Source organism: Typopeltis vanoorti, chromosome 15 (assembly GCF_054136105.1).
Source record: "Typopeltis vanoorti isolate ZY-2024b chromosome 15, IOZ_Tvanoo_1.0, whole genome shotgun sequence".
Lineage (NCBI taxonomy): Eukaryota > Metazoa > Arthropoda > Arachnida > Uropygi > Thelyphonidae > Typopeltis > Typopeltis vanoorti.
The window spans coordinates 95,742,962-95,887,140 of NC_143563.1; the positions used below are offsets into that span (position 1 = coordinate 95,742,962).

The following is a 144,179-nucleotide window of genomic DNA, read 5'->3' on the forward strand; positions in this document are numbered from 1 at the left end:
GCAATCTAGGTATCATGATTTTCAAGCTTATCTAGAAATTTTATGGCTATTATTCCTTTAACCCTAGTATGAAAATAAATATTTATAAAGAAAATTTAATTAAAAAAAAACTTGTTTAAACCATTATTATGGATTTTAGATTACTTTCTATTAAGTACAATTTTTATCCTAACTTTTTTTTTTTTTCAAATCTGCTTTAGTTATACATTCCAGTGCATTTAAGTACAGAGATGCTCTAATTCAAGTAAAAACTTCTCTAAATTAAGCAATTGTATTGCTTTTTATTTATTTATTTGTAACATAAAAATGCATCTTAAAAATAATGAACTAATCCAAAGTGGGAGAGAGAGAAAAAACATATCTAATGATAATTTTTTTGAGCTGAAAACTTATCTTTTAAACCACTGCTCTTTAAAATATATATACATTTAGAAAAATGCCAGAAGATTATCAAAGGAGTCTTCTTAAAAATAAAAAGGTTCGCTATACACTAAAGAGAAGTTATCATACTGATTAATGGCTATAATGCATTAATAAAAATGCAGTATAAACTAGTTTAAATAAAGGAACACTAAAAATATACACAAACAATATTACCCACACAAAATTTGTTGGATACTCTGTTTTAGTACAATACAATCTGCATGCACACATGAATACAATACAAAACAAAACATAAATGCCATAAAACATCCCAGCTACAAACATTTATAAGTTGTTTGGATCTTGAAAACTAATTTATATTACTGCACACAGATATAATAAAGGACAGTTACAGTTTCATTAAAATTAGATTAGCAAACAAAACATACTGATTTAGTGCTCAAGAGATCCCAAAGTTCTGTCAAGGAGGACCACTCAATGGACGGCACATCAGGCAGCAAGTTTCATAATAAAATTCAATATAATGAAGTATATTTAGACATGTTAGACAATGACTGCACAGTGTAATGACCACATGCAATGAGTTTGCTAGTCATCACACAATAGGTCACAAGGCAGGAATGGCTCAACTTGTTTTTGCAACATTCCAGATTTCAAAGAAACTACACCTTAAAATACCATCAACACATACAGATAGCAGTAAAGGATAAAAACTTTTTTTTTCTGTCTAGAATGCAAAACACTACTGAGCCACTTCTGACCATAGGCTGAACTTTGGGAACCCTAGATATAATCTAACACAAAAAGACACTTAATATTAAAATTTTAAAAAGTTCATTAAAAAGAAAATTTCTTACAATTTTATTAACCCCAGGTTTAACTTCAGCATCAACATCAAGCCAAATGAATGATTAACTTTAAAAATATTTAAAAATGCAAACAGCAGAAGAAAAATTTAATTCTATAGTGCTGTATTAGCAACTTGAGGCTTGGCTTTTTCATCTTCAGCACTAGGTAATACTTCAGTTAGAATGACAACCTCATATGGAGAGCAATCTTCTAAATGAAGCACGCAACATAACCACCCATAAAACCCTTTTTCCCAATCTAGCAATTCTCTCTTCCAACAATCAAAATGCCAAGATACTTGGATAACAGCAGCATAAATTCCCAAGCCAAGGGTAGAAATTATTATAAGAAATGGATAGAATATAATTAATAATGGGCTAACAAATATTTTATGTGCAATAGTTTTCTTTTCACTAAATAAAATTAGGATGTTGTACCAAGTCATAGTACCCATGTAAAAAGAATAAGCACCAGATAAGATAAAAACAAATGGGACTAGTAAACAGCTAAGCAAAACCACGTGGGGTCCTTTTCGTACACCAAAAAAACAACTATCATCTTCAGCTTTTTGCTGAGATATAATGCTGTGTTCTAACTCATCCAATTCTTCACGAGACATCTGAACCCTCATATCCATTGTCTGCCCTTTTTTCTTCCCTCTTTTAATGGTTCCTGTCATGGTGACATAGCTACCTCCAATAGATCCATCAGAAGAAATGGAATGGGAATTCAGTGCTGATCTTTCATTTGAAAGATCTGTTTCGGTGAAGCCACTGTCAGTGATATGTAAACAATCCGAAAAATCGCTACTGTGTTCTTCACATTCTTCATTTTTAGTTTCAGAAACTTTGTTTACTTGATCCTGATAAGTAACTGAACGCCTTCCAGGTGAAATATGCTTCCGAGGTGGATGTGCATTTGGATGAATTTTAACATTTACTCTATCAGTATTGAGCTCAGTTTGCAAAGCATGATGATGAAGTTTTCTGTTGGCTCTATGATCTACTTTATTAGAACTCTGAGGAGAATGACTAGCAATAGTATTAGTATTTGTAATACCTACAGTGTGCATACTGTGCAGGTTGTCAGTATTAGACTTAGCTGACTTAGAGTTTCTTTTACGCGGTGGTACAAAAATAGGTCTTTCTGTTATTTCCATCATGGCTGAAAAATCGATCTGTAAGGCAAAAGAAAAGAATACAGATATCAGTAAAATTACAAAACATGCATTCAAACTTTTAAAATTATAATGCAGGTTTATCCAACAAAAATATTATAATTTTCAAAGAAAAGTGCTTAAAGGACTTCAACATGGTGGTATAGCTATTAATGAAAGGATAAAAGTATACACTTTCCAAGCAAAGACTATTCATTAGGAAACTAAGTCAGGTCACCGTAATCTTTAAAAAAATTAATACAAAGGAAAACATGCAAGCTTCTCCAAAATCACATATTTCTGAGTAGTGCAATACCAAAGCAACTTTTGTTATGTTCCTACACATTTGATAAGCTCATCACATAGGTGCCACTTCAGTGTACCTCTTTCTTAGTACAAATATTTTGCCATTGTAGTTGAAAGATGTGATTTTTATCCATTTTTTAATGAAATAAAATATATTTCATTTACAGTTTCAAAAATAGAACTATGAAATGTTGAAATACAGTATAATGAGATATCCTACAATCAAATCATTTAATGATGCTCTGAATTGAAAGATTCAAAAACTTAAATTTCATTTTTTTGTGGTGAAAGAATTTATTAAAATGGAAAAAAAAAAACTTAAGTTCTGCTAATGTAAATAAATATTAACATGGCAGATATTCTAAATGTAAACCTTGTTCTTTGATGTGAAGTGATTTTTTTTCAATTAGAATTATGTAAATATTTTATATACATGCTATGTTAATATAACTGCTGGTTTTTAAAAAATAAAAAAACAAAGAAGCTTTTACATTCAATTTAACCCTGCAGAGGTCACAGCTGATCTGACAGATACAAATTGTTTAATATAAATATTCTTACACACATCCAGTGTATAGCTTGGAGGTCATGACTAGTTGAACATACATATATTACAAGTGCTATTCCACACTGTTTATGTGGTCAGTTTTGGTTTAACATGTGTTATGTAAAGGTGTGTGATATTTGATAATAAATTGTATCTGAGAGATACAATTTACTATCAAAAATATTGTGATCTCTGATGTCAGTATAGTATTGGTTTAGTTGTTTTTTTATTTATTTATCATTGAAAATGGCTGGAAAAATATATCAATCGGATAATCCATCAAATGTTGAAGAGATCCAGCGATTTTGTTACTTGAGTCCGATGATGAGAATGATAGAGTCGAATGCGAAAGTGATATTTGATAGTAAATTGTATCTAAGAGATACCACAAACTCCAATGTCAGTACAGTATTGGTTTAGCTGGGTTTTTTTCTTTGTTTCTTTGTTCAGTGATTTCTATATTGTAACTGAAAATAAATAAACCATCATGTATTATATTTACAGTGTTTTTTTTAAGTTTCATCGCATTTTAGCGCATGATAGTAATGAATGTATCTATCAGATACACGCGACCTGTGCTGCAATTTTTTCGACCACAACCTCTGCAGGGTTAAGAACCAAATTTCTGAATAACTTTTCACATCCTCAACTTTATATTTTGCTGTTATGTTATTCAACTGTTTATATTTTGCTGTTATGTTATTCAACTGTTTATATTCTTGTTGATTTACTGCAGTCTAGCGTACTGCTTGAAATGACCAATTCATTACAGCTGAATGAATCATTACTTAAAGAACTAAAATCTATTTTAGTTTTCTCACTTTTATTTTAATTGCAAAAGAATCCTTTTATTACTGATTTCTAATTCATAATTATTATTATTATTTGACACCTCCAAGGTGTCCAAGGATTCATCAAGGGAGAACACTGTTCTACAACTCCGTCTCCACCATTCAATCACCAACTAACTGCAATTACACCAATGCCATCTACTGCAGACCACCACTGGTATTTCCACAGACAATCACAACCATTCATGCCCATGGAGGGATTCGAACCTGCAGCCTTTTGGCTGGAGAGCGGATACGCTATCCACTCAGCCAACCAGGCTGGCAAGAAATAGCATCAGTTGTAAACTTATGAATGATTTTGAATTTTAAATATATATATATATATAGAGTAAAACCCCGTTTTTACATTCCCGCAATTTACATCATTTTCCGTTGGTATCGTCTTAAGGCCTATTCTTACAATATATTGTTTTCCTGCCATTAACAACTTGATGTGGACGTTATTTCCCGTGATTTGCATTTTTTTTCTCAGGCATCAATACTTATTTTTGAATCAATTTCTGCAGAAATCTGCGCATTTCTGTTCCCAGATGACATTGCTTTTGGCTGTAGTTTCGTCTCTGCCATCACGGTGACTTGCACGCTTGCAGCAGTGATACCGTGATTAATCACAATACACCGTATAAATCGCAGTACGAATTGATATTGCAGAATTTCTGCTACGTAATTTAGCGTGTGATAGTTGCTTTCAAGTTGCAGTGGTGGATGATCCATGTTAGTAACATGGAGAAAAAAGACTGAAAATGTATTTTGGTAGAAGAAAAGATGGCAATTCTGTGACGTGTAGATTGGCATGCCGGAACATGTGTGCATTTAGCAAAAGATCTTGGACTCTTCGTGTCCACTTTGAACATGATAGTAAAAAACAGGTCAAGCATTGAACTCAATGGAAAGCAATCTGGTGCTATGTCAAAAAAATGAAAATACATCCAGACATCGACATATGATGAATTGGATAAACTTGTGGTCAAGTGGTTTGTTTCTATGAGAGCATCAGATATTCCAGTCGATGGTACTATACTCGGAGCGAAAGCCTTTGAATTTGCTGTGAGGTTGGGGATTAATGATTTTACTGCGTCAAATGGATGGATTGATCGTTTCAAGACTCATCACAATATTGTGTATAATCAAGTGTGTGGAGAAAGTAATAGTGTTGCAGGGGAAACTGTAAACCAGTGGAAACATGAACTAAAGACTATTATTGAGGACTACAAACCGAAAAATATTTTCAATGTTGATGAAACTGGGCTCTTTTATAACATTCTGCTGAGTAAAACATTGTGTTTTAAAGGAGAGAAGTGTCACAGTGGAAAACTCAGTAAGTAGAGGGTAACTGTTTTGCTCATGGTCAATGCTAATGGATCAGAAAAATTACCTCCACTGGAAATTGGTAAATTTAAAAAACCAAGGTATTTTAAGAATGTGAAAAATCTGCCTACTAAGTATGATGCCAACAGCACAGCATGGATGACCAGCAGCATCTTCACATCCACCATGCATGCTCTGGATACTAAAATGGAGACAAATCACCGCAAAATACTACTACTGCTAGACAAATGTCCTGCACACCCTAAAGATCTGCAGCTCAGAAACAGTAGATTAGTGTTCTTTCCCCTTAATTGTACAAGTAAGCTTCAGCTATTAGATCTGGGCATCACCCATGCATTTAAATGAAAATATAGAAAAATGCTTGTTGAAAAAGATGTGTTATGCATGATAATTGTATGGACCCAAACCAAATGATCATATCAATCCTTGATGCCATGCATATCCAACTGTTTCCGGAAGGCAGGAGTTACGTTTGTGGAAGAGGATGAACAACTATGGGAGGAAGAAGAAGATATGTCAGAGCCAAACAACTGGTATGTGATGGATGAGTCTTCCTCATTTCAAGACTATGTTGATATTGATGCTGGTGTGATCACATCACTGGTACCAAGTGTAGAAGACATCCTTTCCAACCACCTTGGTGAAGAAGAGGAAGAAGTGGTTGAAGAGGACTGTGATCAAGAACTTATTGTCCCTACTAGTAAAGAAGCAATGGAAGCTATCTCTGTTTTGAGGCGGTATATTGTAAGTGCATCAGGAGACGATGGGGCATTTAATGCCTTATACACTGTGGAGAGGCAGGTGGAACTTATAAGAGTGCAGAAAGAGCAAAAACAATCAACAATTAAAGATTTTTTTTAAATAGATAAATGTAAGTAATTGTAAATTCATTTATTTTCAGTTATTAAATTTTGTAATCTAGTATGTAGACTCGCATACTAGCAGTAAGTCATCTTTTAGCCTTTTTTGAATGTTTTTTTTTTGCATTTCCTGCTATTTACTCTTTTTTCCATCAATCCTCTGGAAAGTGTGAAAAAGGGATTTTACTGTATATTCTTCTAATTGAAATCATGTTAAATTATCCAAAAGGATTTCTTCAGGTAAACAAGTTTTACAAAAGAACATCCATTATGATTTTCATGTGCTCTAATTTCAATAATTGTAGTATATATTATCAAACCTAGTAAGATGATTTTATTTTAAATAATGATTTAATCCACAAAATATAAACCTATAACACATTAATACCATGGGTGGGCTAATCCCAAGATAATCTGCGAATCTGCTCTAGAGATCAAAAAATGGTACTTGTTTTCAAATATTTCCAAATTAGCAAGGTAGTAATGTTGTACCAGGCAATGAAAGTCATCTAATCATCTAAAGACTTGCACAAACATCCAATAGTGGGATTTGAACCACTGTGTAGTCTGAAAAGATGAGATATCATCCATTTGGTCAATAGTTTGAGCATATAATGGAAGGAAGAATAGCAACAACTAGAAAGAATATAGCCTGGCCTGACACAATGTCTTTCAAGAGCAGCACCTGCCTACATTCTGCTTCTTTTTAAATATCAACCTTTTCTCTCTCTCACACACACAACTTCATGCATGAAGTTGTAAAACATTACCAGGGTGCAAAAATGCACAAGCAATGTTTTGTTCTTTTCTGAAGAATTATTTTATAGAAAAGAAGAATTACTTCCAATTAACTTAGCCCTCAATGGACTGATGAAAAGGTTAGTTTCACTAATAGTAACCACATCAATGCTGTGTTAAGGATAAGGAAAGGAAAAGTGATTATGGAAAAGTAGGAAGTTGTCTTGTAGAACCAGCTGGAGGTTGAGAAAACAGCCTGCAGAAAGCAACTTCAAAAAATAGAGCCAGATGAAAGAGGAGGATGAGAAGTTGGATCTGGAAGTGTTGATGCTGGACAATAAATCAATGTTGACAAGCAGCCTCTGTTCTTGCAAACAAAGGAATGTGAAGGAATAATGGCTGCCCCTTCAACAGAGCACTGCTTATGAAAATATCTATAGAAGAGACATAAGGAAGCAACAGAATGCCTATGAGACAGCAACTAGAGAATGTTCTACTGCCCAATTTTCCCTCCTAATTGGGAGGAAAATTGGGCAAACTGCCCTCCCTATTGTTCCCAAACTCAGAACAGTACAGAGTTTGTGGGAACAATATTCTAAAGTTGGGTAGTTTGGAATTTATATAGTGCATGTGTGCATGCAGGAGCACAGGCAAAAAGTAGCTGATATGTGGCAGTTAAAGATCTTGAATAGAAAAAGGATACCAAGCTTCTTAAAAGCTGAATAAACTAGGAAATGTAATGTGTTTGTGCCAGAAAAGGCTAGAGGTGTAAATCAGTCCAAGAGGATAATCAGTCCAAGTCTAATACCTAGAGATATGGGTATTAGCAAAGTAACAAGGAATGAAAATAAATCTTTCTTGTGAGAAATAAGATGGAAACAGCATTTTGGAAGCATGAAGTTCAAGGTTGTCTTGCTAAATATATACTAAAGAATGGTAAGAAGTTTATGGTAGTGGCTAAAAGAACTAAGTTTTGTCAAATGAAGAGGAGGTATAGTTTGTACTGCTATCAGCAAAGCCATGGACAAGATTTTCAATTAGAGAAAAAATATCATTTGTGTATGGGAGAGCAAGAGTGCAAGAACAGTACAGCGATCTGGGACACTGGCATTGGTGGGAATGATCGAGGAAACATTGCCTGTTTCCTCTCCTGTCATGAGGAAACAGGCAATGCAATGCATAGGGTAGAATGCAGCCAATGCTATTCACTCATAATACAGTTTAATGGAATAAAACTATGACATAAAGAGAAATAAACAGCAGGTATTCTGGTTTATCAATTATATTATATGTAACAGTTATGAAGTTAACAAAAACATCTAATATGTATAATTAATTGTTAATAGTTGAGAGTTTATTTTTCACTTGGTTAGACTATAATAAGTTTGGTTTAATCATTTATCCAAGTGTGAGCAAACAAAGTTTGCGCCTGAAAGTATCATCAGGACTGGGGTAAGAGTGCAACAACAGGCAACTCATTGCAAAGGTGGAGAAAGCTCTCACTACTCCCATCTCAGTATCTCCCATAATGCAAAAGGAGATGTGCTTTGCATTATGGGAGATACTGAGATGGGAGTAGTGAGAGCTTTCTCCACCTTTGCAACGAGTTGCCTGGTGTTGCATTACTTTACCCCAGTCCTAAAGATACTTTCAGGTGCAAACTTTGTTTGCTCACACTTGGATAAAGGATTAAACCAAACTTATTATAATTGTTAATAGGCTTTTGTTATGTAAAACTTTTATGTATCAGTATCCCTGGTGACTTACAAAACTTGTTGGGATTTAATTGCTTATTTTTTATTAAACTATTTATTTGCATCATAATGTGGTCTCAATACTGAAAACTTCCCACAGAACTACTAAACCAAAGAAATTTATATTTGCATCTAGATTTCTCAAATCTTATCTTGGGAGGTTTAATACAACCAGATTTATTAAGATCAGGCTTGTTTTTTTAAAATCTGCTACTAATTTAAAAAATATAAAAAAATTCTTCAAGCTGAACTTTCCCATATTCTTAATCCCAAACTTTGAAGTAGTCTGATATTTCTGAGAAATCTGTCCATAAAGAATTTCAGAAGATAAAATATAAACATTAACAAATTTAATAATCTTCATGGTAGTTCTTCTCAGCTACGAAGTCAGCCACTACAAGTTGTCATTAACCTGTCATCAAAAAGACTCAAGGAAACATCCATTAGTGTGCCTAGCCTTAGTCACAACTTTGCAGTTCGCTCAGCAAGTTCCTAGTTTAGAAATTATGTGGCATATAGAGCATGGCATGCACAACATACCTCTTAATGTTGCTGACAACATCAGCCTCAATGTAGATAGCATCTTATCACAAATGTTGCCATGAAAAAAAAAAAAAAAGAAACCTCTCCAATCACCAGCCTCTCCATGCACTATGTGAACTAAGCAAAGACAACAACATAATCATTACTAGAGCTGAAAAGGAGATATTACTGTTGTCCTTAATTCCAGTGATTATAATCAGAAAATGAATGTACTGCTCGGAGACTACACTGCTTATAACCTGCTAGATTATGATCCTACCAAGTCTCAGAAAAAAAAAAACATTAAAAAGCTTCTAAAAAATGTCACATTTTAGCCTCCTGAAGTTGTTAAAAAAAACGCAAACCTTTGAGGTCTCCCCCCCCCCCATTTTAATTTCCCCAGTGTACAGATTGTCAAGATTTCATAACTCAATTACCCTCTCTGTCCCATAGTAGATGCTACTGACTCTCTCTCCTTTAAATTAGCCAAATAGTTAGCTAAATCTTTAATTCCATTACTGGTCACACATCTTCTTATATAAAAAATTATATACACACATTTCAAATCCTTACTCCAGAATTTAGTTTTAAACAATAACGATATCATGAATGAGCTTGGATGTCATCTTATTCACAAATATTCTCCTTTCTGATGTTAAATTTACTTAAAAATGCTTTCTCCCCCAGCATTACTGATCTCTTTGATTTTTCTATCCATACTGGTTACTTCTCTTGGAAGGGCATTATATATAAACAGATACAGGGTACTTCCATGAGCTCCCCTGCCAGCCAATTTCTATGTGGAGCATTTCGAAAAAAACATACTCTCAGTATGTAAATAATGGCACTTAAACAAACCCCTGCAGCACACCATTAGTGACTTTCTCTTCTGGGATACTGTGCTCCCATACACAAATTACATATCTAACAGAAATCACCTATCCAACTTACTAATCTAATCTAGTATCTCCTCCAATCCAATTTAGTTAAACTTGTGTGGCAATTCAAGTTAGATTTTGCCACATAAGTGGCAAAATCTAACTATACCACTGTACAAAGCTCAACAAATTATACAAAAACCTACTCACCATATAAAAATGTACAAAGCCAATACCCCCCCCCCTTTTTAATTATACGTACCAATAATAAAAGTTCCATGAAGTGATCAGTGGTGCTGCCTCTGTGTTTTCTAAAAAACATTTTTTTTATAGTTTGTTTGTTTTTTAATTAAATAAAGAATATTCTATTTTGTCTGGTCTGCAACTACTTGCTGACTGGCAAAATATACTCTCCACATGTGAGTGGGCATACATATTTGTCGAACTGCCTGAAATGTATGTGCATCTCCCCTGTCCAATGCATTTATCACCTTGTAGTAGTAGTATATAAGTATAAAGAAAGGATGAGTAAATTGATAAAGTATAATCTTCGATTAACAAACTCATTCTGACCATTACATTATTAACTGGCTTCTGTATCCTAGTACCGTAACCACAATTCCATATACACAAGACTAGCCTTATAATTTGTAGGACATGTGCTGTTGCAAAACTCTTGTTAAACTGGTATGCCAAGGCTGCCACTAACTCCTGGAACATTCCCTTAAGACGTGGCGATACTTCAAGTCCTACTGCGTTATTGACATCGAGTTTACTTAATCCTCATATACCACTTGCTCACTCACCAGAAGTCCATCCTCTCACATTTCCTCTGCATTCAAGCTTTTCATGACGTACCACTAATGAGGATGAATAACTTGATCAAAATTGCTCACTGAATACTTTAACTATGTCCTCTACAGCAGTTACTAATCTACCATTCTCATCCATTAACATCATCTTATCATAATCATTGGACGATGGACCATCGTCCATTGACTCAACAAACAACAGAAACATTGAGATTATTACAATCGCATTTAAAAATATCTCAATCACCTCAGTTTATAAACTGTCATAAGAAGTTTTCTCCTTCCCCAACATCCTCCTCAATAATAATGCATACATGACTAATATCATATTAGGTGACTTTAACAGCCATAGTATTAACTGAGTTATACAAAGTCCAATGAAGATGGAGAACTTGTTGAAAAATTGGCTAAAAACTTTTCTCTAAACCTGATAAATATAAAGAAAGATACATAATCCAAACCTCTCTGCATCTTTCAACAGTGGTAGATGGAAGTGTGGAAACTCTGACCTCATATTTGTTAGCTCAAAAATATCCAACACTTGTGTTAAAAACCTTCTTTCTTGCCCCCTTCTTCAATTAACTTGCACAAAAGAGGATCTTATATCCTGCACAGAAAGAGCAATTGATTGTGCAAGATTCTGGAGGAACATCTGACCATATTTACTGTATATAACTTATGTATAGTTTTCTTTTTTTTTCATATTTTACTTATTATACCCTGTATAATTTACCTACTAAATTTAAGCTGCTCTCTGTAATGTATCCTAATTTGTTGTACCAATTACTTACTCTGTACCACTTGTGTTTGAATACGAAATAAATAACTAGAATCATTCTTTCTTTCTTCTGCTTGCTGCATGCCAAAAGAACTTCCTCAGATTTTCTTGGCTACTTTGCTAACTTCTACTCATGTTGCACTTCTGTTGACTTAGCCAAGCGAACACCTTACCAGCTTGTCTTTATAATCTTATGCAACTAATTACCATTATACACATTGTGCTGCTTCCACGGTGCCCTCTTCATGCTATCAGATTTCATGCATAATCTTCTCATTCATCCATTGGACAGTTATCTTATTCAGGCTCTTCAGAATACATTCACATAGTCATCATCATGTGTATCAAGGATTTAGGCCTAGCATGGCCTGTTCCGGCCTTAGAAGTCATCGTTTAAGAGGACGTCCTGGTTTTCTTTTTCCTAATGGCTTGTACTTTAAGGCTTGTTTTGGTAATCTTCCTGTTTTCATTCTTTGAATGTGTTCCATCCATTTATGTTTATATTTTTTTAATTTTTTCTATTACTGGTTCTTGGTTTAATTCTTTCATAATTTCTTCATTTCTTTTGTGATCAAATAGGGTATACTTTGCAGTTTTTCTCATAAACTTCATTTCTGCTGTTGTTAATCTTTGTTTGTCTCTTTGTTTTATTGTCCAGATTTTGCTTCTATACATTAAGACTGGTAGGGCTAATGTATTGTATACTTTTAGTCTGGTTTGTTTTTGAACTAGGTTTGATTTAAATATAGAATTAATTACACCTGTTATTTTTAAATATTTTGCAATTTTTACGTTCATATCTTTTTCATTTTCATATGTGATCGTACATCCTAGGTAGTTAAATGAATTCACCTGTTCTAAGATCTTGTTATCTATTACTATTTTAGTTCTTGCTGGATCTTGTCCTTTAAAGGCCATAGTTTTTGATTTTTCTGTTGATATTATCATACCATAATCTTTGGATATCTCATTTAGATCTAAAATAGCTTTCTGTAAGTTATCTTCAGAACTTGTAATTATTATTTGGTCGTCGGCAAAGAGGAGAGTGTTTAAGTTTACTGTAGGAGAAAGTTTAATTCCTTGATGTAAATTTTTATTCCATTTTATTATTATTTCATTTAAGTAGATATTAAAAAGAGTTGCTGAGAGGGGACATCCCTGTCTGACCCCTTGGTTTATCTCTCTCGTATACGATAGCTCGTGATTTAATCTTGTATTTGATTATTTTCATATATACTTGTGATAGCTTTTAGGATATTATTTGGTATTTGTCTTTCTTTTAATATGTTAAATAATATGTTTCTTTTAACTTTGTCAAATGCTTTTTCAAAGTCAATTTTGTACTTCTAAAATAAAGTTTTTGGAATATTTCATTAGTTTGCTATTTAAGATTCTGCTATATATTTTGTAACAGGAATTTAGTATACTGACACCTCTATAGTTTTTAGGGTCATCTCTATTACCTTTTTTAAAGATAGGAATCACAACTGCTTTTTTCCATTCTATTGGAGGGATACCAGTTGAGTAAATTTTATTTAAAAATATTAAGAGTCTTTCTTTGAATCTTGTTCCTGCATATTTATTAACATATTAACACGTATATATTAACAACATTCACATAGTGATGTTGTTAAAGAGCTTTTGGTCAATACTCAATCAGCATTTATCTCCTTTCTGCTTAACTCCTCATGTCATGCTATAAGCTCCAAGCTGTTTCTAAGTCTTCCATCATCATCATCATCATCACCAGCCTTGTAGGCTCCACACATATATCCCTTCTATATGGCTAGCCAACCACCAAGGTGCCTCATCATTGCTCTTGCCAACAGGAGGGAAATGTGACACCCCATTCACAATCACATCCTTTGATGAAATGATCAGAACTAAGACTTTGATTCTTGTCTGCATACTGCCTAAGACTGTTGTCCAATTCATTCCAATTTATCTATCAATCAATATACAATAATGAAAATCACTCTTTCTTCACCAACTGCCATATTCCAAGTTCTATAGCAATATCAAACTAAACATCCTTTCCTATCAAACTTCCACCCCATACTATGTTGCCTCAAAACCGCTGCCATTATTTCCCCTTGCATCTCTACCTTGTGTGGAGATGATTTCTCTGCTATCATCAACAGTACCTGCCCCCAACTTCTTGTCCTTTCTTATCCTCATGAAAAACACTGCACCCTTCTATTTATATTTTTGTTAGGATATCATCCTTATTCAACCATGTTTCACTTATTCTAACAATTTTGGGACAAATAAACTCAATCCAAAAAGAAATGAAAACAATTTCCTGCCTCTCGTATTTGTAAATAAACACAGCAACTGGTATTCATAAATAAATCAGAAATTCACTTTCAGGCCTATGAGGGTGTGCTGAAAAGTTGTGATAATCACCATGAAGGAATTGACGTCTTCTTATATATCCTGAAAGAGAAAGAACAAATTACTACAATTTAACGAATCATGGGGGTTAAAGGCAGTGGTGAGCTATAAGGGGCTCACGCGAGCCCTTTGTTAAATTTTTCTCAAATTTGCGAGCCCCTTGTTCTTCTTGTTTAATAATCTTGTAGAACTAGAAAATACCACCGTGGAATGATACATGCTACTGTAATTGCTACTTTAAATTCATATGGATTTTCGGATAACTATTTAAAAAATCATCTCATTGCATTTTTTTCTGATGGAGCTAGTGTAATGTTAGGAAACAAATCAGGTGTTGCAATCAAACTTCTACAAAAATTTCTCAACGTTGCGATTTGTCATTGCGCTCATCGTTTACACTTAGCATTAGACGATTCAATAAAAAACATTAAAAAAATAAATCATTTTGAAATATTTATGGAAAAATTATATGCTTTTTATCATCAATCACAAAAAAATCAACGAGAATTAAATACGATTGCAAACGACCTTAGTATCGAAATTTTAAAGATCGACCATGTGTTTGGACCACGATGGGCAGCTTGCAGTTTACGAACGGCTCTTGCTTTGTGGAGAAATTATCCAGCTTTATGCAAGCATTTTGCATCGAACGATAAATCTAAGGGCTTTTTAAACCGACTTCTCAATTGGAATTTTTTAAAGATCTAGCATTAATGATTGATATCCTATAGGAATTATCATATCTGTCAGAAGCTCTACAAAGTTGCAATATAAGTATTATAAGGGTTAAGTTAGGTTAAGTTAATGCTTTTTTTTTTTTTTTCCCCTGCTCGACGATGTGAGTCCTTTGTTAAAATTTCCATAGCTCACCACTGGTTAAAGGGTTTTAAGATATATGTTCTTTCATGTGGTTATATCAGTTGCTTTAATATCATTTTTGTTCTAGATGTTTATCTGAACTTTTTAGCCCTCTCTTCTTGTATATGGTTTTATCCATGCCACCTGTTGACTATGATTTCTCCATAAGTACCCATGCCCAATCACCTTTATCATCATTTACCCAATATATTTCCTCAAACTCAACTTCTCTCCTTACATTACAGGCTATCTCATTCCTATGCTGACCATTCCACACACATGCATTCACTACTGCTTCCAACATCCACTCTACTTATGTCATGTTGTTCTGTTCATCTTGCATTCCTGTTCTTTCACCCTTCTCTCAAGCTATTTCTCTCTCTCTCAATCCATTCATAAACACTTCAGTCTCACCTATTCCATTCCTCTAGAATGGAAAAGGTGAGAATGAAGTGCTCATATCACCTTTTACTTGTTCTGATCTCTTGTTCACATCATTCATTATACTTCTATCAACAGTCTCTCTAGTTGACTCCCACCAAATCCATTTAAATGCAATCCATCACTTCTGTATAATTCCATCCTTCCCTCGAATACATCTCACATGTTAGCAACCTTCACTCATTTCTCCTCACACAGCTCTGCCAACATACCATTCATAATTCATTGTCATAAAGTACCTTTGCAACACATGGACAACCTTTCCTACTGCCGTGGTTATTTTAGCATTCTCCTCAACCTCCTGATATCTATCCATACATTCTCCCTTCTGTCCAACCAAATCACATTTGTTTCCCAAATCACCCCTAGCACCTTTGCTAGTCCACTTACTACCGATCATCCTGTTCCTCCCTCCTGGAAAACACTCTCGTGGGCCCTGTTAAAAAAAATCTCCATACATTGCCACTCTTAAGTCACTTGCCACCTCTTTTTCTCTAATTTACTGGATTCTATCTGTTCACACTTTTTCATTCCTATTCACCAAATATTTCATCTCATGGTACATATTCAGATTTCTCATTCTGATCAGTTCATTCTTCAAATCCTATCTATCTATCCCAATGGCTTTAACAGGCCCTTAAGGCCCATAACCTTCCAAGCATGCTTGGATTTCTTAACTGAAATACGAGGATAGAATGGTCACTCCTATGCCTCAAGGTATTCTTGGCTGTATCCCTGTGTGTTCACAGGGCCGATTTGACTGCTTGCGGGATGAAAAACACCAGATAAACTGGCGGAAAAAACCCTACTGCCCGCACCCAAGACCGGCTAACTTGGCTATGGCTGAGGAAGATCCTTCAGCTCCTCACGTCTCCGATGGGAATCGAACCTAGGACACTCCTTCCCCAGGCATATGGTTGCGAAGCGCTAAGCCACTAGGCTAACCGCGCAGACATTTTTCAAATCCTGCACTCTTGTTCCCACAGTCTTGCTCAATTTCGTTCCATCATTCATATGTTCTTTTTCTGTAATGACCACTTGCTTTTGTTCCATCATCCATGTTCTCTCTTTCTCTCTGTCTTCTCCCCCCCCAAAAAAAAATCATTTGCTTTTGTACCCTCATTTGCACTGTTTTTCTACATATGCCATTCTGCTTTTGTTCCTTCAGTCTCCTTACCAATTTTATGAACAACTCTCAGGAACTCAAAAAACAAAATAAATAAATTAAAAATTACTATACCTCGCAATCTAACAAAATACTGCACTTTCTACAGCACCACATCCTCTCTCTCTCCTTGTTCATTCTTTATATAAATCCCCACTCACCACCACAATAAATCATTTTTGAGAAATCATCATCATCATCAAATTCAAGGGGTGTACAGGATATGATAGTACTAGATGAAAAAATTATATCATTACTAACTTCCTATCTACAATTTTCCTCCAAATCAGTCTGTTACTTGTCAAGACTCCAACATTATCAGATCTTATATTTCTATCGTCTAAGGCACTTTGTACTGTATCAATCCACCTATATCTTGGTCTTCCTCTGGGTCGTTTTGCTGCCAACCTGGCAGAGAACATTTGTTTTGCCAATCTTTCCTTGCCCATTCTGTTTAGGTGACCATACCACCTGAGATTAGCTCTGCTAATGCATTCCTGGATGCTAACAATGTCAAGTTCTTTCCTAATATCCTCGTTTTTAATATGATATTGCCATTGATGCCATCTGTTCACGCCTATAATCTTTCTCAGGACTCTCATATCTGCGGCCTCTAGTCTTTGGTCAAGTGTTTTACTTCTGACCCAGCTCTCAGATCCATAAGTTAAAACTGGTTTGAACACCGCCTTGTATACAGCTAATTTAGTGTTCCGACTAATTTCTCTCTTATTCCATATGAATTTATTCAATTGACTTCCCACCATACCAGCTTTGCTGATTCTGTTGTCTATTTCTATATTTAATTTACCATCTTCAGTAAAAATTGTGCCTAAATAGCTGAAATGTTTTACTTGTTCCACAGGTTCTCCATTCACAACAGTTGACATTTTTAATGATTCTGCCTATTTTCATTGTCTTTGTCTTTTTATTGCTGACCTTCATACCATATCTATTACAACAGCTATTCAATTTAGTCAGAGAATCTTGCAGACTTGTAGCAGATTTATTTAGAAGTATAACATCATCCGCATAAAGCAAAGAGCTGACATTAACATCTCCAATTTTGATATCATGTTTAATACCACTTTCCTTCATAATGTGATCCATATAGAAATCCTCACCATTAATCATATTTGATCTTCTCACACGATGTGATCTCATTTGTACCACCAGTTTGTTATTATTCAACACAAGCTACAAATTTCAGGAAAAAGCACTAACAACCCCCAAAACTCCATAAATCACTATGCAGCTGGGCTAAGCTACCAAATATAAATGCAATTTTATCAAAATGTAAATAATATCACCAATTATTACACAAAACAACATTATTTTTCTAAGCTATTTCCCACCTTGCAGCCTCCCTGTGCAGAGAAGTTTATTAAGTAAGTATTTTTCAAACACAAGAAAATTGATTATTCTAAAAATTTCATTATTGCAGAGTTTTTTATACTGGAGAATTTGACCTGTATATAGTGATAACAGAAACAATAAAAAGCTAAAAAGAACAAAAGATAATGATTATATTATCTTTTACATTGGAGTAAACCATATCAGAACTTTGAGTGGCTAATTTAATTGATAACAGATGGAAAAATTAATACATAAATACTTTTATGAATGAGAGAATTATAATAGTTAAATTTACACAAGAGATAAACACCACACTACTTAAATATTATAGGAATCCATGCCCCTGAAGAATGTAGATAAGAAGATTCTGAAAAAATGTTATGAGGAGCTCAAAATAAAATAAATGCCATAAATTGCCATAGATGATGCCACACCGCATTGTACACGAGCAGTAGAGATACTTCTGGAGACCAAAGATATTAATGGAGTGAATCAAGTGGCATTAAGCATGTTCCCTGGATCTCAACCCCATAGAACATGTTTGGGACACAAAGGGAGATGCATTGCTGCTTGAAATTCCCATCCAGAAAATAAACAAGGTCTTATCATTGATCTGAAGGAGGAGTGGGCCAGTTTGCCACAAGAACTCCTGAATCACTTGGTGCTAAACATGGTACAACGTTATGAGAGCTCAGTGCAGTTTGGGGTGGACATATTCCATACTGAAATATCTCTCTGCATAGTTTTCTGTAAGAAGTGTAGATTATTTTCTTAACTACATCTTTAGGAAATTTGTAGCTTTTGCCAAAAATGTATTGCAATTTAATTTGTATGAAATTTATAACATATTTTTTGTGTAATATAATTTATTAGTATGCTGACAAATTTATATCTGCATTTGGCTGTAGTCATGAAAATTTTTTCATATACAGGTAAAAATGTGGTTCTTAGCTTTTGGACACCAGTCTGGTGTCCAAATAGTACTGGTCATAATTTATAAGTTATATAAGCAGACCACTGTGAAGCAAAGCATCCTAAGGTGGGGCCTATATATATAAATAAGGCTAGGAGAAGAAGATCTATAACTGAATATATCATTACTACTAATATACTAGACCAGCATTTGTTTATTTATTTACATGTTTATAGAGGAAATCTTTTCAAGTCATTATGTAGTAATCTCTATAATAGAAATACTAACAAAATGGAGAAAAATTAAATAAGAAAAAGCAAAATATATAAAGTATATGAAGTTTATCTATCACAATAAGAATGTATGAGAATATTATATCAATTGTAATTAACAGCATACCTAAAAGAAGACAAAGATATGGAAAAAGAACATAAAAATTAATAAAATAATTTGAACTTCCTGGAGGAAAAACTTAGAGGTATGACAAATGTTATAGAGAAATGGTAAAGAAAAGAAAAGTAAAAGAGAAAAGGTACTGCTTGTAAAATAATAATAATAAAAAAAAATGAATGGTTACAAAAAACACTGAACTTGCCAACCCTCACAGTACTAATTTACTAGAGGTAATTTCTCATGGGCAGGAGCAATTTTCTATAGAACAATTTATATTAGAAGAACTATATAAAATTACTCCTGCCCATCTATATTTAAGAAAGAAGATACAAATGACTATGGAAATTATAATGAAGAAATAAGCTTATTATTATTACACGATGCCTCCATGAAGTCCAAGGAGGACACTCAACCCATTATCTATACTAGATAGTGCACCATCTGCCCAATGCATAACATTTTTGTCAGTTAATTACATGTGTTCTCTGTCCACTTTACCTTATATGAGATGAAAAAAATCTTTGATTCTGGGATGGGAAAAAACCTTGCTACCTGCATATGAAGTCAGCTAATTCTAAAGTCAACTAACAGCTAAAGTAACCTGAGATAGATCAAGGATCACCAGGACCTTCTCTCGTTCTCAGGTGTCTACAGTATCCTCTGCAGTGTAACTTCATATTTCAGACAGGTAGGACATAGTCGGGAAAAAAAAAAAAAACATCGAGAAAAGACAACCAAAAAGTGGCCTATCTTAACATGCTTTAAAAAAAAAAAGACCAATCAGATAGAAGAAAATCAAGCTACTTCATACTAGCTGCACAAGTTCTACAGAACCTGGTTAACTATAACAGAACCAGTGGCATGAACTTATATAGATTTTAGCACATCACCCCTACTACCGATTGACATTAATAACAGGAACTGCCACTAACAGTGACACTGTTGCCATCCTGCACATGGCCATCCTTGTTACTGAAGTCATTTTATTGTGTGTCTTCACTGAGTTTGTACTGTTACAAACATGGGTAGGCGCAATTGCCTCTGATAACGCTAGCTTCAGCTAGTTGAAATGTCTGCTTGTAATTAATTTTAGTTTGTAAATTATTTGTTTTTTTTTTTTTTTGCTCACACTTGGATAAAGGATTAAACTAAATTTATTATAGTCTAGCCAAGTGAAAAATAAACTTTCAACATCTTTCTCTAAATCCAGAGTAATTTAATATAAAAAAAAAGATGGCACACCTTTTGGCAACTCCTATAGGTAAAGATGACCTCACTATTGCTTCTGCCTGGTATCTCCACCTCTGGGCCTGGCTCCCATTGAAGAGACCTCAATAAAGGTCGAAACTAGTCTGGGTAGTAGCCAATCCCTTAATGCATAACATTATACATATCTGCAAGGAGATGTGTTTTGCATTATGGGAGATACTGGGATAGGAGTGTTGTTAGCTTGGTCCACCTTTGCTACGAGTTGCCCGGTGTTGTACTACCTTACCCCAGTAAGGTTGTACAACACCATATTCAGTCCTGAAGATATTTTCAGGAGCAAACTTTGTTTGCTCACACTTGGATAAAGGATTAAACTAAATTTATTATATTTATTTGTATTCTAGTGTCTACATAGTTTTCTGTTTCAGAAACTTCAGCATGCATCTGAATGCAGAAATATATAGATTTCTCTCATCATGATGAGGATCAAACGTCTTTTCCAAAGAGCACATTGTCCATCATTCTTCCAACTATGCTACAGAAACACTAAAATAATGCTATCTTCTTATGATACTAGCTAACTCACTTTCAGTTGAAAACGCCTTTACTGAGATTCATCTACTACTAGCCATCAAGTATTTTGGCAACAGACAAAAATGTCATACACTGATAAAAACTGTTTCAAAAGAAAATTTAAAGAAGTCTCACAAATGTTTAGGATCTCTAACTATGTAATAAAAATCAAGGCTTAATTTTACATCAAGTTTGGTCTGCTTTCATCAAAAATTTAACTGCCACAGACTTAGGATATAGCACGCTTGAAACCACAGAATGTTATAGTAACAACTAGCAATGTTCCAACATGCATACAGTAATGAATGTATTTTTTGTATTCTGGTTAATCAATTATTTAACAATTGTGAAGTTATAAAAAACATCTAATATGTATAATTAATCATTAATAGGCTTTTATTGTGTAAAACTTATGTACCATTACCCCTGATGATGTAAGTCTTATGACGCATGAAACTTGTCAGGTTTTGTTTATTTTCAATAAACTCTTTATATTACAATGTGGTCTCAATACTGAAAATTACCTACAATACAAAAGTCAAGTTACAGGTAATAAATTAAGAGATAGAAATTAAAGTGTATGAAGGATAGTCTGTCTCCAACTGTATTCAATATTATTGAATATTATAAAAGTATGGAAAACATCAATAAAACAAAGTATCCAGTTTTAGAAACTTTGTTAATACAATGCTATATATGTAGATGATTAGATTACAGTCAGTCCTCGACTTACAACCATTCATACTTATGACAGCTATCCTATTAACATGTCCACAAAACATCTCCTCACTCCTGCAACTCATGGACTAGGGTGGTACTGCTGTTTTCATGGAATATTATTTAAAAAATACTTTTGCTCCAAGTATTGCTACTACTGTGGGTGATAAAATCCTCAGACTTTTGGAAGGAATGTAATACCTTGCAAGTACAGCATGAAAAGAAGTGACAGCAGAGTGAATGAATGATGTTTCAAAGAAGCTGCTGAAAATATATATTCATACATTCATAGGATCCAACAAAGTATTACAAGAGACTGGTAACAAGATAGTCTGCAAGCTAAAGAATAAGAGTTGAAAGTTGACAATGAAGACATGAAGCCTTTTTTGGAAGTTGTAAAGGAAGCAATCTCAAATGAAGACCTTAAATAATTTAAATGAAAATAATTAAATTTAAATAATATAAATGAAAAACTAGAAGCACAGAAAGTTGAAAAGAACAAGAAGACAGAAAAAAACAAAAGAACAAGAAGAGGAAGTCAAATCCTCAAAAGTTTACAGTGAACAAATTGGCAGTGAACATTTGCCTCAATAAGGCAGCTCAGATGTTTGAGGACATGGATCCCAACATACATCATTTACATCCTTTTTCAAGCTGCTTGCTACAGAGAAATTTAGAGAGAAAAGAAAAAGGTAAGATTAAGTTGGAATTCAACTCCTACTGTCACCCTCATCCCTTGAAGATGTGCCTAGACCTTCCACATGTTATGCAACTGGTGAACCATCTTCAAAACATTTTGTTGTAATTCCGGAAATTAAAGAATTGTTGTCGATTACCTAGTCTCTCTCCTGCCTCCTCATGCAGATTGCAGTTCATTTGAGGCAATCTGGTGTGAGATTGAGGCCAATAGGATAAAATATACAGTTGGTTGCTGCTATGGGCCATGACATAAAAATCTGCAAGGGAGGGATGTTAATTGCACATGGGCAATAGTCAAGGGGTATTTGAAGAAAGCAATATCAGATTGTACACCCAGGGTCAGGAGGATAAATCAGGTGAGAATTAGATGAATGAGTAGTAACATTAAGGAGCTACAAAAAAAAAAAAAAAAAGTTGTAGAAGGTATATAAGGAGAAAGGTGATCAGCAAACTCATAAATGGTATAAGACTCGGTCAAGAAAAGTGACCGGCATCCTAAGGAAGGCAAAATCAGATTATAAGAAGAAATTAGCTAACCAAGGCAAAGGAAATCCCAAAGAGTTCTTTCATTATGTGGGAAGTCAGAGGAAGAATGACGATGGAAGGATAACTTTAATGAGGGCCAATGGCATGAGGTGACAGAAGTAGACAAAATAGCTGAGTTACTGAGTGATTATTTTGCAGGGATATATCATTCAAGTGAGAATACTGCTGCGACAGGGACTGATGTGGGAATAGAGGTTAATGAATCAGAAGTACTCAAGATATTTTTAGGCATCAGTGAGACGAGGCTATAAGAGGCAGATATACTTAAGTGATGTTGAGTCTAAAGGGTACAGTATTTTCAGGAAGGATAGAAAGGACAGAAGAGTAGGGGTGTGCTGCTAAGAAAGTGGATGATTTGAGTCCAGTTAGGGCAGAAAGTTATGACTGCAATACCAGTAACAATTTTTCATGTAGCAGTGAGTCTGAAGGCATATGGTGTGAGGTGGAGTCTAACAAGATCAAATACATAATAAGGTGCTGTTACAAACCTAGTGGATTAGCTACCAATGATGATGAAATGCATTACAAAATAAAAATGGGTATGAAATGAGTAATCATGATTGACTAAGTATCCAAATATCGACCGGGTAGTGGTGAAATGTCATGAGAAGAATAAAATTTACTGAGCTGTTGCGAGACAACTTCCTTAAGCAGCATGTGATAGAAGGAATTCAAGATTAAAGAGTGTGAGATCTAATTATACTGTCAGAAGGGATTTTAAAGACGTGACTGTTCTGAGCCTGGTTGGTGATAACAATCATGCTGTAGTGACTTGGGAAGTGGCTAAGTGTATGAATGTTCCATTCAGAAAAGATTACATGCTGAATTACAAAGCAGGAAATTATTATGACTAACTGAGGAGAATACTAGGTTCTGTCCAATAGCATCATTTTAGATAGGAAAATTATCGGCAGTGAATGGGAAGCATTTATAAAATTATTTAAATGATGCAACATCGGAATGTTCAGTAGAGTTTGAAGAATAAATAGAGTTGGAATGAAATTGATGTGCAGTCTTATTAAGCAAGGGATTCTTAAGAAAAGATGATGGAGAAATACTGTGTGCATAAGGAAGATATCAATTATGACATCATCCATATGCAGAGAAGAGCAGGCCAGAATAATTATAACGTATGGAGAGCTAATTTTGAGTAAAAAACTAGCTCTGCAAGCTAAACCCAAGAAAAGTTCTATCATTATGCTGTAAGTAAAAGAAAGAATGAATATGAAAAAATAACTCTACTGGATGAAGATGATAGGTAACAGATTACAGAAGAGATTGTCCACCTAATGAGTGCTCATTTTGCTAAAAGTTACCAGCTCTTCATATTGTTAGATCTGAAATCGGGGCCTTCAGAATTTTCTGACGTCACCATTCCAGACTAACAATTTTACATGAAATTAAAATTACATACTTATCCTTTAGCAGGAAAAATGTGGTTTTTATTTGTAACCACCTTCTGTATAATGATTTTGTGAATTTTGAAACTTATACTTGAGTGTTTTAGAATAAATATAGGTCAAAAAAGAGGGAAGAATAAGAGAGAATTATTAACGAAATAATGTAAAGAAAGAATGCGAATTATTTCAACGATATAGGGTAAAGATCACCCTAAATGCAGTAAGGTCAGGAAAATATCTGAGGGCACTATATCCTAGAAAGTATGCTGACTCATACGTTCCCCTGAACCAAAAGGTCCCGTATGTAAATCGGTAGTCACCCAAACAGAGACCAATGAGTAAAGAGGTGGAAAATTTCAAATGCGAAAAGGTGGCGCTTGTGAAGATGGTATATAACCCATAACACGGAAGGAAATCCCCCCCCCCCCCGTTTTGTTCGTTCCGGTATTTCTCCCTGTGTGCTACAAGCATTCGCCATGGTTCAGCTTTTATTTTTAAGAGCTGACCTTCGGGAAGTTCCAACAATGGCACCATTGTAGAGTCGGCAAGACAAAATCGTTGGCCGTAGTAGAAGTCCATACTACGAAAAATCTAGGCAGGAACTAGCGAGCACGTGTAAACCACAAGGCATTCGTATCGAGAAATCCAGATTCGAAAACCAAGGACAAAGGACGGTAAGATCCGAGGACAAAAGAATTAGATAAGTACTCTCACTTATTCTGCCCCTTTTGAGATTGACTTACATTTAAAGTGTGGAATTTAAGATAGTATTACAGGAAAGAGTGAAAGGCTTAGATCTGAATATAAATGATTACGTTTTTCCTGAGATGAACTTTTGGAACTTTTAACCTGATAGAGATTTTGTATTGATTGTTCTAAGAGAATTCGAAAAGTGTGTTCAAGTGCCTTAATGAGAAAAATGAATTGTAAACTTTAATGTAACGTATACTAAGTATGAGGCATTGAGTTTTGCTGATAAATTGAATTTAATGTATAAAGTAAATTGCAAACCTTAAGTGAAATATGTTCTGAGTCATTGAGATATTGGAATTTTGTTCATATTCTGAGATCAGTGTCAATATTGGATTGTAATCGCAAGTGTATTATGTGATATTGTGTACTGAAGCATTAAGACATAGAATTGCTGATATTTAAGGTAGAACATTGAAATTGATTAATGTCTGAAAGAGTGAATGAGAGATAATGTTTTAACCTTAGAATTTAATAATTAATTTAATTTGTATAGTACTTTCAGTTGGATTTAAATAAATGTTTGATTCTTTAAATGTACGTGTATCTGATCATGTTGACTGACTCTGACCCTTCATAAAATTCGAACCTGAGTAAGTGTGAGTGGGCGGGAATACCCCAAGTAAAAGTAAGGGCACGACTGCAAACAAGAATAAGATTATGCCAGAGATTCCAAGTTTCTAGAAGTTGAATATATTGCTAGTAACACCTGTGATTCTATAGTTATCCTAAAGCTAGAGTTTATCCCTAACTTTAATGTTCAAACTGGCGCAGCAAAAAATAAATTTGTTTGAGTATCAAGGATAATATATAGGATTCAGGGAACGGATAATCTTCTGGTGGCCCTAAAGATTAAGTTAAATAAGAAAATCATAACCAAAACGCAACATAAGGCTTAGTCTGTTATTACTAAAGTGGAACACATAACTACAATGCAAGTCTACTCTACATAGAGACATATACGCGATAGAATTGACATTTGCAACGCTAGTAATAATAAAATGATAATAAATAAGAAAGAAGCCTTTTATAACAATGGCGCAGCAGATAGGATCTGAATGTGTAAGGTTTTAATCAAGCAAAGTGATAGAATCGCAAAACAGTAAGTTACTGTACAATAGAGTAAATAGAAGTAGAAATAAAAATAATAAGATATAAGAATAAAAAAAATAAAAAAGAGACCCCTTTGTAACAATATGCAACAGTGAGTTCACTGCTACCTCTTCAATGGATGAAGAAACTCAGAAACAAATGAAAAAACAAACCGAAAGCAGCACAAATGCTAAAAGAGTGTTCAGCTGAACTGGGTATATAATTTTAGCCTCAAAACAGAAAAAAATTCCACAAGAGTGGAAAGAATGTATGATAATCCCACTGCACAAGGGTGGTGCAAAGACCAATCAGTATTTCTGGGGGGGTGGGTTAAGATTTTGTAATAGTTAATAAGAGCTCACATACAGAAATGGGTTGACAGAGAATCTATATTTTGCAGTTAACAGCATGGGAAAAGGGGAATGGATACACCATGATATTTTTGGATATTGCTAAGGCTTTTGACAGGATACAGCACAGAAGACTGTTACAGCAATTTGGAGAACATGGGAATGGATTATTGTTATTCCAATGATCTAATCCCTTATTCTTAGTCCACTGTTATTCAGTCTTTACATTAAAGACACATTGGGAAGGATTTGACAGGCTCTGTGCTTGGAACTCTAATGTTCAATTTGTACAAAAATGATATAGGAAATAATTTGAAGAGAAACATTCAGCTGTTTACTGATGATGTATATCCACATCTGAATTACTGTGCTCAAGTCTGGTCACCTGGGTTTCTTGGGGAAAACTATGAGGAAGTAGTGGAGAGGATCCAGCAGTGAGTGACCAAGATGAGTGATCTGTGGAAGCTCCCTATGAGGATGGACTGAGAGTTTGTAGGTTGCAAAAATTGATTGATAAGAGAAAATGAGGAGATATGATAGAAACATTTAAGTTACTTAAAGAGTGTTATAGGATTGATGCAGAGGAAGCATTTCACTACTCAGAGGGAACAGAACAAGAGGCCATCCCTGGAAATTGAGTAGCAGTGTGGTTAGCAAGAATACGAGTGCTTTGTCTATCATTGAAATTTTAATGATAGACAAAAGTACAACAGGTATTGTGTGGATAGTTTGATGCTGTGATGAGTCTTCAGACTCCATGGGAGTGTTTGTGCAATGATAATAATAATAATAATAAATTAAAAATTTTATAAAATTAATATTAATATTGCCTCTGTAGCTTAGTCAGTATAGACGAGGCCTCTTGGTTGGAAAGACCTGGGTTTGATTCCTGTCCATGACATGAGGAATGTTAACTAGTTTCATATGGTGGTGGAGGGTTTTTCTCCAAGTAACTCGGGTTTTTCATCCCTCAAAACAGGCAAACCAGTCCCATGAACAGACACGGCTACAGTCATAAATACGTATGGCAAGGAAAGCAACAGGAAACCACCTTGCATCATATCTCCCTAGTAATCAGGTGCAATCCTCTCAAAGAGAGAGAGAGAAGGTCACAGAATATGGATAAAATTAATAAATTATTCGCAATGCAACGGTTAACTTAAAAGAATGAAATAAAAATAAATTTCGTGTGATGATACAGTGTTTCCCCTTTTTACGGGAGTTCACGGTACCATCTAGTCCCCCCAAATTTTATCATGGCTCTGGTACTGCCATAGGCTGACAAATCAGACCTAAGGCTGGGTCAGTATTCCTGACTGCAATCTGGGTGTGTCTTCGGACCAGTTTGCCTGCTCACAGGATGAAAAACACCAGATAAACTGGCCGAAAAAACCCTGCTGTCCATGCCCAAGACCGGCTAACTTGGCTATGGCTGAGGAAGATCCTTGAGCTCCTCACGTCATTGACGGGAATCGAACCTAGGACACTGCTTCTGCAGGCATATGGTTGCAAAGTGCAAAGCCACTAGGCTAACTGCGAAGGGAATGAAATAAGGCAATGAGAATGTGAAAGTGTAGCTGGTAGTAAAATGAATGGAAGCACAATGTATAGAAATATGTTTATCACTAGGATTTATATGTGTGGGCAGTAAAAATGAACAAAAACCAAAACATGTGGTATATAATATGTTATCTAATGGTTCCACAAAGCTGGCAAAACTTCATCAGAATGGAGATAAAATGTAAGGAATGTGCCCCCCCCCCAAAAAAAAAATTTTTTTAAATAGAAAGTGGAAGTTGTATAAATATAACAATGCTTTTAAAAGTAGTAACAATGAAAAGGTGTTCAGCATCATGTCAAGTGTGAAGATTTATGGCAAAAAAGCCCTTACACTATTAAGTGAAGATCTTATTTATCCAATAATAATAGCAAGAACATAACTTTATTACCAAGTATTGTTCTTACCATTATTACTGCTGCAAAATAATTCACTTTAGTTTCTTTATCAAAAACTATTCATGGCATAATGCTAAGGAATGTAAAAGAACACTGATTGTCAAAAGTGACAAATTCAGTTTTATGCTGTCCAATTAGATGAAAGTACATACTGAAATGCAAATTTAATCTTGCATAACGTAATCTTCCAAGTATCATGTAAGTGTTCAATGGAAATGTTAATGAAGATTTCATTTTACCAGCTATGAATGGGTAAGATATGTAGGAATTGACACTAATGCTCAAGCAAAGTATGGCAGACCTGATGACTTGGTTGCATCTATGCAAGTCCAGTGGACCCACAGAAATATTCACAGGGAACAGTGATATATGGTGGTGATAGGGGTATGCTGCTGCTGTAAGTCAACATTATTAAAAATCAAATTAAAAAAAAAACGATTTATTAAGAGATTAAATAAATTTAGAAGAGGCAGACAGTTTCTTTACTTGACCTTGTATTCTCAGTTTTAAAATGATGAATAAAATTATATATTCAATGCTATTTTCCAATGTCGAGAAAGATAAAATAAATGATGTCAGTTTTAAAACAGTACACAGTAATCCAACAGCAAACTATCAGGAATAACTAACTCCACTCCACTTCTTAGCTACTGGTAATCTACTGAGTACAACGAAAATTAGCTGTCTGTTGAGGGGCTACAGGCCTTTACTTCCTTCCAGTACAAATTTCAGTCAGTATGCATGCACCCCTCTATGTGCTGCTTGGTCTCCACTTGCCATTACTAGTTAAAAATGCATGTTGATCCCTTGTTACTAATACCACATAGGGAAATGCATTTCTTTCATTTCATAACATGACTAGTCAATGTGTGCTTCAACACAAATGTCCATCTTTTCTGATTTACAGTCACACTATGAATGTCTTGATATTTTTTAATTACTATATATGTTCATATAATAATGCTTACCAGTTTCGCTAGCAACTGTCTAGCTTTCTCAAGGCTTGAAAACACAAAAAAATGATAAATGCACAAAGTATAAAGAATACAAAACGATTAGTAACTATAAGTTAGCTAAGTAGATACGTTCGCGTGACAATGTCAGCATGTATTGCGAATCTTTAGTCCGTGTCTTGAACATGCGTTGCATGAGCACGCATCATATGATTGTTGCCGTACTGTAGTTCCTTCAAACTGAGTGAATTGATTAAATTTTTTCAAGTCTCATTCAATATGGCACCTTGATTTCTGTTTAGGTTGCTGCCTGTTCGTAGGACTACTGTTGCTTCCTTGAATAATCGGTGTCTAAAATCATCGTATACGTAGGGGCATAGAACTATTTTCCCAATCTATAGAACGTCTTGATATTTGTAAAACATTTCATGACTATTTATTTAAAATTAATAACTGCTCAAAATTTATTTCTTCATGATTTTGTCAGACATATGCCATCTTTTGCAAACACACTGAATCAACTGAAAAAGCTTCACCTTACATTACGGAATTGCATACCAAGGCTCATTGCATTTGTTACTAGGTACTTCATCTGATGTTTTTGTTGTTGTTTTTAATACCATTTTAAAATTTGTTTATATTATAAGGTCTTGAAATTCATCTTAAAATACTAAATAGTACAGTCATGGCCATGAATTAAAAAAAAAAAAAAAATGGAACTTGTATGATTTTTGTGAAGATTCAAAATTTGCAAACAGCAAGTATCTTCAGGTGGTACAGGAAAAAATGCATGTACATCTATGGTTAAGTGATTAATCACATAAAACACAAGCATGGTGATAAACGTTTAAAACAAAATGGTGAAATTGAAATATCAAACCAGAATGCAAGAACAAGCAAGCAATCAGAATCTACAGTAAATCTGCCAAAACAGCATATGCTATAGAAAAATCTAGAAAAATGGGATGAATATGACAAACAAGCAAAATCTTTGCATTATGACATAACTGAAATGATAGCATTGGATAACATGCTACATGCTACACTCAATTGTTCAAAATGAAGGATTTATGAGGCTCATTAATGGGAACTTGCTCCACAGTGCAATTTGCCTACAAGAAAATATTTTACAGGAAAAATAATTCCAGATATTTATGACTGATTAGTTGTAACTATTAAAAACAAGATAGCAAATGCTGAATACGTTTCCCTTACATTGGATATATGGACCTGCCAGCATGGAAACGAAAGTTCCATTAGCTTCACTGGCATACAAAATTTCAACACAACCACATAGTTTTTAACTGTAAGCATTTTCCAGGAAGTCATATAAGTGATAAAATTAAAGAAATTTTTTTCTACTATGCTACAAATGTGGAATATATACACATTTCCTACATTCATGTAAGCATCCCATGTTTCATTTATGGCTTGCTGTTAGCAATAATGAAATTAATTGGAGCCTTTTGAGCATATTAGCAAAAGCATGAATTCAAATGTTGCTTTAATTTTGGAAGTGCTCTCAACTATTACAACCTTGAAAATATGCATATCTACATTTTTTGAGGTAGGAATAATAAAACATTTTCTCTGTAAATAAATTAAGAAAGAATTTCACACTTTATTTCAAAATAAATATTATATTACTGCACATAATGTGCCAAGATTTAAGCAAGTATTTTTAAAGTCAGACAAATTTGATGTTAAAAGTGTTCTAAATAACGACAAATCTGAATCTGATTTAGAAATATCAAAAATAATGACATCAATAACATTCCTTTATCAAAACAACATGAAATTGTCAGAAACTTGATGAAAAGAAAAACAGGAGTAAATTGGGGGAAGGGAGGATGTTTTGACAATATCACCTCTTCTATTATTGTATCACCACTAGGTTGAAATCAAAATCAACTGCAGAAAAATCTTAACAATAAGATGATTAACGTATTTCAATAAACAAATTGTTATAAATAAATGATGATCTATTACAGTGGTGGCGAACCTTTTTATGTCCGCGTGCCAAAAGTTTGCAAATTTGCTGACGTGTCAGCGTGTGCCAAAAATTTACAAATTAAGTTGATGTGCCGGGCAGTTGTTAGTAGGGGAAAAATTAACAGAAAATTAATTAATTTATAATATTATATAAGAGCCTGTGTAGCTCAGTGGATGTGGCGTTTGCACACCACCGCGCTAGGCCGCACGAAGGAAGTCTTGGTTTCGAGTCTAGTCGGCGACTAGAGGAAATTTTTCTAAGCCTTTTTTCGACCGGTTCCCGAGTTAGTCGATCTCTGGCACGGGCAAGCAGGTTTTTCCTCCCGGAAACTCGGGTTTTTCGTCCTGTAAACTCAAGAAAATCGACCGTAGAACCCACATTATTTCAGACATTAAATATATTGTGTTAGGGTTAGAGACCACGAGATGGCGGCACATTTGAGCCGTCTCTCTTCACTGCGTACCGCTTAATTAGTGATAGCCTTGGGCCATCTGTCTCTGATTGGGTACCAGTGGAGATTGAACTGCCCACTCAGTCTCCAAAAGTTAGATAGGGCTAAATGGCCTCGCCTACTCCCGTATATACGGGAATAAAAAGGCGTTAGCTGATTTTTTTTTTTTTTTTTTATAATATTATATAATATTTTATAATTATTTATAATTTTATAAATAATATAAATAATATTTTATTTTATTTATGATATTTATTTATATATAAATTTATAATATTATTCAGTGTATAATTGATTATTGTATTATTAAATTAATTTTAATGATTAAGATAAAAAAAACAAACGGCTATTTTTTTTCTGGCAAAGTTAATTAATTTTTGATTTTAATGATGTTGGTTTGAAAAAAAAAAAGAAAAAAAAAACAGTAGTGAGAAAAATATTTCTGCATTTTAACTCACCATGCAAGTCAGCTGAGCAGGAGAAGCAGAAGAAGGATGTCAACTTGTCGGCGAAATTCTTACCGCATTTACTCGAATATAACTTGCTCTCGCGTATAACTCGCACCCCTGATTTTACTTTACGAAAAAAAGACATTAAAAGTTTTGCATATTACCTCGCACACGAAAAATGTTTAAACATGTTCATGTCACAGCGATTGTAACTCGCTCCCATCAGGAACAACATGCCCTCCCCAACAGCCATTATACTGCAGATACAAGGAAAAACAAGTAGTTTTATTGTATCCCTGAATAAGGTATACTATATTCAGTGGCTTTTGCAGTCTGTGTAATATATTTTTCAATCAATAGTGTGATTCATTAGTTAGCACCATTTTTATTCCAGCTGTCTCTATTTGCATTATTATTGTCCCCTCCCACAGAAACTATGCTGTATAGACTCAAGTAAAACCATATGATGCACTGGAACACAATATCTAACTAAAAACTATTGTCCAGTTTTCCAATTACATGAAATAAGTGTTTGTTTTATTGCATTTGAAGTTCTCGATGTCATTATGACAGTCACAAAGGCAACTTCAAATAAAATTCTACCACGAATTGAAACATGCCATATAATTACGGGTGACCATACGTCGTATATTTAAGAGCACAGTCTTTTATTTCACTACTCTGTCCTTTAGATTTATTTTTTTTCTAAAATAAAATAAATTTTGTCTTTTATTTTGTGAATTGAAACAGTAAATTGAATACTGATGCCAACATATTTAAAGATGCAGTTCATAAAGTTTACCAAACCTGCATTGATTATTTAAATACAGTGATACCTCGACTTAGGAACTGAATTCATTCCTGACCGCGGTTCATATCTCAAAACCGAATTTTCCATTATATCTTATGGGAAATCAATTAATCCGTTCTCAGATACAAAAATTAAAAATAAATAAACTATTCTCAACTAAATGAAGAAAATGCAAAGAAATGGAGAAGGAGCATTTTTACACTATAAATATGCATTTTGTATACCATTACATATTAATTTTTAATTATGAAATCTTTGATTTTATATGATGAGTATGAAAAAACATCTTCCCATGCCTGACTAATAAGATGCAAACAATGAAGAACATTGAAATGATTCCTCCAGAATTCCCTGAGGGTTAATTCTGTGTCAGTGATAACTTCGAAACATCTTTGGAAAAGAGCTTTGGTATAAAGCTTTTTGAAGTTGGAAATAACATATTGATCCATTGGTTGTAGGAGTGGTGTGGTATTAGGAGGCAAGAACTTAATTTTGATGAAATTAAACTCTTCATCCAAATCTTCTTCCAATTGTGGTGGCTGTGCTGGAGCATTGTCCATTATAAGGAGAATTTTCTCAGCGGAACCTTTTCTTGTAGATACCGTTTCACTGTGGGAGCAAAGACCTCTGTCATCCCTTCACAGAAGAATTGCCTGGTTACCCAGGTTCTGCTGTTACCTCTCCACATAATGCTGAGTTTGTGTCTGTTAACTTTCTGCTTTTTAAAGACTCTAGGATTTTCAGAGTGGTAAACCAACAGAGGTTTTTATCTTCAGGTCACCACTGGCATTGGCACAAAAAAGCAAAGTTAGTCTGTCTTTCATTGGCTTTTGTTCTGGCAATGCCATTTCCTCCTTAGTGATGAACATTCTCTTAGACATGTTCTTCCAGAAAAGCCCAGTTTCATCGCAGTTGAAAACTTGTTCTGGTCTGTAACCTTCTGACTCCATCAGTTTCTGAAATTCCTTCACGAACCTTTCAGCGGCTTCTTTGTCAACACTAGCACCTTCTACGTGTCTAACAACACTATGGATACTAGTTTTAATCTTGAATTTCTCAAACCATCCTTTGCTAGCTTTAAACGCTTCACCGACATCTTTGCTACTGCTAGTGGATGGCAAGTTCTGCGAAAGATCTCTGTAAATAGTTTGAGCTTGTAGAGAGATCATGTTTTGAGATACACTATCTCCTTTCAGCTGCATGTCATTAATCCAGACGAGTAGTAAAGTTTCCATTTCTTCCATAACTTTATTTCTTCGAGATGACACGATAGATACTCCTTTGGCCACATCCAGTTCCTTATAAAAATCTGCTTTCTTCACAATTGTAGCAATGGTGGATTTGGACAAGTCATATTGCTTCCACAGAACACTTTGTCTGACTTCTTTCTCATATTTTCCAACAATCTCTTTCTTAATTTCTATTGTGATTTTCTTCTTCTCTTCTTTCTTAGTTTTATTTGGCCCTATGTTGAAAATAATACGCTGATCAGTGAATGATGCTTATCTGGTAGATTATTCAGAAAATAAATGTGAAGCTACAATAAAACACGTCACTTATAAAAACAAATACATACAGTACACATCATAAACACAAACCTAAAAAAAAAATCTTCACAGAGTATATTGTTTGTTTACACAAATACTGAAATAGATACACAAAAAAAAAAAAAATGTGTGCAGCATTCGTCGTATTTCAGATAAATACGACATAGTAACAACAATCATTACACTAGAGACAGTTCAGCGGGTGCTCAGCTAAACGTGCATAAAAAGTTAAAAAAAAAAAAAGTAATGTAAAACAGGCTTTAGTTCATTTGAAAAGAAAAGCATCACAGTTCGTATCTCGAGGTCAAAATGGGATATGAAAAAGTTCGTATGTTGAGCGGTTCATAAGTCAAGCTACCACTGTAACTGGAACAGCTGTTTCGTGGAAATGGAAGTATTTGAATGGGTCCTACTACGATAAATCCCTCTGCGGGCGAAGATCGAGGAAAGTGTTTTGTTCATTTCCAGTCAATGGAATTTAAATATAAATGACGCCGAACTATTTGATGAAGTTTCATGTATTAAAAGTTATGTGACCAGTGAAAAGATCGAAGAATGGCAACAAAATGACGAGTCCTGCTGACGTAGATGGGTTGAAATTTTTAAATATTTCACAGATAAACATGTATCTTTTAAAAACATTTTAAAAATCGTTGAATTTTGCTTATCTTATGTCTCCCTGGATCTAATGCCCCCACTGAACGAGTATTTTCATTAGTGAACAATATGTGGACCAGTGAAAGAAACTTAATTAAAAATCGAAACATTGAAAGCATGAATTTATATGAAATGCAACTTTGACATGAATTGTATACAGTTTTATGAATTTTTAAAATACAAACCTGATTTATTAAAAAAAAAAGTTCATTCTTATGAAAAGTATCAAAATTAATTTTTTTAATTAATAATATGATTGTTTAAAATGCTATGTATATGCTTATATTTCACAATAAACGGTATAAAGCTTTTTTAGTTTTAGGGAAACAAATAAATGCAACGTTTTTTTTTTTTTTTTTTATTTATTATGAAACAATTTCTGATTTGTCCTTTATTTTCTCCAAAAAAAATATGGTAACTATATATAATGCGTGTGTCAGTTCGCCTGCCAGCTCAAAAGCAAACAAGCAGGAATAAAATTCAACCAAGGGTTGAGACTTTGCGTGAGTTGATTCCGCCAGTAACGAGAAGTTCCGTTGGAACAATAAACGACACCCCGTCATGAATGTGTTAAAACTAAGAAATATATAGCGAATATTGTTATGACAGTTTCAGATGTTATGGAATTCAGTTGAAGAGAATCAGCATTTCAACTCAACACTTGTCGGTTGTCTTTGGGTTGCGTGATCTTTTGTTAATACCACACCAATCATATGCACGTCTTCAAGGCTGCTCTCTTGTGTAAAACAAAATTTAACGTGTACGTATTGTAATAATTAAAAAAAAAGTTGAATTTATAAGAGTATAAAAGGATATCACCTGTAAATCGTTGACGTGCCAGCAAAATTCTCAGACGTGCCATCTCTGGCACGCGTGCCATAGGTTCGCCATCTATGATCTATTAGCATGGTGGTAAGAATGGAAAATCATGTTGCCATTTTGAGTGAAACAGCAAGAAAATTCCTTGTTGTTTCACAAGCTACTAAAGTACAGCATAAGAGTCTTCTTCAGAAGCTAGAAATATTTATGAAAGAGAACTGAAGCAGACTTCATTTTAATAAATTATAGAGACAATTACTATGTAATAGTAATAACTTCATTTTAATAAATTATAGAGACAATTACTATGTAATAGTAATAACTTCAGTTTAATATAAACCAAAATAATCGCCAGACAATTTGACCTTCATATCAAGGTCATCATCTGGAGTATACAAGATGTATACTCCAGATGACTCCAGAAAATATATACAAAGAAACAAACTATGTTACAATGCACATAGTATGCTAAAGTCACTATGGTCAATCATTAACACTACTGAACTGACCTCTGGTGGGGGAAAAAACTTGCTACATCAAAGCCCAAGTCCTCTAATCTGTTGGATAGAAATTACTAACCAATAAGTTAACAAAAATTAGGTTTAGAAATTATTGCTAGGAGTCCTAGTGAGGGTCAGCTGGAGAACCTGATAAAAAATTATTATTATTTGGTAACCTCCATGGAATCAACAGACTCATCATGGGAGCCCCACTGAACCAGCAACATGTCTATCGTAATGAGCTTTGAAGTTATTTACACTACCTACACTCACAACGCACTCAGGCAATGCATTCCACTCACTAACAACTCTCCACATAAAAAATCTATTTCTCACCCCCTTCTTCACCACATCGCTATACAACTTCCGAGGATGGCCTCTCATTCTTCCCATCTTAATATCCACGTTTTTTTAATAATTTCTTCTGTATTAATCTGATAAAATCCCTTAACTTGAAGGTCCCTATCATATCTTCTCTTTTCCTCCTATCCACCAACCTCTGTAATCCACACTCTCTCAAATGCTTTTCATAACCAACACTCAAGAGTCCTGATATCACTTTGGTTATTTGTCTTTGGACCCTCTCTAGTGTTTTCACATCACAATGAAAACTAGGTGACCAAATCCAAACAAATCAGTTCATATGTGGTCTGAACAATGCCTTATATAAATGCACCATCACCTCTTTATCCCTACATGTCAATGTACTTTTTATCATAACAGCAATATGATGGGCAGTCTTTTCAACATGTGCAATGTGCCCTTAGAACTTCAGTCCACTGTCCCCCATCACTCCAAGATCCTAAATCTCATCCACTTCTTTCTGAAGTATAGCTCCACCAATACAGTATGTAGTTTTATATCTCTGTATCCCAAAGTGTAACACCTTGCATTTATTAACATTAAAAAATGCAACCCCACTCATTCGTCCAAGCTAAAAGTCAATTCAAATCTTCCTGTAGAGCAGCGCTTCCCAAATGGTGGGTCACGACCTGGCACTGGGTCATGAAAACTAAATCCTGGGTCGCCAAAAAAAACTCTTGAAAACCTAGGTGTTTCGTTTTTGGGTTTTCTTTTTTTCACAAAACTCTAAAATACAAGTAAATAGCATTTAATCTGGACTAATGAATAAATAATTTAATTAATAGAGACGAAAAACGTGCTCTGTCCGCATCGCCATTTCACAGTCTCTTTGTTCGCAGTCAAGTAGTTCAACTAATGGCGAGGCTGCACGGTGACAACCACCAGCTGAATCGTTTGGCGGTCTAGCATTTATTTTACTCGCCAGCCACATACTCGCTCTGCTTGTTCAGTTTGAGTTAAGCATCGAGAGAGAGCGTATTTTTTTTGTATTTATTGATTACGTGTACCTTGCCCGGTGTGTTCGGCTGAACAACCGAAATTATTATAATTATTTCTAAATCGTTTATTTCATTCTTTCTTCATCTCGCTTGCCATTACACAATACCACTGATGATTTTTGGCTGTCTTGCCATCAGAAGTGTCCAGTAAAATTTCTAATGCCTTTTGTCACAACCTATAAGTATGAAACAGGCTTTTCAACACTGGTTTTTCTAAAAAAATAAATATAGAAACCAATTGGAAGTCGAACCAGATTTAAGAATAAAATTATAATCTTTTCCTCCAAACCTGAAGTTTCTAGTTAACAAACAACAGCATCACACTTCTCATTAATAAATTACTACATCAAAAATTGTTTGATGCAGTAATTTCCAACATCTTTTTTTTTTAGTTGAATTTCTTTATATTTTTGTAAGAGTAAATGCTTCTTTATTATAATAATAATAAATGAAAACTCATTGAACTTTCAAATCTGTTTTATTTCACCTATTGGCCATAAAAATTTTAGTGAGTCACAAAGATGAAGTATTAAAATAACCGGGCCACGGAAGAAAAAGTTTGGGAAACCTTGCTGTAGAGAATTAACATTAGCACTACTCCTGATAATTCCACCAAACTTTGCATCATCGGTAAATATTTGAAGATCTCCAGTCAATCCACAGGAAATATCATTAACAAACAAGATAAACAATAGAGGCTCAAGATCAGAATCCTGAGGCACACCACTGGTCACCTTCCTTTTCTGAGACACAGCTCCATCTTACACAACTTGCTGGTATCATTCAGAGAATCAATCTCAAATCCATCTAACCAATATACTATCTATTCCTATCCCCTGCAGCTTGTACACCATCATCATGTGATAATTTATTGAATGCTTTTGCAAAGTCCAAGATATCACTGTATATGAATTGCCCTTATCCAACACATTCGTTACCTAATCATAAAACATAAGCAGATTGCTAAACAAGACCTGCTCTTCACAAACCCATACTGACCATCACAGAAAATCTTATGTTCATCAATCCAATCCAGTATTCTATTTTTAACCAATATTTCCAACACTTTGATCACAACTGCAGACACACAGACCAGTCTATAACTGGAACTTCGGTTCTCAAACCATGCTTATGGAGAGGTTTTATTTTGCCATCTTTCCATGCCTTAGGAACTTTATCCACTGCAAGACTCTCTTTAAATAACAAGGACAAAGCTAACTCTTTTGCACATGTCCTCCATTCCCACAGCCTTATTAACATCTAACCCAAGCAATACTTGATACATCTCTGATTCTTTCACCTTTAATTCTCCTAATTTTTGCTTCCTTTCTACATGTTGCATAGCATCATTCACCACTATGGTATACACTGATAAAGCGTTCATTAAATAATCCCACTATATCATTTGCTATGGTTACTCTGCTACAAAACTATCCATTCAGCACCAACCTGCCATAATTATTTTTTCTTATGCTTGCCACATTAGCAGAAAAAAATCCCTCAGATCAGCTTTGACCTGATATGGCCAATCTCCACTCATATTCTTCTTTTTCTTTTCTAACTATGCTTGTCACTTTTCTGGGCTGCAATTTATATTCTTCATGCATCTGTTCACTGCAAATTGTCTTCTACTTCCTCCATAACAACTTTTTTGTAACATTGCTTGCTTGATTTCATCAGTCATCCATCTCACTCCTATTCTATTTATTTGCTTAACTCTTGGTATGCAGTGATACATTGCTTGTGTTAGCTACTGCATTATCATTTCCCATGCACTGTCAACATCTTTTTTTACACAATTCATCAACCTAACATATTGATGCTAGTTGACTACACAGCTGCTGATAATCACCCACCTTGTGGTTCCATATACCAAATTTACTTGAATATCACTTGCACTTTTTTCTTCAAAATTAAAGTTAAAAAATCATGGTGCGGGGATTTTCAGAAACTGAAGTTTTTCAGTATTCATTATAATTTATAATTGCTTACATTATTTATGAAATGAATGCGTTTAAATTTTAATTATCAGTTATTTACATAATTGGCCGCTTACCCTTATCGTAAGATATATTTGAATCTTTAGTGACAATGCTACTGTAATTAAATTAAAACAAATGGTCATCTACAGAAATAGAGAAATCTTCACCTCCATCCAGGGAATTAGAGATAGCATTTTTTAAAAAAAAACTTTTGGCAATTATTTCTGGCAAAATCATTCACTCCATATAAAACCTAAACCTCACCTCGTTCACTGTTCCACCCCTACACAATCCAAGATCGAGTAGATGGTTGCTTTCATCTCTATGCATGTATTAACAAAAGATCATAACTCAATGATAAAGGCAAGCTGACGATTGTTGAGTTGAAATGCTTATTCTCTTCGACCAAATTCAAAAATATCTGAAACTGCCATACCAACATTCATTATCTATTTCTTAAAGTTTTAAACTTTTTTCGTGTGCGAGGCATCCTTAAACAATTTTTGAGTCATCCACGACTTATTGCTCCGATAATGAACTGGGAGTATGCTTCCTAATGTTTTTAAAGATTCGTGGATTCTCACTGTGCCATATCACAAATGGTTTCAGTTTATATCCAGTCATGTTACTCGTAACAAAATCATAATACAGGCATTAAGAACTTTGAAACTAGGTATAGATTTCAGCTTTTTGTGGATGAATGTCCTCGTGCATTTTTTTTCGAAACAAGGATGTCTCATCCATATTAAATATTCGCTCTGGCAAATAATTTTCCTTCGTAATAACTTTATCCAATTTTTCCACAAACTCCTCGGCAGCCTTCTCAGCACTTGCAGATTCCCATACAATTTCACATCATGCAACGAAAACACCTCTTAAATCTCATGATTCAACAGGAAGAAGCGTTGAATTCATAGTCATAATTGGGTTCTGCTTTCTCCTTCAGCATGTTGAAGAGACTTAGTGCCTTAGCGGTTATGGTCACAGTACTAAGGGATATGCACTTTTGGTTCAGATCCTCTATCCATGATGCAAATAGCTTGTCCATATCACTGATAGGACCTTGTTGTTGCTTTGTCACTATCGTCAATTTAATGGAAGCAGATCCTTTCACAGCCTTTACGCTTTTATCCTTATTTTTTAAAATGGTCGTCACTGTGGAATGAGACCTTCCAAAGTTGTGTGCGATCACACTGACGGGCTTACCAACTTCATTTTGCTTTATAACTTGCAACTTCGTTTCAAGATCAATTGCTTGCTTCTTTTTCTGTGATTCTTCACTAGGTTTTTTGATTGTGCATGTAGGGGCCATGTTGAACAAAACATTGTGAAATATTTAACGATAAATACACAAATATCCCATTTCTCAAACAAAATCAACAGAGGAAGTGTTGAAGACATGTGCCGACTGCTGAGGGAGGTTGCCGCTGAAAGCGCTGTTGCCACTGTGCATGCTTTACCTTACGCTCGTTTGTGTCTTGTTCGAAAGTATAGCCAAATATGTAATTTATTCCCTTATGGGATCACAGATGTATCTTCGAAAGGATGTAAGTCAAGGGATGACTGTATTTTAAAGTAAACAAATCTAGAGCATATTGCTCTAGAGCTTCCAAAGTTAGCTATAATAGCAGGGGGAATATTGGTGAGCTGCTTTCTATTTGTGGGTAAAAATTATTTTGCTACACAAAGTAACGACAACATAATACATGGGCAAAGAGAGCCCATGTATTATGTTGTGATGAGGGATGGATTATAGATACTTTCAACTATCAGCTGAAGTAGAACTTTGTGTACTTTAGGAGCACCATAAATTCTGGGAGAGTGTGTATAATATGGTAATAGCTTTTTAACAATGTCTGATGGCCAAGAAGTGACAGACTTAAGCAATTTAAGAGTTTCGATTCATTTAATGAAGATAAGTTGATCTGTTTAGGACATTGCAGCATTACCTTTGTTATAATGATATCCTTATTAGCCTTTAATTACTTGAGAGTTGCTAGTACAAAAGGAGAACTTGGTCATTAACAGCCTCAAAAACTGAGCTATAACAATTTGCTCTAACGAGCAAGATCTTAAGCAAGAATTACAAATTATTGCCAATATGTTTATAAACAATGACTGTAGCAAAAATACCATCAATAAAATTCTTCATAAAACTATACCTAAAAATGCATATACATAGCTTACAGTAAAATCATAGCTATTTCATACATTAAAGGGTTACCAGATAAAATATACAGAATGCCACACCATTACAACCTTTATGTTACTTTTAAACCTGCCAATAAAATAAAAAAAAAAGCATATTCAGCTCCTCCAAGAATTGCATCCCCACCCCAGCCCCTCCTGGGTATACCAAATCCACTGCACCTTTAACTTACCTACCTATATTAGTGAAACTGGACACAGAATTCCAATCCATAAAAAAATAACATATAAATGAACAATTTTGGTAAACCAGGCCTCTTGGATCATGCTCTTAACACCCTACACCAAACTGACTAGAAAGGTACCTGTTCCTTACATCATATAAAAACCTGATATGAATGCAAATTTAAGGAGGCTAATGAAATTTTTATCACTCCTCCTAATCTAAATAATAATGGTGGCCTAAAAATCCCAAGAATAAGGATGGCACACATTTAGCCAACATAACACCTTTTTCAAGTTCTCCAGCATACCCTCACTTTAGGAGTCCAGGAAATAATTTGAGCTCTTATTTCATATATTGGCTACCATCAATATTGTTTTTGTACTAATTTAACTGCGAGTAATTTCTGGCCTAACTTTTAACTTATCTGTTAGTAATTTCTAGCTAACAGATAATAGGACTCTATGAGTTTTGATAAGTTTTTTTTTTATAATAATTTTTTTTACCAGAGGTCAGCGCAGTAGTGCTAACAGTTGATCAAATTAGCATTACTTTAGAATACTATGTGTATTGTAACATAGCTTGTTTCTTTGTATATACGTGTAACTCAAATTATTACTATTACACAGTAGCTGCCTCCATAATTCATTAAAATGAATGCTGATCACCAAGTAACTATGAAAGAAAGGATACAGAAGTGGACTTCTTCCAAAAGACTGCTTTTGCTATATACCAGTCTGTCATGACATCGTTGTGATTATTAAATTCATAATTATTCTCTATATTTAGCAATTTAAAACAAAGTTTCATTAATATTTTTACTTTTTTTTTTTACTTAAGAAAATACGTAATTTTTTGTTTTCTCATTTTTATGTTGTAGTTTTTATTTTAATAAATGTTCATTGTAAAATTAAATTTAATCATTAAATTTCATCATCATCATCAAATTCCTGCCATGTACCCTCAAGGGGTGTATAGGATATGATAGTACTACATGAAAAAAATTACATCATTATTAATTTCCTATCTACAATTTTCCTCCAAATCAGTCTGTTACTTGTCAACACTCCAACATTATTAGATCTTATATTTCTATCGTCTAAAGCACTTTGTACCGTATCAATCCACCTATATCCCGGTCTTCCTCTGGGTCGTTTTGCTACCAACCTGGCAGAGAACACTTGTTTTGCTAATCTTTCCTCGCCCATTCTGTTTAAGTGACCATACCACCTGAGATTAGCTCTGCTAACACATTCCTGAATGCTGACAATGTCAAGTTCTTTTCTAATATCCTCGTTTTTAATATGATACTGCCATTGATGCCATCTGTTCATGCCTATAATCTTTCTCAGGACTCTCATATCTGTGGTCTCTAGTCTTTGGTCAAGTGTTTTACTTCTGACCCAGCTCTCAGATCCATAAGTTAAAACTGGTTTGAACACTGTCTTGTATACAGCTAATTTAGTGTTCTGACTAATTTCTCTCTTATTCCATATGAATTTATTCAATTGACTTCCCACCATACCAGCTTTGCTGATTCTGTTGTCTATTTCTATATTTAATTTACCATATTCAGTAAAAATCGTGCCTAAATAGCTGAAATGTTTTACTTGTTCCAAAGGTTCTCCATTCACAACACAGTTGACATTTTCAATGATTCTGCCTATTTTCATTGTCTTTGTCTTTTTATTGCTGACCTTCATACCATATCTATTACAACAGCTATTCAATTTAGTCAGAGAATCTTGCAGACTTGTAGCAGATTTATTTAGAAGTATAACATCATCTGCATAATGCAAAGAGCTGACATTAACATCTCCAATTTTGATATCATGCTTAATACCACTTTCCTTCATAATGTGATCCATATAGATAATGAATAACAGAGGGGATAATGTACATCCTTGTCTCACACCAGATTTAACATTCAACCATCTTCCTGTACTTCCTTCAATTCTAACTGCTGACTTACAACTCAAATAAAGACTAAGTATTGCTTGATATAATGCCCCATTGACACCATATAACTGCAGCGTATTGAATAGCTTCTCTCTTGGCACCTTGTCATATGCCTTTTCCAAATCGACAAAACTTAAATACAGATCTTTGTTATATTCCCATGCTTTCTCGACTTTTGTCATAAAGTGAAGATTTGATCCTGACAGCCTCTATTTGGCCTGAATCCAGCTTGTTCTTCACCAAGCTTTTCTTCCACAATTCTTCTCAACTGTTTCTCAAGTATACTTGCATAGATATTGCCAGGAACACTCAGTAGGGAAATACCTCTGTAATTCTCACATGAAGTTTTATTTCCCTTTTTATATATGGGTACTATGAGAGCTCTACTCCAATCATCGGGAATTCGTCCCTCTGTCCAGGCTTTCTGAACTATGCAGTGCAGCCACTGTAAGACTCTTATACCACCATACTTCAGCATTTCTGGTCGAATATCATCTACCTCTGCTGCCTTTCCACATTTCAAGCCTTTGATGGCTTTTTCTACTTCAAGTATGGATTGTGTATTCCTGACTGCATGCCTGGTCAGTGTTTTTTACCACTGTGCTGTCATCACTGCTTGTTTCATTTAGCAGTTTTTCAAAGTAACTCCATACTTCAAGGATATCTTTTTCTCCTGTTTTCATGTCACCTTTATCATCTCTAATTCCTTTTATAGCACTCTTTCCTCCATTCTTAAGCTTCTTCAACAACCTCCAGAATATTTTGCCACCTTCTTGATATTTATTTTCTATATTCTTGCCAAAGTCCTCCCATGACTTCTGTTTAGCTAGTTTTACACAGTGTTTAGCATTCTTGCATTTGTCTCTATATTCTCTAAGAGCACAAGCTGACTTATTTGACAGGAACTTTTGGTATGCTTTCTTCTTTTCCTTCACTGCCTCTTTAACTTCCTGTGTCCACCAGGGAGTTCTGATTTTTTTATCCTTACAGACAACCTCACCACATGCCTCTCTGGCAGAATCAATCAATGTTTTCTTCAGAGTTTGCCACTGAATCTCCAAGGTTTGATTCCTGTTCTCAAACTCTTTCATTTTTTCTTCAATAATCTTTGTGTATTTTAGTCTACAGCTCACATCTGAGAGCTGCTCAACTTTTATTCGCTTTAAAACTTTCTTACATGTTATTCTTTTCAATATGAAATTCAATTTTATCCTGCTCAAGACTAAATAGTGATCACTTGCAATTTCAAATCCTCTGTACACTCTAGTCAATGAGACTTTTCTCATTCCTAGCCTCTTCTCTCCATGTGAATTTGTGCACATTTTTATGTTGGAACATGGTGTTAGTAATAACCAGTCCATGTCCTGAGCAGAAATCCAACAGATATTTGCCATTATTATTATCTTTGCTCTTTTCTCCAAATTTTCCCAAAATATTTTTGTATGTCTGACAATCATTTCCTACTCTGCTATTTAGATCCCCAACAAGGACCAACTTTTCATTTTTCATTGTGTCAGTTGCTTTTTCTAAAGCCTCAAAAAATTCCTCCACTTCTACCTTAGTAGAACCTTCTGTGGGACCATAGGCACAAATAAGTCTCATTGTCCAGTTCCCCATTCTCATATTTGACCACATTACTCTACTTGAGACTGACTGCCATTCAAGAAGATTAGCCTCGTATTTTGTGTTGAATACTATGGCTACTCCTTCTTTTCCTTGATTGTCATTACCTGAATATAACATTTTGTATTTATTGCTCAGAAAGATCTCACCAGTTTTGGTCTTTTTTGTTTCAGTCACCCCTATTATGTCGATCTGGTACTTATCTAATTCCTCAGCTAGCTCCATTTCTTTGCCATTCAGGCTTCTTACGTTGATAGTACCGATCTTTAACTCTGGTGATGTTGAGTTGGGGTTTATTTTCAGATTTGTTCCAGTAGCTGACTTTTCACTGTTCGTCCTGGTTCCCTGGCGAAAACAACGGGGGCCTTGTTTAACCGGGCGACGCCCCAGCCGGCATGAAATTTTGTCATGTTGTACCATCATTCTATATTTTGGTTTAACCAATAAGAATACAATTTGGTCGGCTAAATCCCAAATTGCCAGCCCATCCTCGTCCGTTCAGTATCCAAGTAGATACCCAACAGGGTGCACCACGAGAAAGTGAGGATTGGACATTAGGTCAGAAGCCCTGGTCGGTTCTCCGCATTCCTTTAAAGGCTATGTGGAGGTCTCCTCTCAGTTATACAGCTTTGACCCTTAAGCACCCCATCATTAAATTTAAAGAATGTAAAATTTTAATTTTGTATTTTCATATAGTTACATTGTTAGATGAGTTTTTTTGTTCAAAACCTTTTATAAAAACTTAATTCAAAATGTTTAAAATTTAATTCAGTATGATTTAGATAAAATGGAAACCGAATACTTGATATGTTTATTCAGCCAAATCATCCAAACCAAACACATATCCCTAATGAAAATCAAGTTACCATTTCCTAATATTTTCTTAAGCAAGAGTTTCTGCATCCCTCTCCCAAATTTATAAACCATCTACAGAAATCAAATAAACGTGAAACCAGATACAACTGTCTTTCACTGAACCAAATATACCTGATCTTTTGTCATCAAAAGATCAGGTGTATGTTTGATTTATATGGATAAATGTTTCATTTATTTAATTTTTTTTTTTTTTTTTGAAAATGTTTCTTTCAATGGTGTTCTACAAATGCTAACCAAAAAATTCACATAACACAATTTATCAAATGACAATTTACCGAAAGGCAATTTATCAAAAAAAAACCCCAATTAATTGAAAAAACAATTCATTGATCAGCAATTCGTCAAAAACCAATAATTCATCAAAAAAATCACAATTCATCAAAACTACAAATCACTGAATGAACAGTTTGCCGAAAAATGAATTATAAGGCGTGTACAGTGAGGTCTATTTTTCAAAAATAACTGCAGTTTTTATTGGATTAACTTATTCTGTTGAAAAGTAAATCCAAAAAAGTATTTTCACTACATAGCAAATAAAAGAAAGAATGATTATGGAAGGATAACTCTACTCATTGCTCATGGTAGGAAAATGGAAGAAGAAATAGTTGAGTTACTAAGCGATCACTTTGCAATAGTATATCATCTAAGTGGAGATTTTGCAGTTAATGATGTGACAGAGGCTGATGTGAGAATTGGGGTAGATAAACTGGAGAAAATCAATATATTACAAAATATCAATGTGAATACAGCAGCATGACTAGAAGTGTCAGCTTGTATACTATGAACTGGCAGTGCCTCTGACAAAGTTGTTTAATCTAAGTCTCAACTCTAGCAAGGTTCCAAGGGAGTAGAAAGAAGATAAAAGTTCTTTTACATAAAGATGGCTCCAAGACAGGAGTAGCAAATTACAAAACAATTAGTATCTCTGGAGTGATGGTACTGGAAAGGCTATTATAAAATTCAGGAATGGGCAGATAGGAATATGATACTTTATAGAGGGAAGCATAGCTTTATAAAAGATAGGTCCTGCTTTTGTAATTTATTCACATTTTATAATAAGATGACAGCAGAACTGGATCAAGGAAATGGCTACACCATAATGTTGTTGGACTTTATAAAGGCATTTGACAGAATACTGCATGGAAAACTATTACAAAAGTTGGAGGCTGGTGGCATGAATAGGGAACAGCTTACAGACAAACACCACAGAACAGTCTATGGTGGAGGAGTGGAATCTAGGAGAAAGAGCGATTAGTGGAATGCCTAGGTTTCTGCTCTTTAATTTGTATATTAATGATATAGGGAAAATTTTAGGGGGGGGGGGGAATATTCAGTTGTTGACGCAAAATTCAGCTAATGCAAAACTGGGGCAATAGTTGGATATCCTGCAAGATGATATAAATAAATTGACAAAATATCATAATTATCAATGTACTTTGGGATGAAAAGATTACATACTTTGTATCATTATGATGGTACTGGATTACAGGAAACTGTCAAGGCTAGGGATCTGGGACTGATGGTGGATAGAGGTTTGAAGTTCAGAGGACATACTGCAAAAGCTGGCAAAAATAGCTCAAAGGATTACTTGTATGTTGGTGAATACAAGTAAAAATAGAGAGGTCATTATCCCTCTTTATAAGCTATTATTCAATAGCTTATAAAGTGCACAGTAGCCACATCTTGACTACTGTGCACAGATTTGGTAACTTGGGTTTCTTGGAGATCAGGTGGTGGAGAGGATTCAAAGATGAGTGAACAAGCTGGTGACAGCTTGGTCACTCATCTGTAGAATGCTCCCTATCAGGATAGATCGAAGGTGTGTAGGCTGCAGAGTTTAGTTGACAGGCAGATGAAAGGGGACATAATAAATACTTGTAAGTTACTAAAGGTTTTCTGTATGATTGACACAAAAGAAACATTTTAATACATGAAGAGAAGGGAGAGAATAAGGGAGTCACTCCTGGAAGTTGTTACAAATTTGTATGAAATTGACAATAGAAAGACAAATACTATGAAAATAGGCAGGAACATTGAAATATCAGCTGTACATACACCCTGATTATGAAACTTGTGGAACAAGTAAAACTAGTTTAAGCTTCAGGTAATTTTTAGTGAAGTGGAAAATAAATATGGAAAAGACAATAGAAATAGCAATGCTGGTATGGTGGGGAGTCAACTGAAAAAATTTATATGGAATAAAGTAGAAAATAATCGGAACACTAAGTCAGAAAATGGTGTTCAAACCAATTTTAACTTATGGATTTCAGAGCTGGGTTAGAAATAAAACAGTTGGTCAAACAATGGAGACTACAGATCTGAAAGTTCTGAAGAAAAAAAAAAAAAAAAAAATTAGAGGAGTGAATAGATGGCATTAATGATTCGGCAATGTCTGGTGAAAAGAAATCTCTACTAAGATCTAAAACATCATCAACTGGAACATTGGTAAAGAGACAGAGACTATGTTGAGGCTAGCAATGGTGCAAGATGTGTTTACATTAGACAATTTCTGAATGAAATAGCCTAAATTCTTGTTATAGGAGTCCGAGGTTCTGATGCAATTTCTTAAAAGACTAGCAAGATGTTTAGACAAAAAACAAATCAGTGAGCTGATACCATTAATGATCAGTCTCAACAAGATTTCAGTTTTATGTATTTATGAAAAACCAACAGTCGAAGAAAGGATGCAATGATTTAAATTTTTGTAGTAAATCTGGTGACCAGTTTGGCATTTTTCTAAAAAAAAAATCATTAATTTTTTTCATGAGTGGCCCAAGTAAGATCATGATCCAAATCCAAGTAGACGGAGAAGTCAGACAGTGAACATCAATTATTGTAATGACAAAGTGTCCTGTTTACTCTCTCACTGCTTCACATCAAATGTTTTCTTGCTCCAACTATTTTGAAACCAGCCAGCTGGAGGGCATTATGGTGAATTATTTTCACTGCTTGGAAGCATGATTGCCCAACCTCACAATTTCTTCACTCTCTCATTTTGTTCTGATACATAAGCTGCAAACTAGCAATTATAAATTCACATCAGTGTATAATGAATATACTGAGAATAATTGACCAACACAACAGACTATATACAGATATAATTAAATGCCTATGAGAATACTAATTGGGTTTATATGAAGCCACACTACATAGCCATGTCAAGCCGTGACAAATTTTGTATGAAAATCAATACTAAAAAAAGACAGGAAGACAAAACATCAACTGCATTCTCAGTAGTGAATCTGCAGAATAGGTTACATTTTAGAAATTTAAGCTAGCATTATGCTTAAATTTTAATTATTTAGGCATAATTTTTAATGAAAATGACAATGGATACCAGATCAAGCAAGGCTCATATGATAGGAAACTAGTTGAATAATTTTATGTGAAAAAAAAACATGGAGATCACAAGATATCAGAGTTCTGAAGAAAATCACAGAAGTTAACAGATGGTATCAATAGCAAAAGAATACTAAAAATAAAGTTATCAGATAAGAAATTGACATTAATAACAAAGATTTGTATGATCAGTCTAACAGCAAGTCGACATGTGTTATGCTCCTCTGAAAATCTAGTTATTTTCAGTGAAATCTACTATTTAATGTGTAACAACCACAACTGCTGAAATCACTAAGTGCAAATCTTTACCACTAATGACTTATCTGATTTATTAGTATCCATCATTAAGAGAAATAGCTGCTTTAGTATTGCACACAGAAGGGTAGGTTGGCTGAGTAACTGTCATATTGTCACAACTACGTGAACCCCCTGCTATCCACTCAATAGAAGTCTAGTCCAAAGGTCACTGTGACAGTTAAGGTCACCCACACACCATGTCCTGAAACAAGTGTGATGAGCCATTTTCTGAAAAAGGGGATGGGCCACATTGCAAGGTTGTTAACAGAGGCTACACTACCAGCATTCCAGAATTTCAAACACTACCTGGAAGGCAAAAGGATTAACTGAACATATCGAATGGCACTGTCTGCAATGTCAAGAAAAAATGAAATGTAAAAAACAATCACCAGGCAAATGCAGTGAAACACAGAAAAGTAAGTCCCTTCCTGACCTCACTATTACTCATAATTTAGAATGGTGAAAGAAATATTAATTCCAACATGGAGCAAATCCACCGAAAATTCCAGGCATACGAACACTATTACAATACAACAATGACAGTAAAGAAGTGCTTGGAACAGTGAATTATATAAAATCTAATCTATTGGCAATAATGGAAGATCAGCAAACTCTTTAACATGAGAACAAGAACTGAGAAAGGAAGTGAAAATCCTCAAATCTGAAATGGAAAATGTCTTGCAGAAAGAAAGGAAAAAAAGAACTGCAAATTGATGGGATACCCAAAGCAGGGTCAGAAGATCTAAACTCTAATACAATCGATTGGCATAGCAATCAGTGAACCAGTAACAACCACAGCTATCGCCTCTGTAAATCAAGGACCACAACAAAATAAAGATAGACCACCACTACTACCAGTGATTGCATTCTTCACCAGTAAAAGCCTGAAGGATTGCATTCTAGCTGCAAGCAAGAAGGCAAAGCCAACAACATCAGTAATCAATAATAGGCATTCAAATCCAATCTAGATGACAGAACACAGGACCCCATATTTACAAAATTTCTATTTTACCAAGCAAGGAAAACAAAAACATAAGAAAACTAAACTTATATGAACTAAGAATTCACAGGCCTTTATGAGAATGGATGAAAATACCCACATTCATGTAATCTAATGTGAATCCGATCTGACCAGTCTCGTATTTAATCCCCCCCCCAATCCTGTAGGGAGCAAGTTTTAAACCATTCCTGACACTAATATGGCTATAATAAATCCTGGCAAAACATATTCAACAGGAAAATGTTAACTGTGTTGTTTTCGAAACTTTAAATAACTGGATAGACAATTTGTATACAAATTCTGAACTCGCCATACTACATGCCAATATAAGATGTAAAAGAAATACGGCATACACTGTCAACACTGCTCAATAACATCCTGACAAACAGATAACATTAACAATTACCAGTCTTACACCATATGTAGACAATGAAAAAGAGAAGGCAGCATTATCGCAGTGTGACTGAAACCATAACCACTTTCAAACATGCAGAAACATTATGCTTGGAAATTACAACTAATGACTGACACAACCACAAATACAATATCCAGATCCCTAGATAAAACCCCACTCAGTTTCCTTCAAGAATTACAAACATGACTAAATGACATCAACAATCACACAGATACTTATCCTAATAGGAAATATTAACATAAACACCCTTGATCATAGCTCGCCAACAACCATAAACTTCCCAACAAGAGAAGAAATACTTAACAATTCACTAACACAATCATGCATAGATCACATCAACATATGGGCTCCTATCAATACATACACGTCATCAGTAATCACCACCAAAATTGCTGACCTCTACTTTATTGCAACTTCATTCTACACACCTTTACATCCCCGACATGCTGCAAAATCCATCACATAAACTGAACTATACTATCATATTAAAAAGCATCACTGGCAACCTTATAAAAAAAAAAAGTGGAACAGACTTCTTCTTTTCAGCCATTTTCTGTCCACTGCGGGATGAAGGCCTTCTCCAGTTCTTTCCACCTTTCTCTGTTCTTGGCAATGGTTGACCAATTTTCCCCAACAAAATTTGACAATTCATCACTCCACCTTCTTTTAGGGCATCCTCAGCCTCATTTTCCTTCTTTTGGAATCCAGTTCATTAGTATGGTGGGCCATTGCTCATCTTCTCTTCTGGATAGATGTCCAGCCCATTTCCATTTTAGTCGCTTATGGTGAAGAATGATGTCAGTGATATGAGTTGAGTTGTTGCTAGTTTATTTGCCAGTGTTTTTGTTAGAGACCAAGTTTCACAACCATATATGATGACTGGAAGTATATACTGGTCAAATGTCTTCCTTTTTAAACAGAGTGGGACATCATTGTTTTAAAAAATGCTTTTCAATTTTCTGAATGCACTCCAGGCAAGTTGAACTCTTCTATTTATTTCCTTTTGGAGTCCAGAGTTTAGATCAATGAGATGACCTAAGTATGTATATAAAGAAACTCTTTCCAATAAATTGTTTTCTATTATTATATTTTTTGGTGTTACAAAATGATTAAACATGATTTTAGTTTTTTCTCTGTTTATTTTTAGACCAACTTTTCTGCTTTCATGATATAGGTCTTCTGGAGTGTATGTAAAAATTATATCATCTGTATATCTTAGGTATGTTAAATTTCTGTTATTAATTTTTATACCAAAGTTTGTCCAGTTTATATTATTAAATATTTCTTGAAGGACTGCTGTAAAAATTTTGGGTGATAGAGAGTCTCCTTGTTGGACACCTTTTTCAACTGATATTATATTGCTACTCATGTGAAGTTGGAGTGCTGCTGCTGCAGTGTGGTATATCCTGGAGGAGGTCCATATATTCTTCAGGAACTCCCTGATTCTGGAATGCTTTGATTATTGCATTAGTTTTGATGGAATCAAATGTTTTTGCATAATTAATAAAGGCTAAACAAAAAGGCAATTGGTTTTCTTCTGCATTTTCTATGATTTGTTTTACTGCATGAATATGGTCAATTGTGTTAAAGCCTCTATGGAATCCTGCTTGTTCTACTGGTTGATTTGAGTCTAGAAGAATAGACTAGTTAACACAAATGATCCAATTACTTATATCACAGCCTGAAATTCCTGTTTACAGGAATATACAGAAAGGCAACAAATCAACTAAGAAACAGCAGATAAGCATTAAATAATTCATGGATAAATATAAGGATATTCCTAGTATTGCAATAAAAGACATTTATGAAAATAAAAAAAAAAGTCACCTAACAACACTCACCTACAAACATACAAACCACAAGAAACCAACTAACAACTAAAATTAGGCATGCAAAAAAGACACTACTACTACTTTCAGAAAACTATAGAATGCAGTGCTGACATGAAGCAAACAGGATCTACACTTAATGAACTGATTAACCAGAAGAGGAAAATCTCTCCACAAGATATCATCACCAAAAACTTCAGTCAAGAGATGAACCAGAAGGAACTTGCAGAATCATTTAACTATGAATTTACAAACAGCATCACACAACTTTTTCAACTAGGCCTCATGCAAAACTATTAACCCAAAGTCAAAAGCCAACCATGTATTTTACTCCCATATTTAAGTTGCAGCACATGAGTCTGGATGTCAGATTGGTCAACTGGATTCAGGATTGGCTGTCCGATAGGTATCAGAGAGTTGTGTATGGTGGGGCAGTTTCAAGGAAGCAGAGGGTTACAAGTGGGGTCCCACAGGGCTCAGTACTGGAACCTATATTATTTAACCTTTATATCAATGACATTGTCAGTGGATTGCAAGGGGATATTCAGTTGTTTGCTGATGATGTGAAGCTGGGAAGAATTATCAGTAATAGTGCAGATGCGGCAGCACTGCAAGAGGATTTGAATAAGCTAGATAGATGGGCAAATGAATGAGGGTGTCAGTTTAATGCAGCAAAATGCAAGGTCTTGAGATTTGGGAAACATCGATAGGATGCTAGATACTCGATGGGAGGAGTTATACTGGAGGAAGTAGGGGAGACAAGAGATCTGGGGTTGATGATTGATAGAAACCTGAAGTTTAGGGGACATATTGCAAAGGTGGTGAAGGTAACACAGAGGATTACTGCAATAATGAGAAGGATGCTAACCTGCAGAGATAAAACAGTTATCATTCCGTTGTATAAGACCCTGATCAGACCACACTTGGACTATTGCTCTCAGATTTGGTCCCCAGGATTTGAAGGGGATAAATTAACTGTGGGAAAGGGTACAAAGGCAGATAACAAAGATGGTTTCAGGACTGTACAATGATAGTTATGAGGATCAGCTGAGGGAATGTGGACTGCATAGTTTGGTGGATAGAAGAAGGAGAGGTGATATGATTGAGACTTTTAAACTGTTAAGAGGTGGTTATAGGATTGACACTGGGGAGTTCTTTCGCTTGGTTGAACAGCGGAAAGGAGTGATGACAAGAGGCCATCCCTGAAAGTTACGAAAAGAAACTGTGAGCAAGAGGGTGAGGAGTGGTTTCTTTGCACGGAGAGTGGTTGAACCATGGAATGCATTGCTTGATGGAGTGGGTGAGAGCGAGAACGGTCAATGGGTTTAATGAGTGGTATGATAGACTTTGTGTTTCTTAGGTGGGGGGACTCCCCTCGATGAGTCTTGATAGACTGTGTGTTTCTTAGGAGGGACCTCCCACGATGAGTCCTTTGACTCCATGGAGGCCTGAATAATAATAATAATAATATCCAAATTGGACTGGAGGATGCTCTCTCACAACTAAAGCAAAAGACAGTCCAGGAATTGACACAATTGGACTCGCAGACCTCTTAACACACAATGAACAACTAAATCCTATACTTCTGAAACTTGTGAATATGGTATTCGACACTGGCACTATTCCCATACAACTAAAAGACTATTTACAGAGGAAAAAACTGACATTCGGAACTAGACCTATAGCTAATTTGTGTGTTATCTCTAAATAGATGTTAACTGCCTCTTATTGGAATAAGAGGGAGTTAAAGAATGAAGTCATTAATATTATGAATATAAGGCAAAATTTGCGGTCTGATACAACCATATTTGTTTAGGTTGGGATCAGTGGCAGCTCGTGGCTTGAAATCGTGGGGGTGCTACAACTTTCAAAATATACATACATGCTGTAAGTACAGTGTATACATGTTTGGATAAAATATTAAAATTATGGTAAAAATTTTTAAAAAATTAAACATGAAAAAAATATTGTTTATTATCAATAAAATTATACAGTTTAGTATAATTCAAAATCACTTAAAAATAAAATCCATTATCATAACCCAATAATGTTCTAAAATAAAAACTACAACAAATGTTATGTTATGTCTTTAATTGTAATGTCCAAATATTTAAAGAGACGGAGTAAACATGATAAGCACTACGAATACTCTACTACTGGCGCAAGCTGCATATAAACAACAGTGGAACTGCACGATGGACAGTGCTGCATTACGCTAATAGCTCACATCTCACTATGACGTGCATATGCTTGCTCACGTAGCAATATGACACTATGGTACACACAGTGCTGCTAGCGTCCTTCGTCCTCCTAAGTGCTACAAGATGGCTTTTATTATTTTTTATACAAAATAAGAGAATTGTATAGGATTGTTGATGATAAAATTAAATATTACAAGCAAATATAAACAAATTAATAAATATATTTATATATCGAGAAAAATTCGGGGTGCTGCAGTTCCGCAGTGCCTATGCATGAGCCACCCCCCCCCCCTGGTTGGGATAGTTGGTGAAAGCTGCAGCTGATTCGAGGAAAAGTCTCTCAAACTTGAATTTGCTTTGGAGTAAGGCGGCTTTTGGAGTAAGCAGCCATAGTGGTGGAATCAGATGTAATCTTGTTCTGATATACAGATGTTGGCTGTCCTATCTCTTTGTCCATAATAGGAAATGTTGCAGCTGCAGAGTACCTGGTAAACTCCAGAGGTTGGCCTTTGGGGGAGAGGATAATAAGGGCTGTTAGTTTTTTGTGTGGTTTATATATGGTCACAAGATTGTGCTTTTTTAATATCTTGGCCACCTTTTCTGAGATGCCTCAGATAGGGGATGGTGACAGATTTGCTGCAATCTATATTTGGGAGGGGAGAAGGACAGTGTGGGTACATGGTGTTAAAATTCTTTGTATTTGGTGGGAGGTATAATCATTCACAAAAATGTGTTTCTTATGTGTGTGTGTGAGTTCTGTGTTGAGTGTATTGTTATCTGAGCAAATATAAACAATGCGGCGCAATTTCAAATGTTCGGTAAAATGAACATCTTATCTTCCATTGATACTGGATATAGTCTTAATATAAAGAAACAATGAATTAGTTGACAAAAATAGACATACTTTATCGAGGATCATAGACTGCATAAAATTTTTTGGTGTACACGAACTGCCGTTAAGAGGACATGACAAAACCATCAATTCGAACAATCGAGGAGTGTTTTTAGACATGGTTTCATACACAGCTACATTAGATAGTGTTTTAAACGTTCATCTTGAAAATTCAAAAGTATCAAAAAATACTTCAAAAACCAACCAAAATGGCATTTTAGACTGCATGTATAAAATGTATATAATGTAGAAGAAATTAAAAGTGAAATTGATAAGGTGAGTTTTGTTTCCTTGCAAACAGACAAGACAACCGATGTAGCTTGTCGTTCGCAGTTAGAAATTATTTTGCATTACCTAAAAGATTCTCAACCGGTTGAAAGGTTTCTAGCGTTTATTGATGTTCTTGATAGGACTGCTATGGAACTTACAAATGTGTTATAAGAAGAACTGAAATGTTTTTAGTCTCAACAAAAAATTGATCGCACAGGCCTATGATGATGTAGCAGTAATGAGCAGATCTCGAAATGGAGTACAAAGTTTAATGAAAGAAGTTTACCCTAATGCCCATTATGTTCACTGTTATGCACATCAGCTGAATTTAATTTTAAAAAAAGTCTGTTCATCAAATAAGCGAATAGGAACATTTTTTTCTACTTTAAGTGGATTTGGCATGTTCTTCACATCCTCTTCAAAATGAAATGACTTGCTTCGCGAAATTAGTCAAACAAGTACCAAGAGTTTGTGAAACATGATGGAATTTTCATTCCAAGATAATGAATTGTATAAAAGAGAATAAAATAGAGCTTCTGGAATGTTTTAACAAAATCATAAACGAAGAAGGATGGGATGACAAAAGCATGTGAGAATCGGTTGGATTCAAAAAATCGTTGGAAGATTTTGAGTTCAACTTCTTTTTATCTTTTTTTTATTCAATTTTAAAACATGTTGATGTACTTTACAACATATTGCAATCTAATAAAACCAACAATATCACTATCAAAGAAGCATTCAATAAATTTGAATCGTTGATTAATCTCATACGGAACTGCATCATCGATTTTATTCCTGAGTCAGTTTCAGACAATCGCGAGGAAATACCTAAAAAAAGAATTAAAAGACACAACACGACAGATGAATTACTGATAGAAGATGCTAAAGAAGCCTGCGACAAAATAATTAGTGACAGATTCAGCAGCTTTGAAATATTTAAATCATTTTTTATTGTAGACCCTAAAAATTTCAATTTCAATAGACAACATTTTCCTAGGGAATACATAATAAACATTAAAAGAAATTATCCAATGCTAAGTGAAGATAAGTTGATATCAGAATTAACTGTTATGCATGAAAATACTACTTTTAGTGATATACCCAACATCAATGCCTTATCATGATTTAGACAAGCCAATAAACTGGTCGATACCTTTTCCTAAGTGTCAAAATTAATTGAAATTGTTTTAGTGACACCTGTCTCCACAGCTGATGCCGAATGTTGTTTTAGCACTCTAAAGTGCTAAAACACAATAATGCAGATGGATTGCCAACTTCCTGTCTGAACGAACACTATGTGTGATGGTAGATGGCTTCGTATCCTCTCACCATCCAACTAATGCTGAGGTCCCTCAAGGTTCAGTTCTCTCACCGACCCTCTTCCTTCTATATATCAATGACCTACTTCAGTTGACCTCTAACCCAATACACAGTTTTGCAGACGACAGCACATTACACTCCTCCCTCTCATTTGACAAACCCTACTCTACACAACCCACTTCACAACCCACAGAACATCAACCACCAATGCCCTTAATTCTGACCTCCATCCTCCAATGGGGCTCAGATAACCTCATCAACTTCAACGCTAATAAAACCCAATTCTGTCTTATTTCTCACAAAAAAAAAAATGAACCAATTTCCCCCAACATTGTTTTTGATAACACTCAAATTCCCAGACAAGATGAGATCTCTCTTCTCAGAATTACCCTGACATCAAGCCTCTCCTGGCATAAACACATCACAACTATTGCATCCTCAGCTTCCAAAAACTAAGGTTTTCTCTTTCTTCACCTCTAAACAGCTGTTAACATTATACAAATCACAAATCTACAAATCACAAAGCTATCGAATACTGCTCTCACATTTGGAGTGTGGCTCCTAAAAGCTCCCTCAAACTGCTTGACTCAATATACAGAGGGGAGCAATTAGATTGATGAATGACCCATCTCTCACCAACTCACTCCCCTTGGGAAAGGGGGGTGAGTTGGTGAGAGATGGGTCATTCACTCCCCTCACTTTCGCACAGACACTTGGGCTCTGCGATTTGTATATTCTATAAATATTTTCATGGAAAATGTTCACCCGAAACAGCATCTCTACTAAGCCCATTGAAACACGTACAGCTGCCGCCCAACATCCTTTCACAGTACACCTTGAAACCCACAGAACAAGTTTCTTTTCCTCCTCCTTCATCCCTTCTACTGCGTTACTGTGGAATAGTCTTCCTCCTGACGTATTTCCCAAGGAATACAACATACAGGCTTTTAAATCAAATGTAAACAAGTTTCTCCTTTCCCAATCCACTACCCATATACGGTACTAACATATTATAGGTTGACCAGCCAACCTCTCGTACAGGGCCCAACATAAAAAAAAAAAATGTGGATGACAAACAATATAAACCAGAAGCTGCAAAAAAAAAAAAAAAGAAAGCATTATGGAAGGAGTATAAACAACAAGGTGATCAAGCATGCCCATGAGCAATATAAAGCACAAGCAAGAAGAGTAATTGGTATAGTAAGGAAGGCTAAATCAGATTACAAGACAAAATGAGCTAAGCAGACCAAAGTAAATCCAAGAGTTTTTTTCACTATGGTAGCAAGTAAGAGAAAGAATGGTTATGGAAAGATAACTTTACTCAATGCTGATGGTAGGAAGTAGGAAAGTGACAGAAGCAAAAGAAATAGTTTGATTGCTAAATGATCACGTTGCAAGGGTATGTCATCCAAGTGGTGACTTTGCAGTTACTGACGTGACAGAGACTGATGTGAGCTTTCACATTGATCAACTGGAGGTACTCAGTATATTAAAATATCAACGTGAATACAGAAGTAGCATGGATGGTATGTCAGCTCGTGATATGAGAATGTGCAGGTGAACTGGCAGTGCCTCTGACGAAGTTGTTTAATCTAAGTCTCAGCTATGGCAAGGTTCCAAGGAGGTGGAAAGAGGGTAAAATAGTTCCATTACATAAAGGTAGCTCCAAGACAGAAGTAGGAAATTACAGACCAACTAGTATCTCTGGAGTTGTAGTTAAAGTATTGGAAAAGTTGGTTAAAAGTTAAATTCAGGAATGGGTGGATACGAATACGATACTCTATAGGGAACAGCATGGCTTTGTAAAAGGTAAGTCCTGCCTGGGTAATTTTTTCACATTTTATAATAAGGTGACAGCAGAATTGGATCAAGGAAATGACTACACCATGATACTGCTGGACTTCAAAGCCATTTGACAGAATGCTGCATGGAATTATTACATAATACATAACATATTACCCACTAATATTTCATGATACTCATCATGAAATATTAGTGAGTTATATTAAATTCTTCATTTCCTTATGTGACATGTATAGTCAGTTAATTTTGGTGTGGGATATCAAACCAAACAAGATCACAATGTTTTGGTCTTTATTGGAGATATATTTTGTCTTTATATATATATACACCATATATTCCGACGTACAAGTCGACCTGGTGTATAAGTCGATATTGGAATTTTTTTGAGTTTATTTGAGTTTTTATAGTATACTCATCATATAAGTCGACTCGAAAAATGTCTTTTTCGTATTGACCAGTTGACCAATAGTGAACTAAAGTATTGCTGCACATCAGTTCAGAATAAACGAAAAACTAGTTCGTGATTGGAGAAAAAAATGAAACTTTAATAATGAAAATGCCAAAAAATAAGTGCATATTATGGAAAGGAATTTGTAAGTGGCCTATTCTGGAAAATAATGTTGCAGATTGGGTTCGAGAAAATAGCCAAAATGGACTCATTATAACGAGAAATAATACTCGTTTATTTGCTTTGAAGTGGGGCAAAGCAAACAAAAAGGACAGTGAAAACTTCAAAGCTACAGTGAGTTGGTGTAGCCAGTTTATGGAAAGGAAAAATTTAGTGCTTCGACTAAAAACAAAAATCCCACAGAAGCTGCCAAAGGATTTGGATGATAAGTTATTAAGTTTTCAAAGATTTATAATTGCTAAAATAAAGCAAAAAAATATTTATTGTCTCAAATCGGAAATATGGATGAAACTCCAGTTATGTTTGACATGATCAGGAATAGAACAGTAGAATTGAAAGGAAGTAAAACTATTTCTTTAAAAACAAAGCAGTTTCACAGTTGTACTTGCTTGTATGGCTGATGGTACTAAATTAAAACCTATGATAATTTTTAAAAGAAAAACAATGCCAAAGATCAAAATTCCAAGAAACGTTTTTGTCCATGTTTATGAGAATGGTTGGATGGACGAAACAGGAGTTAAGCTGTAAATAAAAAATATTTGAAATACACGACAAGGTGCATTAAAAGCCACATTACAAAAAAAAAAAAAAAAAAGCTTGCTTATTCATTTTTATAGTTGAACCCAAGAAGCCACATAGACCACATTCAGAATACCACTAAGTTATATACATGCTATTTTCTGTGCTATTCATCGTCTATGTGGATCACATTATGAAGGAAGGGAAGTGAATTAAACCTCATATCAAAATTGGAGATATTCAACTCAGCTCTTTGCTGCATGGAGATAATGTCTCACTCTTAAATAAATCCAGTTTAAATCTTCAGGTATCTTTAACTAAGTTGAATAACTGCTGTCATAAAAAATTTTATCAGTAATAAAAAGAAACCACCATGAAAATAGGTAAGAACATGGAAAATTATCAATGGAGAAAGAAAACTATAGAAAAGTAAAACATTTTGTATGGTGGAAATGCTCATCTGGTGAAAAGCTAGCAGAATAAATGTATATGGAATAAGAAAAAAATTAGCCCAAATACCCAACTTGCAATATACAAAACAGTGTTCAAACCAATTTTTAACTTATGGATATGAGAGTTGGTTAGAAATAAAACAGTTGATCAAAGGCTAGAGATCAAACATGAAAGAGTTCTGAGTAAAATTAGGGAAGTGATCAGATTGCCAGCCTGGATGGCAGAGTGGTTATTGAATGTTGAAAGTTTATTTTTCACTTGGTTAGACTATAATAAATTTAGTTTAATCCTTTATCCAAGTGTGAGCAAACAGAGTTTGCGCCTGAAAATATCTGCAGGACTGGGGTACGGTAGTACAACACCGGGCAACTCATAGCAAAGGTGGAGCAAGCTCCCATCACTCCTATCCCAGTATCTCCCATAATGCAAAATACATCTCCTTGCAGATATGTATAATGTTATGCATTAATTGGTACTACCGTACCCCAGTCCTGAAGATATTTTCAGGCGCAAACTTTGTTTGCTCACACTTGGATAAAGGATTAAACTAAATTTATTATATTAAATGGCAGAGTGGTTAGTATACCCAGTCTCCAATCAACAGGCTGTGGGTTCGAATCCCACTATGGGTATGGATGTTTGTGATTGTATTTAGGTGGAAGATGAATGTCATCGCCTGGTGTAAGACCACTGCCCCGCTTATTTGAGGCCTGAAGTGGCTTGAAAAAGTCCATGTTTGGTCTCTAGAGCAGAGACCAGACTATGTAAAAAAATAAATGGAAAAAAAAAATTTTAAAAAAAAAAAAAATATATATACATACATATATATATACAGGGTGTTCGGGATAAATTTGACATATTTATAATTAATTATATTTTTCCGTAAGTTACATGTATTAACACACACTTCTCTTCATTTAAAAGTTTGGACCCTTCTTCATTCATATACAAGATGTCAGAAAGGATGGATAGCTGGAACCCACCTGAATCATGGAAGAGAATAACTTGTATCATGATGATTCGTGCCCGCCATCAAAATAAGGATATTACGACTGCTGCCCAATGCTCCCTGAATACAGTAAAAACAATCAGGCATGAACTAGAGACTTGCAATGGTGACTACGAGGATGTAGCAAGAAGAAAGATCCCTAGCAGACGATCTGATTGCGTTCGTACAGCAGAATTCCTCGCAAATCTGCAGGAACAGGTGTTGAAGAACCCTGGCATTGGAATTCGGGCTTTGTTCGTGGAGTTGCTAACTGTAGTCAAGCCCTGGATAACAAGGGTAGCCAATTGTAGGCCGTATGTATGGCAGCAGGATTCGGCCCCTTGCCACACCTCTGGGAAAAGTCAAAAATGGTTGTCTGAAAATTTCTACGACTTCACCAGTCCAAATGTTTGGCCTCCAAACTCCCCAGACCTTAACCCCATGGATTATTTTGTATGGGGCGCAGTTGAAAAAGACACCAATCGCACTTCCAGTAATACAAAAGCCCAGTTAATGGATAAAATTAAAACAGTTTTTGCGGCCCTTCCCAGGGAGACTGTAGCATCAGCTTGTTCGAGGTTCCGAAGCAGAATTGAAGCTGTGATCGATGCTAATGGTGGTTATTTTGAGTAAATCTTGTTGATAGTATTGTAATTAACTCTGCCTGTAATGTTTTTTTGTCAATTCATTAAATTTAATAGATACAAAGAAGATTTTCTTTTTCCTTACGAAACTGTCAAATTTATCCCGAACACCCTGTATATATATATATATACATACACACACACATAAAAAAATTGATAAAAATAGAAAACAAAATCCTTAACCCACCCACAGTACAAAATGTACTATAGATTTACAAAATAATCTTTTGTGGCCACTTTGCAAGCAATTCAAAAATTTGAATGTGTACCTGCTTTCATAAATTTAGTTTAATCCTTTATCTAAGTGTGAGCAAACAAGGTTTGTGCCTGAAAGTATCTTCAGGACTGGGGTAAGGTGGTACAATATCGGGCAACTCGTTGCAAAGGTGGAACAAGCTAACATCACTGCTATCTCAGTCTCCCATAATGCAAAACACATCTCCTTGCAGATATATGTATAATGTTATGCATTAAGGGAAGGGCCACTACCCAGACTAGTTTCGACCTTTATTGAGGTCGAATGGGAGTTCATGCCTTTCATCACTGGCCTCTTTAGATTTAAAAAAGTTGTGCTGAGAGTCAGCTTGATAGTGAGAGAGGAGGAGAAAGGTAGAGTGGATAGTAGTAGATAGTTAAAGGAGGCCTCAGTCGATCTACTTGGCCTGACTTAAATGTCAGCACCAAGCAGATCTCCGACATTATCTCCCTCCATCCGTTCTTTTCAGCTTTCCTCGGTCGGTCACCTCTTCAGATGACCGCCCGAGGAAAGCGGGGGAAAAACAAATGAAAGAAGCAACACATGAAAAAGGAAACTGGTAAATAACATTAAAACGTACATATAACAATTTGTAAGACAGAACCAAAGAAATAAGAAACTAGGTGAATTTCGGAATTTCAAACTGAATGACCAGAAGAGCGGGGGAAGAGCCTGGCCTGAGTGATGCAGCTCACAAGGAGCTGCACCGCCTCGATGTAGGCCTTCGCAGCCCAGGTTCTCAGGGTACCCCCTCCTGTGGAATAGACAAATACCTTTTCATAACAAAAATTCTAATGTGAAATGGAAAGAGAAAAAGGGTTTCCCCCCCCCCCCCGAGTCTGGTCGCTCAGTACGACGAATCTACTGACTTGTCTGCCTGTTAAGCAAGGCTTACATCCTCCTGCTTTCTGTTGTTGTGGGTTTTGAGGATGTGATCTGCTAACTTTTCTCCGCGGGAGTAGTTTAACATTCCTAGGCCTCTGTACAATGCTGCTCCTGCGTCATCCTTTGCATCAATAAATTCTTCGATTTGTTCTGGAGTGATTTCGTCTATGTCTTCAACAAACATATCGTTCCACTCTGCGCTTACCACTTTAGGCCCGTTTTTCCCTGTGAGGATAAGTAGGATATCCCCGAATGCTTCTATACCATTTCGTAAAGCCTTCTCTTCCTCGGGGAAGTCTTTTAGTAGATGTAGTATTGTCGCATTGGCTTTTGCATAAGGGTACTTTGTGGGTTCTGCTATTACCTTTCCAGGTTCAGCTATGCCCGGACTCCCTGGTTTTGGTTTTTTTACATTCCCTTCTTCAGGGCTGCCAGGCCTTTTTTGTGTGGTTTCTTCGCTATGAATTTCCATTTCTACTGTTTCTTCTTCTGTTATTTCTTCAACTACCATGATAGGACCTTCCTGCTGGTATTTCTGTTTATTTTCTGTGGTGGTGGTTTGGTCGTTGGCTGGCTTCTCATGCTTTGTGTCTTTCCTGGCTGCTTCTACAATTTTGTCTGTCGGTTTCTCTGTTACTTCCTTTTGCGATGTGGCGGTGTGATTCTTTGTTGCTGCCCTTTCATGTGCAGCCTCCAGGGTTGGGAAGTCGTTCTGCTCCATGCCACTGATATTGTTTTCCGGTGTTGCAGTGTTGGGCGTAATAGTACCTCCCACTCTTTCTGCATGGTTTCTACTTGGACAGGTGTCCACTTTATGGTCTGTGTTACCACATTTTAAGCAGGCCGACTGGCAATTCTGCAATGTATGGCCCGCTGTCAGGCAGTTCCTGCATTTCATTTTCGGGCACTGAGCCCCGAGATGCGTGAGAGCACCGCACTTAAAACACTGTCGCTTTACGCCAGGGTAGCTGACCATTACCCTGGCCGATCCTATCTTGACGAAATTCGGAATTTCTGCCTTCATCATGATGGAAAAGGTGACTTCACCTGACTTCCACTGAGGGAAGTCAGCGTCTGTGCCAATTTTTATATCACGCACGGCTCCCCATTTCGAGAAGACTTTAGTTATGATGTCAGTGTCTTCTTCGAGATATTCTAGTGGGAAGCGATCTATTCTTACACTTTTGGAAAGACTTCCTACCACGAAAGGATGAAAAACTTATCCCTGGCACTCGACTCCTGTCAGTAATTTTTCTCTAGTTGCAACGTTAGTACATACAACTTGAAACCTTCCCCCCCGTAAGGGGTAAAGCCAGAAATGTTGTCGGCCCCAACATAGTTAATTATAGTCGTCGCAAACGTCCGCTTCTCAATATTAGCATCAATTTCGAACCCGAGGGTTCTTACCCTCGGCAAAACCGAAGACATTACTTAAACAAAGAAAGGAAGAAGACTTTCCAAGGATAGTCTATTCCTTTCCTATAAAGTAGCAGAATGCCGTGTATAGGCCTAAAAAAAAAAAAAAAAAAAAAAAAAAAAAAAAAAAAAAAAACAAAGGAATCTTACCAAGGCACGACCTTCAATCGGAGCTCTCTTTTCGGTTCACCTAAACTGTTGCTGGAATCCGCTGGAACAGGTTTGAAGAAGGACTGGAACATGGAGCTTTCTCTCGGGGCGCTGCAAACAGGTCTCTTCAGTGGGAGCCAGGCCCAAGTGGAGATACCAGACAGAAGCATTAGCAAGGTCATCTTTACCTATAGGAGTTGCCAAACGGTGTGCCACCTTTTTATTAAATTACTCTGGATTTAGAGAAAGATGTTTAAAGTTTATTTTTCACTTGGTTAGACTATAGTAAATTTAGTTTAATCCTTTATCCAAGTGTGAGCAAACAAAGTTTGTGCCTGAAAGTATCTTCAGGACTGGGGTAAGGTGTTGCATTATGGGAGATACTGAGATAGGAGTGATGTTATCTTGCTCCACCTTTGCAACGAGTTGCCCAGTGTTGTACCACCTTACCCCAGTCCTGAAGATACTTTCAGGTGCAAACTTTGTTTGCTCACACTTGGATAAAGGATTAAACTAAATTTACTATAGTCTAACCAAGTGAAAAATAAACTTTCAACATCTTTCTCTAAATCCAGAGTAATTTAATAAAAAGGTGGCACACAGTTTGGCAACTCCTATAGGTAGAGATGACCTTGCTAATGCCTCTGTCTGGTATCTCCACTTGGGCCTGGCTCCCACTGAAGAGACCTCAATAAAAGTTGAAACTAGTCTGGGTAGTGGCCCTTCCCTTAATGCATAACATTATACATATCCGCAAGGAGATGTGTTTTGCATTATGGGAGATACTGAGATAGGAGTGATGTTATCTTGCTCCACCTTTGCAACGAGTTGCCTGGTGTTGTACCACCTTACCCCAGTCCTGAAGATACTTTCAGGTGCAAACTTTGTTTGCTCACACTTGGATAAAGGATTAAACTAAATTTACTATAGTCTAACCAAGTGAAAAATAAACTTTCAACTTCAGTACCTGCTTGCTACTCAAAATTGTCAGTTATGAAAATTGTCACTAGCTGATTTGTCTGAATCTGCTCTAACCAAGTGAAAAATAAACTTTCAACTTCAGTACCTGCTTGCTACTCAAAATTGTCAGTTATGAAAATTGTCACTAGCTGATTTGTCTGAATTTGCTGTAATCTTCAGAAATAGTGTTCATCCTTAGGTTTTGACACCAGTGTATGACATGATGAAAAAAATTAAATAATTCAACATTTCAGAGATAAATACAATGAAGCATAAACAGTATTTTACTAAATCATGCAACACAGTACAACAAAGGAGAAAATATCAGGATATGGATACTGTATGTTAGTGTCAGTGACCTGAAAATTCAGTTTTCTTTTACTTGATCAGATGACAATCATGTTAAATCAATGGTTCAAAAGTGACATACCCCTTGATCCATTAATTAAAATGCTATTCGGATAACATTTTAATTAATAGATCAAGAGTTCTTAAGAAATGGACATAAGAAGAAATGTCTTTATAAAACCATATCTGGTGTACTGAAAGAAAATTAATGAAAATATTTACCTGGGTCTCACTACAAAATCACCATATTTTTCTCCATATTTCGAAGTAGCAAAATTATTTGCTATCCCTCATAAGGCTTTCTTTAAAAACAAAATTTAAAAAGAAATAAACATTTAAAAAGAAATAAACATTTAAAAAAAAAAAAAAACTGCAGCATTTGAATTATTCTATAACTATATGAGTATAAGCCAAAGATTATTATGCAATCAATCACTTTATAAGCATATTTCATAAAAACAACTTCTGCTGAATATTTTTCTTTACTAATTAACATGCTCAATGAATTTCAAAAATTCAAGTATTTCAATTAAAAATGTTTCCCAGTTTCTTACACTAAATAATGTGCTCATCTCATCTCCAGCTACTCCAAAAGGGTACACTTTTTAATGACGCTTCCTTTGGCAGTATATACAGAACCAATTTGATGCTATGTTCGTAATTCACAAGAAATATGCTAATTAGGGTGATGAAGGTAGTACTATTGCTGGGTCTATTTACTCAAGGATTAATGACATATGTGAAACTTGATTAACTATATGTGATAAATTAGGGAGAACAGAAGTGACAGGATTAAAGGAAGGACAAAAGAAGAGAGAGAGAGAGGGGGGGAGAGAACTGTTTAATAATAGCAAAAGAATTATGCTCACTTCAAGTGGAGGCAAAACAGCAATGTATCTAATGACTTTGAGGCTGTTTGATGTGAGGAGGTAAAAAGACAAGTTATATCATGGTATGTTGTTAGAGAACATAGGAAACAATGCCATGACAGGTTACACAAATTGACTGTACAAGTCAAAAGAAGGCAATCTCAATAGATATTAATTATGGGAATATTGACTGGAAGTATGTGATGCCAGTTTGGTTGGCCAAGAGGATAGCACCTTCATTCTTCAACCAACAGGTGATGGTTGGTTCAAATCATGCTATGGGCACTGATGCTTGTTAAGCGGTTATTGTAGGCCTGAAGTGGCTTGCAAAAGTCCATTTCATCTTTAGAGTAGGATTTCTGTATTATGGTATACCTATGGTACTACTACTACTAGTTTACAAATTTTCATGGATAGGATTCACATTAAAAGATAGAAGCAAAGAGAATTTCTTGAGTTTCTGTACATATCTGATTGGAATGTAATTACAGCTGAAGCACTAAGGCTATGAAGACCATACATTATCTCTTATACGAATATGTTCCCTGCTTGGTTTGCAGGATGAAAATCAACTACTTACATGAGATATGCTAAATTAAGTTCTCTTTAAGAAAAATCTTTATAAAAGATTCCTTGCATCTGAGATGGGATTCAACCCAAGTCTTTGCAACCAAAGAGCAATTCCTACCATTCTCATGACTGGGCTATGAAGTTTATGAGTTACAAGATAACTACTTCAAATACTGTCATAAAAATGTCCTGTGCTTGTTTATGGTATTCTTGTTACACAAAATAAGACTTCAAATTAGACGAAGAATCTGATTAAGGTTAGGTATATCACACAATAACCAGCATTCATGCATCCAATTTGAGACTTTTTTGGGATGTATCCATAGTGAAGTTCACAGTGCTTTATATAAAGGATGTAGAGATGGTGCAATAGACTGCAGCACAGTGTTATGCTAGACATGTTGCTTCTGTGAAGGTCAGAGAACATTAAAAATAATACAAGTAGCAGCAGGCCTTCAACAGTTATCTAGGTCAATGGCCTGAGACTTTTCAGTTCTGGTTCAAAATCTTATATTCATGTTTCACCTATGACAACAATTCTGTTAAAAAATTGCTGTTTGACTTCATTCTCATAATGATGCAGAAAATTCTTCTATAAACCCTTTTGTAAGCTAGTTGCTTGTCTTCTGTCAGATAATGTAGAACTTACTTAACAGTGACTTTTCTTCAAATTTTCAATCAAAATCCTGTAAACATGTAGTTGAGCTGTTTTTTTTTTGTTGTTGTTTGTTTGTTGTAGCTCTCACCCACGAAAGTTTTGCTATAAAGCTATAGTGCATTCATACCACATGTAGGCTAAGGATATTTTTTCTATTTTTATTAATTTTATATATATATTTTACATAATCCCACCTAAGAATCACGAACGTGTATGCCCATGGCAGGATTCTAACTCACAGACTGTTGGTTGAAGAGCAGAAAAACTAACCACTTGGCCACTTGCAATTTCATTGTGTTTTTGCACATATCTTCCAGAAGTATGATAATAACAACCAAGTTGACACTGGAAGCTGTTGATATTTTAATACTTCTTGGATCACCTTTAATTAATACTTGTCCAACCATCACAGAAGCGAGATATCCAGAGTGACCCTATGCTATGATTCACTGCTTCATCTCTCCAAACCTCATATAATAAAGTATTGGATTTTAATTATGATGTACAAATACTAGTCAATGAGCGAAAACAAACATGACGTTTTTATTCAAAATCTGCCTTACAACTTAATTTACCTTCACAAAAAATGAATAGCCGAAATATTTTACTTGTCCTCTAGACTCTCCAATGAGCTTTCTGCATACCTGTCTGTTTTCATGATTTGTCTTTTCTAGATCTACAAAACTTAAAATACAAATCCTTGTCATATTTCCATAATTTCTCAACCATTTGTCATCAAGTAAAAATCTGGTCTTAACAACTCTCATTTGGCATGAGTCCAGCTTGTTCTTCCCCAAGTCTCTCTCTTTCACAATTTTTCTTAGCCTCTTCTCAGATATGTTTGCATAAATCTTATTCAGACATTCAATAAGTAGATTACTCTGTAATTCTCATATTGTTTTATTTTTGTTTTTTTCATAGATGGGTACAATGACAGCTGTATTTCAGAATTCAAGCTTTTGAATTATGCAGTACAGCCTCTGTATAACTTTTAATGAACATTTCTGATGGAATATCACCTACTACAGTTGTCTTTCTAGTCATGTCTCAGACATTCCACCTCAAGTACTGATGACTTACTCCTGATTGCATTGCTCTATAATATTTTTGATCGCTGTTTCATCATTAATGATTCAGCTGAAACATTAAACATATGTTTAATCTGATTTCTCAGGCATGCAATATTTCTAATAAATCTGCTTAATGAGATATCTCCACAAGCACGTGGAGATATCAAGCAGCAATTTTTCGGTTCAGCTACTGCAAACTCACTATACTTATCGATTTATCAAATCTTTATTCATTCATGTTGTTTTGTCCTGTGAAAAAATTGGCTTTTTCTAGTTATAATTCCAACAAAATGCAATCTAGAAGCATTTGCAAAAATTATTTAATTAAAACTTTTAAAAAATTACATGAACAAGCTAATAATTTCAACTTTATTCCAGGTACTTAACCCTTGACAAATTCAAAGAAAAGTGATGCAGGTTACATGTTGTCCAATCACCTCAGAAGGAGAGCTAGCTCATAAAATGTAAGACTGGAATAATCAATGTTGACCTGGTAAGCTAAGTGGATAATGATTCCACCCTCTGGCTTCAAATCCACACCCTCCAGAGTTTGGTTTGAATCTCATGCAACCATGGATGTTTGTGAATGTTTTAGTGACTGATGAATTTCAATGCACAGTATGAGATCAGAACGCTGCTTGTTTTAAGGCCCTAACTAGCTTGAAAAGTTCAAGTTTGGGCTTTCATTGATTTAGAAGCTTTTCTATATACACACACACAAATATATATTATATACACAAAAATGTATGTACATGAAAAAACTGCAATACAAATATAGAAATTTTCTATAGAGAAAGTTATCCAACAAAGGGAATGATTCTTAAAAGCCACTTTTATTTAATAATTATGGATGAAATAACAGAATTTAAAAAACAGAAATTAAATAAACTTAATTGCATTTTATTTCTGTAAAATAAGAGTTTAAATCTGTTTAGTAGATAATACTGATTTAACTAGCAATAAGTTCAGTATGAGAAAGGACGTGAAAGGGTTGATGGAAGAAGCTATAGTGAAGAGTAAGAAAGTGAAAATCATAAGCATATTACCTCAATATGATAAAAATGAATTAAGAAGAAGGGCTATGATGGCAAACAATTTGATACATAGGCTGTGTAGAAGGAGTGGAATAGTCAGGGAAACTAACTTATAATGGGAGGAATGGTGAGAATATGTGTGGGTGTGTGTAAGACCGACAATGTTATGTAACTGTGTTAATGATGGGAATGGGCTTCATCATGGAAATGATTACGAGAGAACGATTTCTGCTTTATACATGCAGACATTTTTGCGCACATTTGATGGCTCTGAACCAGATGAAGACAAAGTTGAAGACGAAGACAAAGTTAGAGAAGAACAGAGATCTGCAAATTGTCCAACTGTGTCATGCAGACTATGGCCAAAAGTATACAAAAGAACATGCAGGTAGCTTATGATGTCCGAACACAAATGCTAGGAGTATCAGAAACAAAGGGGTAGTATCAGAAACAAATGTTCCATTCTGAAAAGGTTACATGCTGAACTACAAAGCAGGAAATTATGACCAACTGAAGAGTTTACCGAGTTCACCGCAACAATATCGGTTGCTGGGTGGGAAGAATATCAACAATGCATGGGAAGTATTTAAAAATTACAGTACTTAAATGATGCAAATATTAGAATGTGTCACTAGAGTTTGAAGAATAAATTGGGTAGGAGTCAAATGGATGTGTAATCTTATCAAGCAAGAGATTCGTAAGAAAAGGATGATGTGGAAGGAATATCGTGTGAATAATGATGATGTCTGTTATGAAAATTATAAGCAGCAAGCCAGAAGAGTCAACTGTTGTATGGAAAGCTAAGTCTGAGTATGAAAAGAAACTGGCTCTGCAAGCTAAAGATAACTCCCAAAGAATTCTATCGATATGCTGCAGGCAAAAGAAAAATTAATATGAAAGAAGAACTAGACTGAATGCAGATGATATGAGGATGACAGATGCAGAAGAGGTTGTTCAACTAATGAGTGTCCATTTTGCTAAAAGCTATCAACCCTGTGTATGCAACATTGAGCTCACTGCTATCTCTTCACTGGATGAAGAAATCCAGGTGTATGAGGATGAGGTGTTAAAACTGTTGCACAAACTGAATAAGAATTCAGAAATAGGGGCTGATGGGATATCAGCATGGGTGCTAAATGAGTGTTCAGCAGAACTGGCAATTCTTTTAACCAGGCTATATAATTTAAGTCTCACAACAGGGAAGATTCTGCAGGAGTGGAAAGAAAGTATGGTAATTCCATTGCATAAGGGTGGTGCAAAGACCAATATATCAAACTATCAATCAATCAGTATCTCAGGAGTGGTGGTGAATATTTTGGAAAAGTTGGTTAGGGCTCATATTCATAAATGGGTTGACAGAGAATCTCTACTTTGCAATGAACAACATGCATTTACTAAGGGAAGGTCATGTTTCAGCACCTTTGCTTACATTCTATAATAATGTTACTATTCAACTAGACAAGGGGAATGGATACACCATGATACTTTTGGATTTTGCTAAGGTTTTTGACAGAATACAGCATGGAAGACTTGCATAAATTGGAAAATATGGGTTTGGATTACAAAACATCAGCATGGATAAGAGGATGGCTGACTGACAGATATCAAAAAGTAGTATACAGGGGATGCGGGTCTGCAAAATTTAAAATAACCAGTGTATACCACAAGGATCAATCCTTATGGTACACACTGGGAATTGGGAAGGATTTGACAGGTGATACACAGCTATTTGATGATAATGGAAAGATAGGTAGGGTAATAGAAATGCAGCTGATATGCAGAATGATTGGAATATGTAGTAATTGTGGACATGGCTATACTTTCAATATTAATAAATGTAAAGCCATGCACTTTGGTGGGACTATGCTTGAAGTAATGAGGCTAGATATCTTGGAGTTTTAGCAGACAGGAAATTGAAGTTCAGGGATCATGTAGAAGATTGTAAATATCACTCCAAAGATAATTGCAATGTTGAAATGAACGTTGACGTTTAAATATAAGGAGGTTGTTTTGCTTTTTAACAAGGCCTTGATAAGACCTCATTTGGACTACAGTGTGCAGGTCTGGTCTCCTGGTTTCTGTTGTGATTATGATACAGTGGAGAGAGAGAGAGAGAGAGAGTGCAAAAGAGTGTTAAAAATGATATCAGGATTGTGGAATACTAATTATGAAGACAGATTGAGAAATTGTAGACTGCAGACACTAGCAAACAGGAGAAAGAGGGGTGATATGATTGAGACTTACAAATTTCTGAAAGGGACATACAGAATTTGAGTTGATGGCATTTTCCACTTTATGGAGGGTTGGAGAAAGGACAAGAGAGCATCCTTGGAAGCTGAGAATGAATGACACTAAGAAGGGGTGAGATTTACACTTTTCTCTCATAAAGTGGTTCATTACTGGAAGGATTGCCATCAGATGTTGTTTGTGCAAGCAGCGTGAATGAATTCAAGAACAAGTATGTGGCCTCCCTCAATGAGTCCCTGCCTTCCTGGAGGTCTCTCTCTCTCTCTCAATAAGAATAGGTTGGATATGCAAATGATATAATAATACTACTTGCAAGAACCTTCAAAAGAAATTATTTCAATTCCAACAGATATATAACAATTTTAATATGGAAATACACTGCTCAACAAAATTAACAGAACAAAATTTACGATAAAGAGGCTATTTTTCCGGCGACGTAAATTAAGTTAAGTTAACCATATCAATCCACCTATATCTTGGTCTTCCTCTGGTCTTTTTGCTGCCAACCTGGCAAAGAACACTTGTTTTGTTAATCTTTCCTCTCCCATTCTGTTTAAGTGACCATACCACCTGAGATTAGCTCTGCTAACACATTCCTGGATGCTAATAATGTCAAGTTCTTTCCTAATATCCTCATTTTTAATAAGATATTGCCATTGATGCCATCTGATCATGCTTCTAATCTTTCTCAGGAATCTCCTATCTGCAGTCTCTAGTCATTGGTCAAGTGTTTTATTTCTAACCCAGCTCTCAGATCCATAAGTTAAAACTGGTTTGAACACTGTCTTGTATACAATTAATTTAGTGTTTTAACTAATTTCTCTCTTATTATTTTTCTCATAAATTTATTCAGCTGACTTCCTACCATATACCAGCTTTGTTGATTCTGTTGCCTATTTCCATATTTAATTTACCATCTTCTCAATCACATCACTTCATTCTCATTTTTTGGTTGTTCATGAGTTAAGTCATATCATCAGTAACTTCAGCATGGCAAGTCATCATCATTTAGTTGAATAATCTGAAGCTGGGAAAGGGAATATGTTGGTTTAATGTGTCACAAAATGTCATCTCGGCATTATGAATGCAGTTTCAGGAATCATTACTAAAACAGCTGGTCAAAGTCACCCAGGAGCCACGTCAACCAGAAAAGACCACTACCTGGTTCAAACAGCAAAAGAGAACCCTACATATCCTGTCAACAACTGTCTCTTTAGGTTGCTGTGGCCACAGGTTAAAACATTTTCAACTAGACTTTGTTTAAGAAGGCTATTAAGGAAGCATTAATTAAGGATCCATTACTAATGCATGTTAACAGTTTTCTAGGTGAAAATTTAAACCTATTTGAAAGCACCTAGTTTAAAAGATGGTCAATGGTTTGCTGTAACTGTCTCAGTGATCCTTATATTACATGAATGACAAAAGATGACAGTCATTCACATAGATTGTATTATATTACTTAGTTGGAGGAAGCTGTTCTGTTATCAAGTTCACTTTGACAGCAAATAGTGTGACACTTAATACAGAACCCTGGGACTCCCTCTTCTCAGAGAGAGGGTTGAGAGGATTAATTCCATTCAGAGGGAAAGCTTTTGATGACGAGAGGAAGGTTCCCTCTAAGACCGAAGTAATGCAAGTCTTTCAATATACCAAACTTCCAAAGTCATATGTTTTGCCCATGTCAAAGAAAACTGATACCGAGTACTCGCATGTTTATATGCAAGCACTATTCTATTCATAATATTCACCACTATTCTCATAAATAGTGGTGAATATTATGAATTCCACCATGGTTTGGGGAAAAAGCAGAAACTAATTTGTTGTTTTGGATATTGCAGTTGATGCAGTTTGTATTGTGTACTCTGTAATATTATTCATTGCTTTATTAATAGGAGAGGAGCTGACTGTTGCATAATCAAATTTTGCCAAGTTGAGAACAAAATCCAACCAGCTTGATCTATTTTCCATCGAGATAAACTCAATGGAATCTATGAAATACAAGGCTACCCTTGTGAGATGGTGGTTATCATGATATCATCACTCCAACAGATGTTATCCTCTACTTCCCATTTAAACAGTGGAAAGAGGGATAGTGAAAAAAAATCAATCATTAGGTCAATAGATATCACCACTATAACAACAACTAAAGATAAAACTGACCTCATAGCATTATCTGTCTTGGACAATTCTGCATAAAATGACTAAGGCAAATAACCTAAATACAAAAAGATGCTGTAGTCTTCCAGTCCTGACAATACCGTTTCAAAAGTAGTTAAAAGTTTTGTTCTTAAATACCCATCCTGCATTATCCTTATACCCTCTAACGTTTTCAACCCACAACATGGAAACAAGCTTATGCACTAAAGCTTTCTTAACCAGTTCTCCTTCAAAAGCAAATAAAGGTCTTCCATCAACATCCAACATTCCAGTCCACATCCTCTCCACAATAATAGAGATCATCAACAGTCAACTTTTTCAATACCTGGAGGGCCACTAGAAGGAATTCCACTTTTGATCCACAGCATCTCCTAATCTACATCACCCACTTCTGGATGTGTCATGGAAAACTCTGGAAAATATGTAATGAGGATATTAAAGATCCATGATAGTTTTATACCCAAATAAACTGAAACTTAAGTTTTGAATTTTACCACAGTTTATAAGAATGAACCTTAAGCATGGGAATTGCCTTGACTTGTGCTACTTAAAAGACATATTCTGCCTAGGAGCTCATATATTTGCCTTTTATTAATGCACTGATTACATTTCACAGGTTTGGCAGCTGTTTCAAACTATTGGTTCTCAGGAGACCAAAAAGGCAAAAAAATCCTCTGATCAATACCATGGCAGTTCTGTATCAGAGTTATATTCTTAATGTGTCAAATCTCAGTAAGTATAATACAGTCAAATAAACTGAAACTTTTAAGTTTCAATTTATTGAGTTATTACTTAATTTGCAAACTGAAAAGTTTTAGGTTTTATATTTTAGCATTGGCTTTGGGAAAAACCTGTGTGTTGATCTTGACATTTCTGGAGCATTAATCAGATCCAGCTTCAAGGACTGCTTACTAAACTGCTATCCTTTAATCTATCTCCATTCTCTGTAACTGGGTAGTCAGTTTTCTCTCTGGTTGATCACTACATGTCATGCTACACTGCTTCCTCTATGTGGATTTGGATTTCCTTCACCAATATCCATGTCCCAGTGCTGTTTCTCTTTCCTTAACCCTATCCATGATTTTCCTGATAACAATATACTCCATCCTTCAATTCATTTGACAACCTTGTAGTGCACAATTACTTCAACCTTCATGATCTACAATGCTTTAAACACAGTTCTTCCATTTTTCAATGGAAGAAGGATAACTCTGGTCACCTTAACTGCTACCAACACAAAGCCCTGCCTTCTTTCTAACAAAGAAATGAATCTCACTTCATCTTCCCTTTCCCACTGATAATATACAAATCACCAAACAGGATCAGATCTCTCTCTCTTCTTGAAATGACATTTACTTCTAGACTTTCTTAGGAAAAAAACACCTCACATCAATAGCATCCTTAGCCTCTAAAAACTTGCTGCCCTTTTCCATTCAAAATGTTCCATACAAATCTCAAATCCACCTTAAAAATTCTGACATTGTCCAGAAGAGAACAGCTCAGCTAATCAATGAGCTTTCATGACTCACTTTAACTGCTATATCACACACTTATATCTATGCTTTGTCTTTTCTACAGGTATTTCCTTAGGTGCTCTTCCACTGAGGATCTTTCTCTCCATGTTTTCCATTAAGCCTGTTTAAATACATAAGCAGCAGCTGCCCAACATCTTTTTTTATAGTCAACTGCAAAGCCACTAAAGATGTACTTCTTTCCCTTTTGTTCCTTAGCAGCTACAATCTACAGCTTTTAAGAAAAAAATCAACAGGTTTTATCTCCACTAACTATTGGCTGCACATGTCACAAATGTTATGTAAGCTCTGCAACCTCTCATGTGGGGCTGATTATATATATAAAGAAACTTATATAAGAAAATAAATAAATACACAGACATACCACACACACTTTCTCATAATGTTTTGAAACAGAACATTATGAGAAACATTAAGTGTTTCTTTTTTTCTCTTTTTTTTTTACGATTTTTTAAAGCACCTCCAAATATGTGAATAGTATTCCATGGATGGAGATGTGTGATTTATATAGTGTATCAGTTGTACAGACAAAAAGCAGAAAATGACACCAAGATTTTTCAAGGCTGAGAATGCTATGAATTTAATATCCTTGTGACAGGGAAATCTAGAAATCTTTATAGAGATTTGTGTTATCAAAAGTAAGCAGAAGTGAAGTGAGATATTTCTTGTGAGAAAGACAGTATCCTTTGTTTTTGTAGTCAAAATTCACATCGTTATCCTGGTCTCATGAAGAATATCTTCAGTGAGACCTTGAACTCTTAAAAGAGAAATTTAAGACATTGGTTATGGAAGCTTGAAATGATTGTGCACTATAATGTTTGTCAATTGAAGAGGAATGAGGATACACTGTCATCAGAAAAGCCAACATGCTTTGTGATCACTGAGAGTTCACTTATACACCAGAGAAAACATGAGAAAAAAAAAAAAAAAATACAGAACCCTGGAATTTATAAAAGGCAGTAGAAGGCAAACCAATGACAGCATGGTGAATGTTATCACTGGCTGCCTCAATACACCAGACCTAATCAAATACACTAGAAATATTTGGAGAACTTGTGATCGCTCGTGAAATCTCTAAGGCTTGCATCCAAAAGTATATGGTACAGCTAATGGATATGCAGTGGATCAAGAATACCAGAATCCATGCTGCTAGTTACTAATTATTAGTGGGTCTCCAGGATGAAGAAGCCATCTGTCGATAACCTCCACGACTTTTTGATATGAATGAGAAAGCAATGGGAGAAAGTTTAATGGATGACTTTTATCATGCTTTTGGTAGGCTGAATACAAAGTTGTTTCCATACTGTAGAGTGAGTGTGTACCACATACTCTACGGCATGGAAAGTAAGTGTGTACCACTTGTAATTGAGAAAGAAATGGAAGCATGGAAAGAAGTTGCACAACCCTGGTGAGACACCAGAGGGGGCTGAACTGGCATTTGGAGGATGCAAGTTTTCTGCAGTTGTTCCTATAAAAAACAAAATACTTTCCAATACTTAATAATCAACTTGCAAAAGGTAGAAAAATCTGTTTTATACATTTAGAATTTTTTTAAAATCTATAAGCACCTACAGTTTGCTTGCTAAAGAAATCATTGCTGATTAAAATATGGTGAAATGATTTTTGATAAGCAGCATGGAAAGGAAATTGCTTACTGCAAACAATGTCAAGAGTAGTAATGCGGTCATATTTATTTCTAAATTTCATAAACATTCATTCATATTCTCTCTAAACACAAAAAAAAAAAAATACAGCACAGATATTAAAAAATAACAAAGCTTCCAACCTTAGTACTGATCCAACAGGTAGAGACGCCGAGGTATTTATTGACTAATAATTTCACATAAACTGTTCATGCCCCTGCCAGAACATCAGATAATCCCAACCAGACAATGTTCCCTAGGCATCCTTGATCTCTTCCTTATCAATGATCTTTCTAGAGGCCAATGCTAGTCATCTTCTTTCAAGATACCTTACTCAAAAGCAACCTGAGATAGCAAATGCCATAATAACTGCAGGGTACTCATCTGCAATATAGCAGAGAACCTTGTCATTGTGTGAAACTATGAATGGTAAATGCTGAAAGCAAGCTTGATGTCATTAGGAATATCACTACGTAGCTGTGACTTCCCCAAGACAATGGAAATTAAAAAGGATTATGTCACTGGATAACAACAGATGTGTCATGACTTTTGTGAGAGGGAAACATCATAAACCAAGACTACAAAAAATTGCACATTCTTTTAGATAAAGCTAAACAAGATGCTTCTTGACATCAGAGACATCAAGAAATATCTTGTTTTCATCTAAAATAATTTATGAATGTCATTTTAGATAAACATTGTTTATGAAAAATACAGATTTCATAAATTATTGCTGTTAGTATTTTCAAAATTTATAAAAGAATTTGGGAGAAGGAAGGAAGGATACTGGGAAATATATGGTCCTCCACAATTTAACTTGCATTTTTACTAATTAGTGATAGTAAATTGCTCAACTGCTGCAAGTGTTTTTACTTACTCTTTGTTTTTGTTTGTTTATTGCAAATACAAGTGAATATATGAATACAATTCTCACAATTCTTTAAACAGCTAGAAACTAAACACTAGCAGTGTTCATAAGTACTGTACTAAATCAAACATTAAAAAAGGTAGGGTACTGCACCCAAAGGCCAAAACCAAAATATCATAGTGAAGTTCAAAAGAGAAAAGAAGTCGCAGTCAAATGGGTGTAAGGTTGGTTGATAAGTCTTTAAACAAATCACTCTTGCATAATTCATCAAAATATCTTGCATTGAAAAAATAAAGTTTATTAGTAGAACTTTATACTGTAATGTATTTATGTATTAATAAAATAAAGCCACTTGAATAAACATGCATACAGTATAGAAATATACAGGTATACAAATCTGTATTCTAAAGAAAGATAACCACAAAATATGTTAAGCAAACTCTTACCTAATCTAATGACTGATCTTTTTCTAACTGCGGAAACAGAAAAATCATCTCACTACCTAACAGAAAATATGCAGCTGAAATTGGATGGCACCAAATGTTTCAGCAGAATTAATATACAAAAAAATCATGTTATCCAATCATATCTGTTGCCTAAAAATAAGCCATTAATAAAACATTTCAACACAACTTAAAAATCTGATCTTTTCGTTATGATAAAGTGAAAAATTGCCACGAAGTATAATATACAATGATAGTGCACCTTTATATTTATTAAAACTAGGTTTAATACATTTTTAAATCTCAAACTAGGACTTGTTGGCAAGAAGCAAAAACACATAACATCAAAATAAGTACAAAAAGTTTTATTACTATTATTATTATTATTACTATTATTACGGGCAACTCCAGGGAGTCATTGGACTCATCGAGGGAGGCCCCAAATCATATTCATCACAACTATTTGACATTCATACAGTATCTATCATACCTCGCCTTAAACTCATTCACTGTCACAGCATCCACCACAGACTCAGGGAGCGTATTCCACTCATTCACTACTCTAAAAGTAAAGAACCCAGCTCTAACACCTTTACTAACCACACTTTTGCCCAGTTTCCATGGATGTCCCCTAGTCCTCCCACAACCAGCCCTGTTCTCAAAAATATCTTCTGAATTAATTTTATAGAAACCCTTCAGTAATTTGAATGTCTCAATCATATCTCCCCTCCTCCACCTATCAACCAATTTTTGCAACCCACAAATCCTCAACCTGTTCTCATACGGTTCATTCCACAGACCTGCTATCATCTTGGTCACTCGCCTCTGGATCCTCTCCACCTCCTCCCCATCAAGAAGAAACCTAGGTGACCAAATCTGAGCACAGTAGTCTAGATGGGGTCTTATCAAGGCTCGATACAGAGGAACAATAACCTGCTTGTCTCTGCTTGTCATCGTATTCTTCAGCAACCAAGTGATTTGATGAGCTGTTTTGGTCACTTTTGCAATGTGTCCCCTAAATTTCAATTCCTTATCTACCAACACTCCTAAATCTCGTGCCTCATCAATTTCCTGGAGCACGGTTCCACCAATGCAGTAAACTGCCGCCAATCTTTTCACCCCAAAATGCATAACCTTACATTTTGCCACATTAAACTGACATCCATTCTCCTTAGCCCAGACCTCCAATCTATTCAAATCATCCTGCAAAATTTTGACGTCATCTGCATTCACTATTGCCCTACCCAACTTCGCATCATCCGCAAACAAATGAACTGTTCCTCTCAGATCATTTCCTATATCATTTATGAACAAATTAAACAGCAGTGGTCCAAGAACAGATCCTTGTGGCACACCACTAGTCACAGGCCGTCTTGTGGACTCTACTCCCGAGTAAACCACTCTCTGATATCTCTCCGTCAACCACCCTCCTATCCATCTCACCAACCCTATGTCCATTCCCATATGCCGCAATTTACTGATTAGAATTCCATGTGGAATCCTGTCAAAGGCCTTGGCAAGGTCCAGTAGAATCACCGTAAACCCATTACCCTTATCCAGTTCAGCCGTCACTGTGTTATAATACGTGAGCAAGTTACTGAGGCATGACCTACCCTTCACAAAACCATGCTGTCCCCGATACAGTATCCCATTTTCTTCTATCCAATCTTGTATTTTCCTCTTGACTATTTTCTCTAAGACCTTGACAATGATTCCTGATATGCTAATCGGTCGGTAATTTACTACAGCAGTCTTGGAACCACCTTTATGCAGTGGAACTATTTTCCCCTCTTTCCACCCGCTCGGGACTAACCCAGACCCGAGACTCAAATTAAACAAAATGGTCAAGGGTACTGACAATTCTTTAGCTGCTTCTCGTACAACACGAGCTGGTATACCATCCAATCCCACAGATGTATTGACATTGAGGTTATGCATTGAGGTTTATTATACACTTAATGTTATATAAAAAATAAATTACTTCCTTTTGGACCATTAATATTTGTTAACATATATATTTATTTTCAAACATTTAATATTTAATTTTGTTCATAAAATTTTTGAAATGTTAAATCATTAGAATTAAAAAAAAAAAAAGCATCCTGAAAATTTTTCAGCTTACTTTGCTTGAAAATTCCTTTCTACTACACTCACTATCACATAAGCAAAAAATAAATTCTACTAAATGCTTTAAAGATGCCAAGAAATTATATTCTTAGTTTAATCCTTTATCCAAAGCAAACAAAGTTTGAGTGTGAGGCATCTTCATAACTGGGCTACTTGTATAGAGAGGATAATCAACTATCTTATATCCCATAATGGAAACCCCCCCCCTTTAGGATGTGTATAAAGCTGTGTATCATGGGAAGGCTCACTATCCAGACTGGTTTTGACCTTTATTGAGATAGGGCTAATCAGTGGGAGCCAGAACCAAAAGATACAAAGGTTGAAGTAATGCAGATGTTTTTTTGTAATGCACAGAGGGAGGGGGGGGTTGCATTATGGGATACTAAGGCAACTATGTGAAGTCATTAGCCTCTATATATAAGTAGTCCAATCATGAAGATACTTCATGCACAAACTTTGTTTGCTTACACTTGGATAAAGGATTATTTCTTGGCATCTTTAATTTATAATATAACCAAGTGAAAAAACTTTCGACATCTATCTCTGATCAAGAGTATTTTAATAATAAGGTAATACATCTTTTCACTACTTGTATGTGGGAAATATACACTGCTTGGAAAAAAGCCAATGGACATCCTTCCATGGCCAAGGTGCTTTGTGCCATGTAACAAGTCACGTGTTTGTAGCCAGAATAAATTGGAGTAATATGATGTTCCCCAGTGAGTGCACTGTTCCTAGTTGAAATGGCTGCAAGAAGAGAACAACAAATTTTGAAAGAAGCATTGTGATAGGATGATGTGTTGCGGGCCTATCTGTTTGGCAAATTGTTAACAAATTGGGTCAACAATCAGCTATACCATGCAGAGATGGAAGCACAGGGAGTCAACTGCAAGTGCTACTCACAGTGGATAACCCACCACACTCACCGAACATGACTATAAGATGCTACGAAGGATAACATGTAAAAACCACAATTCATCAGCCAACTTCACCAACTTCAGCCAACTTCACCAACTTCACTAAAGGTGAAATGAAAACAGGAGAAAAAGATATCCTTGAAGTATGGAGTAATTACTTTGAAAAACTGCTAAATGAAACAAGCAGTGATGACAGCACAGTGATAAAAAACACTGACCAGGCATGCAGTCAGGAATACATATCCATACTTGAAGTAGAAAAAGCCATCAAAGGCTTGAAATGTGGAAAGGCAGCAGGAGTAGATGATATTCGACCAGAAATGCTGAAGTATGGTGGTATAAGAGTCTTACAGTGGCTGCACTGCATAGTTCAGAAAGCCTGGACAGAGGGACGAATTCCCGATGATTGGAGTAGAGCTCTCATAGTACCCATATATAAAAAGGGAAATAAAACTGAATGTGAGAATTACAGAGGTATTTCCCTACTGAGTGTTCCTGGCAAGATCTATGCAAGTATACTTGAGAAACGGTTGAGAAGAATTGTGGAAGAAAAGCTTGGTGAAGAACAAGCTGGATTCAGGCCAAATAGAGGCTGTCAGGATCAGATCTTCACTTTACGACAAATAGTCGAGAAAGCATGGGAATATAACAAAGATCTGTATTTAAGTTTTGTCGATTTGGAAAAGGCATATGACAAGGTGCCAAGAGAGAAGCTATTCAATACGCTGCAGTTATATGGTGTCAATGGGGCATTATATCAAGCAATACTTAGTCTTTATTTGAGTTGTGAGTCAGCAGTTAGAATTGAAGGAAGTACAGGAAGATGGTTTAATGTTAAATCTGGTGTGAGACAAGGATGTACATTATCCCCTCTGTTATTCATTATCTATATGGATCACATTATGAAGGAATGTGGTATTAAACCTGATATCAAAATTGGAGATGTTAATGTCAGCTCTTTGCTTTATGCGGATGATGTTATACTTCTAAATAAATCCGCTACAAGTCTGCAAGATTCTCTGACTAAATTGAATAGCTGGTGTAATAGATATGGTATGAAGGTCAGCAATAAAAAGACAAAGACAATGAAAATAGGCAGAATAATTGAAAATGTCAACTGTGTTGTGAATGGAGAACCTGTGGAACAAGTAAAACATTTCAGCTACTTAGGCACAATTTTTATTGAAGATGGTAAACTAAATATAGAAATAGACAACAGAATCAGCAAAGCTGGTATCGTGGGAAGTCAATTGAATAAATTCATATGGAATAAGAAAGAAATTAGTCAGAACACTAAATTAGCTGTATACAAGACTGTGTTCAAACCAATTTTAACTTATGGATCTGAGAGCTGGGTCAGAAGTAAAACACTTGACCAAAGACTAGAAACCGCAGATATGAGAGTCCTGAGAAAGATTAGAGGCATGAACAGATGGCATCAATGGCAATATCATATTAAAAATGAGGATATTAGGAAAGAACTTGACATTGTCAGCATCCAGGAATGCGTTAGCAGAGCTAATTCTCAGATGGTATGGTCACTTAAATAGAATGGGAGAGGAAAGATTAGCAAAACAAGTGTTCTCTGCCAGGTTGGCAGGAAAACGACCCAGAGGAAGACCAAGATATAGGTGGATTGATACGGTAAAAAGTGCCTTAGACGATAGAAATATAAGATCTGATAATGTTGGAGTCTTGACAAGTAACAGACTGATTTGGAGGAAAATTGTAGATAGGAAGTTAGTAATGATGTAATTTTTTCATGGAGTACTGTCATATCCTGTACACCCCTTGAGAGTACATGGCAGGAATTCGATGATGATGATGATGAAAGAGTACAAATTACTATTTGTACTCTTTTGATCATATTTTTTTTGTACAGTGTTGTAACTACAGTCTTGACAATTGTAGCTTTGATTGTGGTGTGGAGTTCCTGTATTGCATGGGAGGAAAGGGAGGGCGATTATTTATGCTATAAACCATTCTGTAGATCCAGAAAGAAATTGAGAGATTTTGGGGCTATAAGCCTTTGAAAATGAAACAGGATGCTGAAAAACTTGTCCAAAAATTATAGTTTCATTAGTTGTATGGCATATGATGCCTCTTTCTGTATTTCTTCATTCCAACTTCTTCAAGGAGACAATTTCTTCTGGCAATTTGGGATTTAGCCAACCAAATTCTATTCTTATTGGCTTAAACCAATATACAAAATGATGGTACGTCGCCTGGTTACACAATTGTTTTCGCCAGGGAACCAGGACGAACAGCAAAAAGTCAGTTACTGGAACAAATCTGAAAGCACACCCCAACTCAACATCACCAGAGTTAAAGATCGGTACTATCAACATAAGAAGCCTGAATGGCAAAGAAATGGAGCTAGCTGAGGAATTAGATAAGTACCAGGTCAACATAATAGGGGTGACTGAAACAAAAAAGACAAAAACTAGTGAGATCTTTCTGAGCAATAAATACAAAATGTTATATTCAGGCATTAACAATCAAGGAAAAGAAGGAGTAGCCATAGTATTCAACACAAAATACGAGGCTCATCTTGAATGGCAGGCAGTCTCAAGTAGAGTGATGTGGGCAAATATCAGAATGGGGAATTGGACAATGAGACTTATTTGTGCCTATGGTCCCACAGAAGGTTCTACTAAGGTAGAAGTGGAGGACTTTTTTGAGGCTTTAGAAAAAGCAACTGACACAATGAAAAAGGAAAAGTTGGTCTTTGTTGGGGATCTAAATAGCAGAGTAGGAAATGATTGTCAGACATACAAAAATATTTTGGGAAAATTTGGAGAAAAGAGAAAAGCTAATAATAATGGCAAATACCTGTTGGATTTCTGCTCAGGACATGGACTGGTTATTACCAACACCATGTTCCAACATAAAAAGGTGCACAAATTCACATGGAGAGAAGAGGCAAGGAATAAGAAAAGTCTCGTTGACTATGTTATTGTTGATAGTGATGTTTTCTTCCTGGTGCAAGACACCAGAGTATACAGAGGATTTGAAATTGGAAGCGATCACCATTAAGTCTTGAGCAGGATAAAATTGAATTTCATACTGAAAAGAATAACATGTGAGAAAGTTTTAAAGTGAATAAAAGTTGAGCAGCTCTCAGATGTGAACTGTTGACTAAAATACACAATGATTATTGAAGAAAAAATGAAAGCGTTTGAGAACACGAACCAAACCTTGGAGACTCAGTGGCAAGCCTTGAAGAAAACCCTCATTGATTCAGCCAGAGAGGCATGTGGTGAGGTTGTTTGCAAGTATAGAAAAATCAGAACTCCATGGTGGACATAGGAAGTTAAAGAGGCAGTGAAGGAAAAGAAGAAAGCATATCAAAAATTCCTGGCAAATAAGTCAGCTTTTGCTCTTAGAGAATACAGAGACAAATGTAAGAAAGCGAAACACTGTGTAAAACTAGCTAAACAAAAGTCATGGGAGGACAAGAACAAATAAATATCAAGAAGGTGGCAAAATATTCTGGAGGTTGTTGAAGAAGCTTAGATATGGAGGAAAGATTGCTGTAAAAGGAGTTAGAGATGATAAAGGTGACATGAAAACGGGAGAAAAAGATATCCTTGAAGTATGGAGTAATTACTTTGAAAAATTGCTAAATGAAACAAGCAGTGATAGCATAGTGGTAAAAAACACTCAACAGGCACACATATCTATACTTGAAGTAGAAAAATCCATCAAAGGCTTGAAATGTGCAGCAGGAGTAGATGATATTCGACCAGAAATGCTGAAGTATGGTGGTATAAAAGTCTTACAGTGGCTGCACTGCATAGTTCAAAAGGCCTGGACAGAGGAGCGAATTCCCAATGAGTGGAGTAAAGCTCTCATAGTACCCATATATAAAAAGTGAAATAAAACTGAATGTGAGAATTACAGAGGTATTTCCTTTCTGAGTGTTCCTTCCAGGATTTATGCAAGCATACTTGAGAAACTGTTGAGAAGAATTGTGGAAGAAAAGCTTGGTGAGGAACAAGCTGGATTCAGGCCAAATAGAGACTGTCAGGATCAGATTTTCATTTTATGAAAAATAGTTAAGAAATCTTCTGAATATAACAAAGATTTGTATTTCAGTTTTGTAGATCTGGAAAAGGTATATGACAAGGTGCCAAGGGAGAAGCTATTCAAAACGCTACAGTTATATGGTGTCAATGGGCCATTATATCAAGCAATACTTAGTCTTTATTTGAGTTGTAAGTCAGCAGTTAGAATTGAAGGAAGTACAGGAAGATGGTTTAATGTTAAATCTGGAGTGAGACAAGGATGTACATTATCCCCTCTGTTATTCATTATCTATATGGATCACATTATGAAGGAAAGTGGTATTAAAAATGATATCAGAATTGGAGATGTTAATGTCAGCTCTTTGCTTTATGCGGACGATGTTATACTTCTAAATAAATCCGCTACAGGTTTGCAAGATTCCTTGACTAAATTGAATAACTGTTGTAATAGATATGGTATGAAGGTCAGCAATAAAAAGACAAAGACAATGAAAATAGTAGAATCATTGAAAATGTCAACTGTGTTGTGAACGTAGAACCTGTGAAACAAGTAAAACATTTCAGCTACTTAGGCACGATTTTTAGTGAAGATGGTAAATTAAATACGGAAATAGATAACAGAATCATCAAACTTGGTATGGTAGGAAGTCAATTGAATAAATTCATATGGAATTTGGAATAAGAGTGAAATTAGTCGGAACACTAAATTAGCTGCGTACAAGACAGTGTTCAAACCAGTTTTAACTTATGGATCTGAGAGCTGGGTCAGAAGTAAAATACTTGACCAAAGACTAGAGACCGCAGATATGACAGCCCTGAGAAAGATTAGAGGCATGAACAGATGAAATCAATGGCAATATCATATAAAAAATGAGGATATTAGAAAGAACTTGACATTGTCAGCATCCAGGAATGCTTTAGCAGATCTAATCTCAGGTGGTATGGTCACTTACACAGAATGGGCGAGGAAAGATTAGCAAAACTAGTTTTCTCTGCCAGGTTGGCAGGTAAACAACCCAGAGATAGACCAAGATATAGGTGGATTGATTTATACGGTACAAAATGCCTTAGACGATAGAAATATAAGATCTGATAATGTTGGAGTTTTGACAAGTAACAGACTGATTTGGAGGAAAATTGTAGATAGGAAGTTAGTAATAATGTAAATTTTTCATGTAGTACTATCATATCCTGTACACCCCTTGAGGGTACCTGTCAGGAATTTGATGATGATGATGAACTTCACCAAATGTGAATTTCCGCACATTGACTTGAACACAAATCTGCAGAAAATCATTCAGAACCAAGGTCAGAAGCTCACAAACATGGGTTTCCATGATAGGACTGCAATATGCAAACCACACATTACCTGAATTAATGTGCAGCATTATCTTCAGTGGTACAAAGAGCATATATAGTGGGACATGTAAGCTTGGAAAGATTTGTTATGGAGTGATGAATCACACTACACCCTCTATCACACCACAAGCAGATGGAGGGATGGGTGTGGTGAGTGTCCAGTGAATGTTTCTTACCAGAGTGCATAACTCAAACTATGAAATTCAGAGGTGACAGTGTGATGGTATGGTCCTGTATGATCCAGATATAATCTTTGTAACTCTTCTTTGCACCCTTTCCACAGATTCTTTATCCCCTTGACACCTGGAAGACTGTACACAATAATCTAGGTATGGTCTTATCAAGGCCTTATAAAGAGGCAAAATTTCCTTATACTGAAATATTCTTAAATTCAGTACAAGCCTACAGGATTCCTTAACTAAACTGAACAGCTGCTGTAGCAAATCTAGTATGAAAATAAGAAATAAAAAGACAAAGACTATGAAAATAGGCAGAATATAAAATATATCCACTGCATCCTGCACATGAAACCTATAAAAGAAGTAAAGCATTTCAGTTAAACATTCCATCATCATTACTCAAAGGTGTGCCTTTAGGTGCACATTTTAGTGAAGATGGCAATATGAAAATAGACAACAGAAGCAAACTGGTATGAAATGGACTCAAATGAATCAATTTATATGAACTATGAGAGAAATCAGCCAAACACTGAAGTAGGTGTATACACGACAGTGTTTACACCAACATTGGTGTGAACTTATGGAGTCTGAAAGCATAGTTAAAAATAAAACAGCTGATCAAAGACTGGAGATCACGTATGAAAGTTCTGAGAAAAATTAGGGGAGTTAACAGATGGAGCACAATGGCTGGCAGAATCATATTGGGAATGAAAATATTAAAATAAACTTTACATTATTAGCATTCAAAAAAAAAAAAAAAAAAAAAAGAGGAGGAAAGGTTAGCGCAAAAAGAGGTTTGTTGATACAAATATGGGAGAGCAAAGGCCAAGAGGAAGACCAACATCTGGGTGGATTGTTGATGCAGTTAGAAGTGCCTCAGAAGGCCATAATATAGGATCTAACAATACTGTATCTAGCAGATAACAGACTAATTTGGTGTAAAATTGTCACCAAATAGGAAGACATAATAATGTAAACTTTTTAGTCCCATCATTGTATCCACCTCATCCCTTGGAAGGTACATATCAGGAATTTAATGATAATAATAATGTAGATATTACTAACTCCGTGTTTTGCTATTTCTATTTTTCTTATATTATCTGAATTTTCTAGGAATTTATCAACTTCTAATTCCGGCGTAGAATGTCGAATAATATTATTAATATTATTGTTGGCCATTCTTATTGTGTAAGAATGTGATATTCTTACATAGTGAGAATGTTTTAATGTTTATTAGCCTTATCCTGATGTTCATAAGGGGCTTTCATAAACGTGTTCCCAAATATATGGAATTTGTACATGGAAAAAAATAGGTCATAATTTTCTCCACCTATTTAACAGTCTGCCTAAAATTTTTTATGACTCTCCTCATCCTGCGATTCATTGTATCTAAGTCCTCAACAAACATTTGTCCTCTACATTAACAAACGGAAATCACTTGTCATTCCTCCATATTACGCTAATTGGTGCCAATAATAATAATAAAATATTTCGATCATTTTTAGAAAACTAGTTAAATGAAGAAATCTGTTATTCTAAGACCGGGAGGAAGGAATCAAACTATCACTGCCAAGCAAAATTAAAGATTTTCAACATATCAACTTCTTTAAACAACAAACCATGGTAAGAAAGGGCACTGCAACTGTTTCAATATATCTCGCTAACATACAATTCGTAAAATTTAAAACAAAAATAGATAAATAAATTCATGAAACCGAAATTTATGAAGATTTTCAAAATTTACCTATCATTCATATTAACGCTCTGTAGATGAGGAGCTCACCCACACACACACACTCGAATACAATATAAGTCAATGCATGGCGAGCGCTTAATGCAAACCGAACCCTCATCTATATTAATTATCAGTTGTCAAATTATGCATGGCTAACAGTCGAGTTCGAAATTTACATCTCATGAACGAAACGTACTTCACACGTTAATCCCCAACTACCAATTGAAATATACATATATATTATAAAACCAGAAAACGAAGTTTATATGTTGTGTGATTACAAACATATACTACCTCGCCCCCTGCTGGCTTCTAGTGGCAAGCACTCTTTTTTTTTCTCCTTGTTGTGATATTTATTAAGGTTGCTTTTACATTTGCCAAGATTTGTTGACGATTTTTAATTAAATCATATTTCAATAAACACTTATTTTTTAAAAGACTATTTTTCTAAAATATTTTAATTTCTTTATATTATTTTAAAAACTAAACGATTATTATTATTATTATTATTCAAGAGACCTCCAAGGAGTCAGTGATGACTCACTGATAGGGGAATCACATAATCGCACACCGAATGTTATATCTTCCCTTAAATTGGTTCTATGCGAGAAAAATCTCTCTCATCCTTTTTTTGATGATCAACTTCCATGGAAACACTCTCGTCTTCTCTCTCTAACCTCCATTTATTTTTGCTAAATTTTAAAAGTAAAACGCTAAACTGGTTTTACCTAATATTTATAGTTACTTGTTTCTAAACGGTGTAAATCTAAACGTGGTGTTCACCAAAGCAAATAGTGATGGACAGAAGTGGAACTACCATACGAAAAATTTCACAATGCAAGAACCTAAGAATTTAGGGAAGTTGAAGAAGATTCTGAAGGAACCTGATGAAAATTTTCAAAATCTTAATGGTCCATCGAAAGTCTTATTCAGGAATCCCAAAAATCGTAGTGATATTAATTAACGCTCAGGAAAAATTACTCAAACGACAAATGTATTGCAATCACAAAATTCCCATTTTGTGATTGCAATACATTCGTATTGCAATCACATTTGTAATAGTCCTTTCTCCTGAATCTGCTTCAATAGTGCCGAGACCAAACTTCGTGACACATTAAACCAACGTACAATCCTTGCTTGGTACTGTTCAGCTTCAAGTCGCGCAATGATCCGCTACTCGAATTTCAAAGAATCATCTAAACGAGAATGACCTACCTTCCTGATGGCACTGGAGATGTAGCTAACCCACTAAGCAAGTCAAGAAACGGGATTGAAATGATGTGGTTATAAACTGTGTTTGTATAGGCACCAATAGTTTGCATTTGGTGCAGAACTGTTGAGTGGTAGATCAAATTCTATTAGATTGTCGGAATATGCATACCTCGAATGCCTATTATATCAAATATTCACCTTTGTAAACACTGTTAATCAAATTATTTATGAAAAACATTTTTTCTGCTAAATTTATCGAGTACTATATTACCAGAATGACTACTAAGTTTCGCTAGAAACGTCACACAGCATTATATCAACTGAATATGTGATGGCCACGTTGTCAGTGATTTCAAGGTGGGCTCAAGAAATGAACTACTTTAGCGAACAAGATACATTAATTACGCCGAAGTTCTTGGTAAGGTAAGTTTTTGAAAAATTGAAATATTCAAGGTGTAAATATATCTTTAAAAATAATAAAACATTTTATTATTATGTGATACCTCCAGGGTGTCACGCTGGAGGTGTCACAGGCACCAATTGTCGGAATACACATACCTCAAATGCCTATTATATCAAATATTCACCTTTGGAAACACTGTTAATAATAAATTATTATGGGCAATCGAACCTGCAGCCTTTTGGCTGAAGAGCAGATACGCTAACTACTAGGCCATTCAGGACGGCGTCACGTAGCATTAAAAAGTAGCATTAAAACCACCTTACTGACCATTATGGATCAAATACGCATCATCATCATACGCTTCGTATCCATCATATATTTCGATATACTATCAATGGTATTACAATTTTAATATGCACTTCGCATCCATGATAACCTTTACGTCTATACACCTCTTAGCCGGCAGCGTGGTTAAAAGATGGGTAATTTTGCCTTAAATGAATATAAATGAATATAAAAAAAGGAAATAATGCTTCTTATAAGTTATCGGGATTATGATAAATCAGAAGAGTTGCATAATCTAGAATTTCATCATCTTCAGTTGTATCATGAAAAGTATAAAGGCTGAATGAGTACTAACCTTGTCGAAAGGTTAAGAAGCGTTTCTCTTTATCTGATATAATGAATACTGGTACACTTATGTGTACCACTATTAATTATATGTGTACCAACAGAATACTGGTGTATACACATTTCAGAGCAAGTACACTTCTTGGAAAGAAGTCAACGAACACCTCCATGGGAAAGGTGCACCATGCCATGTAACGAGGCAGGTGTTTGTAGCCGGTATAAATAGGAGGAATATGATGCTCCCAAATTAGTGCAACTGAGTCCGCGTGAAATGGCTGTGAGTAGGGAACTGACGAAGTTTCAAACAGGCGTTGTGATAGGAGGCCATATTGCAGATCTATCTGTTCAGCAAATAGTTGACAAATGGGCCAACCCAGGTCAACAATCAGTGATACCATACTGAGATTGCGACGCAGAGTCAACTGCAGGTGCTACCCGCAATGAACGATTCATCAAACTCATCGGGCGTGAGAGTGGGGGTGCTAAGAAGAATAATATGTAAAAACCGCCATTCGTCGGCCGACACGTTGAATGTGGGTTTCCGGGAATCGACTTGAACACGAATCTGCACAAAAATATTCAGAACCGAGGGTCACAACATGGGTTTCCATGGTAGGACGGACTGCAATATGCAAGCCCGCATTGTAACGAGCCAACATGCAGGGTCGTCTTCAGTGGAGAAAAGAACGTGTATAGTGGAACGAGGAAAGCTATATTGCGAGTTACGAACGACGAATCAAATTACATCTTCTACTGAGCAGTGGACAGCGTGGGTGTGTCGGATGCCTAGTGAACGTCTCTTGATAAAGTATATAGTCCTAACTATGAAATTCGGAGGTGGCGGTTTAATGGTATAGTTCTGTTTTTATTTATTTGGCCTCGGACCTCTGTTTGTGGCACTAACATTGAGCTCCGAGAGATACCTGAACATTCTGGACAATGCAATGTTTTCTACTTTGTGGCATTTCTACGGAGCTGACCGTTGTCTTTTTCGGCAAGACAATGCACCGTGTCATAGGCTGCTGCTGTAACCGCGTGATTTTTGGATATGAATGTCACCACAATGACTGGCTGCAACACAGCCCTTATCTTAACCCTGTGGGATGAACTGGAACTTCGGGTAAGGTCAAGAGAGGGGCATCCGCCCCGTAGGACATTACATACCTACAGGAAGAATGGTCCAAAATTCCTATTGATCGCTATCTTACGCTTGTGAAAAGTATGCTCCGTAGGATTGCTGCAGTCATCGCAGCGAAAGATGGTTCTACATCTTAAAAAGGCGGGTGCGTTGGCTGTTTGTTTCTCACACTATGGTGTTCATCGACTTCTTTCCAAGCAATGTAACTGTACTGTCAGCAACTTCGAAGTCTGTCATTTAAAATATTTTGACTAAAGCATGAGGGTTTCGCGTTTAATATGGACAAAGAGCATAATAAGTTGCAATCTCAATCAGTGGTATATTCTAGTCTTTATTTATATATAATTTTAATTATATTTGTTCATATCATGTCAAGCAAGGCTTTATGCATTACAACCATTGAGAATTTGACCCAATGTGCTATGAGGTTTCTGGCTGGGATAAAATTTTAAAGTCATATACTATTACCAGATACTCCACATAGAATTGTAGATACTCTTTCATATTGCAGTGAAATGATAAACTCAGTAATATACCCAATTCTGGGTGTGTCCGCAGTCTTGGAGGCATCATAATAAAAGAGTTATAGAAGCGAAATTTCAGAAACTATTTCATGATAACAACGTGACAATCAAATTATTCAGGGTGTTCAAAAATTACTTATTTTTATATACACATAATTTAAGAACATAAAAATTCTTCCACAGAAATATAAAATAAAGACGTTTTAAAATGAAATTATTCTCCTGGAAATCGCATAATCAAATTTCTGTGCCCAATCTCAGATCGTTATCCTAGAACATGGGAAGAAAGGTCGGTTATAGTTTCTAAGGAATGATTAGACACTGAAAATTTCATTATGGGACAAGGAGATCAAAAATAATATGGCAATGACATTAGAATGATATTTTGAAGAAAATAAAAAACGATATTGGGCTGAATTTCAAGTGAAGAGTACTTTGAACTCGATAAATGAATAGATATTATTAAGCAGTACTGCATAAAAAGAAACATATTGAAGAAATCCCGTGAAAAATAGTAACACAGAAGCAGTACACCCTTCTAGACAGTTAGACAGGAAATTTAAATCGGATTATGAGCGGAGAATAGCTGAGCAGGTAAATGAAAAGAAATTCTACTGGAGTAACATGATGCTGGACAGCGAAGAAATGAAAGAATGAAGGTACGATGATACAGGAGTTTGAAAGATGTTGCAAAATCTCGACTTAGACAGAGATAGAATTGGATGGGATATCTCACAATGCACGAAAGACTCTTTGGACTCTTTTGGCACAGTGTCAAAGGAGTCCAAGTAGGATGGTCAAATTCTTCAACAACATCACTAAAATTGAAAGGAGCAAATCACAGGCTAGTTAGGATTGTTAAGGTCTTGTAAATGTTGGATTGAGAGAGAGAGAGAGAGAGAGAGTTAAAGAGTAATGAATAAAGAGTAAAAACAAATGAAATGTTATGGGCGACAATACTTTGTTCAGGGAAGATCTTATTTTAGTCATCTAATATATTTTTATTTAATATTTTTAATCATCTAATTATATTTTATAATAAAGACAATTGAGTTGATTTACTGTAGTGGATATACAGTAATAGTACTCATCATTGTCGAGAACATTCATAAAATATAGCACTCTGTGTTATTGCCTAAATTACGATGAATGGGTAATAAGCTGGTGGTATAGATAAAAACAGCTCTGAAAGATATCAAAAATTAGTATACAGAAAAACAGAGAGGATGTGAATGAGTGGCAAGTTGTGTACCACAGGACTGTCAATAGGTTCGCCGTTTAATTTGCACACTCATATTGGTTATGGTTTGAAGGGGGAATGTACAGATGGTTGATTAATCAATTAGGAGAGTGATAAGAACTTTGACAGCATCACTTCAGTTGAGTAGCTGCACTGACAGTAAAGAATGGATGCCAGTTTAAGTTGTCACGTATAAGGTTCTGCATTTTGTACTGAAGAGATTACGCTGTATATCTTATGAGTGGGCGAGGTTAAGACGGGTAGAGATTTAGATATGATAATGAACTGGTGGTTGAAATGCAAGTGACATTTTCCGAATGACAGTCCAAGGCTATTTGGCTAGTATATTATGTCTGTTAATTGCAAGTGTTCTCAGACGTGGTAGTGCCAATAAAGTTGTCGCAAAGATTTCGAGATAATTTTTCTGTTTGTTTTCATGTGATTCTGATCAACGAAATATTGAAAACTTAACATGCATTAGTATAGTACAAATGATAATGATTAGAAAATTCGGAAACCGAAACCTTGCTCTCAAGGCCAAACAAACACAGGGAAACGAAAATATGTTTACCATCTAAAGACATTCACCCCCATTTTATTTTTATTTATTTTTCTTAATTTATTTTTTGTCCTCAATGGGAATATTTGACTTTCAGTTGCAACGACTTTGATTCCAATCCTATTCTAGCACGCAAAGAACTTGTACACGGTTTTTTATTATTATTATTATTTTTTAAAGCTACAGTTGAGTTTGCTACTCTCATATAGAGGTAACAGATTTATTCATCTGGAAATATGACTGTTTCTGTCCAAAACAACCTTACTGGAAAACATACGCAATTACAGACATTATACACTAGTCTCATAGCCTTAGTTGCTTCAATTCAACAGGTAATTTTAAACACGCGACCTCAATCCGGTTTATCTGTTTTATAAAATGACAACCTTTCCATTCTCTTTCATGAATTATCCAGTATTATGTGAAAATTATTATGATGATAATATCATCATACAAGATATCCAGTATTATCGTCATCATCAATTTATTTACATTATTATTAATTTCCTATCAACAACATTCCTCCAAATCAATCTATTATTTGTGAGCACTTCAATATTGTCATATCTAACATTCTGTGCTTCTAAGGCATTTCTGACCAAATCAATCCACCTAGACCTTGGTCTTCCTCCAGTCTCTTTCATGCCATCTTGGAATCAAACTCCTGCTTTGCTAATCTTTCTTCACCCATTCTATTTAAGTGGCTATGCCACCTTAGATTAGCTTTACTGATACATTTTTGAATGCTAATAATGTCATGTTGCTTTCTAATATCTTTATTTTTAATATGATTCTACTACTGATGCCATTAGTTCACTCGCCTAACTTTTCTCAGAACTCTCCTATTTGTAGTCTCTAGTCTTTGACTACTTGCTTTATTTCTAACCCAACTGTCAGATTTATAAATTAAAATTGGCTTGAATGTCTTGTATGCTGCTAGTTTGGTGTTTTGGATAATTTCTCTCTTATTCCATATATATATATATATATATATATATATATATATATATATATATATATATATATATTGAGCTGGCTACCATAGCATACTAGCTTTGCTTCTTCTTCTGTTGTCTATTGCAGATTTGATTTGCCATCTTCGCTAAAAACGGTGTCTAAGTAGCTGAAATGTTTTATTTGTTCTATAGGATCTTCATTCAGAATGCAACTGAAGTTTTTTATGTTCCTGACAATTTTCATAGTTTTGGTCTTTTTATTGCTGATTTTCATGCCATTTGTTACAGCCGTTATTCAGTTTAGTTAGAGAATGTTGTACTCCCAAACACTAGATGTGTTTGGGAGTACAACATCATCTGCATAAAGCAAAGAACTAAGTTTGACATCTTCGATTCTAATATCAGGCCTACTGCCACTTTCTTTCTTAATGTGATCCATATACATGGTGAATAAGAGTGGAAATAATGTACATCATTGTCTTACCCCTGACTTTACATCAAACCATCCTCCTGTGTGTCCTTGAATTCTAACTGCTGACTGACAACTTAAATATAGACTATGTATTGTTCTGCAAATGTTCCATTCATCCCGTATAATTGTAGTATCCAGTATTATGAGGATAAATTCTGTTTTGAGAAAGATACTGACGAGTAGGAATAAGAAACTCGTTTTTTTTCTTATATTGCCTTTATCCGATCTCATCTAGAATATTGGGAGCAGGTCTAGATACCTGGAGTTTGGGGAAATATAAAAACAGTGGTAAGAGTGTGCAAAGGCTGATAACGAAGGTGATATACCAATATTATATGCTGAAAAGAAGGCTAAATCAAGGAAGTGTGAGTTGCATAGTTTGATAAATAGACGAAGAATGGGAGGAATATGATAGGGAAGAATTGACTTTGTGAAGAGACTTAGACAGGACATAATAGGGAAAAAATTATAAAAAGTGGAATAAATGACCTGAGGTCATATATTCCACTTCTAAAAGCAAGATTTTAAAGCAGAAGCTGATATACATTGCATGAGTGAGAGAATTTTCCTTTTCGCTTAGTCCTACAATTCGAATAATAATAATAATTTAACATTCAACTACAATTAAGGTATAGTACAACGACGAAAATAGCCACAAAATACTGCTATGCAAATTTCAGAGGAGTCAATTTTGAACTATTAGTTCACGTTTACATAACTAGAAATTATGCCAAGTATTTGGCCTTGGCCAAGTACTTCGCATAATTTAAATCTATAAGTCATAGTCCCGAATAATGCACTTTCTGTAGAGTAAAAATCTCATCTACTGCGGAAGGAACTCAACCCCCAAAAAAGTGAGGCTGACAAATTTGCTAGCGCCTGGAAAAGAATTATTAATTTATTATTTTTTTAAGTGAAAGTTTTGAGAATCAGCACCAGAAGAGAATGAAGTTTTTTCCCTACCGTCCTTGGCAGTAGTGGTAAAGGCATTACAATTTTAATTTGCAAAACGTTTGTAAATTAACCTGCCAACTTCTGTGGGCGAGTTTACAACTATAAAAGTTACACTCAACTAGCCCAACAATTGGCTGAACCTTATGTTGACCGCTTCTTCCTCTAAAATACGTATCAACTGCAGAGAATTTATAAGATTCAGTTACTTATGCTTTGTTTTAGATCAATAACCTTGTTATAATTTACGATGCTAGGATTGTTTGGATATGATCTGATGAAAACATGATAAATGACTTGATACAAAGCGGATAAGCAATTCACTCTGAACATTTTTAAAATTTAATTTATTTTATTTTTTATAAATTTTGTTAATGCAATATATCCACTTGTTATTGAATATATTATTACAAGAAATTTGATAACTCTGTATTTTTTACTCTTTTTTTTATAGATGATAACTGAAAATGCCTGTTTCTAATAAAGTAAAAATATTAAAATCGAAATAGGCACATTTAGTATCCATAGAGGGCGTGTGGTAAGCTTACTCTAATTTCATTGTTTTATGACGTGCGTAATGGTCATTAGTGTACATTAATGATTAGTTTATTCTGCTATTATTTTCGGTTATGTCAAATGTCGAATAGTCACCGGGAGTGATGACATTAAAATTCCCATTGAAAGGCGAGCCGGAATTTTCAGAGGGAAAAAGTTCCGGAGGAACGATTCGTCCATGCGTATAAAGTGCAATTATGCATACTTCCTGCTGTTTTTCACCACAAATACTAGGTTATATCAAGAATGAGTTTTCCCAAAGGTTTCCCTGTGTTTTGTACAGCCTCTTCAGTTCGCTGACCGTTTGTATAGAGAATAAATGACATCGGCTTATTTTTTTTATTTTTTAATAAAATAGTATTTTTCGTCTGGTTGGATATATAATAAACATCGGGTATACACATGCATAGAGTTTTGAAAGTGTAAACAGACTTGTTAACATTGAAAGATTTTAACACTGACTCAAGCAAAATATGCTTATTGTGATAGGTTAAAGAAAGTATAAGCTTTATAGTTTGTACATTTCGATCTATCTTCCGTAGATTTTTGTTCGGGGATTTCCTATTTAGTCTCTAACACCGCTACTAATAAAATGAGGACAAATATGGGAGCATACGCTGCCCATTGAAATAATTTGTCTTGAAGTTAATAATGAGACAAAGGTGGAATCTTATTCCGAATTAGCATTCGGAAAAAACTGCTGTTGCTCTGCGAATGTTAATTCCTTGACTTATTTGAGAAACATGGATTTGAGAAATGAATTCTTTGAGAGAGTCAAAAATTAAAGTTGGTTTGTTTGTTATTTATTTTGAATCACTAACAAACACTGATACCATAATGTCCGAGTTTTGTATCTATCATTGTTTCAGTAAGGAAATACCGCGAGTAGACATATTAATTAAAATTATAAACAGATCCGATGGTCTACGTCTATCCCCTTTGTGGGAGATAGTACTTTTTAAATCAGCTAACTTTCCTAACTTTTTAATTTGTGTGTGTGTGATTTATTTATTTATTTATTTGTCTAGTTTTTAAATAAGTTCGGAAATTTAATGACCTTTTTTAGTTATCTTACTTAGGTGGCGCCTTTTGGAATTCTCAGTTATTGTTTAATTAGCTTTTCACGTGTACTGAAGATGCCTGTGATACTCAGGCAAAAATTTTACTGAGTTAATTCCGTTATTATAATTTTAATTAAATTAGTATCCATCATTGGCTGTTTATTTTTCTGTGTCCTTGGCAACTTTTTTAAAGAAAAAAAATCGTAATTTCCCATAGAAAACTCACCGAATTTTTGAAGCCAATCTGGAAAATCTCACTTGCATTCTTGATGAGATTCTGACTTAGATATCTCTAACTGATGAAAGGTTGTATCATATTGGTTACTTTACTGAGCATTCAAGTACTTAAAAGAGTCTGAGTATATAATCTGGAAAAATAAGAAAAAAACATGTTTAGATAAATGCAGTGCCTCCGGAAGTGGTATCGGATTGAATAAAGAGATACTTTTAATACTATTTTAACATTGAAGGAAGTACCCCAAAGGTTAAATGTATAAAGGTATGAACCTTTTAGCAGGTTACCCCTGAAAGTTCAGAAAAGGGTGGTAAAAACAGTTCTAGATTATTGGATTTTACTTTTCATTCAGGTAATGTCGTTGTTTCGTGGATATTACTATTTTGACGTAATTCCGTTACAAATGATATGATGTTGACATCTCTTTCTCCACTAACACGATAAATTATTTTACTACTTACAATAGAAATAAATCGAAAAGGAATAATTGCACTAAAGCAAAAAAAAAAAAAAAAAGAAAAGAAAAAAAAACGATTCTCAGATGTAAAGTATAGATTTAAATATGCAGATACTATTTGGTGGGGGGGGGGGATGTTTGAAAGAAAAAATATTAGATACAGTTTGGAAGTATAGAGAAATAAGAACATGCGAACAGAGGAAGCTAAAACAACCCTTTAAAAAATCATAAAAAAACGTTACTTATTATGTGTTCGTATAGAATGCATAGAATATATAGGAACGCTAAGCTAGAAACAGCTGAACGAAAGCCATGATAATTTTTCCAATAGAATCCGATACCCTGAAAGACGTTACATAAGTTGCGAGTTAGAATTCGAGAATGTAAGGAAGATTTTGTTAATTCTGATGTACAGCAAAATGTGTGCTCTTTACTATTCACACTGGATATATTGAGCTTAGTGCTTCACGCTATGCAGGTCGCATTACTCTCCTAAACAAAATCTGCTACATCGAGAATATAAAGGCAAAAGCTATAAAGTTTTTATTTTATTTAATTGTTATTTTTATTGCAAATTAAACTGGGAAATACGTATAACAGTAAGTTAGCTAGGTGAATAAATTATCATGGAACAAGTGAGAAATCAACTAAACTACCAGTATTTGTTTTGTGTAAAATGAAATGTATTAACTTAAATACATTTAAACTTAAAAACCAGATCAATCAGATAATTGGAACAAAAGGAGCAAAAAAAAACTTTCAAAGAAAAGAAAATAATACGTATGCGTGAGGCTACGTTCACTAGATTCAATCAATATTACGCGTCCATATGTAACTTCTACCAGATAGTTACAGATACAACGTTATAGATTTATCATAGCACACAGTCTTATAATAATAGATTATAAATTTAATTATTTTTATAATTAAAAAAATATTTTATGTTAAAATTAAAACATTAATTTAAACTTAAATTTAAAACTAACATTTATGTTACAATTTAAAACATAAAAATTATCAATTTAATTAATTTTTGTAATTTTTAAAATAAGGTATTTTAAAAATTACGAAAATTTAGACTTGAGAATGGTGTAGCAAGTAAAGTATAGGCAACCTACTATCTAAAGATAGGTCTCAGTCTTCTTATACAAAATTTTATAATAAATTACATTTTTTTTTTTTTAGTTAGAATAAAGGATGTTTTTTTTTATGAAAAACAAATTATATTGTGCCATAAATTGCAAACAGTAATCATAAAAAAACATATAATTTTGAGAATGGGAATCAAGTGTACTAATTACTGGAAGATCGCTTTCTGAAGCTTATATTAATATTTTTAAACTTATTTTAAACTCTTAAGCTAGTCTCCAAAAATAATTCAGATGTGTTACAGGAGCTGCATTCTAGAAAGATGGTTACAAGCCTCGGCGTTCACATTCAATACAGAGACATCTTGAAGGTTTAGTTGGTCCTGACAACGATGTCACTGCATTCCTGCCCTTGTACCTTTGTGCTGCATGTCACATCGTCGCTGATTTTCCTACAGTGATTGGTTCTGGAACTGAGTGGTTCACTATACGTGTGAATACCATTGTAAACAATAGCATACCCAGCAGACATACAATGCCTGCTGGGTATGCTATTGTTACCGCTACCCAATAACTAGTATAGCAGTGTGACTACTTCTTCATATGTCAATGGAGTTGTTCTTGATCTGAATGACGTCAGTTACCCAAACGTTACCTTAAAAGTTGACTTGACTACCATGCTGAAAAACCGTAAATCTAGGAGAGGACGAATTTATTTACGGTGAAATTTCTTTCTGAAGGATTACGAAAACTAAAGGCTATGCAGAAAAATATACAGAGATTATGAAGTCTGTATATATTCTTTATCAAGTATAGATCATGATGATATTTATTAAATATCACGCTGTTAAAAAAAAACGGATTATATTTGGAAATGGGAAGTAGAGAATGCGTTTTTTTAATCGTACAAAAACAAAAAACCGTATACTCTATTTTTAAATTTAAAGCACCAGTCAAATATATGTCCGAATTTGACATATTGTTTCTCCTTTGCAAGCAAGTGCCAACATCTCTAGTATCTGTGGCTTCCCCATCCCCTCAGTTTCAATTTGAAGCAAAAACTTATTACAAACGTGTCATGTGCAGCATCCTTTAAAGATGCAGTTCTCTGAATCTCAAGATCTTTGCACGATATCCTTACATTAGTTGTAATCATAATCTTATCAAAACATCCAAACAACACCTTATTCTGCTTGCATATCATAAAGATGCGGTAATTTAAAATGATTCTTATTTCTCTCTTCTTCTTTGGTGCATCAATCCAAAAATTGGTAAATATAGCAGCACATTACAACATCCTGTCTTTTGACTTCTTTTATCTCTTCATAACTCTTAGCGTAAGAGAGCAGTATGGATGGACATTCTTATTTCATGCAGTTTAAAATGTTTCGTATACTCTATTATCATGTGTTAAAATGCTTTAACACATAGTAATTCTAACACAGTTGTAATTGTTATGTATTTACAGCGTTTAGTTCTTTAGAATACTTTCACTTTACCTATGTTTAAAAAATAGGAATTATTTCGATATAATTTCCATAATTAAACTTATGTCTTTAATCGGCTAATAGATCCAATCGCGTCTATTGTCAGCAGAACAGTTAGTTGCTATGGTAATCATTTTAACCAATAAGAGTACAGAGATATTTTTACAAAAGCCTATCACAGTAAAGCGCAGCTACTCAATGGGCGGAGAATACTTGGTAGGAGTGACATCTGATATACTAAGGCAAATAAACTGCAGTACCAGCTACATAGCTCGAGGCAACTTACAAACACGTGAGTACTCGCGTTTTCTAATACTTGTGATTTTAATTAATGAAAATTACAATAAAACAGGATTAAATATTGAATATTATTGTTTGCAAATCATAAGACTCAATTGTAAGAAAGGTAAGTGTAGTGTACGAAACAAAAAGTAACTATAACAGACTTTGGAATGTCAGTGTTTTCTACGTAAGTAGTTTTTATGATCATAAAGAACTCGAAAACGTGTTATTGCCCTTTACAAAATGTACTATTAAAATAAGAATAAACTTAAGCCCCCGGACGGGCAGATTCAAGTGTAGAAAAAATACCTAAGAAATAAAAAAAAGTACAAAGATGTGTAAATAGATTATTTTACATGAATATTTATTATTCATATCATCATCAAAGACCTCTCAACCTGCTGTTTGGACGACAAGGAATATCCTTGATGAAGTAGAGGATGCTATTGAGATGACTTTCCTCTTCCTTACTCCGCTGAGAAAGGCTGGTGTTAGACATTTTTCTTGCCTGAGGCTGATATCACCTTTTGTCTAGTAAAAGGCAGTGGATTCAGAGCCTTTCACAAATAACGTTTTGTGGTAGTTGTCTCTTCCCCTCATGTATCGTACTAGCCCTGCCATTCACTAATACAGAATCGCTTTAGGAATAAAAATTCGTTCAACTATATGATGCTTTATTGTTCAAATTTGTCGTTTGTAACCTGCTTGACCTTGATCTATTTATTTGGAAATTAACATTCCAAATTTAATTTATTTTGCTTGTAACAAGGGAGTATATAAATGGAAAATCATGTATATATATATATATATATATATATATTTTTTTTTTTTACGCCGATAGAAAGGTATATAAATGGGTGAGAGGTAAGTTTGCCTCTCGCCCTTTTGTATATTTTATGGCAGTATTAATTATCATAGATGATTCATACTCCATCAGTTTAATTTGTCACCGCCTTCAAAACACACACACACACACACACACACATATACATATATATATATATATATATATTTTTTTTTTTTTTTTTTTCCTCATGAGAAACTAACATATTTCTCCGTTTCGGCGCTATACACCAATGCCAGTAATCCTAACCACTTGGTTGGTAAATGGTTGGGATTACTGTACTTCTTTCCAGTATTTCTAATATCGCAAAATAAGTTACACTATTTTAATATTTGTGTATCTGTCGTATTCCAATAATTTACTATTCTGATGGGTTTAAGGACAGAATTTAAAATGTTATTCAATTAAAAAAAATAACAGCAAAAAAAAACAAAAACAATAATGTCAATGCTCGATTCCATTTTAATCCCATCAAAAACAGTTCTGAATAATGTTGGAAATATTTCTAAACTGATAACATGGTGCTCTTCAGAATAGTCCCATATAACTATAAACAACACAACTGTAAAATATTGTCTGTCATCAGTGATAATATGTCACTGTTTCTAGTTGTATGACATTTTTTTGCTATTGAGGTTTCTGTTGGTATTTGCATTACAACTGATTTACTAATAATAATAATAATACTAGTAATAATAAGCAGGTTCTACCAACTTCCTATAAACAAAAATATATTTCACTATTAACATTGCCGAACTCAAACATGCAATTCTTGTATAAATAATGCCTGTATTATTTTGGACACTCACACTGTTCAATTTTAACTCACCGTTGTTATTCATTTAGTTCGTCGTTCAGACAACAAATATAAGTGAATTGTTTAATTATAGACTTGTATTCAGTAACTATATATATATATATATATATATATATATATAAGAGAGAGAGAGAAACTGTAAAGTTTCTCTCAATGAAGAAATTGTGAAAGTATTAATCACAATGAAGATCACAATGAAGAAATTGTGAAAGTATTAAACCAGGAATCACTAAGAAAAAAAATTAAAAAATATAAACATAAATAGATGAACACGTTGAAAGAATGAAAACAGAAAGATTACCAAAACAAGCCTTAAATTACAAACCATTAGGAAAAAGAAAACCACGGCGTCCTCTAGAGAGATTGAATGACTTTTAAGGCCAGAACAAGGATTTAGACCACTCTAGGCCTAAATCCCTGACAAGCATGATGATGTATATATAAGGAAGCGCATTGTGTTCTGTATATCACAGAGCTAGTGTCATAATGTCTATATATATTGGAGTGCGAGTCCAGGCGTACTGCTTTCAAGGAAGAACCTTGACTTTCATGTAACGTTATTAGGTTTATTCCGCCTTCCCCTCTACCACGTCCCTTTGATAAAGTTTTAAACATATGTTGGGATTCAAGTTTTACCGGAGCAGTTTAACTTATCTCTCTCTCTCTTCCCGAATCTTGGTTTATATCACGAAAAACCAATTTCAGTGAAGGTATGATGTTTTCCCCCCCTTCTATTCTATTTCCTTTTTTTTTTAATTTATGTATTTAAATTTTCTCTCTACGCTAGATCACCCAATTGGTATATAATATGATGCACTCCGAACCTACACAGAAATAGAATCCCCCCCCCCAAACACGAGTCTCTATTTTCATTAGTAAAGCACTCATTCATATTATTATTTATTTTAAAAAAACATCCTGTTCCACTATTTAAATAATCCTTTAAAACAAATTAAGTATCAGCACTGTTCATAATTATATTACGTGCAATGTTTATAACAGGATTCTGTCTGGATTGTCAGATAACGCTACGATATGTGTTCACTTTTTATTATAACGATAATCTTTGTGTGTGTCGACTTTCTCACTTCTCTGATTTGGAACGGATACTCTTCCATGTTTTCAGGTTGAAGGACACGAATTCACGGATGCCTTAGTAAAGGAGACAATCTCTTCTATTAGTCACAGATCAGCAGTTTAATGACTGTCGTGCATATTTAGTTTGCTTTGTTTCTAGTACATTGACCGCAGCAGACATTACGTTGATGCAGAACACAGTTCAGTAACAGACTGGTATTTGGTGTTTCAGGAAATTAGCGCGATTGAAATGTAAAGTACATCGTTGTATTTCACATATTTCGAATTTTATGTAAAAACGTGATCACAAAACGCAGTGAAGAGAGGTCTCTTTTGCATGAATGTAGCAATTGGATTATCTACGAAATAAAATGGATTATTTGTACCTGTCTTTATATATTTCTAATGTTTCTTCTAGCGATAAATATCTAATAAGGAATTTTATAATATCTAAAATAGGAATCAGAAAGAGACGAAATTGCCTATCTATCTATATATATAGACAAACGTGCAATACCATGTTTATTCTCTATTATTTTATTATTCGTTTTTTTTTTATAATCAAAGCACATAATAATAAATTATAATGTTTTATTTCAACAATGAAATTATTGTTGAAATCCATTCAATTGTCGAAAAAAAATAGTTCAACAAAGATTTGTTCTTTCTACTCTTTTGTTACCTGAAATCAACAATCCTTGGGTAATCGACATTTTAATTGAGATTTCAGAACTATTCTTTCAAGTTTGTTCCTGGTATTGTCATTTGCTTCAATCATAGTAATTCTTGAATGTCTTAGGATTCTTATTATGATTATTTATTTCAAGTAATATGTAACACTACACTTAATTACTAAAAAAAATAATTTCTTATGGAATTTAGATAATTTTTTTTAAAGATGAGTTAATAATAAGGACATTTAAAATCTCAACAATAGGCCTTGAAATACGTATTGTCAAAAACTTTAAAAATAGATTAATTTATAATTTTGGTTAGTTAATAGAAGTATACCATTATAATAAGTATGGTGGTGATTAAATAATTTATTCGAAGTAACCATAACAGTAAAACTAATATAAAGTTAGGTTTAGCATAAACTAAACTGATTTGCAATGAACTGCGAGAATCTAAACCCATAAATCATAGATTAGTTCTCATAAAATATTTTATTAGTCATAAAATGACTAATAGGGGCAGAAATGCTCTCAGCACTTTTATGGCGTATGTACAGTCGAACTGTCTTCTTGGTATGCGTAGAAACAATTGAAATGTATTTAAGTTCTTATCTCCTTTGTTGTTACTGTTTAACAGTCAGCATTTGTTGGGCAACATCGCGCCATTTTAATTTTATTTACTTCGTTATCCAATAGATTCCTGGCTTTGAACCTGAATGCAGAATAGCATTTAAGATAAACCAAAAAAGAATGGTTCCATCCGATATTATCATATTTAGCGAAACAATTTCAATCATTGTTAATTAATCTGAATCAAATGAAAAGGAAAGTGAATTATAAAAATCCTGATATGAATCGAAGTAAAAAAGTCAGGTATATTTGTCAAATTGGACGATCATTGGTATACAATTGAATAAAATAAATGCTATAAAGCAAACATTATGTATACATAAATTTAGGATTTTGACTAAGATATCTCTGTTTTTGTTTCAGTCGAATGACGACAAATAAACCATCTACCATACGCCCGCCAAGAGCAGGTCAAGGTTCAATTGATATGGTAATGAATGACATCGTTAAACAACTATGCTATTCTAAAACACCCTTTTACGATTGTTTTGTTCATATTCATAATTAAATAATTCCACTTAGATAGTAATAAGCACAACATGCTTATGTAAAAAACGGTTTCAATGTTTTGTGTCTCAATATGATTTTCCTATGACTCTTCGTTTATTGGGATTCCATTCGCTTCATCGGAATTTGTGTAATTTCGATAGAGGAATTCTTAAAATTAAATTCCAGTGGACAGAATGGAGGTTGTAATTGAAGTCTCGTTGAGCTCAATATCAAATGTAATAAAATATTTAATTACTTACACATTTAATTATTTAATGATACGGTTCATCTTAACAGATCGAAATTCTAGATCATCGATCCAACTTTTCTGTTTATAAATTATTTAGGGGAAAGAAAATCGAAAGAGATTTGTATGCATATGCTATACTAATCTCATTCCTGCGTTGTGAAATTAATTAGTGCAACAACGATGGAAGATGTCCCAGTAATTAAGCTACAATTGAAGTATGAACACTCTGAATCTTTAAGGCACAGAGTACTTATTCATTATTGTTGTGAATTGTGACTAAATTGTTATCGTGCATGACCCGAAGTTACCTTCAATTATTTCCCTTTTTAGTAGAGCAAGAATCCGTAAGCTACAATAAATATTAGATTTAAAAAAAAAAAACTGACTTTTAGACAACTGGTAATTTTTGATATTTATCTATTTACATGCATAATTTATATTTTTATAATTTAATTTGCAAAAGTACTATTTTGCATAAATGCACATACACACATATATTACTATTATTTTAAATCATATTACCAAAAAAATGAAAAGAAAGAACTTCTCTTTAAGGCATTGAACCAGTAGCATAGTAGAATGAACAAGCGAAACCCCTACACAGTTAGCATTCCGCGCATTAATGTTAAGGTTAGTATCTCTTATAACTGCTTATATTACAATACAGTATATTGATCAGAGTTGGGTTTTTTTTTAATATTTCTATTGTTTTGAAAAAAAAAGCAATGACGATTGGAATAAGTGAAATACTTATATAATCGGTTTTTGACTTGTATCTCTAGATATAATTTTGTTTAGCCTACTTTTATCACTACAAATAGTGATATAATTTGGTGGTTAGCGTATTGGTCTCGCTATTTTTTCTTTTAATTCGAATACGTTCCAGTGGAGTTATAACAATGTATAATTTCGATACTTTTTGTCCTAATGGCTTCTGTCTGTGGTCTAACGGAAACAAACAAAAACGAAAAATATGAACATTCCAGAAGATGTTGGAAGGATTTTTAAGAATCCAGTTGGGATAATTACCAACTGGTGGACCAAAAGACTCTTATTGGTGCTTATCTATAACAGTCTATAAGAAACGTGCCTAAAATGGATTTAATTGCTTGAATCACTTCCAAACACTAAACATAAATGTGGAAATATGTCGTTTATTGAAAAACATATTCTGTATGATCCAAGATTATACAAAAATCAAAAACTCAATCGTCATTTTATTTTTAATGAGAATCTTACCGGTATAATTCAAACCTATTGTACATTTAGTAATGCGGGTGTATTGGATTAAGATAATCCGGTTCCTTTGCTCTAGAGACCAAACGAGGAATTCTTTCAAGCTTCTCAGCCCTAGAGTAAGGAGAGAAGTGGTCTCACACCGGACGGTGAAATTCATCTCCCATCTAAAGACATTTGCAAAACTCCATGTCACGGTGGGATTCGAATTAAAATTTCATTAATTCATTCTATTAAAATTATTTTATTCGTATATTCATATATTATACTGCAACTAGCATACTATAAGTTCGAATACTATAAGTTCTTTTACATGGAAGCCTGTTGATATTTCAGTTGGTTATTTTTAGGGTTGGGTGTGTGTGCTACCTTGCGTACTGGAAGCCGAGGTGTCATGACAAAGAAAGACAATATTCGCCATATAGACTAGGGTTCATGCTGGCTTCTATCGTCGGTTTATAATGTTTTCGAGAGGGTGGGTGAAAAAAACTTTCTCACTTGGTTACATTAATAACTATTTGGCTCGTAATTGGTAAGGAATAAAGGGAAAATAAATTAGTGTCATTATATCATTTACTTTTTTTGAAATATTTGATTTACTATTTGGTTTTTAATATCAAGCTCTATTTACGTCTCCATTTCTCAGGAACAATAATCTGTAGTGAAAACAACTCGGCGAATAAACAGTGAACTGTTCTATTAACTGGTGTTGACAGGGATATAATGTGAGAAACAGGAGTCACTGTACATACAGAAATGGATAGCATAAATCATTAACTGCAGCAATTGTATTTATCGTAAAGAAAATGAAATCACGCCCATTAAACCTGGGACTAAATAGTTGTACTCTGCACTCTTTGCTGCGTATAAAGGCCATTTATTTAACAGCAGTTGATCATGTTACGCTCAACATCAATTCTATCTGCTGTTCAAATATGAAAAACATAAAAACGATAAATAAGAAAAAGTGATTCATGATTTCAAAAAATGTTACGATCACACACACACCTCAATTCATCCACTATTTATTCGAACTGTACTGAAAGGAAAATAACTTTCCAAATTGTAAACAGACTTACCTAAAACAGTCCGCTTTGGTTTTAAAAATCCCACTAAAAGAACTACATTTATGTCGGAGCTAATCAAATATTTCATCTCTCCATTATTCGGTATTACGGTGAAATACCCAGTAGAGAGTACAAATACCCTCCATGTTTACGTTGAAAGTAAACATGCAACACTTAACGCCGAACACATCACTAGGAACTGGCTTTATTCCTCCTAACAGGAAAAAGAGGTAAAAACGGTTTGAATTACTATGCACTTATCACTAGTATACTATCTGCCGTGTACTCACTGCACCTTCTATTGGTTTACTGAAAAATAGCTTCCTGTTTTAAAACACCTGTTTGGTGAGAGAATAACACCGACACGTGGCTAACATCGGTTATGTGATCGTATCTCTGATAACTTCTATAGTACAAAATACACTATTATCGGATCTGTTTCACCTAATTATAACCATTGGAAGGAGGAAATAAAACATTAGGCGCAAAAAAAAAAAAAAAAAAAAAAAAAAAATCTGAATATTAGTCGTTAGAAAGAACTGAGGTATAACGCTAATATGAAGAGAAAGATAAAAGGTGGAGGCAGGTGTAGATAGCGTATTTCAGTTGCCAGTAAACTAACGGCAGGTGGTGGCTTGGTTCTTAATGTGATTTTATTTTTGTTTTAATTTCCTCAGTTGATTTCATCTGTCACTAGGGCAACTATCACCTAGGCAACTTCGACTGGGGTACTATTACTGAGTTTTATTTTTCTTTATAATGTTAAACTCGTACTATATTATTGTTAAACGATAATATAGTACGAATAAACATGGTTAGTGGTTCTTAAACTTTCTCTCTCTCTCTCTCTCTGCCCATTTGAAAAATGCCTCTTAAGTTTTAACTTTTATGTAGAGATTTTATTCCAGATCTAGATCAAGACCATAGGGATGCTCAGTAATGCCGACGACTCAAAAATTTGGACATTTATACTCGTAAAATTACTCAAAACTTATTAACAACATTGACGTTATTTAAACTATTTAAACATCTAAGCTAAGAGTGAAGGATTTATAATATGTCTCATGAAAGTCTTCCAGCACAAAAGCAAATATGCCATCCCCTCGTGACTGTGTTAGGCGGGTACCAAGTTTATTCACATCTATAAGTTACGACACACATATACGGTAGAACGTGTCTTATGAAACCTGCATAATTGTGTAATTGAACAGTACAGCGTAACAATCAATCTATTTAAGACAAATTAAGCACAAACAGCTTCACTACAAGAGTCGATTGAAAAATGATATTTCACAAATCAAATGTGCATTATTTCCTTCACAAAATACATTTTGTTCATCCATATAGTTTTGCAAGAATATTACAAATATTTTCGTTTAATGATAATGTAATGTTACATATCTTGCGCGGAAAAGGTAAAATTAGCAGTTCTCAAAAAAAAAAAAAAAAAAAAAAAAAGTCATGGAAATCTACTGTGGCCCTCTCCAGTACATAAAACCAATATGCAAATTAACTCTCTGTCAAAGGAAGATTTAGAAAAATTAAAATAAGCCATAACAAAAATTTTTACAAACAATTGCACAGCATACGTCATATTGGCTTTTAAAAACAGTCTATACTCGTGGAACGAGATATTTTCATATTTTAGAAATAAAAATTTCAGATCTCCACGTTTCTCAAGTTCTATACTGTTATTATATAATAATACCGATCTTGCAAATTAGGGATATCAATTAAAATTAGTCTGTTGTTGTTTTTTTTAATTTAGGTATTTTGTAATTTTCATATTTATGTCACTTTCATCTCCACATCAAATCCTCAGTAAGCCCCGAGTATTTATTTCTAAGATGATAATCAAAGTTTAATCGTATAAATAAATAAATTAAATCTAATCATTTAAATCGCTCAAACAGTTGTGAATATCTACAATCTCTCTAAAAATAATCTTCAAACAACGTACTTTATTGTAACCAAAAACAATTAAAAGCAGCGTTTGATATCCTGGAGGGGGGGGGGGGTTGAGAAGTTTTTTGATATCTTTAGTGTCTTTGGCATCACAAGGATGTGTTTTAATTATCAATATGTAGAGAATTAAGTTATTTTTTTTAAATCTGTTAAAAAAGATAATGTTCTTTAGTATATTCATGTTGCATATTATAGAATTATTCCTCATAGCGTTCTCAATAACTTTAATGATATTCACGAAATTTCTGTTTTTCAGGAAATACTCTGCGCGAATGAGAAATCTGAATTCCAACAACTATAAGTGTATAAATTAAGTGACATAAACTGGAGGAGAGGATAAACTTATTACAACTTCAAAGTAGTTTTTAAATAAAAAAAATAATCCTTTACTAAAATTTTGGATGCTAATTTTAAAGGCTAATTTTTACCCAATTTTAATTTTCTCAGTCACTCGAATTATATGGTATTTTAATCCATACATTTATGTTTTAATTTAATAATTTAATTTGCATTTTTTTGGGTGGGGGATGGATTGAGTCCTTGACTCTTTATCCCTTCATCTGATTGAAGAAAATCTGTGTGGATGGGGTGTTATTGAGCTAAAAGCTCTAGTCATGGCTGGGTAACGGCTAATAGCCAAACCTCAGTTAAAACTTCATTGGCATTGCCATCTGTTACCCTGGGTTCTTATGCCAGTTTGCATTTTTTTATTATTATTATTGTTGTTGTTGGCTAGATGGGTGAAGCAAGAATGCTTTTCATATTCCCAGTTATTTGTAGAAGAAAATGTATGGATAGGGTGTTATTGAGCTATGGCCTCTGGTCATAGCAGGGTAACGGCAATAGCCGAGCCTCAGTTTAAAGTTTTACTGGCGATCTGTTACCATCCTCTGTCCACTCTTAATCTTAATACTCTTAATTTGCATTTCCTTATAGTTCTTATATAAGATCTGGGCGATGGACTGAGTCCTTGACTCTTTCATCTGAATGAAGAAAACCTGTGTGGATGGGATGTTGTTGAGCTAAATAAGATCTGGGCGATGGACTGAGTCCTTGACTCTTTCATCTGAATGAAGAAAACCTGTGTGGATGGGATGTTGTTGAGCTAAAAAGCTCTAGTCATGGCTAGGTAACAGCAATAGCTGAGCCTCAGTTAGAACTTCATCGGCATTTGTTACCCTGGAAGTCCATAATTTAATTTGCATTTAATGCAGTCAAGATATTAATATATTTTAATTATATATAAAAGTATATGGTTTGTATGACGTATTAATTTTTTGTCTTAATAATATTAGTACAACTTTAAGTTAACTAGTTTTAAATATAGCAGTTTATGAAAACATTTTAGGTGAATAAATATTTTTAATTTTTTAAATAAAAATAAAAAAATTAAGAAAAGAAAGGGCGTACACTAAAATATTCCTCTGTTTGGAAACCCATTACATCGGTTACTCCGCTTTTGGAGGATACCCAATTGGAATATCTATTTGTTTAACGTTGATACTGCTATAATTATGTTTTTAAGAATAAATAGAGTCCTAAGAAGCAAGACAGTTGCTAATAAAAGTGCGTAGTGGAGGTAGTGGTGTTGGGAACGGGGAGTATCTCTAATCATATAGAAAATAATATATTCTGCTAATTATAACACTTCATTCTTGACTTTGAAAGAATTTAATAAAATTTGTAAAAGTCAATACTAGCTGTAATTAACGGTGTATTGAGAATGCCTCAACTGCCCCCAACTATATAGTAATTTGAATGTATGACGGTACGCATGAATGATAATAAAAAAAATTCGATGGAACGGTCTAAATGAAATCACGTATATTAGCATTTGTCACACGTTTGGGTTGGTTCGTGACGTGAATGAAATATCAGAACGCAGAGTTGTTCTGAATTTTAATTAAATTATCGAAATGGTATTTTGCATGTTCTTGACGAGACTTCCGGTCCCAAACTAAAAATTGACTTTAAGAATATGTAAAACAATCAAGGCATAGTTATTCTGATGACGTTTTTTTAATTGAGAAAAGTAATGTGTATTATTTTTTAAAAAAAGATAAAGTTTATAACTAGTCTAGAAACTTCCTGTTGACAGGGAAACCAACAGACTGACGCAGCCTCCCCAAGTCTTTACGAGGAAGCAGATGGATTCTTATCTGAATCAACTGCTTTTTTTTTTTTTTTTTTTGACTAGGAAATAGGGGGTGGAAAGTTTGATTAACACCTAAAAGACAAATTAATTAATTTTATGTCTGCTTATATATCCTAAAAGAACAAATTATTACAATTTGATGAAACACGTGGGTTGAAGGATTTTAAGATATGTTCTTTCTTGTGATTACATCAGTTGCTTAAATATAATTTTTGTTCTAGGTGTTTATCAGAACTTTCCAGACCCCCGCGTGTGTATATATATATATATAGTCCTTATTAGGACTGGCTTAAAGGGGCGAAGCAAGAATGCTTTTCATCTTCCCCGTTATCTGTAGAGGAAAGTGTAAGGATAAGGTGTTATTGAGCTATTGAAGCTCTGATCATGGCTACAGCATTACCCTCCTGGAGTATATTGAGCTATTAAAGTTCTGATCATTTTGGCTACAGATCATTGGCTACATCATTGCCATCCATTACCCTCCAGGGGTATCTGGTCAAGGGTATCTTGCTCCCTTTATGCACCTCGCCTGTGCGCAATTAACTAGATGGGTATTTGAAAAAATAAATGGTGTATCAATTTAGATCAAATATTTGACTTTCTAGTTAAGAGTATCGATTTTTAATAAATAAAGACATTTTTATTTTATAAAATAATTAGAAGTTTCATATCGAGCGCATCGAAAAATAAAAGGGCTATTAGAATTAAAAGAACAAGAGAAATATTATCAGCTAAAAACAGACCTGTTTAATGTTATATCGCTTTCACTACTCGTATACGCATTTAGAAATATTATTATTGTTGAGAACGTTCTCTGATATTATGTATGTGATTTAGTTTTATAAATCACTATAATTTCAATGACAAATCTCTAATATGACTTTATGTCAATCGTCAAGGGCATTTAGTGTTCCATTGGCTTCCATTCCTAATTCATAGATTGCCTAAATGACAGACACGTGTGTGCTATTTTAAATGCTGGGAGGTATTAAAAGCGATGACAAGTTTGTATACTGTTAACAGCTTATAACTTGTTTCTTCTTTCCCCACGATGGGTTTTGAAAGAAGTTTCTAGTTAACTTTGCAACATATGACAACTCGACAAAAATATGAATACACGAACATTACAACAGTAGAGAGGAAATGACAATAAATGCCTGATAAACCTGAAATTAGTAAACTATACGTGTATTGTTGAAGAAGTAAGTAATAACGATGATTATACATATTTTACTGCACTTTGCAAGAAACGTTGGTCTGAGAATTTGAGGATAATTAAGCTTAACAACTACCGTTCGGTACTGTATAATACCTTATCGCACCCTCGTTTACGTAATATATATAAATCTTCTTTTCATTGACTTATTAATTTGAGAGATATCAGGCAATTAATTGATAACAACAGATAATAACCTTTTATTTAAAAATAATGTGTATAGTTAAATTAGCGATGTATTTTAATGCCTCATATAGGCATTGACACATTTCTCACACCTCTAAGTTGGTAATGACTAACTTCTAGCATTCGAGTAATATTTATTGGCACACTTCCAAAATACATAAAGGAAATTCCTGTGTATAAAATAAACTGGAAGACATCGCAGTGTCTTCTTTTCCAGGATGAACAATATTAGAAGAAAAAGAACTAAATAAATATAGGAAAATGAGTTCTTATTAATGAGATGTCCAAACTCCGGATACGATGTATTTTCGTATGTTGTTACATCAACTAGCGGTCAAGATTGTGTTACTATAGCAACCCTTTCACCAGTGGTCAAGATTTTCATATTTTTAATTTAGTTAGTTTTTTAATCAATTTTTAAGGTTAATTGCAGAATATTTAATTAATACATGATCACTGTGTATGAAATTTAAGCCGTTGTGAGCAGGTAGATAGCTACCTTGCCATGAATCCCTTCTCATCTTGTCCTTGAATTGGTTGTCGTGTTGAAATTTTCATCTTATTAAATTTTGATGGTCTCTGTCATATGAGAAGTAACAAGCTGGTACTCCCCCCGTTCGCTGGCTACCACTCATATTTCACTGCAACAAAGCTCCTGTCACTCTTTTACTACTCTGTTCGAGTTTACACAGTTCGCCCATTGCGTCAAAGGACACGCATGCTGAAGGAAATGCAATTACACGCAAGCGTCTAGCGTGATTTAACAGCCATTTGGTTAGCATCAGCTTGTCATAACTGTCAACAAGGATGGTGAGCCGAGGATGTGCTGAAATCGGAGTCCGCCGACACTGATTAGCCTGTTTGGTAGCTGGTGGTGTCAGATGGGGTCCTACTAACAGACGCTGATTGCTTGCCCTAATCCCATTTTATCGAATCACGGCAGTTCGCCCCCTTCTTTTTTTTTTAGGAGGATGGAATGTGGCTCGGAAAGGAATAGGAGCGCTGCTACACACCGTGACGAGCTCGTGAATGCACAGGTCGTAAACAAGTGCAATTTTCTTTGGCGCGAACTAAAGTTTCATGTGTTTTTTAATGGCTCGTGATCCAATGATGAAAGGGATTTGAATCCACGACTTTGATGAAAATGTAAGGCAGAACAAGAGGAGGTGGAGAATGCCCAACTGAATAAAACTCTCTTTTAAGTTTCGCAATAAACTTACCACACGTATTAACTGTTAGTAAATATTGCAAAAATAAACTTTATAAAGCCTTGAAATAACTGGATATGAATGGAGTTTCGTTGTATTTTATTTACAGTTTATCACACACTCTAAACATATGTAGCTATGATGGTTTGGTGACAGTAAGGTGACAGTGTGAAAACTGTCACCTTACTTTACTGGAATATAATAAGGATTTGTAGTAGTTTTTGTAGGTGTAAGACAAAAGATTACACACTGTCTTCGGTTAATCTGCATCTGTATGGATCACATTATGAAGAAAACTGGTATTAAATTTGATATCAAAACTGGAAATGTTAATCTCAGCTCTTTATACAGATGGCGTTGCATTCGATTTTGGTATGAAAATTGCCAATAAACAGTGAAGATAGGCAGGAACATCGAAAATATCAGCTGCATTCTGAAAACGGCGCGGGGACCTGCAGAACATGTGAGACGTCATTTCAGCTATTTAGGCACACTTTTTAGCGATGACAAATTAAATACGGAAATAGACAACAGAATCAGCAATGGTAGAATGGTAGGACGTGAAATGAATAAATTTATATGGAATAAAAAGAAATTAGTCAAAACACCAAACTAGCAGTATACAAAACAGTGTTCAAACCAATTTTAAGTTATGTATCGCAGAACTACGTTCGAAATAAAATACTTGATCAAAAACGAAGGATTACGTATATTAGAGTTTTGAGGAAAATTAATGATAGAATCACATTCAAAATGAAGATATTAGTGGGGAACTTGGCAGTGTTACCATTCAGGAATGTGTGAGCATGGCTAATGTAAAGTGGTATGGTCACCTAAACAGAATGGGAGAGAAAAGTTAGCAAAACAAGTGTGTGTGATGCAAGAATGGGAAAAGAACCAAAGGAAGACCAAGATATAGGTGGATTAATGGAGTTCAAAGTGCCTCTAAAGATTGAAATATATGACGATATTGGAGTCTTGATAGATTTGGAGAAAATTGTTGATCGGAAGTTAGTAATGATATAACTTTTTCATGTAATAATATCATAATATCCTGTACACCTCCTGAGGGTACATATCAGGAAACTGATGATGGTAAAGGAAGATAGACTTACGTATCTAAGTCGTCTGAAAGGTTAATAATTTATCTTCTTCTTCCTTTTACGTATAAGCCTAGTAGCCTGTTACGATTCGAAACCGGAAATCCCACAGAATAGGTCGGTCAATCCTTATTCCCGGCGTGTCCTATGTCTTTAGCCATGTGTGTTCACGGACCGGTTTGTCTGTTTTGAGGGACGAAAAAACCCGAGTTTCCAAGTGAAAAAACCCCCTACCTCCGTATGAGACCGGCTTAACTCACCTTTAGTCGAAAGAGACCAGATAAAAGTTCCTCACGTCAAGGAGTGAAAAGACACTCGAAAATGCACGGGAATTGAATCCGGGTCTTTCCGACCAAAGGGCTTCATCTATACCGACTGAGCTACGGAAGCTCTGTTGATAATTTATATCGTGATTTTTTTTTCCCCTGAAACTATACGAATATTATTGTTTAAGCAATTAATAATAAAGAGATAGATAGCAACTTAAGAATATTTTATTTTCTCTCTCTCTCTCTTAGAATAGAAAAATTCATAGAATAATCAGTTCATAAAATTCTTCACCATATTAACCACCTTTGTCTTAAATAGAACTTGCATCTAAGACTTACAATACGAAGTCTAGAACGTAATATAAAAATAAAATATTTGTTAGAGGCTGTGGATATGATTTATGGATACCTTATGATGCCTGAAACTTTTTATAAGCTTTATAAACAGTATGTACTGAACAATATAAAAATCTAAAATAGTAACTGAGAATTGATAAAATATATTCTCAATTGAAGATCAGAGGATCTCGCTGATTGTGAAGGTTCATGTGGACATCCCAATATCTTTTTCCCAACAATAATTAACTCCAGCAGGTCACTGAAATCTACAAAATGTTTAACTTGCTTAGCAACTAGAAACCATTTCGATTTTTGCTTTGCTTTTCCCACTAGCGTTTATTGCTGTACGGGCAAGTGGGGGATGATAAAGTATTCTTTAACGATCGGAAGTAATTCAGTCTTTCCATTATATAATAAAATTTTATTACAAGTATCAAATTCAGAAATGAATGTCACTAGCCTTGTAATGGCGTTTTAATGGTCTAAAATTGTTTTAATTTAAACCTATCCAAGGAAATATAAAAACCCCACTGATACACTTCATTTTTCATTCAAGAATTGAACGGAAGTCTTTCACTCTTTGAACTCAGAAACTTATCGTATTAATTTATCGAAAAAAATATGTCAAGTTCGAAACAACAATATACTGCACTTACGTTAGATTGTTGCAGCAGTTACTAGGTGACCAGATTTGAAGTTCAGTTAGATGTAGTCATTAAAACAAGAGTTCAAATTGTCTAAATCTGAAGTGTTTAATGAGAAATATTGAAAATCAAGGCGTCATATTTATTGCTCACATAGTGTTCAATAAATATGACGATTAAAAAATGCTACTAAACTATGATAATGAAGGATGCTAATCATGAACAAGATTTATTGAAAAAATTACTTGGTTTATTTTGAAATTAATCCAATTTAAATGAAATTTCAAAATATTTCGTTACAGTCATAGAATCTGATGATTCTGAAACCTGCTATAAATGCACTTTTCTGCAAGAGGGAAGGTCGCGTACATTACAGTATATGCACATTAGTACCTGTGCAGAATAATATGTACATGGAGGGATATATTATATATTAGAAACAGCAAGTTCATAGAAAACGCCGGTCCAGTTGATAGAATTCAAAAGTCCTAAATCAGAACTTTTGGTATGGTTGCGTCAGCTAGGAGAATGGGTCTTAGAATTTGCGCCCAAGGCGTAACTTGGAACGTATTTAATCTGATTTGCATATAGCAAGATGTGATGTATCATAGTTAAATAGTTTTGACGAATGGACCTCAGTCCTGCCAAGGAGTGAATTAGGCAACTAACTGCTTATAGAAGTAAAAGGCATCAAAATTCTTTATCACCTGAATATTAAAAGAGCTTCGTTGTTGTTTTCGGATAGCCTGTTCTTTTCTTGATAAATCACCTGTTTCCTTTTGATAGTGTTCTTGAAGTTTATTTGTTATTTTTCGTATAACTTTTGTTTCATAATAATAATATTCTGCAGTTATTACCGGAGAATATCTGCATAGCATAAAGGAAGAATACTTGATTAGAAGCACGTGTTATGTGGTAGTGGGAATGTATTAAGCCTTCTAAATGAAAAGTCTAAAAAGGTCCTCAGCCTAAAAGCGACTATCAGAGTATTTTTGCTGGATAAACCCAGAAAATGTTTAAGACCATGGGTTACGATCAAGAAGACCACTGGACTGCACCGCTCTTTTTCGTAGCTAATACTATTAAAGGTAACAGGGAAGGTCATAAATTTAACTCTAACGACTTCGCCACAGTTCTCGTGCCACAAAACTGTAGGCGCTTGATAAAAACAGTTGCGTTTATTGGTGGACAAAACATTACCGGAATTTGTTTATCCTACATGGCTTGTTGCCGCCTACCCTCGACACAATGCTACATTTACTTTAAGTAGGAGAATGCGAAGCTTCTAGAGAAAGGCTTAAATGGCTGTTCAGCGAGACATATGGTAACGTGTAGATAGTGGATTAGAATAACGGATTAGATTTTAGTTATTGCTTTTTCAGAAATGCGGAGAACGGATCTGATTTGGTTATTTTCGTGACCACGCATGCGTGTGGTGAATCTCGTTTACGGAGACTGCGTGTGGAGTAGTTATTTATATTTTTATTTTAATAATTATGAAAGTAAACTTTAAAAGTAGAAACTTTGCCAGTATCGAAAGAGAAAGAACGGAAAACTAAAAAGAGTGCATTTTTTTTTTTTTAAAGTTTGTCTTATAATGGCATAAATTGGTCGATTGCAAACGAATATTTTCTATTATACAGTTATTTCCCAATTACGTATCTTAGCCAACTTATTTTGTAATATATTAAAAAATAAATCGTGTATAATCATTATTGTGTTTTTCAAGCTTAATAAATTTTAATATAATATAAAATTAAATAAAAATTAATGTAATTAATTAATGTTACTAGATTATATTGAAAAATTACTTTTTTTTTATTTTAGGGGAGTTTTCGAAAACTCTATCCATCTCAATCAAACTATAAAGCGATACTTCTTTTTTTTTTTTTGTACAGAAGTTAAGAGTAAATTACGCAATACTCTATACCTCTCCTCTTTATCCAGTAGCTACGTACATTGCTCATTAAATATTAAGTTTGTTCTTCTTTTAAACACAGTTCTGGACCATCCCTACATTAAAATGATATAACATTGAACACACTTTATCGATTTTGATTATAAAAAAACACCATATGGGTTTTTTCATTTCTCTGTTATACTCTGAGTCAAACACTAAAAAAAAAAAAAAAAAAACGTACAGACCCCCCAGCGAATCGGTGAAATCCCTAACCCTGCGGGAGGTAACTAAAAAAAGAACATGATTCGTCAGCCATGAATAATTGAACTTCACATGTGGTGAAGCCAAGTTCTACTTATGGGTTGGAAAATACGCCTTAACACTTAATAATGCGCAACTCCTCCCCACCCAACTACCTAAATGGGAGAATTTTGACGGTGTTATCCAATGGTCGTAAAGCAGTGCATTCTAAATGAGAATGGGCAGAATCGAGAACCATCAAATGCGTATTTCGCTACAGATTTTTTTTTAGCTTCTCCAAAACTAGGACGCCTTTATTGTAATTTGAAATATTTTTTTCTACTATATTTAAAATATATAGACAATACTTTTGTTCAAATGTACATTTTTATTTGGGGAAAAAAGGTAAGTTCATGTGTGTTTCTCTAAAGACCATTTTACTAGAAGAAAGTTACAATATTTTATTTATACTGTTGCTGATTTTGTCCCGATTTTGCTATACATTTTAACCGTTGGGCCATTTTTATTTCTGAAAGAAAAAAAAAAACAGATTTGATAAGAGTAGGTTTTAAAATAACGAAATTTAAAATTAAACTATTATTTATTTATTTAATTTTATGTGAATTTTATTTCGTCCTCAAAAGCCGTCCTCTAAACCAGTGCTTCTCAAACTTATCGATGCTAAGGTCCCCTTTGGAAAAATTAAAATATTTCACGCCCCCCCATCGAAAAAAAAATCGTAATACAGACATATATTATTATAATATTTATTGTATTTATATTCAATACAATTTATATTCAAGATTTTGCACTTGTAATTTTTTTTATGTTTCTTATCAATACCTTTAAAACGAAACGTATATGAATAAGCATATATTTAACTAATATTCATTAATCGCCGAAATACGCAAGAAGCAAAATTTTTTAACCAACACCAATGTGTGATTTTTTCCATTAAAATATAAAAAAGAACAAAAAAGAAATAATAAAAATTAAATACGTTTCTTTTAAGATTAAAAAAAATACTGTGTCTTAAAACATTTTAAATTTGTTTTCATTATTTCACGCCCCCCCCCCTTCCCCCACTTAACAAAACTTACGGCCCTCAAGGGGAGCGCGGCCCACAGTTTGGGAAGCGCTGCTCTAAACCCATCATATCTATCATTCTCTAGGTCGAAGAACGGAAGACAATGGAAGACTGTCCACCTAGACCTAGAGAATGATAATCTTTTCTCTTAAAAAAAAAAAAAGAGTTTATTCTTTACAAGTTTGTTTTTGTTTATAAATACATGTATTTATTAAAATTAGGAAACTAAGTTACACCTCCTTTAACATCTTTTTTTTTTTTTTCTATGACCCAAAAAGCGTACCTGCTGGAAGATGATGTTCCTGATCCTAATTAGTAATTATTGTATATAGGTGTGCTCTATGCCTTTTTTTTTCTGAGTTAAGGTTTAAAACTCTAGTTACGTGGTACATGCTGATTGCACGAGGGGAATCTGGAAAGTTCTGATTAAACCTGGAACAAACATGATATTAAAGCAACTGATATAACTATAAAAAAGAACATACTAATAGCAGAGTTATGAAGGTCAAGTACATTCTATATCTTTGCATGTTCTTTTTTGTGGTTATATCAGTTGCTTTAATATCATTTTCGTTCCAGGTTTTATCAGAACTTTCCAGACCTCTCCTCCTACATAGTGAGTCTCTCATGATCTTCAAAGATCGCCTCTCTGAAATCAGATAAAAAAAAAAAAAAGGCCTAGAAAAGTTATTCTAGTCAGCGACCAGAATTGGACCTGTTGGTTGTTCCTCTGTAAACTCGTAGGGTCATCGAAATTAGCAAGGGGTTTATCACACAAAAATTAATTTAATCAATTTGGAAAGGATACATAAATATAAATCTGTTGTTGAATTCTGGATGAAGATATCTAGAGGATATATTTTATACATCTCGTAGATATGACATAAAGTCTCGTGGCTTATTAATAACTTTCTACATTTATGTTGTTCCATCAATGACGTAACACACAATTTTGTGTCATTTGCATAATTCAGTGCAAAACGGATCTGATTTGAACTAAAACTAATATACAACAACAAGTAAAGACTCAAAGTACAAAATGTACAAAATATATTCAAATCTTGAAGAGCAGGCTGGTGGAAACGGATTGATAGAAGAAGAAAGTGACTCATAGTTGGTTAAGCATTGTTGGAAAAAGAACCAAAAACGTAAAAATAAGAACATTTGAAGCAGAAAAAAAATTCTCAGTTGACTGGCTAGTTTAATGATTTTAATGCGTGGTTTTAATTTTCAAGTGGCGCTGGTAATTCCTCAAATGACAAACAAAGAAACAGATGTTAAAGATTGTGGATGTATTTCTTGTAACAAAACATGGGTTTTAAAATGAGATCTGTTCGTTGCAGTTGAAAAATATTCTGAATAAATAGATAAATCCTTTAATGCGTTTTCATTACCCATAAGGAGCAAGGGACACTTTTTTTTAGCCCTAACTTTTTTAGAAATTAATAATTGTTCACCTCTCATCATCGCTGTGATTGAGTGCATTCCTATGGCGTGCTAGGTAAGAAGCCATATTTCTAATATCGCTTCTTAATCCAAACTAGTATTTATTTGTATGCACTTGTACGTATTCTACCATCTATTTTGCAGAGCTGCAGTTTTATTTTATTATTTTATTTGGGACTTCCTACTGATTGTTCTTCACTTATCTCTTATTCAGAAAGATTATTCCTGTACAGAGTTTCGTTCATCAGTATATCTCAACATTTTAATTTGCGATCCGGCCACAAACAAAGATATGTCCCATTTAATATCATGTGTGGGCTTAGATTCGGTGTCTAGGCGCAGGTTTCTTAGCCTAGATATCAAGCATTATACTTCCTAAGTCCCTCCAGGACTCCAAGTAAATAGGATGGGGGCAGGGGGGGGTTGCACTATCCTGTTTTATATTTTAAAAGAATATCAATAATTTCTCTCTTTATATAATTCTTGTTTTCGATTTGCACAGCGATAAAAATTTGCAGTTTTTTTTTTTTTTAGTGCGAGAGGCAAATGCTCGTATTTGCAGCTAGTGTCTGTCTTGAGAATATTTCGCTTAGAATTGCAATTCCCAGTCTGATCCTCTGAATGAAAAATCATTTTTTTCCTAGGAAGATAAAGTGCTACTATCCCCACTTTTATTATTATTTTTACTGTAGAATGCAAGTCATTTTATATATGTATTTTAGTCACTGATTATCTGATTATCCATATGTGTATTCTTTAAACTAATTAAATAATTAGTGTTCAATGAGAAAATCTTCCTTGAGGAACAGTAATGAGAAACAGAAACGCCTGGGCAGAAACTGCCGTCAAGAGATCGTGTACACTGCGTAACATTAGTTTCAATGTACAATCGTCGAGATTTAAATATCAATGGCTGATTCAAATATTGAACTGGGTAATGAATTCGAAACAATGACCTGCAAATAGTTATCAGGTTATATAACTTAATGGATATTAAATCCAACATTATTTCAAAGCCCAATTTTTTATTTTTTATTGGACTTCATTTCAACATCGCCGGAGTGAAGGCCTTTTGGCTCTTTATTTTAGAAAAAAGTTCTTAGGTTTTTAACTTTGATTTTATTGACATGCTTCACTTCGATTTTTCACCTAAGAACAATTGAGCTTTATATTATAATTAAAAATATGTTAGATTTCTTTTTTTCCTTTTTTTTTTTTTTTTACTGAACAGAATATTGTGTGTTGCTTGGGGGTATTTAAACTAATTAAGTAGGTGTTATTTCTATATATTTTTATTTATTTTATTTTTTTTTTCGTTGGACTTCATTTCATTCTTAAATGAGAGATTTATAATTAGGATCAGCTGCAAAATACTAGAGACACAGATACATTCTTCCATTCTCCCATTAGCAAGGCACTCTGTAGCGTCAGCATCATGTCAGTAATAGGTTTTCTAATGCTTACTTGTTTGTTGCCGACCACACTCTATATAGATCTATTCTCAAAGGAAGCGATCCTACATCACTTTTACAGAACTGTACTTCTGACCATAATTAAGATTCTCTCTCTCTCTCTCTCTCTCTCTCTCTCTCTCTCTCTCTCTCTCTATCTCACACACACACACACACACACACACACACACACACACACTTTACAAATAGACAAAATATTCTCTGGCATTAGCATCCTATTCGTTAAATTTAATTGATGTTAAGGTCATTTAGGAGAGAAATCTCCCACCTAAAATGCATAATAAAATAAAATAAAATGCATTAGATATGTGAAGAACCAAAGGCTTCAATTCGGCGACATATAACTTGTTTAAGTTAAGGGATATTACATCCCATATAGTTTCTTAGCCGAATAAGAAACTCAAAGAGTTTCATGCCGAATATAGTAGAAACTATATAAAGTTCGGCGATTCCAAGCGGATGAGACCTCAATAAAGGTCGAAACCGGTCTGGGTAGTGACCTTCTCTCATAATGTGAACAAAAATACGGTTCCTAGGAGCTAAGTTCACATTATGGGCAAATATCAAGAATAGTGATCGGAGCTCGCTCCACTTCTACCACGAGTTGCCCCAGCTTGCACTACCCTTTGGGATCAGTGCTGCAGTATCCAGGTATTTGCTTACGCTTGGAATCGCCGAACTTTATATATAGTTTCTACTATCTACTATATTCGGCATGAAACTCTTTGAGTTTCTTATTCGGCTAAGAAACTATATGGGATAAAATGCATAATAAAACACATCTACCACCTAAAATGCATAATATTTACAAATTAATACATAATATAGACATTTACATAATATCACGCCTACGACGGAATTCGAACTCACCATCTTATCGATTGGGAAGAAGTAAGATTCACACTCCAGGTGTGAACATGTTGTTTCATTATCATTGAGAATAGTATCACAAATGTATTAGTTTTGAAATAAATGATAATGTAAAAATTATTTTCCACATGTCAATTCGTATTATCATCATCAGTTGCTGACGATTACTACATTTTTATTAACAATTATCCTCCTAATTAATCGGTTCATTCTCAAGTATTCAATATTATCACGTTTTATATGTGGGTCTTCTAAGGCAGAATCAGCGCCACCTATATCTCGGTCTTTTCCTGCCATCGGATGCTTGTTTTGTTAATCCTTCCTCTTCATTCTGTTTTAGCGACCACACTAGTCACAATTAGCTCTGCTAATGTATTCCTAATAATCTGAAATTGTTTTCTAATATATCCCTTGCTGACAATATCATCGTATTAAAAAGTTCCACTTAATTTTAAAATTCTCATGATTGTGGTCTCCAATCTTCGATCATATGTTTTAATTCTAACACAACATCCATAAGTAAAACTTGATTTGAAGACTATCATGTATAACTGCTAGTTTTTAATGTTTTCGCTATCATACCAAATTTGCTTATTCTGTTATACTATGATATTTCTGGATTTTACAGACTGCGACATGGTAAATAAATAGTGGAAAGTATCGTAAGTTGAGCGATAGGAGACTGCTTCTCTAATAAACATAAAAGGGTTATGTAGCGGAGTTTTATGTCTGAGGAAGAGTCTCACAGAATTTTAGCCCTGAAACTTTGCTGCAATCCATATGTTAATTGCATTGAAAATTGGGCAAACCTATAAAGAATGTAGCGCATCCGAACTGTTGGTGTAGACTGGCTATGCGAGTGAAAAAGTGAGGTACCACTTCAATATCGGTAAATATAAAGTTCTGCTATTTAGGACTTGGAAATGGAACACTGGGTAGTACCACATTAGCAGTGTTGTGTTGGGGGAAGTAAAGGATACAAGAGATCCTGGAATAATCACGGCTAGGGAGTGAAAGTTTCCTAAATCATACTGCAGAAGTCGTGAAAACAGCACACAAAGTTGTGCTACTATATTAAGAAGAACAATGACAAGTAAAGATAAGGAATTATGTAGTCGAGTGTATAAAATTTGGTTAGACCACACCTTGGCTACTACGCATAACTTTTTGTTGCTTTCATTTTGAGATGAGCAAGCGTGGTTGGCCGAGTGATTAGTGTACCCGCTTTCCAACCAACAGGTCCCGAGTTCGAATCCCTCTGTGGGCATGGATATTTGCGATTGTCTTTAGGTGGGAAATGCAGTTCATCGTCCGATGTGAGACCACCGCTCCACTTATTTGGGGACCTGAAGATTTTTTTTAAAAAAAATTTTAAGTTTGGTCTTGTTCACAACATTTAAAAACTTTCGAAATCTGACAAGAAAACTCTTCATGTGATAAAAAAGTAATGAGTGTGAGAAATATGTGACGTCATTCTGATAAACATCAACCAATAAAATAAAACAAAACAAAAGTAATAATGCTTCTTCATAATTCAATGATTATGAAGAAGCAAATTCGGAAACGACAAAGAAATGATACAGTTTTTTTTCGCAATCTCCGGTTTCTTCTATAACTATTAGTCCTAGAGGAGTCACAGATTGTCTTATAGATATTCTGTAAATTCACATTTGTTTTTCTGAGGACCTCTTTTCATTTCTTCACATCTGAAATTCTTTTGTGGACGTCCTGCAATCTAAAGCCACATCCTAATTGGCTGAATGATGAGACTACGTATTTATTTATTTATTGACATTTTATCATTCTATTTTTGAAATGCCTTCAATATATTTGACTAAAACGCAATTCTTTCTTATCACAAAATTATGGAATTTTTCCTTATAAAAGATCGCTAGAAAGTTTTGTTAGGAATGTTGCGTAATCATTTTACCCTTGAAGAATCTTTACCAAGGGTAAAGATTCTTCATGTCTTAGACGGGATTCAAACTTTGGTCTTTTGTACTAAAGAGCATCATCGTTACTGACTGAGCTAACATGGTTCCTTCAAGATGTCGATGTTTTGCAGGGCGTGCATATGCGCAATAATTGCATCATTATGTCGTCATGTAAAACGTGTATTACATGATGCAATGATGCAGGGGTTGCAGCTGTCACTGTCCAGAGTTGAACTGAACAGTTCGATTACATTTGAATTAGAATCCGAATCGAGTGCTGCCGTCTTGAATGCAGTGGCTGTGATACATTGTATTCTTCGTAGCAAAATAGAAAGAATATAACATTTCGCCTCCGAGTGGTTACGCCATGCATCTCCTAAACTAATGTTTAGAAGAGGGAAAGATCAAGGTCCAGATAAGGCAATGGTAGGAGAATTTCATGGTCACTGTTTTAGGCAAGGATAATTTAATCTCAGAAAAAGTAGCAAGTTTTTCCTCTTCCAACATAAACAAGCAGTCCTGAAACACATGAAACTGATAGACAAATAAAAATCAAACTTAATCCAAGGAGAGAATTTGAACCTTCTCATGAAAGTAGGAGCACGGTGAAGCCTTCTTTAGCGAAAGATGAGTTTATTTTGAATTCACTGCGCAACTAAGATCATATGCTGAATGTTCCGTTCAATTGTATGCGTTTATTCCTTTTGTAGGAGTTAAAAATCAGAATTTATAGAATTAAAACAAATCCACCTACTATTAGCTAAGACTTGGACACGTTACACGCAATAAGATAGAACGTAGTTTTACATGTACTGAAATCTAATTCCTACTAGAAAACAGTTTGAAGATCAGCATTTATTTCAGATTTATGGAGGTTCTTAGTTTTCAGTTTTCTTTAATGTTCATGTTCCACAGCCATACGTCAATATAGAAAAATGTAGTTGAAAACTTTCCATTTCAGGCATAGTGGTAAGTAACTGGCTTTTTAAAATCGACTGCAGTTTTCCAAATGCTTTCCAGCCAAGCATTGTTCGTCATGTGACTTTATTCCATATTATTTTGATCTATTGATATCCGTTTTTCCTATACAATGATTCACTTGTTCAGTTTTATGATTCATTGATTTTTATTATTTCGGGTTGTACATAATTATCGAAGTTTAAATTTTGGTTTTTTAAGCCAGCTGTTTTGCTACCATTTAGAGTTCACAGAATACGAATTTGTAACTCATCTAGACTTAACAGAGAAAAATTTATCTCTATGTTTGCTGTTTATCTTCAGACCTTTCCAATCAAGAAGTTGGACCATTTCTTTAACGCGATATGAATAGCTTTGGGAATACAGAGAGGCATGTCACTCCATACCTTTCTGTATTTCCACAGTGGAAATGTTTCTGTTAAAATTAAATTATTACAGATAAATTGATGTATGCTGATTTGATGTGCAACAAACGGGTTTCCCAATGATATCGTAGCGCCTAATGTTTCTATGTGACTCACACCCACGAAATGTTTGAAACGTATAGTATATCCGTACTGTGGATGGAATAAGGTTTCTTTTTCTATTTTTTTATTATTTTTGTACAATTTTTATTTATATTTACATAACTTAGATTTGGTGAAACATGAATCGTTTCCAAGCCACTTCAGGCCTCCAATAAGCAAGGTAGTAGCTTCACACTGCGATGAAGTTCATTTCCCATCTAAAAACAGTTCACGGCGGAATTCGAACCCGCAGCCTGTTGGTTGGAGAACGCTAAACACCAATCAGACCGACAATTAAACCAATGGGGAAAATAATGGGAGTTGACGTTCATTGTATCGTTCAATAGATTTATTGTACAACTTGAATATGGTCCGGTGTCTGAAGTCACTTCTAAAGTCTTCCTCTTCCCCCCCCCCTTGTTTTTTCTTTTTGGTTATGCTGTGTCAAGTCTAGAATTGCACAAATCTTATGAACAAAGACAAGATAATAGATTGATGGGCAGATAGTCAAGCAGTAGTTTTTCATGCTCATTTTTCTTCGGATAGAAGTAAAAAAAAAGTTAACCAAGATTTTCCACACCGCTTTCCCACCTGTTTTTATAAGTTCGGCTGACACCGTCCTCTCCTGCAGAGTTTCCATTTTGCATGCTCCACCTATACTCCTCCTTTCACCTATTAGGCCTAGGGGGGCCTGTTACGTTCGTATTAGGCATGGCCTATTACGATTTGAAACCGCAACCGCTTCTAGGATAAGGTGGTTGGTCCTATGCCTGTAGATGTGTGTGTGTATTCACGGGGCCAGTTTGCCTATTCGGGGACGAAAAACCCGAGTTTCCTGATGAAAAACCCTCTACCCTGTATCAGACCGATTAACTCACCTATAGTCAAAAGAGACCAAATAAAAGTTCCTCACGCCTAGGACGGGAATCGAACCCAGGTCTTTCCGACCAAAGGGGTTCGTCTATACCGACTGAGCTGTGGAGGCTCTCTACCACGTGATCAAAAATATTCCGACACTTGCTCATCCCAACTCCCACTCTAACATGAAATATGAAATTGGTCCACTCTTTACTACCATAACATTAATTTGTAGTTGGTCCCTCCACCGTTTCTGCTATCCTTTAGTCTTCTGGGAAGACTTTCCACCAATTTTGATTATGTAGTTCTCTTCCATTCTTCCAAAAGAGCATTGAGATCGGTCACTGTTTCTGCCTGTCTCGCAGTCGACCTTCCAATTCATCCCACAGGTGTTCAATGGCGTTGAAATCAGGACTCTGTGCGGGCCAGTCAATTTCTTCAACACCCATCTTATCACACCTTCCCTGCAAATACCTCGCTTCTTGGACAGGAGCACTGTCGTGTTGAAATAAGAAAGGGCCTTCGCCGAACTGTTACCATAAAGGTGGAAGCCTATTATTATGTAGAATGTCATTATAGGCAGTAGCGTTAAGATTCCCCGTAACTGGAAGTAAGGGGCCAAGCCCGCTATAATGTCTCCTCCACCAATCACATTTGGCTTCAGGTAGATAACGTTCTTCTGGCATCCGCCAAACCTGGACTCGTCCACCGGACTGCTAGATGGTGAGGCGTGATTCATCACTCCAGAGAATGAGTTTCTATTGCTCCAGAGTCCAATGGCAGTGAACTTTACACCACTCCGCCCGGTGCTTGCCTTTGCTGATATTAGACTTGTATTGCGGCTATGTGGCCATGGAAACCCACATTCTTCAGCTCTAGACTAACATTTGTCGTTTGGGATTGCGTTCCGTGGCATTTCAGAACTCGGTATCAAGTGTTTCAGACAAGGACAGGCGATTTTTTTCTTGCCATACGCTTCAGTACTCGGCGGTCTCCAATTTTTTGTTGCCTACCAGGTCCAGATTGTGCTGTTGTTGTTCCTAGACGTTTCCACTTCACAATATCATCACTTAGTTGATCGGGAGAGATGCAGTAGGTCAGAAATTTCCTAAGCTGAGTTGTTCCAAAGGTGGCATCCTCTGATAGTGCCACGTAGAAAGTCACTGAGTTCTCAGTAGATGGCCCTTTGGGGATTAATGTTTGGGCGTTAATGTTTGTCTATGAAGATTGCAAATACGCCATGGTTGTTATGTATACAGCCATGTCCACTATTACAAAGGGTGTCCGGATATTTTTTGATCGAATAGTATATAATGTAAATATGAAACTCTCATCTAGGTGTTGGAGAGCATAAGTTGGTGTAGTTTCCTCTTCTGTGAGTCACCATATTCTGTGTCATCACATCTAGCCACTTGTCCTTTGGCACTACAATAATCATCATCATCATATGTTACGCTTTCGCGCAGGCCTACACATTTTATCGCGTAAGCTTCTGTAACCAATAATCCAGCGGAATAGGTTGGTTGCTCCATATTCCCATGTCAGTCGAAGCGTGTGTTCACGGAGCCGGTTTGCCTTCTTTGCGGGAGAACCCCCCCCCCCAGGAAAAACTGAGGGAAAAACCCTGCTGTCCACGCCCAAGAACGGCTAACTTGGCTATGGCTGAGGAAGATCCTTGAGCTCCTCACTTTGCGAAGCCCAAAGCCACTAAGAGACACTACAATAATACCATCTGATATAACTGTGAAAGTTCTTTTTTTTTTTTTTTTTTTTTTTTTTTCCATGGTCAGCTTATCGTTCCATTCTCTTTTCTGGCCATTCATATTACTCGCATAATTTTTGCTGGAATGGGGCTAACTCTGTTTAAACTCAAAAGCCCCCACTGTATCTACAATACATAATACTTCCTTTGATATTTTGTAGAAGAGACTTCAGACTTTGATGTCTAGAATTATTAAAAATTTACTCCTCCCTCCCTCCCCACACAAAAAGTTCCAAACTTGTGTTCAGAATAACCTTTATTTCATATCACCTAAGAATTTTCTATTCTTCTGGTATCAACTCCACACCTTGGAAATTAGCCATATTTAAGATTGCCTTCAAACTCTCACTTATTTCATCTCAAGAATAATGAAGAAAGACATCAACATGCACAATTTTTTGGTTCTCTGAAGCTTACCATTTAATCAAAGATTATCAGAATCTGCAGGTTTTCAAATCTATTCTTAGCAACCTTTCTTTTTCCTCAGCTTTCTGTTTATCCACATTACTAACATACTAGAGGCTGATTATTGTAAACTCTGGGATTCCCATAACATTATTTGGTTTGAAGACTTTAGCGTTGCCCAAACATAACTTTAATGACTTTTGCAATTCACCTTAAACCTTATCCCGATGCCATCTTCCAACAGGAGAAATGAATCTAAAAAAAGTTCTTCGCATCTCAAACGAGATTTAAACCTAGGTCTTTCCAACCAAAAGACATTACCATTGCCCACTGAACTATGGAGATCCTCTTTGCATACTCTTGAAACCGTCGTCTCCCAAATAAGTAGCTCAGCTGCAGTTGAAATGTCAGTGGAATTCATATCTGTACAACTAGAAGGAAGGAAAGAAGGAGTTGATATCTTTTAACCAGTTGGAAGAACACAAATCTGTTCTTCCAACTATTCTATGCAGTGTCAGATTCCTAGACATTATTTCATTAAACAGTGCATATTAACAAAATAAAATATAATTTTTGACATATACGTATTTGCCGGCTTATAAGACGCACCCCCTTTTTTGTACACATTTTTTAGGAAAAAACCTTTATCACTGAATATTATAACGAATTTACAGTATTTCAAATATAAAGTAATAAGTAGGTCTACTTTCAACAAATATCTAATCTAACTAGGAAAGAGTACCCACCTTTTAATCTTCTTCGTCAAAACCCAGAAATTCATCTCCAGAGCTAAATGAAGAGACAATTGAAACCTCTTCTAAATCAGAATCTGAGTCCTCATACAACAAATTGTCCTCTGTACCATCCGGTGCATTGCTAATGCCACACTTCTTAAATGATTTAACCATTATCTCAGTTTTCACAGCGTCCCATGAAGCTTTGACCCACTCACAAACTTGCGGAATGCTAGGCCTCTTCCTTCTTTCTGATGGCATAACCTCAAAATCTGAAGACTGCATCCAGCTGTTCCACTTCTCCTTCATAAATCCCTTCAATGGTTTATTAATACAGCCATCTAAAGGTTGAAGCTGACTAGTTAGACCTCCTGGAATTACTGCTAACTGAGTTTTCAATTCCTTGAGTTTATTTTTAACATCTTCTGTTCTGTGAGAACGAAACTGATCCCATACTAGCAGGGCAGGCTTCTTCAACAGTGCGCCAGGGCACCTAGACCAAATTTTATCTATCCATAACTGGAATGCTCTCACACACCGCAAGGAAGCAAGAAAGAAATCGGGTAACTCGGAACAGAGAAAATTTCCAGAAATGAAAGTAATAAAAAACTAAGTATCGACGTATAAGACGCACCCTGTTTTTCAGATCTATTTTCAAAGAAAACGCCGACAAATACGGTAATTAACTGACATGCTCCCTAAGTTTCATAGGTCGTTATATGAAGAATTGCAGTTGTTCTATTAATTAAAATAGAAATGCCCCGCAGTGCATGCAAGTTGGTAAAACACTCGATCAAACAAATCACTTTGTGTGTTGCATATTACCATGAGATTAATATCGTTTCATAGAAAGCTCGGCATTTAATGGCTTCCCTGTTTATGTTGTAGCATTTTTGAAACCATTACTCCAGTTCTAATTTGTTTCTAGCAGATTCCTTCTAAATTAAATCTTGTCTTTTCACCAAAATCCCCCCCCCCTCTCTCTCTCTCTCTCTATGACCCCTCCCCCAGGATTAATACAGCATCTGTTTGCATTCCTTAACACAAACAAGTTTCTTCTGTAAGTTAACTTCCATAAAAAAATAATAATAAATAAATAAAAATAACTTTCGCTTCTAAGTTAAGGGGATAAAAATCTCTTATTGTTTTTCAGCCAGTAAGCGAAACTACGATCGACAACTACGATCTGAACGTTTCATGCCGACGAACTGTCGGCGAATCCAAGCATAAATGACCACTTGGTAGTGCCACACCAAGGCAACTCGTTGCAAAGGTGGAGCAAGATCCCTCACTATTCTTGATATTTTCTCATAATGTGAAAACACACAGCTCTTAGGAGATGTAGTACTGTTTTTACATTATGAGGAGAGGTCACTACCCAGACCGGTTTCAACCTGTTTTGAGGTCTCATCAGTGAGTAGCTAGACCTGGAATATCAGGGTTTAAGTGAAAAGAACTTACATACTTTTGCTGTACGATTGCCAGAAAGGTGTGTCACTATATTATATAATACCATATTCTAACTATGATGAAAAGCCAAACGGCTATTTTTTTCTGGCGAGGTTGATAAGTTAAGGGGATAAAAATCCCTTATTGTTTTTCAGCCAGTAATTCTCGATCGTAGTTTCGCTTACTGGCTGAAAAACAATAAGGGATTTTTATCCCCTTAAATTATCAACCTCACCAGAAAAAAATAGCCGTTTGGTTTTTCATCATAAATTTCGCTTCTGTTATGTATTTAGCGTGAATTATTTCTGAATGACTGACATCATTATAAACCATACATTTTGTACTATTATTTAGCTGGCCTAGTTGGCCGAGTGGTTAGCATATCAGCTCCAGCGCACAGGCTGGAGTGCTGATCGAATCTCGAGCGCACAGGCTATAGATTCGAATCCCACCATGCCCATGACGAACATGACGAGATTTAGCTTCACGTGGTAGATAAATTTCATCTCCCCTTGTGAGACCACCAAACCTTAGAAGCGTTCCAAGTTTGATCTCAAGAGTAGAGTTCGAAGACTATGTTAAATAAAAAAAAAAAAAAAAAACAGGAACTTAATAAAATAGAAAAAAGAAATTTGCTCACTCACGGTAAGAATGCACCGTGAGTGAGTTAAACTACAGGTTTACAAAAAAAAAAAAAAAGTATCTTTTAAAAATTCATGTGCATGGGAGTCACATGGATCCATGAGTCCTACTCTACAGACCAAATATGGCACTTTTTTTTCCACTTCTCAATAAACAGAACAGTGTCTCAGATCGATAGATCTCGTACTATCTAAAGACGCTCACTGCCAAAGGGTGTAATTCGAATCCGTAGCTGGAAAGGGGACGACGTCCACTCGACCAACAACGCCTACAAATCAGTACGTAGAAATGCAAAAAAATCATCGTTTCAACAGTAGCAGCATGAGACTCTTACTTAGATCACCAGCGTGTAATTTGGAAGGGAATTGAAAATTTGTCTGTTCAGATATGCAGAGTACCCCTCTCAAATTATATTGTAGGAAAGTGCAACTGACGAATTTAGCAAGGGGTGAAAAGGCACGAGTATCTTTTGAACATTATGTAACTTACATGTGGCTTTCTGTATATTATGTACACACTGATTATCTTTTATATGATCAGTGGAAAAGCCAGTAATTTAGTTTCAGCTGGGAAGATTAAGAACCATTCGAAAGTCCATAGAGTGGACACTTCGAGTCCAGAACTGTATGATGAACCGTGAACTGATTTAAAGATTTGTCCTTTTTTGTTGGTAATAATCATCTTTGTTTGACTTCACGTTGTAGTTTCATAAAGTTCTAACCCCTTCTCGGTTGGAGCTCAATATCACTAACTGTACTTCTTATCATCATACCTTGAGACCTCACAACATGCTGCCATAAGGGTTCATCTGAAGGTCATTCTGCAGAACCATCGTTTTAAAACTTAATTTAAATACAAGGTCTTCCCATGAGGCCTCCCTCTTAACTTGAAAGATATCACTCCGCACTTTAAGAAATCCAGGGTTCTGTTCTGGAGTTCAGATAGAAACAGAATGGCCAAAATATATTAGACTCTCCGCGTGCTAAATGAAATCCTCTAGTAGTATGCGAGGACTTTTTACAAATGGTCGGAACCGATTTCCTCCAAATGTCAGGTGCGTGTGTAATCTGTCCCAATAGCTTCAAATGGAATGAGAATGTGGGAAGCAAGAATGTCTTGGAAACAGATGAACTGCTAAAGTGCCATTTGAAGTGTCATATGATTGTCAGGGATAAGCTGACAATCATATGATAAACAAAAAAAAACAATTAATGTTGGCATATGGTCGGAAGTAGATGAACCATGCAAAAGGCACTCTAATGACCAACGGGGATGCTAAAGAACAACGACATACTACAGTTAATTAATTGATTGCGCTGCACCCAAGACTTTGGAGAAGTGTGTCTGAATGCAATGGACAATGTCTCGTAAAATGTATAATGGCAAACATTGAGGACTCCAGTGCTGTCTAAAAACAGCAACTGGGGCCGAAGTAGGCGCAGCACCAGCATTGGACACTAGAGAGTGGAAAATGAGCATATACGAAGTGATGAATCCCACTTACTGCTATTCCACGCTGGCAACTAGACTCATCATGATGGTCTAGGACGTTTCATATTCCTATTTCATCTCCATTGATACTAGAAGAAAAGAAACGAGTTGTTTTTTTTATGTGGTTCCCGCCCATGAAAGGTTAATTACAAACGTATAGTACATTTGTACTCTAGGTGGTCTAAGAATTTTTTTCTATTTTTATCAATTTTATATAAAAATAGAAAAAAATCCTTAGACCACCTACGGGACAGGATTGGCGTTTCTCAGTGTTTGCTATTATACATTTTACATATTTATTTATTTATTTATTTAAAAAAAAGGCCACTTCAGGCACTCCAGTAAGCGGGTAATGAAATCCATCTCCCGCCTGAAGACCGTCACTAACATCCTTACCCGTAAAAGGATTCAAATCCGTAACCTGTTGGTTGAAGAAGGGTCAACCAGGCTGGCCAAACGTATGTCCATTCAGGTTAACCATTTATCCTTCATGCAATGGATACTTCAAGAAGACAATATATCAGATCACGTGTCATAACTGAATGGTGACAGAGCATGATAATGGGTATCTTGATGGACTGACCATCCCTCAACTGTGTCTCAATCACACTTTAGGAGGACATGGACCGACCTCAAAGAAATCGGATAAAAATGCATGAATTCATCTTGTCCATCCACCCGTGCAGATTTTGTTTCCACAGCCTGCACAAGTCGATGTTCCAGTATATCGACACAGCTTGAAAGAACCGGGTTCGAATCCGGACGCGAAGCATCTCTATAAAAATTTTCAACTGAAAACGAATTGGCGATTTTCATAGCGTGGTGGAAGAGATTTCCTCCAGTAAAACAGGCAGAGCATGCGCAATTTAAAATTCCATCATCGGAATCTCTAAAAGAAGCCATCGAAGTATATTTTTAACCACTTCGATTCTTCGACCACTAATGATATCATTAGTGGTCGAAGCTTCTTCTTCATATATCATAAAGTTTATAAATATATAATATTTAATATAAAAATAAATAAATAAAATTTTATATTATAAACTTCTTCATATAGCAAAATTATAAAGACGTGGTTGACTCAAACTGATTGAATTTCGACATACCTAGCTCGAGGTGTTTGAATATCACTTCTCATCAAAGCTTCCAGGTATTATCGCAAGTTTGAACTTGAGATCAAGTAGAATATTTATGCCCTTCTCTGCCTTTACAAACAGATCAACGAAACTTGTTGAGTCTGTGATGGACTGAATCACGCTTCAGTAACTATGTACTGAAATGAAAATTAAAGTTTCTTTCAAGTATGACACAATTATAGGAAAGATCTCATGATCTAGAAAAACACAAAAGAGGGAACTTGTCGGAGACAATTCCCCCCCCCCCCAAAAAAAAAGAAAGAAGAAAGAAAAGAAAGTGCATTTCCACATTGAGTTCTTGTACAATGACACCATTTCATTATCGCAGCATTTCATTATTGCAGCATGGCATATAATACCGTAATTATATGTTTTAGTTGTTTTAATTCTAATTTATTAGAATTAAAACAACTAAAATATTTGTAGCAATCCTGATTACCCCAGAGATGTAATGTACGACACGAGTTATACACAAGAACATGTTCATATGGCTCAACCAGTAGGATGGTTTTTTTTTTTTTTGCAGACCAGTTGGATACAAGATGATGAAATTGGATATTTAGCATGTCGATTAAAATGTGTGAAGTCCCTGCTACTCATCCCCCTCCCCCCTCAATGAAATAATTTGTTAATGGAACTCTCCTTTAAATTTTGGCACACACAGACATCGGATATTTAAACACTTACCACCATCCCCACTCTTTGAATGAAACCTGTTAGAGGCTTCATGGCAAATATTCCATTTTAGACACGTTTAAACTGTACTCTTCATAAATAATCAGTGGCGGCTCGTGGTTTGAAATCGTGCTGGTGCTGCAACTTTCAAAATATACATACACACTGTAAGTACAGTGTATACGTGTTTGGATAAAATATCAAAATTATGGTAAAAATTTAAAAAAAAATAAACATATTGTTTATTATCAATAAAATTATACAATTTAGTATAATTCAAAATTACTTTAAAATAAAATACGCTATCATAACCCCAATAATATTCTAAAATAAAAACTATAACAAATGTCTTTAATTGTAATGTCCAAATATTTAAAGAGACGGAGTAAATACGATAAGCACTACGAACACTCTACTACTGGCTCAAACTGGATATAAACAACAGTGGAACTGCGCGACGGACAGTGCCGCATTACGCTAATAGCTCACATCTCACTATGACGTGCATATGCTTACGCGCGTAGCAATATGACACTGTGATAAACAAGTTGCTGCTAGCGCCCTTCGCCCTCCTAAGTGCTACAAGATGGATTTTTATTATTTTTTATACAAAATAAGAGAATTGTATAGGATTGTTGATGATAAAATTAAATATTACAAGTAAATATAAATAAATTAATAAATATATTTATAAATCGAGAAAAATTGGGGTGCTGCAGTTCCGCAGTGCCTATGCACGAGCCGCCCCTGGAAATAATATAGGAGACTGAAAAGCCTGATGTTTATTTGGTCACGTAAGAATACGTACTCATTGTAATAAATTTTTTATAACTTCAATCAGGTGTGTGCGAGAGAAAGAGAGGTTGCGCGCTCACAGACAGAACACTATACAGTTTTTCTAGGTCACTTAGACAGAGCTTACTGTAAGTTACCTGGCTCTATTTGCTGGTCGCCCTAATCCAACCAGTAATGGTTGGATTAGGGCGACTATAGGGTAAATAATTCAACCCTATGACAGACGAAACAATTTGTGCGTACAGAATTTAGTTGCTTAAAGTACGTAAAGCAGTTAAATACCCTATCCGGAGTAAACTTAAATTTTGTATTGGGGATTCTCCGTACACGGCACAGAATCCATTTTAGAGAGTTTTTTTTTTTTTTTTCACTTCACTATAGAAAATCAGCATGTCGAGTTATTTATATATTGCAGATATATACAGAAGATGAGATTACGATTTTTAAAATACAGTTTATAATTTCTTTTGAAATCAGAATAAGTATCATATGTGGCATTTTTACCGTTGTCTTCGAATTAACTGAAAGTAGCTTTTACTATAGTCAAGAAACCAAGTTTTTTTTTTTTTTTGGCTAAATGGGTGAAGCAAGAATGCTTTTCATATTCCCCGTTATCTGTAGAAGAAAATGTATGGAGTAATATAGAACTATAAGCTTCGATCATGGCGGGAGGGTAACAGCAATAGCCGAGCCTCAGTTAGAACTTCACTGGCTACAGCATTGCCATCCGTTACCCTCCCAGGGTACCCGTTTTAGTCGCCTCGTACGACATGCATGGGCTGCGATTTTTAAGTAAAGCCCTGTTTAAAAATTAAAACGATCCCTAGACCACTCCACAGTTGCCGAAAGATCGTCCAACTCAGCGTGGGGGGCCCACTCAGTGACAGGCTCACCATACCGAGCAAAGCCGCTCATATTCCAGGGAAAGGCATCCACCGACAAAGCCCTACATGGGCCACGACGGAAACTCCCCCCCCCCGAGACTCAAAATGCTCTCTCAGGGCAAACCCCCCCCCCCAAATCTAAGCCCTCCCCGGGAGCAAAATTCCGGAAGAAACCTAAGAGAGCGAAACTCTCGAAACTCTGCGTCCATTTTAGTCGCCTCTTACGACATACATGGGTTACAGTGGGGCTATTTTTATCCCGGACACCACACGGGGAGAGAAATGAATTTTTTTGTGGGGGGGGGGGGAATATGGTCTGTGTCCTTGACTCTTTATCCCTTCATCTGATACGAAAATCTGTGCGGATGGGGTGTTATTGAGCTAAAAGCTCTAGTCATGGCTGTGTCAGGGTGACTACTCGGCAAAAATATTTAGTACCCACTTATGCAGGAAAAAGGTACTAGATCTCAAAAAAAAAAAAGTGCTAAATTTTTATTTGCTTTCGTTTCACTCTATTTAGGGCATTTTACGGCGTTACTACTTTATTATCATAGATGAACGCAATGTAAAACCTCTAAATTAAGACATGTACGACAAATATGAAAAAAAAAAAAAAAAAAGTTAAAACTCACCTCATTGCAGTCATCTATGAGTCCAAGAGCTGCAGTTGTCAATCATCATAACAGAAGTCCCAATTGTAACTCTAGCACTTCGCATGTGTATTAATTATCATATAATTTTTGTCTCATCTTAGGGTTTAAAACGATGTAACATTAAATTTTCAGTTATTTAATTTATCAGCTATTTACATACGTACGGGGTTCCCACCCACAAGAAAAACACTGGAAGTGTTTATTCATTATTTTTAACAGATTTTGCTAAATTAGTTAACTTTTCAGAAATAGTGAAGTCTGTAGCTGATGAATGTTTCAATTTTTCTTTTGTTAAAAGGAAGTTCATTCCTCAAGGGAATTTGTAGTTGATTTCTCATTTTATTCTTATTTATTGTCACTGCTGAAAATATTCTTTCAGTTGCTGCTGATGAATGAGGGAGGCACAGCACAGCTTTAACTAATGTTGCTAAATTAGGAAACACTTGTTCTCCGACAACATTTCAAAAACTTTATTCCAAAAAACTATGAATTCTTGACCTTTTTTCAATGCTTTTACAGTCCTCAAAGTTGCCATCCTTTATATACATTTTCTATGTCTAAAAACTGACCATTGTCGGCTGGATTTCTCTTTTCAATCGGGTCCAAATTACGCTGTGCATCAATAAAAAGTGGTTATTCATATGAAAATATTTATTTTTTCCACTTGTTTTCATTGTTGTAATGATCTTAACGCCGAGAAGTATTTGAATAGCGAAGAATATATTATTATTGGCTAATACCAGTTGGAATGAGTATGGGATTAGGGGGAAGAGAAGGTTAGCGAACAGTGAGAAAAGAAAAAAAAAGAGAAATCATGCTTGTGTTACGGAATGTGACATATGGGGATGTGGGAGAAGAGAAAAATATTAAACTCATATATTAAACTCATATGTCTAACTATTGTTATGTTAATTATTATTATTATTCGGAAGGAAAAAAGTACTCGGCAATAGCCGAGCCTCAGGGGGGGGGGAAGCAAGAATGCTTTTCATCTTCCCCGTTATCTGTAGAGGACAATGTGGGGATAAGGTGTTATTGCGCTATTAAAGCTCTGATCATGGCAAGAGGGTAACAGCAATAGCCGAGCCTCAGTTAGAACTTCATTGGCTACAGATATATGTACTTAAGTTTTGTAGATTTATGAAAAGTGTATAAGTTTTCAAAAGAAAAGCTATTCAAGAGCAAAGAATTATACAGTGAAAATGAATTTATTAAACAATATATAATGTACACTAAAACTTTATAGCAGTTCATCATTAAGAATCAAAAATTAGACAGAATTCTGGAAAACATCAAGTGAAGTACTTCAGCTATTGAGGTACAATTGTAGTGAAGATGGCAAATTAAATATGGGAGTCGATAATAGCACATCAACAAAGTTGAAATGGCGAAGATCCAGTGAATAAATTTTATATGAAATAAAAGAAAAATTAGTCAAAACACTAAGCTATCAGATAAAGACGGTGTTCCAGTTTTATCTGATGGATTAGAATAAAATAGTCAATGTCAGAATTAATAAAAATAATAATAAAAAAACGCAGATATTAGAAAGGAACTTAACATCGTTAGTATTTAGGAATGTGAATAGAGTCAATCTAAGGTGGTAAACGTAGCGTAATGTTTTCAGATTTGGGACTGCGCCCCCAAAAAATCGCCCTATAATATTTGCTGTATCTAGAAAAGGACATTCTGCTTAACAGATAACTCCCCATCATAGTCCTCCCTTTCACAGTTATGCCTCTTAAACAAGCAATGTGGGTTATTTTTCCACTGATTAAACAGCCGAGAAATCTCACATTTTGAGAAACCAGTATGCTTTGCTATTTTCGAAATCGTGACTCCAGCCAGATGGGTACCTTTATCGAACTCCGA

The 144,179-nt window shown here is 35.0% G+C and overlaps 1 protein-coding gene across 6 annotated transcripts; it reads right to left on the minus strand.

Moving 5' to 3' along the window:
- Positions 1-486: 486 nt before the first annotated feature.
- LOC150098998 (uncharacterized) lies at positions 487-111,474 on the minus strand. 6 transcript variants are annotated; one of them, XM_090405331.1, is made up of 5 exons: positions 111,321-111,474; positions 100,902-101,043; positions 67,761-67,840; positions 36,254-36,448; positions 487-2,410 (listed from the first exon to the last, which is right to left on the minus strand). In XM_090405331.1, the coding sequence occupies exon 5, from the start codon at positions 2,393-2,395 to the stop codon at positions 1,346-1,348; it is 1,050 nt and encodes a 349-aa protein (XP_090261457.1). In that variant the 5' UTR covers positions 2,396-2,410; positions 36,254-36,448; positions 67,761-67,840; positions 100,902-101,043; positions 111,321-111,474; the 3' UTR covers positions 487-1,345. The 6 variants fall into 6 exon arrangements, with proteins under 6 accessions (XP_090261457.1, XP_090261459.1, XP_090261456.1 ...); XM_090405333.1 differs by lacking the exon at positions 36,254-36,448 and adding an exon at positions 80,633-80,688; XM_090405330.1 differs by lacking the exons at positions 36,254-36,448; positions 100,902-101,043 and adding an exon at positions 80,633-80,688.
- Between the last annotated feature and the right edge of the window lie 32,705 nt (positions 111,475-144,179).

What these genes read in the sequence shown, in the direction of transcription:
- LOC150098998 (XM_090405330.1), bottom strand. Translation starts at nt 2,395, where the DNA reads ATGATGGAAATAACAGAAAGACCTATTTTTGTACCACCGCGTAAAAGA.